Source organism: Arachis hypogaea, chromosome 5 (assembly GCF_003086295.3).
Source record: "Arachis hypogaea cultivar Tifrunner chromosome 5, arahy.Tifrunner.gnm2.J5K5, whole genome shotgun sequence".
Lineage (NCBI taxonomy): Eukaryota > Viridiplantae > Streptophyta > Magnoliopsida > Fabales > Fabaceae > Arachis > Arachis hypogaea.
Window position 1 is genome coordinate 12950360 of NC_092040.1, and position 141114 is coordinate 13091473.

General features: G+C 34.8%; 16 protein-coding genes and 1 long non-coding RNA gene across 22 annotated transcripts; 7 read left to right on the top strand and 10 right to left on the bottom strand.

The window, feature by feature from the left end:
- Positions 1-9236: 9236 nt before the first annotated feature.
- On the bottom strand, positions 9237-13935 carry LOC112800843 (homeobox protein HD1). The gene is made up of 5 exons (XM_025843250.3): positions 12116-13935; positions 11913-12033; positions 9842-10167; positions 9634-9770; positions 9237-9548 (listed from the first exon to the last, which is right to left on the bottom strand). Exons 1-5 carry the CDS (start codon positions 12407-12409, stop codon positions 9542-9544), a joined length of 885 nt encoding a protein of 294 aa, XP_025699035.1. The 5' UTR covers positions 12410-13935; the 3' UTR covers positions 9237-9541.
- An 8450-nt stretch (positions 13936-22385) lies between these two features.
- On the bottom strand, positions 22386-28961 carry LOC112800844 (uncharacterized). The gene is made up of 12 exons (XM_025843251.3): positions 28191-28961; positions 26937-27055; positions 26694-26800; positions 26522-26609; positions 24942-25980; positions 24777-24831; positions 24574-24655; positions 24356-24436; positions 23887-23991; positions 23209-23258; positions 22949-23066; positions 22386-22661 (listed from the first exon to the last, which is right to left on the bottom strand). The coding sequence occupies exons 1-12, from the start codon at positions 28414-28416 to the stop codon at positions 22569-22571; spliced, it is 2163 nt and encodes a 720-aa protein (XP_025699036.1). The 5' UTR covers positions 28417-28961; the 3' UTR covers positions 22386-22568.
- On the top strand, positions 28947-31509 carry LOC112800846 (protein STAY-GREEN, chloroplastic). Its single transcript, XM_025843254.3, has 4 exons — positions 28947-29849; positions 29930-30103; positions 30494-30661; positions 30889-31509. Exons 1-4 carry the CDS (start codon positions 29724-29726, stop codon positions 31237-31239), a joined length of 819 nt encoding a protein of 272 aa, XP_025699039.1. The 5' UTR covers positions 28947-29723; the 3' UTR covers positions 31240-31509.
- A 2599-nt stretch (positions 31510-34108) lies between these two features.
- LOC112800845 (B-type cell cycle switch protein ccs52A) lies at positions 34109-38919 on the bottom strand. The gene is made up of 10 exons (XM_025843253.3): positions 38360-38919; positions 38146-38268; positions 37811-37915; positions 36443-36622; positions 36278-36340; positions 35982-36176; positions 35474-35575; positions 35305-35367; positions 35104-35172; positions 34109-34681 (listed from the first exon to the last, which is right to left on the bottom strand). The coding sequence occupies exons 1-10, from the start codon at positions 38774-38776 to the stop codon at positions 34628-34630; spliced, it is 1371 nt and encodes a 456-aa protein (XP_025699038.1). The 5' UTR covers positions 38777-38919; the 3' UTR covers positions 34109-34627.
- Positions 38920-41706: 2787 nt separating this feature from the next.
- Positions 41707-43142, bottom strand: LOC112800849 (expansin-A7-like). 2 transcript variants are annotated; one of them, XM_072236722.1, is made up of 4 exons: positions 43003-43142; positions 42694-42889; positions 42303-42618; positions 41707-42195 (listed from the first exon to the last, which is right to left on the bottom strand). In XM_072236722.1, the coding sequence occupies exons 2-4, from the start codon at positions 42857-42859 to the stop codon at positions 41883-41885; spliced, it is 795 nt and encodes a 264-aa protein (XP_072092823.1). In that variant the 5' UTR covers positions 42860-42889; positions 43003-43142; the 3' UTR covers positions 41707-41882. The 2 variants fall into 2 exon arrangements, with proteins under 2 accessions (XP_072092823.1, XP_025699041.1); XM_025843256.3 differs by having other exon boundaries at positions 42694-43079.
- A 267-nt stretch (positions 43143-43409) lies between these two features.
- Positions 43410-46003, bottom strand: LOC112800848 (PGR5-like protein 1B, chloroplastic). Its single transcript, XM_025843255.2, has 10 exons — positions 45457-46003; positions 45252-45370; positions 45064-45160; positions 44842-44942; positions 44655-44711; positions 44482-44558; positions 44258-44309; positions 43969-44079; positions 43786-43883; positions 43410-43692 (listed from the first exon to the last, which is right to left on the bottom strand). Exons 1-10 carry the CDS (start codon positions 45656-45658, stop codon positions 43623-43625), a joined length of 984 nt encoding a protein of 327 aa, XP_025699040.1. The 5' UTR covers positions 45659-46003; the 3' UTR covers positions 43410-43622.
- Positions 46004-47322: 1319 nt separating this feature from the next.
- On the top strand, positions 47323-48898 carry LOC112800850 (leucoanthocyanidin dioxygenase). The gene is made up of 2 exons (XM_025843257.2): positions 47323-47988; positions 48073-48898. The coding sequence occupies exons 1-2, from the start codon at positions 47489-47491 to the stop codon at positions 48632-48634; spliced, it is 1062 nt and encodes a 353-aa protein (XP_025699042.1). The 5' UTR covers positions 47323-47488; the 3' UTR covers positions 48635-48898.
- Positions 48899-52104: 3206 nt separating this feature from the next.
- LOC112800851 (uncharacterized) lies at positions 52105-55902 on the top strand. 2 transcript variants are annotated; one of them, XM_025843260.2, is made up of 9 exons: positions 52105-52425; positions 52620-52722; positions 53363-53520; positions 53660-53911; positions 54000-54076; positions 54160-54454; positions 55244-55300; positions 55383-55444; positions 55528-55902. In XM_025843260.2, the coding sequence occupies exons 2-9, from the start codon at positions 52632-52634 to the stop codon at positions 55580-55582; spliced, it is 1047 nt and encodes a 348-aa protein (XP_025699045.1). In that variant the 5' UTR covers positions 52105-52425; positions 52620-52631; the 3' UTR covers positions 55583-55902. The 2 variants fall into 2 exon arrangements, with proteins under 2 accessions (XP_025699045.1, XP_025699044.1); XM_025843259.3 differs by having other exon boundaries at positions 52105-52329.
- Positions 55903-56455: 553 nt separating this feature from the next.
- LOC112804121 (subtilisin-like protease 3) lies at positions 56456-58954 on the top strand. Its single transcript, XM_025847529.3, has 2 exons — positions 56456-58076; positions 58275-58954. Exons 1-2 carry the CDS (start codon positions 56456-56458, stop codon positions 58934-58936), a joined length of 2283 nt encoding a protein of 760 aa, XP_025703314.1. The 3' UTR covers positions 58937-58954.
- Positions 58955-59859: 905 nt separating this feature from the next.
- Positions 59860-62120, bottom strand: LOC112803284 (subtilisin-like protease). The gene has a single exon (XM_025846789.2). It carries the CDS (start codon positions 62110-62112, stop codon positions 59860-59862), a length of 2253 nt encoding a protein of 750 aa, XP_025702574.1. The 5' UTR covers positions 62113-62120.
- Positions 62121-78068: 15948 nt separating this feature from the next.
- On the bottom strand, positions 78069-80248 carry LOC112800852 (uncharacterized). Of its 2 annotated transcripts, XM_025843267.3 has the most exons (6): positions 80021-80248; positions 79752-79856; positions 79572-79631; positions 78639-78703; positions 78494-78542; positions 78069-78288 (listed from the first exon to the last, which is right to left on the bottom strand). In XM_025843267.3, the coding sequence occupies exons 1-6, from the start codon at positions 80156-80158 to the stop codon at positions 78274-78276; spliced, it is 432 nt and encodes a 143-aa protein (XP_025699052.1). In that variant the 5' UTR covers positions 80159-80248; the 3' UTR covers positions 78069-78273. The 2 variants fall into 2 exon arrangements, with proteins under 2 accessions (XP_025699052.1, XP_025699051.1); XM_025843266.3 differs by having other exon boundaries at positions 78213-78542.
- An 8125-nt stretch (positions 80249-88373) lies between these two features.
- On the bottom strand, positions 88374-89693 carry LOC140184828 (uncharacterized). Its single transcript, XM_072238010.1, has 2 exons — positions 88636-89693; positions 88374-88563 (listed from the first exon to the last, which is right to left on the bottom strand). Exons 1-2 carry the CDS (start codon positions 89691-89693, stop codon positions 88374-88376), a joined length of 1248 nt encoding a protein of 415 aa, XP_072094111.1.
- Positions 89694-94633: 4940 nt separating this feature from the next.
- LOC112800853 (uncharacterized) lies at positions 94634-96438 on the top strand. Of its 2 annotated transcripts, none has more exons than XR_011881812.1 (2): positions 94634-95394; positions 95873-96438. It is a non-coding gene; the product is annotated as an uncharacterized lncRNA (long non-coding RNA). The 2 variants fall into 2 exon arrangements; XR_003201534.3 differs by having other exon boundaries at positions 94639-95394; positions 95802-96438.
- Positions 96439-106727: 10289 nt separating this feature from the next.
- Positions 106728-110089, bottom strand: LOC140172904 (uncharacterized). 2 transcript variants are annotated; one of them, XM_025843263.2, is made up of 5 exons: positions 109555-110089; positions 109289-109388; positions 109107-109166; positions 107198-107262; positions 106728-107101 (listed from the first exon to the last, which is right to left on the bottom strand). In XM_025843263.2, exons 1-5 carry the CDS (start codon positions 109812-109814, stop codon positions 106960-106962), a joined length of 627 nt encoding a protein of 208 aa, XP_025699048.1. In that variant the 5' UTR covers positions 109815-110089; the 3' UTR covers positions 106728-106959. The 2 variants fall into 2 exon arrangements, with proteins under 2 accessions (XP_025699048.1, XP_025699049.1); XM_025843264.3 differs by lacking the exons at positions 106728-107101; positions 107198-107262 and adding an exon at positions 108304-108596 and having other exon boundaries at positions 109555-110014.
- Positions 110090-113108: 3019 nt separating this feature from the next.
- LOC140184829 (uncharacterized) lies at positions 113109-118162 on the top strand. Its single transcript, XM_072238011.1, has 4 exons — positions 113109-113389; positions 115852-115885; positions 117848-117960; positions 118078-118162. Exons 1-4 carry the CDS (start codon positions 113109-113111, stop codon positions 118160-118162), a joined length of 513 nt encoding a protein of 170 aa, XP_072094112.1.
- A 6122-nt stretch (positions 118163-124284) lies between these two features.
- On the bottom strand, positions 124285-126775 carry LOC112800854 (subtilisin-like protease 1). Its single transcript, XM_025843268.3, has one exon. It carries the CDS (start codon positions 126703-126705, stop codon positions 124423-124425), a length of 2283 nt encoding a protein of 760 aa, XP_025699053.1. The 5' UTR covers positions 126706-126775; the 3' UTR covers positions 124285-124422.
- Positions 126776-134781: 8006 nt separating this feature from the next.
- LOC112800855 (probable sugar phosphate/phosphate translocator At1g12500) lies at positions 134782-136792 on the top strand. Its single transcript, XM_025843269.3, has one exon. It carries the CDS (start codon positions 135339-135341, stop codon positions 136434-136436), a length of 1098 nt encoding a protein of 365 aa, XP_025699054.1. The 5' UTR covers positions 134782-135338; the 3' UTR covers positions 136437-136792.
- The last annotated feature ends 4322 nt before the right edge of the window (positions 136793-141114 follow it).

The window sequence follows — 141114 nt, forward strand, 5'->3', positions numbered from 1 at the left end:
CTTTCCCCCTCATTTCGAATTACACACACTCTCTCTGTCTCTCTCCTCACCTTCTCGCCTCTCACTCTCTCTCTAACCCTCTTGTCTCTTCTATCTCCGACAGTCCCTCTCCCCTCTTTTCAAATTACACACTCTCTCCTCACCCTCTCGTCTCTCGCTCTTTCCCTAACCCTTTTGCCTCTCCCATCTCCGGCATCCCCCTCCTCCAATAGCCCTCTCTCGTCATCCGTCTCTCCTTCAAGCAAGTTTTGACGCAACTTTGATGATCGATGTCCGCCGTCTCTAGCTTTGGCAACAACATAGCGTCACTGCAACTCCTTCCCATTTCTTCATTTTCTTTTTGTTTTTACAATCCAGGTTCTTAATCAAACCCCTTTATCAATTCTGTTTTGTTTAGTTTTAGTTTCATTAGTTTGATTTTTAGTTAGTTAGCTTAGAGTTATTTTCTATTTTAGTATATTTAAATGGTTAAGATATGATTAGAATAAGTTATTACTAGGTTTTGAGACTGCTGGAAGTGTTTTGAATTTTCTTATTTTTAATGAATATGTTACCAGAAATATTTGGTTAAATGCTTGATTGTGTTAATGACTTCCCTTACTAATGTCTGGTTTGCTGAAAAATTGTTGTAAAATGGGTTGAATGGTGTTGAATTGACTTTGATTTGTAAATTACTACTTGGTTGGTTTGATCTTGCATATTTGATATTCGTGCACGTTAAGTGTTTGTGAAATTGCTTTTATAAGCATTTTTTATTTTTATCATATGGTTTGAATTAATTATGTATATTTAGACAATTGATTAATCATGATGCATTTTGTTACTTGGTGATGTTTATTCATATAGATTATTGCTTTGATTATCAAGTTTGTGCACTTATGCCTTGTGGTCATACTAGAACCTAAATTGTTTGAACTTGCCTTTAACATGTTTATTCACTTATTCATTTGGCATATTGTGTTGAAATTGTAAAGTTGGATTGTGAGCTTGCCTATTAACATATTTTTAAAAACTTTTCAAGTTATATTGAATCATGTTTGCTATGTACTTGGTTTCAATTAATGTATTTCTCTTACTAAGTTACGTAGCATTCATATTTTTTTGTTTGTTTTAACTTGCGAATATTCTTTATTAACATGATGACAAACAGAGGTGTAACAAATTTATATTGTCTTGTGACTTATGTGTATGTTTGCTGGTATGCTCTTTGCTAACATGATGACAAACAGAGGTGCCACAAATTGGCCTGGTGACTGTAGTAAAGGGAGTGTGTCTACTGATACCCATGGGACTTCTCAATCGTCGCTCTTTACTCCGACTATTCCTGGAACTTTACAGGCAATGGGTGCTACAAGATTAGCCGTTCATCAGCATGGTCCCTGACTCTAACTATGTAGCTTCTTCTGCTACGCCATCCCCGCTATTAGGAAGTTGTCCAACTGCTTCAGCAGAGTAGACTCCTCCACCACCTCCACCCGCTCAGTAGCCCACTACTTTGACGATAACGCCACCTCCAGGGATGGATTTTCTCATCAATAGCATTAGAAAATTTTAATGAATTGGAATGGATTTTTTCAACAATTTTTAATTATTTTATTAAGTATAATCTTTTTAATTATAAACTTTTTTTTTAATGAGATTAAAAAAATATATATATATTAAATGTTAAAAGATCGCATTTCACAAAATAATTAAAAGAATTTCATTTAGGTGATAAAAAAAATCACACTTAATTATTCGTTGAACACACCTTCTATGAAGAAGATTAGAATTTTATTTAACAAAATTAACACAGATTCCCGTTTAATCATTACATTATTCTATAATAGATTGTATTATGGCATTAAAAATGCTAACATGACGTATTTTGTTGTCAGTATGCATAATTTTCTCTTCTCAACTAATTTAAAAATATCTCTTTTTTGTAATTATATAAAAATTAGTATTTAATGAATAATTATACTAATGGTTAATCATTTCAATTATAAATCATTCTAATTCTAATTATACTCCTTGTTAACATTTTTATTGTCAATTATATATAATTAACATTTATATGATATTTAAATTTATGACTTTGTTATGCACGTGTTTATTAATAACACATATTATTGAACATTCCCATAATTAATTTCGTGTGACTAAATGTTATATATAGTATTTTTTATCGTTCACATGAGTCTAAGCTTTTAGAGTCAACGTATTTTGTTTAATTTCGTAATTTATTATTCTTTGAGTATTTCATAGAATAAGAATGTATCCTTCTTTTTTTATCAAAGTTTATCCTTTTAAGGTATAAGTTATAATATTTTTAGGATAAAGTATATTTTTTGTCTTTGAAATTTATTAAAAGTTTCAAAAATATTCCTAAGATTTATTTTGTTTCAATTTTGTCCTAAAAATTTTTGAATTACATCAAATACACTCCTATATTTATATACCAGAAGTGAATGTACAAACGATATTTGATTCTACCTTTTTTGTAGCCTTAAGTTGTAATGAATATAAACACGATCATTAAATTTTTTATGCTTTAACCGGTTCCTTTTCTTTGAGTGAATGTGTTCAAAAATGCTTTAAATACGCTCACAACCTGAAGAACTACAAGTTTGACTCAAAACACAAATCGCTAACTTTTGCAAGTTTGGTGCTCCACATCCATAAGATTCCCACCATTGATCTTAACATAAAAAGGAAATAATATCTCACAATCATAGAAATCAAATCATAAACATATCACAATCATAAAAGACTAATTTTAATAAGAAATTTACTAGGCATCATTGTGCTTCGCTCACGTATTGCAAACTGTCTTCCAAGATCTTGTTCAATATTCTTAAAGATTCTCATCTCACTTGTCAATTTAGAATTTAAATCTGCATCACCGTAAGCATATCTCTCAATGACATCTAGTAGGCTAGAAGTTGTTTGCTTGTACTTTTCAAATTTTCCAGCATTAAATTGAAAAGTTGGATTTAACCAATAACCAGTAGCATGAAGGTTTTTTCGAAGTTGTGAATCCTAACATATATCTAAAATCTTCAAATAAGGATCAACAATCCTCTTTCTTTTTGAAACCTTTTCACCATCTCTTCCTTTGCCTTATAAATAGCTTGATAAAGGAAACTCATTGCAGCTCTATCTTCACTCTCTATAATACGCAATACACGAACAAGTGGCTCAGTAAGCTTAACAATATCAATGCATTGATTCCAAAATTTAGAATCTAAGACTTGATCCACAAACTTTTTAGTTTTGGATTCTTTAGAATAAGCTGAGCTTGTCCATTTTCTAGATGTCACCATAGCTCTGAGTACATCCTTTTGAACTAAAATACTTTGCAAAGCAATGAAATTAGCAAACCTAGTTGGAGCTGGACGAAGTATTTCTCGCTTGCCTGTGAACTTTCTCATCAAGTACAAAGGATGGCAATGATTATAGATATACATCGAAATCATTGAAGCTTGTGACACAGTTTTACTCACTTCATCTAACTTTCTAATATCCTAAAACATCAAATTAACACAATGTGCTGCACAAGGAGACCAATACAATCTAGGAAACTCCGATTCCAACAACTTTCTAGCAGCAACGTAATTTGCAGCATTATCCGTCACTACGTGTACAACATTCTTAGAACCAACAAATAATACAACATCCCTAAACAACTTAAACAAAGCATTAGCAGTTTTCGAGACATGAGAAGTATTAACTGACTTTAGAAAAATAGTTCCTTTAAGACAATAAACCAAGAAATTAATTAAAGTATGCTTACAACGATGAGTCCATCCATCGTCCATGATAGTACATCCAGTTTCCAAATCTCATGATAATCTTCAATCATTTTCTTTACATCTTCAACCAATTTACTCAACAAATGTCCATGAACTCTTCCATAATTTGGCCCTTTATAACCTGCACCCATGTTTTCAATAGCATCCATCATCCATCTCGCAAGAGTAGTATCACACTTCTCCACAATTTCTTTGCTTTGGAGAACAGTTTTGATAGTTGATTGAGCTTTAGGTGTTGCTACCGATGGAAAAAAAGATTGTAATCCCTTGAGTTATTTTTCTTTTCTAGAGCTAGGTGTTGGAAACCTTGATTTTTGTTGTTGTCGCATCTTATTACGTTCAATCTCATCAAATTCTTTTTCAACTTCATCACAAGTATTATAACTTTTTGCATATTCTTCTTGAGTTTTTCTTTTCTTAGTTCAAAGATCTTCAATGTTTTGATTTAATTTGTGTCTCACTACAACTGGCACCTTTCGACATGCCTTAATATCTCAACCTTTTCCAGCCAAATGATGCTTAACCCAGTTAATTCTTCTACCCCTAATAAGCTTCTCGCAATAAATACATAACAAAAGAATTTTTTCTTTATCTATCCACAACTTGTTTACAATGGTCTCATGTAGGATCAGTTTTTCCTCTATTGCTATTTTTTTGGATTCCAATTGTTGCATCAGGAGTTGATCCTTGTTCTTAGAAAATTGGTGTTTCTGATGGTGTATTTGATGAAGCCATCCTAAATTTCTAATCAACCAAGACTAAATGACTAATCTACCAGAATAATATACAACAGCAACCAAATATAACAACAATATATTACATATAACAAGAATATATTACACTATAATAACAATATATTACAACAACAACATAAAATAAAAAATCGAACAATCTAACAGAAATCAACAAGTTATAAACTTATAATCAACTAAATATAGTCAACGTAGATAATCAATATCCTTAATTAATTAATTCTAACTGAAGTACTAAATTATTGAAAATTTGAAATACTGAATAACTTAAATATATCTTCACATGAAGGGCAGGCAGCTTATGGACCGGGGAGACTGTGCTTATTGTTGTTGTCGGCAACAAGAAGCAATTCTGGACAAAGACGACGAAAGTCATCTTGTTTCCCTCCCCTTCAACACTCATATCAATCAAAGATTTTGTCAAAGTTGCCAAAGTAATACCTTTGAAGTTGTCAACAATCTCCTTCTGTTGCTCATTTAGTTTGCTGTATTTAACTTTTTAGAAAAATGATCCCCTATAATATTTTAATATAAACAAATCAGTAAAAAATGTTCAATTCATTTTATGTATCCAAATGAACTTAAAATAAACTAAGGAATGAACCGAAATTACTTAAGGAATAAAAGTTTTTGTCAATACTGAATGAATGAACCGAAATATTTTAATATAAACAAATTAATATAAAAATAACAAAAAGATCAAAAAGGAAAAATACTAATGTAAAAGATAGAAAGTACAATACCGTTAAAATTTATGCCCAGTGCATCTCTTATCTTGGCAAGGGTTATGTAGATTTTGTCATAGCGAGTGTCCAAGCATCCATAATAGAGATCAATGCAAAGAATCAATTCCCTCAAGAGCTTGTGCGAGACATTCAATTCTAGGATATGTCTTAGTGCACCGAATCTCATTTCTTTAACAATAGTTTTTTTTTCTACACTCAATTTGGTGAATACCCTAGCTATTGATCTTGTTGAGCATCTCAAATCATGAGTTTTCTGCAAGAATTTGAAACATTATGTTATGATATATTTATAATACAAAAATAGAGTTGATTTAATGTGTATATGCTTAAATTATAATGCGACTTTTTCTTTTTTGAGATGGTAATCCTTTTCATTTTTGTTGTAAGGAACAAAAAGTTTGGTCAGTACTTAACAGAAGAACCTCACTCAATTCATAAATGAACCGAATTTGGTTCAAATTTGAACAAAAACTAACAAAATAACCACACATGAACAAGTTCAGCAAATTCAAGCAAAATCAAACCAAATGAATGTAAATTAAACTAAGAAATGAACCTAAATTTCTTAAGGAGTAACCAATTGGGTCAATGGATAACAGTAGGATCAAGTAAACCTAACTCAATTCACAAATAAACCGAATTTGGTTAAGATTTGAACAAAAAGTCATAAAGAGTCAATCAGCAAGAAAAATACATTCAATTCATTAATTTAACAGCAGCATCAAGTGAATCTCGGTTAATTCATAAATAAACCGAATTTGGTTCATATTTGAACAAAACCTAACCAAACAACACCACATGAACAAGTTCAATAAATTCAAGTGAAATCAAACCAAATGAACGTAAATGAAACTAAGAATGAACATAAATTTCTTAAGTAATATCAAATTTGGTCAATATTTAACAGTAGTATTAAGTGAATTTAACTTAATTCACAAATGAATCGAATTTGGTTCAGATTTGAACAAAACGTCATAAACATTCAACCAGCAAGAAAAACACATTTCGGTTCATTTCTGTATGCAAATGAACTCAATTAAACTAAGAGATGAACCAAACTATTTATCAGAACCAATAAATTAACAACACAGTTTCATTCGATGCCCTAGTTACGGAGAAAAATAAGAAAAAAATAGAATCAGAGAAACTCGATCTACTAAATGAATGAACTCGATTCACTATAAGAAACGCGAGATTTGCGAGAAATTAATTGAATATAATAACAATAGTTTTCTCAGTACCTTGCGGAATCTTTGTTCTTGTTTTTGTGTGTTTTTTTATGAATTCAAACACTCCATCAGATTTTGCAGTAGTTTCCACATCGAATTTGAACGATTTTTGAGAGATTTTGAGAGAGATTTGAAATTTCTTTGTTGCAGTTTTGAGTTGGAAGAATGAACGCTTTTTCATATTATAGCGCGAATTGAACGGGTAACGTTTGGAGTTTCCGGCGCATGTAACACGCTCTCATTAATGAGAGTGGATTTTTTTAGTATTGAGCCTGCTTGATTTGACTTAGACACAAAATGCTTAGATGTGTAGTTGGCATTTTTTTTTTTTAAACAAAGAGCTCAACACACTAGAGTAGAGCATATAGAATCAGTCAAACACAACAAACAGATAATGAAGCACAAACACAACAACACAAGAAAATATCTCCATGTCATCTTCGGTCAATCTATCAACAACAAAGGGGATCCACACCTCTTCACTCGTTGCAGTTAAGGAAGGTCATGTTGATAGTTTCTTCTACACACTTGCTGTTATTCTGAAAAATCCTTTGATTTCTTTCCATCCAAATGTTCTAAATGATCACATAAAAGCATAACAACCACTGCTTTCGAACCTCTTTTCTCCTCGGCTCTTCTGTCCAGCTCAAGAAATGTTCCTTCATTGAACCTGGAAAAGACCACTGACGGCCAAACACAGACATCCAAGCATTCCACACCTGCCAAGCAAATTCATAGCCAAGAAAAAAGTAGTGGACCTATTTAACATCTTTGTTACATAAAACAGATGCATTATCTTCCTGACTAATAATCCCAAATTGAGTTAGTCTTTCCTTCGTATTCACCCTGCCTATCAATACAAACCAAGTAAATAGTTTCACTCTTGGTGGTACTAAACCTTTTCAGACGGTCTTGGTGAAGCTGTAATTGGTAACATCCTCTGGAAGCATTTCCTCCTACAACACTTACACAAATGAGTTAGTCAAAAAAATACCATGTCTGTTATATTTCCACACAACTCTATCCTCTCTATTATTCACTAGCCTCATAGGTCTCAAAGTTTCGTGTAACTGACTCAGGAGATCCAACTCCTATTGAAATAGCTTTCGCCCCCAATGGAAGTTCTAAATCCACTCTAACCCATCCCAAAACCTACAATTCCCTATTATTGATCCATATTGGTTTGAAACAGAAAAGAGCCTGGAGAACTGATCTTTTAAAGAGCCACAAAGTAACTAGACATCCTCCCAAAACTGGGTCCTTCGCTCATCTCCAACTTCCATAGACAAGCTAGTAATCATCTTATCCCTTATATGTTGCTCCTTGAATTGTATTTGGCATATATCCTTCCATGGTCCTCCTCTCGTAGGTAGTACTTGAGTGGACAGTAGCTCATTCGGATTCAAATTATTACAGGAGCACACCACCTTCTTCCATAACGGGCACTCTTCCTTTGCAAACTGCCACCACCACTTAAACAATAGTGCTGTATTACGAATCATAGCATCTCCAACTCCCAATCCACCTAACTTCTTCGGAGCCTGCACCACTTCCCATCTCACTAGTGCCATACCATTCCTACCATCCTCCTTACTCCACAGGAATCTTCTCTGCAAGAAAATCAACTTCTCAGTAACAATCTTTGCCATCTTATATAAGCTCAAATAATACACAGGTAAACTATTTAAAACTAATTTGATCAGCACCAACTTTTCAGCTTTGTTTAGCACCTTAGGTTTCCAAAGACTCAGTTTCTCCTTTACTTTGTCTATAATAGGCTTCCAGGTCTTCATCAACCTCGAATTTGCTCCTAAGAAGATTCCAAGGTATTTGATTAGAAGGGTATCTTCCTTACAACCCAATAAGCTACACATACGATGTACCCACTGCTTGCCACAATTGATTGGAATCAAACTGGACTTATCGAAATTAATACTTAGTCCTGACATTAACTCAAAGCATCGTAGAAGCCGCTTGTAGTTTTTAATAGTCTCCTCTTCTGGTGGGCAAAACAGGATAGTGTCATCCGCAAATTGAATATGTGACAACTCTAAACTATCTCTCCCAACTACCAATGGTAAAATACGTTCGTTCCTAATTGCCACACCAACCATTCTATGCAAAACATCCACAATTAAGATAAACAAAAAAAGAAAAAGTAGGTCTCCTTGTCTCAAACTCCTTTCTATTTTGAGTGACTTAGATGGCAAACCATTTACCAAGATTGACATAAATATTGTGGTCACATACTCCATAACTCATATCCTTCGTTTACCCCCAAATCTCATCTTTTACATAGTTGGTGTTTTGAGAGAATAGTTGGATTTTTTTTTCGGCAAGATTTTCATTTAAGAAGACTTATGTATGTAAGGTTGATGCATTATTTAAATTAACTCTGATGTATAAATATTTTAACGATTAATTATAGATATAATTGATCTTTATAATTAAATTAATCGTGTCAAAATTCAGATGTCTAATAATGTATTATATTACAATAGCAAAACTATTTGATTCAACCGTCCACTATCTTGAAACAAAGGAAAAAAAAAATTGCTGGTGGGAGTCGCTTGATGTACTACTTCGGCCATGAGCCTCAACTGGAATTGTAAAATCTAAATAAGTGAATTTGTTCAAGTCAGTGGTAATCATACACTCGGTTCATCAGCTTGAAATGACAAGCTTTAATTTACTTGTTAATATAATATTCGCCAATTGAAGTCTTAAAGGCCACTTTTATCTTTGATTGATATCAAGCATAGATAGTCTGTATAATTATCATAATAATAGTAATAAAATTGTTGATCAGCAGGTCAATCTCATCATCCATCAGATTAGCAAACAATTTACAATGGCAAGTTAATTAATTAACAAGAAAGCAATGGAGACAACAAAAAGCTAAGGGTTTGATGCATGGCATCCTTCAAAGTCCAGAAACAGCTAGCGAGCGAGCATCTCTTAGATTGATAGCTATCTTAGATTAAACGTACATCTCCTGAATCTGTCTTAGCTTCAATCCCTTACATTCTATATCACCAACAATCAGCAATAAGTAAATCCATATACTTATTATGCATTGCACATACATATATTTATTAATTATAAAATCTACCTTTTGCGCTTGGACTTGAGGGAGGTAACTGATTGAGAGTTGCTGTGCCAATTGCGTTTCCTTTGGTTGATGAACCAGTTGTTGATTTGCTTCAGCTGCAACCCTGTCTCCTCCACTAGTTTTGCCTTGTCATCTTCCTGCATGCACAATGATTAATTAACAATGAAGATATGTAATGAGATGCATGGATGCATGCATATATACATACAGTTGGATAAGGCCACTTAGCATGCTGCTGCCACCAGTTCTTCAAGACAGAAGTGGTGTCACCGGGTAATTTGCCAGCTCTACGTTTCCTCAGGATTTCTTCCCTAACATCTTCAATCCTTGACTTGAATCCTTGCTTCAGCTCAATCTTGAGTTCTTGACGGACTCTTTCCATCAGTGACCTTTCTGATTCCGTAGGGAGTAAGGGACCAAATCCCATCATGTCATCACCACCACCACCACTCGACTGATCCAAACAGAAATCCATCTGAAATTCATCTTCATCATCTGACATTGTTGCCCCACTTCCTTCTCCCAGGCTCACTCCTGATATCATCAATTTTATATATACACTTATTAATTTCTGCTTATAAAAGTATAGTTTGAAGCACTTTATCATCCTTACAATTTTTGTCTGCACATCTCAATCATACATAATTACATATAATAAATAGCATACTCTAGGTCACATTAGGCATTGACTAAGCCAACTACAACATTTATTTTCACCTAAAGTGGGTTGCACGCCTAAAAGTACAGTTGAACGTCATCTTCATGCCTAGCTAATTAGATAGTAATTATATTGCATCCATAATTATGAGCTGCATATATAGTTTCATAGCTTCTATTTCTTTTTTTTATTAGTTATATTTAGTTTGTGTTTCTATTTCTATTTTTAGTATTTTTATTTTAAAAAATTTATAAAAAAAATAAAAACATAAAAAAACACAAGCAAAACACATTCTTAAATATGTCAAATTTAATACATACCAACTAATTTAGAAACAATTATTAGCTCAATCAATCAATCAAACAACCAAGCATTATTTAAAATGTATTGTCTGATACCTAATACACAACAATAATCCTAAATATATCTCAATACCTAATAATATGGCTAGTAAAATAATTAAGAAATTATTTGAAGCAAAAGATATGATTTATTTAAAAAGATAATTGAGACGTGTAGAATCTAAAAGTTGATATGGCCGTTAGGTATAAATGACATTATAGATAGACATTTTCAGCTAGACATACAGGCCCTATCACAAATTTATTAGAACTAAAGGTACTAATACTATTTAACATGCACGTTTTAGTGGATAAGTAAAGTTTTATCAATTTGAAGAGGCTCTTCTAGTCTAGTGGGAATGAAGGGGATAAAAAGGAAAATAAAGTATTGCTGACAAGTCACGGGAAGTCAAGAGTAAAAACTTTCCCCCTTGGTTTACCCTTCTGATTTTTGTGAGTTTCGAGTGCATACACGTTTATGACTAAGATATAATTAACAGCTAATGCTATTAAAATTTAAAAAAGAAATTTGAGTAAAACAACATCATTGTTGATTATATATACATGGTTCAATGTGCATGTGTGATAGCTCCAGCTGTATGTGTTAAGTAACAGACTTGTTTAGGTGCTGTCATTTGTCAACAATAACTAACCACTTAAACAACTTATAACTATTGCTAACTAAAAGAGCCAACTAAAAAACTAACTGATAGATTGATCCTAACAGCATGAAAGCTCTTGAAAAGTTTTATATATATAGCAGTTTATTTCTTGATTGAAAAGCATTTGACTGCTTTGCTTTGGAGGTACATTATAGAGCCCGCTGGTTACTTACCTTTGTAACTTGGAAATGGGATTATTTGGATAATAAGTAGCACTAATATGATTTAATCCGAATATGGATGGGAAAGGGTTGCAGTGGATAGATAGGAATATTCTATTCATGGTACATGCATACACAAAAATCAGAAAGAAAGGCTGATGATTTTGTGATTATCTCTTCATCAACAGTAGTTGTAGTTCCATTCCCATCCCACACTGTTCCACTCTAAGTCGTTACTGTTTTCTATCAGCCTTTAATCATTGATTGTCATCTTCTATCTCCTTCTTTGTCTCATTACTAGCTATATCTATCTATGTGTGTGCTTCATCACTTGCGTGCGTATGTATGTATATATATATTTTATAAATTAAATAACCAACTTAATTAATTAAAGCAAGGTAGTTGTTATGTAAGAAATTTGATAAAACTAAAATGGGGTGAAATTAGAAAAGAATACCGGTGAGAGCTTGCAAGGTATTTTCAATATCACGGCAGGCCATGACAGCCTCGACGGCATGGACTCTGACATGTTGCTGAAGCTGCTCTTTGAAAGTACACAACACTATCAAGTACTGAGCCTGCGATATTAATATACACATATATTACTAAACAAGAAGAACAATTAATTAGGCAGAAGAAGTAGAAGGGAATATTAATTACGAGGAAATTATCAAGGTCTTGACGGTCGTGAGGAGAGAGAGAGAGTGTGTGTTGAGAGACATAGGAGCGAAGAACATGGTGTGATTGTGATAGCTGTGCGTCTATAAGTGGAAGCTGGTCTATTGGCGTTGCAACTCTCAGGCACGCCACGTGTGCTGCCAGAACCTGCTCGTACAGCGGGTGTGTTGCTATCTCCGCCTTCAGCTGCCGCTGTTGCTGCTCGCCGCCGGACCCTGTTGCTGAAGACATCTCTCCTCCTCCACCCATCATACCCAAGCTTGGTTCTTGCATCATTACTCTTTGAACCCAAGGAGGTGGTGTGATGATAATAAAGGCAAAAGGTGTTTGAAGAGAAAGAAAAAGAGATTCAGAAATATGAGAGGAAAAAAGCTGTGTAATTGAGGACCACTCTATGTATATGCTGCTGCTATATATCTATGTGTATCGTATCATCATATGTATGAAAGAGAAAGAGAGATGGATATATAGGAAAGTAGTCTTAGTCTGTGTCTGTGTGTGTGTCTGTGTCTCAGAGAGAAAGAGAAAGAGAGAGAGTTGGTGGTATCGTTTTTCGGTGAGGTGTGTGTGTGTTAGTATAATATAGGGATCTGAGACACACAACTTTCTGCACCACTTCTGATGGGAACAAAGATCTTACATACACATAGAAAGAGGAACCAAGCATTAGCATTTAAGACTCCATTCTTATTTGCGTGTTAGAGATTGAGAGCGAGAGAAAGACGAAATCACAGAGACACACTCTCTATGCTGCAGAATCATTATTATCAAACTCCATACAAGAACCACCCAACAAAATTTTAACTAAAAAAACGAAAAACAAAAAAATAAGCAGATAAAGCTGCTTCTCACCCCTGACATTTTTCTCTCTTTTTCGGTTTTTCCTCCTCCATTTAATTCCTTATTTCTCAAATTGAATTATTGGCTTAACGTTATTAGGTACTACCTTAATTATTATCAGTTCGGTTGGGTTATCACCTATCCCTATATAAATTGATTTATTTGCACATGGTTTACGCTTATACGCGTTAAGCGTTGTTGGTTGGTTCTGGTCACTGTAACATTCATTGTTTCTTTTCTTTTGGTGATGACCTCTTAGCCAATTATAGATAAATTACAACCATATTTTAGTTACTTAGCTAATTAAAATTTTTGAGATTTAACTTATATAATATTTACTACTTTTTTACATTATTCTATAAAATACACTAAAAATTCTTATGTAACATAGCAACATTGTCATCCGCTATGTTGTTATAACAATGTTAAAGAGAAAACTTACATAAATTTACTTACTTTAAAGACATTAATTAATTAATATTGATGTACCCAAATAAAGACATGAGTACGGCAACTGAAAATACAGCATATGATGACTTTCAGTAGCTGAATCAACATATCAATACTTTTTTTGGGGTATATTAACAAAAATATACATATAATATCATGTATATTACCGTAATCCTTTACCAATAGATAGACCCACTAGGGGTTTAATTTAAATCAAATAAAAATATGTAGGCACTGAAAAATTAGGCTTAGATGACCATTATTACTTCAATTATCAAACGGGCAGACCAACTTAATGTCTACTAAATGCAACAATCGTTAGTTGTACCAAAAAGAAAAACAAAGCTTAGTTAATATAGTATAATTTAATGTTTATAAAATAAGAAAATAATGTTTTAAGTATACGCAACCTGAAAATATATATATGCTTGCAATTCCAACCAGTAGGTTGAACCAAAAATTATATATGGAGCGAAATATAATAGGGAAATCTCAACCAAATGGAGTGCTCCACTAATCAAAAGAAGATAAAGATATATATCCTTTTTTGTCACCAACCTTTATTTAAGTTTTAATCTTGTTAGTTATGTATAAAGTCGGCTAAAGGTTGAGCTGTCAGTGTTTCTTCTCATTGTTGGAATGGTGCTAACTAAACTTTTCATCTTCCATGCTCTTTACCTGTTATGCTAATATTCCTTTTTCTACTTTTTCCTATATGTATTATTTTTCGTATAGGAAGTGTATATATACCGTAAATATTAATTAAATGAGAGGTTGGATTGTTGGAATCAAAGCAAGAAGGGGAAATGAATCTGCACTGCTCTTTGCTTACGTAGCAACCATCTGTTTGTTAAAACTGAAACTCACCACCAACTATGAAATGAGACTAAAGAGATCTTATAGATTAATTAAGGCTTTAATTAATTCGTCACCCAAATCCAAATCAAATTTGTCAGCTTCACCCACTAAAGATATGTAATCTTCTCTGATGTGAAATTTTTTATCCATCATTTGTCCAACTCTAACCGCATCCATCAAGGGGTTGTATATGGATGTAGGGAATGACAGACAGTACGATTTTGGGAGGATATTTGGTTATTTCATGGTGTTTTTAAAGAGTTGTTTCTAAGATTTTTTTCGGTCTCAAATCTTTAGGTTCTGTTATTAGAGATCGTGAATTTTGGGATGGGTTAGACTGAATATGAAATTTTCAATGGAGGAAAGAAATTTTTTGATGGGAGTTGGCACTAGTAAACCAACTCCATCAGATTTTATAGTCTGTTCAGCTAACATCTGAGAGGGAGGACAGAATGGTCTGAAAATTTGATAGATCTGGTATTTATTTGACTAACTCATTTGTGCAGGTGTTGCAGAAAGCGGTTCTCCCGGAGGAAATAACAAGTTATAGCTTCACAAGTGCAATTTGGAAGGGTTTTGTTCCACCAAGGATTGAGTTATTCTCTTGGTTTTGTTGGTGGGAGGGTGAATACTAAGGACAGACTATGTAGACTAGGTGTAATTAATCCAAATGATCGTACATGCATCTTATGTGGTAAGTCTGTGGAGTCTGCTTTTCATTTGTTTGCTGGTTGTGAGATTTTTTGGCAGGTGTGGTGTGCTTGGCTATTCGCCCTTGGAAGAAAATGGACCGTGTCTGGTACACTCAAACAACACTTTGAAAGCTAGACGAATGCTGCAGCAAGAAGATGTGAGAGGAGGAAGTGGGTGATTGACTTCTTTGCTGTTATCTGGACAGTTTGGCTAGAACGGAATGATAGAATCTTCAGGAATCAAAGCTCGCGTGTGGTGGATATTATTAGTAGATCCTTCTTGCTCTCCGATGAGTGGAGTGGTGGTGAACCCTATGGTTGTTAATGGCAATGTCGAAGATAACTAGGGGTTGTCATGACTAGAGTTGTCGGGTTGTTCTTTATTATTTTATATGCTCCATCTTGTTGTGTTGAGTTTTTTCCTTCAAAAAAAATATAATAATAATAATAATAATAATAACTCACAACAAAACAGGTTTTTTTAAAAATAAAATAAAAAAATAAATATTTTTTTAAATAAGATATTTCAACATTATTTTTCAAAATATGATTTTTTTGTAATAAGGGCAAGTTCGTCGCATCCCCAAATTCTATGTTAAGTTCGACATAGTATATAAACCTAGTGGGACCATTTACTTTTCTCTTTTCTTTTCCAATCTCTCTTCTAAATTCACTCTGGTCATCTTTTCTTAATATCGGTTTGACACCAGCGATATTCATTGCGGACGACATCTTCAATTCCAGGTTAGTAAATAATAGGTTAGTTAGAGTTAATTTTTTTTAACTTAGTTAGAGGTACTGTTTACATGTTAGATAAAATAATTAGTTATAAGTTGCATGTCAGTTAGAGTTACAGAGTTACTGTTAACTGTTTTTATGTTAGTTAAATTTTTTATGTTATTGTTTTTAAGTATAGTTGTTGTTTTGTTATCTATAACATGTTAATTAGTATAACAAAGTAAATTGTTAGTTAGTTTAGTGAGAATAATTAGTTTAAGTTGTAAATCAGAAAGTAATTAGTTGAATAATTAATTAGGTTAAGTTAGACTAAAAACAAACTTGATTAGTAAAATTTAGGATTCAATTAGTTATTTACTAAGTTTTTAAACTGTTTTGGATTTAAATATATATTTTTTATTAATTTAGTTAACGTAAAAGAAATTGAGTTTAGTGTGTGTGATTTTATTTTACTAGATTGTGTTTAGATAGAGCAGTAGTTATTGGGTTATGAAAGTGAGATGTATAGGTTGGATCACACTGAGCACATTGTTGGCAGACTTGATTGAGTGGTACACTTTTTTAACTATTTTATATCTTATTGTAATTAATAAGCAGTGAACTTGTTATTTTATGTGTTCACCGTTCTGATTTTTTCTTATTTTTTGTTTTCGTTTGGTAAGCGCCTCGGATCTTGCGCACCAGACGGAATTTGATGACACGGCCATCGGAGTAGATTAGGCCATATCTTAGACGAGCCAAATTTGAGTATGTGACCTATATGGTCGAGTTCGAGCACGATTGCCCGCTTGCCTCATCTTTGATAGAGAGGTGGAGGCCTGAGTCCTACACGTTTCATCTCCCTGCAAGATGTGGCCTATCAACTGGGACCCAGGATCGACGGTGATCCTGTGAGCGGATACATTGGTGGGTGGGAACAGCACTATCAGGGACGCACCATGAGATTATGTGAGTAGATTTTGGGTGTTGTTCTTGATGCAGATGACAGACAGTCTCAGACGAGGTGGACTGTGAAACTCACTTGGTTTCACAACACGATTTATAAAGAGTTGGAGCAGGACGCCGCAGAGGAACGCCTGATGAGGTACACAAGAGGGTACATCATGGAGTGATAGGAGATCTCATATTCCCATATGCATCTGACTCTCGGGTGCACATAAGGTGACTACCCCTACTGGAGGACCTCGAGACGTGTGGCTGGTTATTGTGGGGGCTGTGCTGGCATTACGAACTTCAACACCATCGTCCTTTAAGTCAACATTACGAACTTCAACATTAGACCCCTCCTGACTATCCTCAAGTGGCATATTTAGATCCACCATAGTCCTTCTAATAGTTCGTCTAACAACTCCACTCAACGGACTATCATCGACAGTATCTGTAGATGATCCTCGGCCACCCACCTCAGCGAGATACACAAATAATTCCAACAGATAAACATTTGTCTATCAGTTGTGCCACGATCTTATAAGCCGTACGTTTTCGTCGTCGCACAAATGGTATCTAATTCAAGACAATAAAAATATTTCTCACAACCGTGATCTGATAAATATAATAATAACAGAGACAATACAACTGTAATATACCTTTTATAAAATAAATTGCCATCTATTTTGGTCGGATATCTGTAGTAAACTTTTTTCACTATTTTTGCCTCTTGCTGCCCGACGGAGTACAATATCAAATTCTTTAAAACTGTAGACTTTCGGTGTCATATAGGTAATTATCGGTTTTTCCGATCTAAAAACAATAGAACCTTCTTCGTCATACATTATTTCACCATCGTAATGAATGGATAACAATGGATTCCTTGACATCATAGAGAAAATGCCAACAGTAAGAGAAAAAAATAAATAAGGATATTGTGCTTTTCTGATCTACTCTCCAACAGACATACTTTTATCTTGGAAACCTATCATATAGTTTGGGGTGCGACAAACTCTATATAAATTATAAAGTTTGGGGTACGGCAGCTTGTCCTTCTTATAAAAAAAAATCGTGTTTTAAAAAATAAAATTAAAATATCTTGTTTGAAAAAATATTTATTTTTTATTTTATTTGAAAAAAAATTCCAAAAAAACAATATTGAAATGTCTAAAAAAATGTTACTAGAAAATAGATCAATAAAAAAAAATCAAAACTCAATAAAATTCGATATTTTAAATTGATAGTCTAAAATCAACATCAAAAAATAATTCTGAGATAATAAATATTAAAATACATTAAACGAGTGTAATAAACAAAATTATAATATCTCATTAAAAAATAAAATTGTTATTCCAATAAGAGAAGAAAAAATATTATAAAAAAATTTAAAAAAATAAGTCTAATTTTTATTAACACAAAATACACAAATTTAATATAAATATCAAAAATATCCTTTTAAATATTTTATCTAACGCGGATCTTATTGTTGTTTTGATTAGACATTAAAAAATAGATAATATTAATATAAGAAGGGAGAAACCAAAACATAAAAGAGAAAAACAATCATAAATTAATCTAAGTATATATCTAATTCTTTTTTCTGACAAAAGGGTATTGTAATTGACTAAAGATAGAGTATAGAAGATAGAAAAGTTGTTAAGTATATTAATATATCGGTATTTCAATAATTTTTAACTATAAATTTTAATTATATAAATTATATATATTTTTTATAATTATTATTCACAATTAAAAATTACTGAAATACGTATATCATACGCTTACAAATTTTCTTACAAGATAAGATAAAAGGAAAACTAAACTAAAGGATACGGATAGAGGCGGCTTTGGGTGGGCTGTGGTTGAATCCTAAATAGTAAAAAAAAAAAAAAAGTAATAAAAATTAAATACATAAAGCAACTGGGTATGAATGGGGGAAAAAATTCATAAAAATCTGAAATGAATATTCTTTCCGCTCTGTTCTTGATTACTTTTGTTTGAAGAGTACGTGTTGCGTTGAAAACAAGGAAGCAAGCATTTTATCCAACGATTTCACGAATAAAAAGCCTTCAAGCAACATCTCTTATTTGTCCACTTATGTTATTCCATTTCACGTTAAATCAACTCATAAAAAATATCTAAGTACGAAGCTGGGAAAAATATCTGCTTTTTTCTTCTAATTTTAATATAAATAAGTGTCAGTATTAATTTTTTATTTTTTACTAAAAATATCTATCTTTTAAGATTTTATTGTGAATAATAATATAGAATTTTAATAAACACAAATAAGAATGAGAAAAAAACAGTTTATTTTTAAATAAATTTAATATTAAGTTCAAATAAAAGTAGAAAAATATTAAAAGTTATTACAATAATAGTATAGTACAACAAAACTCAGAGATACCAAGATCCCAAAGAAATAACAACCCACAACTAAAAAACCAATTACTCCTATTGGTTACAATATCTGCCATAAGAATGATAGGTCTCCACAATCGAAAATTGATCGATGTTGTATATTCATTAATGTGAGAAAGGATAATACACTTGATGCATATCGTTGAAATTTGGATGAAAAGTGACTCGTTTGCACACTATATATATCAGTATATCAGCAGCTTGAGAAAAAGAAAATTAATGGCAGCAAGAAATCAGAGCCTTGTTATGAATGGAAACCTGACCTGACCCTAACTTTGGAGCATGGTAGGTCCAGCACTATATCTATCTATATCCCACGTGATCTTTTTCCCCAGTTTTTCACTTTTCCGTTTGCATGTAACAATTCATGTTCATGTCTAGCTATGAAATTACACACTTCAAAATACAGGACTAGAAATGTTGATTTTATATTAAAGAATAAAAATATATCTAGGGACACAACTTAATGTATAAATAAAGCAACTCAATAATTGAAAGAATAAAGCTTAACTCTCTTGGCTATTCAATCATGGGATTAAGATTTAAGAAGCAGGAGTTGGGGCATGAAATAGCAAGGGATTGACAAACCCATGATTTGACCGTTAACCGTTAAGACATATGTAACCCCGAAAACCTTTATCAAATTATTCTAGCCTGGAAATTTTTAGAAATATTGTAATCCTTCTCTTTGCTTGCGAGCCTCTTATTCCCTTTCACCATATATATGGGGTAAAGAGGTAAATATTAAATTAGTATTCAAAACATTTTAACATTAATAAAATAATACTTGATTTTTGTTGTTAACAAAATTATTTTTAAAAGATTTTAAAATTTGACAAACGCCACTAAACTTGTTAAAATACATTTCCATCAAATACAATAATGACGTAGTCCACTGTATTTTGTTAACCTGGCAAAATCCACCCTAATCCTGATCCCTCTCCTCCCCAACGTGATTGAGAAGCTCAGAGAAAAAGAACAGCCGTGAGCACTCCAATAAACATGTGTGGGTCGGGTATTATTGCAGGAACCATGGTAGAGTAAGAGAGGGAGGGAAACACCAAGAGAAGAAGGAACCATGGTGGAATTGCCGATTGCCTCTTTGGATAACCACCCCGCCATCTTTGTCGGAGAACCGACCCACCATCTTCGTCATTAGAAACACCATCACATTGCTGGAGAAAGAGAGTGAGAGTGCGAGAGCAAGAGAATTGGTTGGAGCGGGGAAGGGGAGTGGGGAGGGAGGGATTACTGATTAGGGTTGGGAGTTTGTTAGGTCATCAAAATACGGTGATTATGTCATCAAAATACGGTGATTATGTTAGTATAGTGTTCGTTGAAGATGTGTTCCCACGAATTTAGAAAAATGTCGGTCAAATTTTAAAATCTTTCGAAAATCACTTTATTAATAACAAAATTCAGATATCATTTTGTGAGCTCTCAAATTTTTTGGATATTAATTTAGTATTTACCTCTAGGATAAATTATGAAAGTGTTTGAATTTTTATTATTTTATTTTTATTTTTAAAATTTTAATAAAAAATAAGAAGTAAAAATAAAAGACAACATCTTACTTTTAATATTTGATTTGTATTTTTATTTTTTAGTATTCTTTTTTTTTTTCTAAAATCTTATAAAAAAAGTGAAAATACTAATTACAATAATCAATTAATAGCATATTCACCATCTACCATTTTTAATTGATCATTGTAATTAGTATGTCCATCATCTACTACTTATTTAAAATTACATAATTTTTTTTATATTATATTTTGCATGAATTTACATTATAATAACATTACTCCTATTTTAATAATGTTACTCATTCTAAAAAAAAATCTTAATAGGTGGCCTTTCTTCTTCGTCGGTGTAAAAAAGCTCAACTAAAATGTTGTATTAGTAGTATATGGTAAATCTTGTCTAAAAGTAAAAGTGATGGAGCTGGGAAGAGAGCAAAAGCATAATGGAAGGGAGAAGAAAATGAGAATGAGAAGAACGAGAGAACATAAGTGTCCAAGAAAAAAAGTGGTGGTGGTCTTCTATGGAGGTAACAGCTGGACCTGCGTCACCATCACAGCTGTAGTACTGTCCTCTTCTATCATTATTTATTTCTTGCGTCCACAATATTACCAACACGATCAATATAAGTGGTCCCCCAACTATTAAATCAAACCTTAATTAAATTCAAATACTATAGTACTATAAAATAAACGAATTGCATTGCTAAGAAGAAAAAAAAAATACAATAAATAAAACCAAAAACTCAACTGCCAATGTACAAATCAATGACCAGTGATCTCACCTATCACTTTCACCTCACCACAACAAACAACACTTCTATCATTTTCAGTTTTTGTCAACAAAACTATACTCTTTAATGATATTATTGATGATATCGTAAACCTTATCCTGCTATAATGAGTAACATGATATGCAGTCAATACTTATTTAATGCCGCCAATTTAAATTTTCATATAATAAATAATAATCTAATTTAAATTATTCAATCAGTACTATCTTGTAATATTTCGTTTATGCAATAAAGTAAAAAAATAACAATTCGCATATCATTTCTAGCGAATTAGTTAATTACCACCACTTAGCACCTCTGGAAACATGTATAACACAAAATGAAACGTCAAATATGAAAAAGTCTCGACGATGTAAATTGTATTTGTAATTACAGAAGGAGAGATACGGCATTCGACAAATTCAACAACACCCTAGTCCCACAAACACCAGCACCGAAAGCTACTATCACATTCTAGATTTATTTGACGAGAAAGGCACGTACTACTGCACTAGGCTACATTTGACACCTTCAAAGAATCGTATTGCATGCCAAGTCTGTTGGCACTTGCTATTCTGCCACAAAACCTAGTCCTATCACAAACAGAATGTTTAATTACTATTAAGCTGAGTTTTCATCACAAGCACATAAAGGGTGCTAAAAAAGATTCATCCCACAAAAAGGTGTATAAAAAAATCACTTAACAGAAAAAATTTTATCTATCTTTTGTTCCCTAGGAAATTTTGTACCAAAGTCCACCGCATCCAACATGGATATCTAACCATCAAGCCGACAACAAAATCTATATCAAATTCTGTAGCTTTACATGAATTATTAGCGAAGGAGGGAGAGAACAAGGTTAAAAGTTAAAAAGGCAAAAAGAGAATTAGCTGGGCTAGGCTTTTCCTCCCTACTCAGCCTCTGAGCTGCGCTGCAAAATCAATCAGCATAAAATGGGGACCGCAACTTTGGTTGGGATGGTTAGAGTAGAGAAACTAATATAGAGCGTGGAGGGAGGTTAAGGGTTGGGATTCCAAGATACACAAGACAAGACCTACCTCTGTGGTCGTAAACACTATATACTACCAATATTTACATTAGAAACATAACCTAATATCACATACATGACACCAGGCATAAAGTTGTTGTAATGAGATACATGGAATCAAGGGCACGCATTTCAAAGTGAAATCTTCAAAAAATTAACTCCTGGTTATGTAATTCACATCACTGTACATTTATCTTTGGCTTTTCCATCTGCTCTGGGTGTTGTAGATCCAGAAGACGATGAATGCCTCCCCGTGTTTCTTGCCACCTGTGAATAACATTTAGTAGAAAGTTTGCAAAAGCTTCCATTTTTAAATTTCAATTATTTAGAGAGCTGGTCATCAAACCAATGCATGTTCCTATTAACCATCCAGACATTTGTCATCGATTTAAGATCTCCATTGAAATTCAAAATTATCAATCAACCCAATTGCACGTATGAGGTACGAAGGCAACAGATACCAGGGATGTATATATCCAAATCATTTCAGATAATGATCGGTTGACAATAATACCATAAATTAATCGCAGCAATAATTGCAAAATAATATTTACCTGTGGACCTGTGATCAGTCTGGAGCCACCAGTGACTGATGATTGTTGAGTATTATGACGTGGAGGCTGCTGCTCAAACTCCTGTTGTTGCAAGGCTATTGCTAATTGCAGATCAGAACTGTCACACAATTACAGGTAAGATCAAAATTAACCATATCATATTGAATAACTTTAATTGAAATTACAACTGGATTTAAAAAGGAAAGGGGAAGGGAGAGCAATTTAAAAGTATGGTGCAAATGGTATGTTCAGAAAATTACTTGATATCTAAGCCCGCCTGTGCAGCACTATCTATACTGGCAAGATAGTCCTGAAATATGAGCAGTTGTCTTTATATCAATGGGAATTCGGTTCACAAGATTAGATTTTATATCTTTTATAATTCATACCATTGAATAGCTTCATATATAAGATTAATTTTGATACTGACGGTATAAAAAAAAAATTTACACTATCATCCAATGATATTTCCACTATTGTGAGAATACTGAGATAGTAGATTGTTAGACTCGTTTGATGATGTGATAAATATATAATTCAAATATTTGCCTAAACTTTTTTTGAACAAATAGTATATACAATTAATTCATAATATTTATTTTTATCAATTCAACCATTGAAGGATAACTATTTATAATCTTGATCATTTACGTCAACACTTATTTTCAAAAGATAAGTACATCAATAAGAATGTCAACAAGAAGTTCTTATTTCAAATTTATGTTAATGTATATAGAAAATGTGTTGAACTATATTCGGTTAACTTAAATGTTATAGACATGATCTATAAGAGGAGCTTTCAATCCAAAAATGATTTTTACAAAAAAAAAAAAAAAAAAAAAAACTTCCGATACAGAAAAGTTATTCAACAGTGTAGAATGATTTTTTGATATATCTTCTCTACATATGAAAAATAACTTTTGAAATAATATACATACAGCAGTGCTGGTCATGACATTACTCTCATCCCAAGTGTTATTTTCATGGCTTTCTACCTTGAATTCCTTAAAGTTGCTGGTCATAAATATGGTATCACCATTGACCTGAAAAAAAAGTACAACACCATCTTAATTACCGTAATTTAATAATGACCTTACTGTTACTTGTTCATAATAGTGAAGAAAAAGCAAGAAATACATCCTCAACATCAGACATCAGTTCATCACAATAGAAAAGGAACTATACGTAAGAAGACACATAAAGTCATTCCAATGGAATAATACACATCCAAGACAACAGCACCTATATGACTTGGACTGATCTTTCAGTACCAAGAAGTTCAGAATACATATGAACACAATACACAGTTCTCACCAATATCAGCATAGAATGAAGGGGAAAAATCATTAAAAATTTATACGGTAACCTGGGTGAGTAAAGATCATTCATCAATAAATAGTGTTTTACCTCATTCAATTTTTCCCACACCAGATCAGGTTGATTTATGTAACCTTGGTCTGTAGCTAGAAGATACAGCTCACCTTCAAACTGTGAATATTAATGAAAACTTCAGGACTGTAAAGACAGACTACGCAAGAAAGAGAATCAACAATTCCCACCACCCCTTATCAATGATGGGTGTGGTACTTTAAGTCAGGAAAAGGAAAACAAGCCTTTTTACTGACCTTAAACATGGTGCTGAAATGATTGTTTCGGAAAAAAACACATAATTCCCGTTCTTTGAGACCATCTTGTAAACAGAAAAGGCTGCAAAAGCATTTATTATAATTTATCATTTGTAAATTCTAAAAAGAAAAATTCCTCAATAATCAATGAGGAGAAAAATATGGATTACATTATTTAAACCAACAAGAGGAGGTCATCATACCCATAAAATGTCAATTGGCTGGCAGTATTCCTCATGAAACTCTTGATCAGTTCTCCTGATCATTGAAGGGGGATAAATTAAGGTGGGGGAAAAAAAGAAAAGAAAAAACTTTTACTAAAGATAATAATACAAATTATCTTAAAGTGATATTCTGATAAAAAAAACCTTGTTGTGGAGTAATTTCATCCTTAGCTCTTACATCAGGGGCAAGCAACGTGCTTTTGTCAGCCTGTTCCGCAAGAACCACCTCACCTTCATATACAGGTTCATGATCCTCAAAATTCCCAGTTCTTGTATCCAATACACATTCCTCTCCTTCATATATGGGTTCACTCCCATCAACACTTGAAGTCAGTACTTCAGAAGCATCAGTTTGATTATATCTGACACTAGACGAATCTGTATCCATATGGTTAGAGGATACATATGATAATCCTGTTGCATCAGGTTCTTGAGATTCACCTGCAACTTCAGGACCCATAGTCTTAAAAATGGATTCGTCATGAACTTCTACACCCCCTCCGGAGTACTTTTCAGAAGAAATAACAGCTGCATTCTCATTTTCAACCAACACATCAACACCGTCCTTCTCAATCACATCATTCTGGGCAAAAGACTCTGTAGGTCCCACTGAAGCTGACTGATGAAGTTCATTAATGGTATCTGGCTTTAAAGATGAGTTAGCTGTTTCTACCTGAGTTGACATAGAAGATGTTTGTTCATTTCTGTCCTTGCCAGCAGCAGAGAAACCATCAGATATGGAAGGTTCTAGCTCATGGAAGTTGCTGTTTACAGCACCAGTGCTCTTTTCTAACTTATCTCCGCAATCCACAACTATATTCTCATCCATACTGACAGAAATTGGTTCTTCATTTATATGACCTACAACAGGATCGCTTGTTGAAACTTTAGAATCAGCCTCAGACAGCTTCAAAGCTCTTAACAATTCTGCCTCTTCTTCAATGTCGCCTTTTCTTGGTAACTGATCAGAAACAGAATTGGGAGGATCATCAAAAGATCTGGTTTTTGATAAACTGGGAGAAGGAACTCCAAGAGCAGCAGTTGTTGCAGCAACAAAATCGACACCATCTTCTTCTGGATTAGTTTTATGTTGAACTTCCATGTTTAATGTTTCAAGAGAAACAAGTTCTCCCATAAGAGCATTATAGGATTTCAATCCTATTGCATTTGCAGTATCAGAATCCTGGTCAACAAGCACATCAAGATTTACAAGGGAAAAAGAAAGGTCGTAATAGTAAGAACTAAACCTTGCATGCTTAATGAGATGCAAAAAGGCAACATTTTGATAAGTATTAAGATGCAAATTCAAGAAAGAACATCCACATTTTAAAATTTACGATAAACAACTCTTGATCATGGTCGAATACCCCAAAGCCATATAAATCCCCTACTAGAATCCCATACTTCAGATATGGAACTCATGTCTCATACTTTCCTAACAACTAGCTAATAAAATGCTAGAGCCAACAATGATGAGGGCCAGATCAATTTAAGATATGGCACAAAAATGCCACACCATAGTAGTTTCAACTTTTAGGGAACTATGTCATTTTGCAATCTGATATATAAACCCTACTTCAAAATGCTTACCAATGTAAATATTCACTTCCATGTCACTAATTGATGGTGTTAATAAAAAGATTTCATAGATGCATTTAAACCAAAAAGCACAACAATATCATCATGGTAGAATGAGTATGAAGGTTTGAAGGTGAACAAAATACCTGAGGATCAACTATCCAGCCATGATACAGAGGGATGTCCAGCAGATCAAATATGGCACACTCTGGGGTGAACTCAAAATCATCTATTCTGCAATTAATATGCAATCTTTTGTTAGAACTATTAATTTATTATGAATGCAACACAATTGCCAATGAGAAAACCATAGCCAACCTCCTAAATTTTATATTCACATCAATGCCCGTAGCAAGCCTAGGGAGCAAATCAATTGCATCAGCGATGTTTTGTTGTTGGTTTTCGACATACCCTGCGTCTTTGTTCTATAAGATAACAATTTAAAAAGTTGTCAACTCAGGTTACAAAAAATAGAGCCAAAAATAAAAAAAAAAACATTGTCAACTCAAGTTACAAAGAACATAGCCAATTCCACCAAAAATAAACGAAAGAAGATCTTACATTCACATTACTATTGGAATCAATTAATCGCTCTGCAACCAATGACAACAATTTCTCCTGTGAGACTTCAGAAATATCTGGACTCAAATTTATGTTGTTTCTTAGCAGAAGAACATTACCTGCAGTAATAAAATATAAAACAATAAGCAATAAATATGATATCTTCAAACAAGAAATGTAAGGTAAATATAGCAAGTAGCCCCCCCCCCCCCCCCCCAAAAAAAAACTGCAAAGCATTGTGCATGGTGTTTGCAATAACATCTAAAAGGGATTCAGATTATTGCAAATCTTAGTGTCTCAAGGAAGCACCGTAGTACAAACAAAAGGATAAATATATAAGGCAAAGGGTAACATGAAGAGAATAGACTTCAACTTTTGTACAATGACGTGACAACTACAAGGCTACACATAAAGGGGCCAGAGAACATATCTTACATTAGGGATAAGCTTTTAATCATTTATAATTATTTTATTTTCTTCAATTTCACTTGTGGTAATTATAAGTCTCTGTAACCTGAAAGAGAAGAATTTCGAGGGAAGATTTCTTAAGATAATAAGGAAATTGGTCAAATGGAAAGTTCAAATGAAGATGGCAATTCTGTTAAGATACATGGGCAGAGCAAGCAGTTAAGTCATAGTGCATCAAAGATTCGAGAATAGTTTCGAAGACAGTATTTCTTGCTAAACTAACATAGTATTTCTCTAATAATAAAAATATGGAAAAGGAGATTAGCTCAAATAATATATTTCGTTTCTAGACCATGGTCTTTGCTGTACTCTCAATCTAATATATATGGAACAGAACATGTACATTAATGCAGCAAGAACAAAGATAAAACGTGAAAGGCTAAAGACCTAAGGGGGACATATTATGAACCGACTCTCCTAATGTTGCTTGCCCAGCTAGGCAGCACATACTTATATCTCTAGCCAGTTATATAAACACAAAGGGCATCGAGACGGTAAATCCCAAATGGCTGGAGTTATTTCCTAATTTGCCATAACATAATTGATATTATGGTAAAGAACCATCAATGTTAATAACAGAATCCAAAATTACGAAGTTGATGCATGAAGCAACGAAATATGATACTGGTTCTTGAATGATAATGTCAATGATTATGGAATAAGATAACGACAATAAAGAAACAACATAATTGAGCTGATCCCTGTGCCGATTAAAATAAGAGGAATTAAATTTCTTAAGAAATAAGGAAGTGGAAACCCTAAGAGAGAGGGGAGGGGGGGACTGACAGATAGCGAGGAGAGGGCAGGGGCCATTGTCATTTTGGAGGATGATTGGCGTTGTGCGTCCAAGAAACTGGATCGTCTTTGTTCTGTGTGTGCACTCTTTCACTTGCTCCTGCTGCGGCTGAGGGTGCGGCGGAGGCGGCGGCGGCTGTTGTTGGTCCTGCTGATCGGTGTGTTGGTCGGTAGGGACAGAAGGGGAAGAAGGGGAAGAAGGCGATGACGATGCCATTGATTTGATACGATACGATGCGATGCGAAGGGAAGAGAACAAGTGAAAGTCTGCGAATACGAATAAGAACGAGGATGGATGGCCTTTTTGCTATTATGTTATGTTATTATGTTTCCACAAAGAAACAAAACCAGAAAGAGGAAGTAAGTAAACGGAAAATTACGCCAATTGCGCATTTGTGATGACAAAATATATATCCACATAATATAAAGCTTCTCTCTCCGTGCTCGACGTGATTCTCAATGTTTTCCCCGTTTATTTTTTTGCTAAGCCTTGTTTTCCCGTTTCTTTCCTCTAATTCTCTTCATTTTATCCATTTATAATTTATTTACAGGAGACCAATTTAGTCTCTTAAATTAAAATTAGTATGAGTAAATATTTAATCAAAATATCGTATGTTTTACAAATTAATTCGAAACATATTTTTTTACTAATTATAACTTGTAGAAGTAGAACACATATTGCGAGATAAAATAGAAAAATAAAGATTGCGGAAAAAAAATTGGTATACAAAAAAATATATATTTTGTAAATGAGATTTTTTTTTTTTTTAGTCCTTTTGTAAATGAGATTTTGTGTCTTATGCTTAACTCTTTTTTTTTTTGGACAAAAGCTTAACTCTTAAGTACCGTGTGTAGCACGGGTTGCTACAAGTCATTTTTGTTTTTTTGGGGGGGGGGTCATGGGTTGCTACAACTTTCATTCTCATTACAAGTTATTGGGCCTAATGGGCTTATTATTTACTATAACTATTGGGCTGTATGTCGTAACCAAAGAAAATATATGGAATTGAATTGGGCTTGAATGGTGATGAGGCCTGCCCAAGTTAGAAGTAAGGATGTATATCGGGGGAAGAGAGGGAAGAAGAACACGTGTGTTGTGTTGGCAAAGAAACGTGTTTAGTTGATGCGGAGACAGCACTACCACCGAATCAATCCAAAACCATATTTCCGATGCGTATCACTATCAGTAGCCTACCACGAGTTGAAGCAACAGTTAGCATTGCCCCTAAAGTCTCACAAATTAAACCACACTACACGCATCTACATACACTTTACGTTTCCAAGAGCAATGGGAATAGGAAAAGCATAAGCTAAAAAGAAAAAGAGAAGAGAAGAGAAGAGAAAAGAAAAAAGTAAATCGCAGTCGCAGCCATAGACAAAGCCCTACCTACCTACCTCTACCTACTTCTAGTGACTCGTTGGTCCAAGAGCAAGAGTGTATACTAAAGTAGTAGTAGTGTATCGTTTCTCATTTGCGTATTTTTTGGAGTCCAAGAAGATTGGTGCCAGTTAGGTAGGGGGAACATGGGTACCCTAACTGCCACAGTTCCTGTGCTTCCTTCCAAGCTTTCCCCTTCTATTTCACCCCATCGGATCTCCATTTTTCCTCACAGGAGGAGATTCAGCAAGAACAACCAAGCTCTTGTGCCAGTATGTCTCTTCCTTCCTTCCTTCCTTCTTTTTATCTTTTGTTGTGAATTGTGATGGATGGAATGATGATTGATTATCAGGTTGCAAGGTTGTTCGGGCCAGCGATCTTCGAGGCTTCGAAGCTCAAGGTATTGTTCTTGGGAGTGGAGGAAGATAAACACCCGGGGAACCTTCCACGGACATATACCCTAACCCACAGCGATGTCACTGCCAAACTCACTCTCGCTATCTCTCAGACCATCAATAATTCCCAGGTACTTCTCCTTCCATCGTAAATTTATCCACGAATCCATTCATTATATAGTACTCTTGAATTCTGGGATTGGAAATGGGATGCCATATATGTATGAACATAAATAGATATAGCCAGAAATTTTGCCAAATATAGTATACTATTGCATATTTATTGATTCTATGAAAATCCTAAATTACCCTAAATGGGTGTTTCTTTGTTGGGAAGATTTTACCCTGTTTGCTTATTATGTTCCATCACTCGACAAAAAAAGCAAGGAATTTTGAAACCAGGTAGAAGAATAGTACTAATATATTAGAAGCTGAATCTTATGATTTGTTGAGTATTAAAGTGGTTGTAAGAAGTCAGTTATAGGGAAATAAGTAAGCGTGGAAATTGGATTGGATTGCAGCTGCAGGGGTGGTACAACAAGTTGCAAAGGGATGAAGTGGTGGCACAGTGGAAGAAGGTGAAGGGAAAGATGTCTCTCCACGTTCACTGCCACATTAGTGGAGGTCATTTTCTCTTGGATATGTTTGCTAGGCTAAGATACTTCATCTTCTGCAAAGAGCTTCCAGTGGTAAGCAACTCAAAAATAATAATTGTTTACCAGCATAAATATCATTGTAATTTCTAATTTGGGTAGACACAGCACTCATTCACTCTTGGATTGGGTGTATGTTTGTGAGTCTACACCAAAAATAGGATGGCTTGTTGGCAAATAATACCTAAATTGCCTACTACTAGTCAATCAAATATCACATCTGAATTTGGTAATTGCAATATGTTGTTGCGTGTGGGAAATAGGTGTTGAAGGCATTTGTTCACGGGGATGGCAATTTATTCAACAGCTACCCGGAGCTACAAGACGCTTTGGTTTGGGTATATTTCCATTCAAACATTCCGGAGTTCAACAAGGTGCAGTGTTGGGGCCCACTGAAGGAGGCATCCGCACCATCAATTGGGGAGGAGGACCACCACCGTCAAGATGAGGGGGTGGCAATACCACAGCCATGCCAACAAGACTGTGAGTGTTGCTTTCCACCTTTGACGCTCAGCTCAATCCCGTGGCCTCAAGAGGTTCCCAATCTCGGTCACCAATATCAACCTTATGATTATCGTGCTGAGAATGGGACCCAACAATCCCACAACTTGTAATATACAAAAACTTAAAGTCATATTCGTGGGGATTGATGGTTGCTAATTATTCATCTATCTTTCCCCTCTATACTTGTTTAGGAAAAGAATTGAAAAGATTAAACCCACTTGGATTAATGTACAAAGCCAAAATTTATTTATGATTTTTTATGTTACTTTCTTTTCTTTTTCTTTTTACAATTGTGGATGGATGGAATTTGTGTCATAAAGGTTCATGTATGTATAATATGAATTATTATTTATTAATGATGCGTGATTTAGTAGGGATTATTTTATCGACTTTTATATGTATGTATAGCAGTGGTTGTTAGTATCTTGATTTACCATATTCCAATTACCATTTGGTTTTCATATATTTGTTATTTTATTCTGGCCGAGGCTTACAAGAGAACGAGAGATTAACAGGCATGGACGTTTGGTATTGGTATTGTCTGGCTCTGCTCTTTCATTGGGCTCCTGGAAACGATTTTCAAGTTTTTTCTATATATAATTATATATACAAAGTAAGTTCGTTGCATTCGGTTTGTGGTGCCTAGGAAAATTGCCGACAGAGCCAATAGCACAGTCCAACTGCGTGCTAAATTCAACCTAAAAGAAAAAACTTGTGGTTTTTTTTTTTTGAAACATAGGAAGCTCAATACATTAAAGTGGAGCATAAAATAAAGAAGAAGATACACAACAAGCTACCAACCAAATCAATACCTAACACCCCAGACCTAACAACAGCCTCCCCCAGAATCATCACCACGCCATTCTGTATAGCTCATTACCGTCTTTGTGTGGATTACCTCCAGACTTGCTCTTGTATTCTTAAAGATTCGTGCATTCCGTTCCAACCAGATGTTCCAAATAACTGCAAAGAACACTGTCATCCACATCTTCTGCCCTTGTTGTCTATTATGCAAGCCATGCCAGCTTTCAAACATTTCCTTAATGGTTCCAGGGATCACCCACTCTCTACCTAGTGACCTCAACCACTGACACCACACCTGCCAAGCTACCTCACACCTGAGGAATAAATGCTCAGCAGATTCTAATTCCTTAGTACACATTACACACAAACTATGCTCCTTGGTGTTAACTCGATCAACTAGCACAAACCACCCAAATAGCTCAATCCTCGGAGGAACAAAACCTTTCCAAACGGAGCTCGTGAAGCTATAACTCGTTATTTCAGTCGAAAGAGTCTCCGCTTGTATAGCCTGTATCACAGAACGAGTAGAAAAAACACCTTTATTGTCAAACTTCCACACCACGCTGTCCTCCCGACCTGATGACAACCTCACTGGCCTTAACCTCTCATGCAGCTGATTGACAAGTTCTAGCTCCCATTGGAACAACTCCCTCCTCCATTGGAAATTCCAAATCCAATCAAGCCCATCCCAAAAGCCACAGTCCCCAATTAGAAGTCCTTGCTGGCTTGAGATAGAGTATAGTCTCGGATAACTCCCTTTGAGAACACCCCCTTGAATCCAGTTATCTTCCCAAAATCGGGTTTGCATACCATTACCTATTTCCATTGCCAGGCCACTTACCATTTTATCCCGAATCCGCGGTTCTTTTATATTTAGCTGACAAATGTCCCTCCAAGGCCCTCCTTTTACTTGTAAAGGCTGAGTTGCCAACATTACATTCGGGTTCAACTTGTTACACGAACAAACAATCTTCTTCCACAGCGGGCAATCCTCCTTTGAAAACCGCCACCACCACTTAAACAGGAGCGCTGTGTTCCTTAGCATTGCATCACCAACCCCCAAGCCCCCCACCTTTTTTGGAGCCTGTACTAGCTCCCACTTAACCATAGGTATACCAGAGTTACCATTCTCCTTACACCACATAAAGTTCCGTTGTAGAGTGATCAGCTTGTCCGCCACAGCTTTCGGCATCTTGTACAGACTAAGATAATATATGGGAAGACTATTCAGTACCGACTTGATAAGGACCAGCTTCCCTGATTTATTCAACACCTTCGCTTTCCACAAGCTAAGCTTCTGTTCCACCTTATCAATGATTGGTTTCCAAGTCTTTACCAGCCGCGGATTTGCACCTAAAGAAATTCCCAAGTATCTTACCGGTAGAGCAGCTTGCTGGCATCCCAGTATTCCACATGCCTGATCAATCCATCTTTGCTCACAGTTCACCGATATCAGATTCGATTTTTCAAAACTTGTGGTAAGACCAAAATTTATAAGGACACGCACAAAATCTGATTCCATTCCTTTTATCTGATACTTGCATTCCTCTATAGCTCCTTGAATGAGTTAAGTTTATCCTATAACTTTTAAAAATTGGCATGTAGTGTATATATAATCCAAGTTAAAATTTAGAGACTAGCAACTTTTGTGTTTTTTAGCCAGTACTTAATCATCAAAAAAAAAGTAAGTGATTTCTCAACATTGGATATAATCTCACACCATTAAAAATATTATTGATGGCCAATTGATGATTACAAAATACCAAAATTACCGACCCTAGCATTTCTCATAATCCAATAAAGAGAAGAGTGCAAGGACAGAATACACATGATAAATGCATCCCATTTACGAATCAATATTCAGACACATATTAGGTGTGTCATGTGTGGTCAGCTGGGTCTAATGTCCATACACAGTGATTGGATCACATTAAGTGGCGTGTTGGACCACAACATTTAAAAGTCGGGCTCATGCCAGTTCCTTCCAGAACTTGCCTTCACTAACTAGCTAAGATCTTTTTCTGAGTCTATAAGATATAATGTCTATTCTGACCAAAAAAAAAGATATAGTGTCTATCTTCAAAGAACAAACAAAATTAAAGAGAGTTCAAATATTTTTTTTCCAATATATAAGAATAAGATATAATATAATATCTACCTTCAGCACTTGCACTATAGCATCAATTTTTTTTTCAATTCTATTAATTATAAGACAAGAGATCAAAATAATGACTATTTCATCAAGGGTAGAAAGAAAAATCGGCCCCCAGTTTGTTTTGTAAGCATACTCGAATTCTTCCTAGATACCATGATTCATATTATTATATTATATACAAAGGCAGTTAGTTTCATTACATGGCAAGGATAGCTGCAAGGCGGGGAGAAGCAAACTCGAGCACCATCATAGATTAGAATAAAACATAACCATAGAAGGAGAAACAAAATTGGTTATACCTCCCTTAACATGTACAAATAAATCTAAGGTGCTCGAGACTTGTCATCGATGGCATGGATTTTCCACCACTAGCAATCTTGTTGCAACTTCATAGCTCCCTGAAGAGCTTCCCCAGTTGCTAGATAAAACCATGGTGATGACTCGGTATTTTAGCAAAACTTTCCACCATGCTGTTCCCACTGAAATTTCTTTCGGCACAGTAATCCAGAGTTTGAATCAAGTCAGAAATATGAGTGGAGTCACCTAATAATTGTTCTCCCAAAAGATAATGCTCCAATTTCACTCTCAGTATTCTGCATCAATAGCCACAAAAATATATCAATCTAGTAGAACAACGAAGTTAATCAGAAGGCTATTGTCACTTCAAGATTAATCTCTATGCATAACCCATTTCATAGCACTAGCAATAAACATGATACTAGTGAACGTTCCATTAGCCATTTCTGCCAAGAATGCAGAGCAATTGGAAATCCTAATCTAGAAATAAAATAAAATTCCATAAGAGCGAGAAAAAAGAAGGAAAGCGAATCATGCTGCAGACTGCAGCAGTTATGGTTAATTAGATGTATCACTATATTGACTTTTTGAGGGAATAATGATGAGAAAATGACACCATACAAACTAACCAAGCATGAAGGAGCTTGAATCTTCAAGCAAATGGTCAATCAAGTAAATAAGAGGAGCATTGTTCTATATCTTTCAATGAATGATTTACCTGTGATTTTAAGGAAGGGAATACGTTCCAAAACCTAAGTGTTTCATCTCCAGCACCAGTGACAATAGTCTGTAACAGTACGTCAAAGTCATCACAACCAAAAAATTTGTGCATTTAAGAAAATAGAAATTCATTTTCGTAGTAAGCTACAGGCTACTCATTACGTAGAGAGAGCAATAGGTGCAAAGACAACTGAAATACCTGCCCATCTGGAGAGATGGCAAGATACAGAACTCTATAAGTATGGCCTGTAAGAGTTGCGAGCTGAATAACAAGGACCAAACAAAAAAGGCAAAATATGTTTGAATTAGTTTTCTTTTGTTAGAAAGAAATGAAGATAATTCTGTTATATCATAGCAGGTTCTTGTACCTTAGACATGGTGGGGTATCTCCAAACTATTATCTGGTTCTGGGAGTAGCCATGTGTGCTTACCAGTTCATTAACATTCTTAGACCAGGCAAGATTGCAAACCTGACATATGTAAAGTCAAACATTATTATGTTTGTTATAGAAAAGAATAAAAGAAAGGGAGGGGTAAGAATCGTCTTTATCCTTCGCTCGGTATATGAAAGTTGATGCTATGAATGTCATCATGTTACACAATTGATGATCGAGCCCTCTATTAACATTTCATTGATGATTAATCATTCAGTCTTCAATTCTATTGATGATTAATTAATTTCACTTTCCATAGAGTTGGGTTTGATTTGGTAACTTGTGATCCATTCATAGTTTGAGTTTCCAGAAATACCCTTCAACATGAGACATGTATTTTTCATAGTGCTTCCACCCAATAATCAGCCATGCAGTAGATGAAAAAAATTTAAAACAAAGTCAACTAGATATTATGAAAGTGATTCTGGACAAGTACTTTTACCTGACTTCCAGTGTCCATACAGCTTAAGTGTGAGTTTGTGGTCGTATTCCAGAAACGAATACATCGATCTGCAGTTCCTCCTCCAGATGCAAGGAGTCCATGAACATGAGGAGACCACGCTATTGCTTTAACAGCTGCCGTGTGTTCACAGTACTTCAGGACGGGTTGAGTTGAGTGTTGATTCCAAACAAGCAACTGAAAACATATAAAGGAAATTACTAGTGTACTGTGTACCAGTGCATCAAAATCAAAGGAGTAACACAGCTAGAAAGTTGATGAAGCTTGCAAGTACATACTCTGTTATCATTTCCTCCAGATGCTAACTCACGGTTATCATAAGACCACTTCAGTCCACAAACCTTTGAAACCCCAAAAAAGGGGGGAGAACAAAAAAAAGAAGTCAGGCTGAATTCCATATACAATAGGTAGTCGATTGGTTTGAAAATGAAAACAGGACTCACCTCTGACTTGTGCCCGGACAGTTTACTGACAAAATCATCTTGTGCACGTATATCTCTTTGATAAATATTTTTATCCTTGCCACCAGAAGATAAAAGAGATGAACTCCAGGCCAAGGCCCCAACTCGTAAACGATGACCTTCCATAGTTCTTATCATCTTGCATTGAGATGCATCCCAAATCTACATGGAGAATAATTAGAGCCATTGGTCAATTCATGAGTGGTTAGCAACATTAAAAACACACATGTGCATAACGGAATGCAGAGAACAGAACAAGGCTCAGGTAAGCATGCTAGTTTTAAGAGTGGGTTCTCCTCTACAATATTTAGTTTTAATTGCATTAGGTATTAATAATGACCAAGATACAAAATCTTATTGCATGAATAGCAGCATCAGCTATATGTACAATCATTTACCATTGTATCATACTCTTTAATGACAAATAGATCATTTTTATTCAGTTCTTCTTAACTCGGCCAAAAACTGTTGGATGCTTACGGTTTTGTACTCATTTTCTTTTTAAAGCTAATATTACAGAATTAAGCTCCTTTACAAGGCTTAGTTCATCTACTGACAGCTCTTCCATGGTTTCTGATCCCCTCTAGCAAGCTCATATTATTTACTTAAAATTCTTTTTTCAATGATCAAAACAAAATACACCATCAATATCATTGACGTCTAGCAATGCTGCCTGGTTTTTGCCATTTTTCTTTCTTCCTTGCATTAGGAGTGCTTAACAAAATTCATTTGAAACATTAATAACCCTTAATGCTTATAATGTTAGGACATGCCACCAAATGCTATAGCCATTCCTATTCAGTCCTTTCTAAGGAATTATAAAAAGAATTCACACCTTTGGTTGTTGAAAAACATAGGAGTAGCACGATATGGATGTAAAGTAAACTTCAAACAAAATAGATTTTAAGAAAGTTCAAAGCAATAATAAAAAGAGACTCTTCACAAAAATGATACCCTTAATAATTAATGACGATATTTTGTCGCGTTATATTAAAGTACAAGAAAATAACTGATACCTTGTAACCGTAATTGTGGTGCGGAAAATCCGTACCCCACAGCTCACAGCTATACTATTTGCAACGGGAGCCAACATTTCATCATGCATTACAGTACTAAATACATTCATGTTTTTATATTAGATACTCTTTGCAAAATTTTATCACATGTTATCTATAACCTAAATAGAAATTTGAGCCACTAATTACCAAGGGGATAAGCAAGAAACTCAGAAAACCTTTCCACACAAATAACTTGCCCTCAAATTGCTTCGAATATCAATAAGACACAGGTAGCCTAGGTTGAAGGAAAAAGAACGTATAACTGTGATTGTAGTTGATGCAATTTTGTTACCTGAACTTGACCACTATTAGTTCCAACAGCAAGGAGTGTACCGCGCTGAGCCCACCCAACAGAACAAACGCAATCATCATTCCCCAAGTCACACAATTTAGTTACCTGCAACATTATAAACATATGATGAAACAAAAAATGAAAACAACAACAAAAATTTCAACTTGCCATTAGAACACCAGCTAGATAAAAACTAGATAAAGTTCTGAAGTTGAGCATCTCCCATGAGCCATATCATATCCAAAAGGTGAAATACTTATGACAAAGGAAGATTTTACATTTTAGAAAACAGAAATAGTAAAAAACTTTGAATAATGAGGTAGAAGTCAATTCACCTTGCTGCTACAAGCATTCCACAAATAAACGCAGTTACCAAGACCAACAGCCAAAACATTGAGCGAAGACCAATCCACGAGGTTCAAATAAAAATCATCTTGCAACGCAGGCGCATCCAGAACCTGCCACAACAAACACACACAAACCACCAGCATTAGCATTACAATTTTCAAGAATTCCCAAAACCCCCAAAAGTAATAATAAAAAACCGACCTTGTATGGTGAACGGGGAATTTTCCTGGGAGGCTTAACAGGGGTATGATTAACAGTGGAAACTACGTCGTCATTGTGGATGAAGGGGGAGAGAGAGTGCATGGACTGGCGAGTCTCCGTCTTGTAACGAAAAATGTTGTGGCTGGTCTTATCGGGCGTGAGCGGTGCATCGGGTCCGAATAGCGCCGTGCGGAGGAGGGAAGAGTAAGGGGTGGAGGTATTATCGGTGGCGGGAATGTCGAATAGGGAGAATTTGGAGGCGGATCTGTACGGTATGAACCTGTCGGAGCAGATTGTTCTCGAAGGGGACTTGTAGTGGTTCGAGTTTATCATTCGCTCCACGCGATGAGAGGAAAAAGAAGAAGAAGGAGAAGAAGAAGAAGATGGAGAAGGAGGAACAGTATTCGAATGGTCCATTGAGGAAGGGAAGACGGTGGAATCGAACCACTTCTTCTTCTTCTTCCTCTTCCTTTGGGGTTTGGGTTGTGAGCTGTTTCCTCTTCACAGTTTTCCCGGGAAAATCCAAGCAATATTGCGGGAAAATCTGTGAGCTTTATTGTGTTCCCTTTTATAGTTCTAACTAATATTTTAATTAATTATTAAATAATTAAATATATTTTGACGTGCAACAAAGTGTGAAGCTAAAGTGCTAAACCCACCTAGCTAAGATTTAGCTGGAGAACGAAATTTAATCAATCCATCCACGATTTATTTACCACTCCAATCTAATATTATAATGTATTCTTTTGTATAACAATAAAATAAATCAGTAATCATCTAAGATTTTTTTTTAAAAAAATATTTATATACACTGTGTATTTGATTTTTTACTATGTCTACTTTTGATCAAAAGTGGCTTATATTGAGAAAATAGCTAGTTTAACTATAGCGCTATCATTAATGATTGATCCCCAAAAAAATTATCCAAGATTTTTATATCTTTTTTAAATTTATAGTTAAAAAAGAAAAGGGGAATAGGCTAAAAAAGTTTAATTAACTAGCTGTTATTTGTATTTGTTCCTCAATCTTAAGGGTCGTTGAACAACGTTTTTTCCATGATTTGGAAGGATTTGAATGCATCTCATGCCATTTATATTCCGTTAGAGGGTGGGGGGAACTTGCATTTAGGATATGCAAGTCAACAAATTTAAGCATCAAATATAGATAAATATAGTTCCTTTTATTATACTTTAATAATTTTAAATTGATTTTCGAACTAAATAATACATTTATTAATCAAAATTCTTTGTCAGTCTGCTATATGGTATTACTTCCAACTAAGTATATATCAACACCACTTAAAAAATTTAATTAAATTTCAATCTATGTTGGTTTTAAATATGGCATTATATAGTTTAAAACTATAAATTAATCTATTTTCAAAAAGGTAATAATATAACTTGTTATATTTTGTATTATATTAAAGGAAGTCATTTAGATAAAAATATCAAAAATATTTTTTTTAAAAGATATTTTTAAAAATTAAAATTTAACACATATAATCAATTAAACTGTGTTATTTTTATTAAAATTAGACTGGACAAATTAGTTTAGTTAAAAAAATTAATAAATTAAATTTTGAACTAGTCTAAATTAATATTTTTTTATAAAAAATAACTCTAATATCTCTATTATAAAAAATAACTAAAATATCCCTATATATATATATATATATATATATATATATATATATATATATATATATATATATATATATATATAAATTTTAAAAAACTCTAAATCCTAATCTATGACGACAGAAAAAAATGGCTAGAATTTAGAATTTTTAAAATTAATATATATAATAAGAGTATTTTAGTCATTTTTTATAATCAGAGTATTGTAGTCATTTTTTATAAAAATAATATTAATTTAAACCGATTCAAAATTTAATTCACCATTTTTTTGATTAAATTAATTTGTCTGATCTAATTTTGACAAAAATAACATAATTTAATCGATTATATTTATTAAATTTTAATTATTAAAAAATATCTTAAAAAAAGACATTTTAAACGTCTTTATCGAAGTAGCTCCCTATATTAAATTATTCAATATTTACCAACATTGAGGTTAATGTGTAGATTAGTTTAGTCTAAAAATAATCACCTATTACAAGAATATAGTCGAATTAGTGGTCAGTTTATTAATCTAAATAATTCGTCAATTTTCTTCAACCAAAATACTTTCGAGTATATCCAAATGATTCTAGCTCAGTTTCTACAAATTTTTTATGTTAGTTCTCAGAATAAATATCTTCGTTTTTCTGTAATTGTTAACAGATCGAAACAAAACAAATTTAAATATATTGAAGATAAGGTCTCAAAAAAAAACTTTAAGTGTGAAAAAAATCAATATTATCCATAAGTGAAAGAGAAATTCTAATTAACATAATTGGTACCGCCATTCCTATTTACATCTTAAGTTGCTTAAAACTTTCTGATATGCTAATAAAAAATATTCAGAAGAAAATGGTATAATTCTGGTGGGATAAAAAAAACAATGTAACACGAGATGTATTGAATTATCTGGGACACTCTATATTATAATAAAGAGTTCTCTCTCTCATGGATTACATGATGAGCACACTCACTAATCAGTAATCATAATGTACACTTGCTAAGGTACTGATTCATACATAATGAGAGATCCAAGTCTAAATTAGAAACAACATAAAACAGAGCTCATCCAAGTTGCACTCATGTCACGATAGAAACTAAGGAAGATTGGATTTTAAAGACTTGAAAACATTTAATTTAGCTATGTTAAAAAAATAAGGTTGGAGACTAATTTTTAAAACCAACTCTCTAATTTATAAAATACTCAAAAGCAAGTACTCTTTCTTCTCATCATTTATAAAAACCCAACCAAAAATCAATCCATCTTGGGGATGAAGTATCTTGGAAGGTAAAAGGTTCTAGGAAAAAAAAGTCTAAAATGGCAAATAGGCAGGGATGATTTAATTTTTAACTTTGAAGAAGTGTGGGGTGATAATACTAATATAATCTAAGGACCTCAATTATTGTCTCTTAACCAAAACTTTCAATGGATTTCACAGTTACTTCTGATCAATGGTTATTAGAATACATCATTTATGAACAATGCTAGGAGCCAGCAACCTTGGTATTTTATAATCATCAATTGGCTTTTAATAGTATTTTTAATGGTGTGAGATTATATCCAATAGTAAGAAATTTCTCACTTTTCTTTTGATGGTTAAATACTGACCAGAAAATACAAAAGTTGCTAGCTCCTAAACTTTTTCTATTGATTGTCCATTGGCACCAAAGATTTGGCAAGAATTGGGAGTAATGAATTTATCTACTGTAGAATTGGACCTCTAGCGGTGGTGGAAAAGCACAACGTTATACCTTGTTATTGAAAATTTGAAAATTATTAATCAAACATCTTAATTCATCTAAGAATTTTTAAATATGATCTTCACATAAAATCATCCAACAAACAAGGCAACCGATGCGCTTGTGACGAAAGATTCTGACTTATTTAGTCACATTACATACATTTATCTGAAATTGGCAGCGGAGGAGTAAGTGAGTCCATAGTTCCAATTAGAAGGAGCAACATTCCATGCAATAATAGTCTCTTTAGTAGTGTAAGAAGTAACCCTGAAAGACAGAGATTGCCCAGCCAGAGTCGCAAATGCTTGGTACGAAGCCCCCCAGTTGTGGCTCATCTGAATCCATCCCGTTCTGCTTCCTCTCACCCACATGCTCGCAATGTCTCCTCCGCCTCCCACGTTCATCACATACACCAATAGCCAGTATCCATTCCCTTGGAAATTAAATCGAAGCCCTCCCTTTCTTTGGCATGGCACTCTGATACATTAACCAATAAGTTACGAGAAATATATTATGCCATGAAAACTCACGTGTAGTTGTATTCATGTGAAGTTAATAATCGAGTCAAACCTGTCAAATCATACCTGCGGTATAGAATGGGGACTATGCCGGCCTTCCACTGGGCAATTTTCATGAAGACCGGCTTGGACAGGTCAAAATGGGCTCGCGGAGGGTTGCACCAACCACCGTCATCGGAGGGCTCGGACCAATTTGGAGGGCAAAGATTGGTGGCGGTGACGGTTGTGAAGGCCACGTTGTTATAGCATGCACTTGATTGGTAGCACTTTATCTGGTAACATGTCCCGCACGCATACCCGTTGTTGAACAACCTTGAGCTCAATGCTGCCGTGTCCGTCCCGTAACCGCTTTGAAACAAGTTCCCGTACCCACATGCACCTCCTTCAAATCCATAGTGAAATTAATTAAGATAAGCAATGGTAATTAAGGAATAATTAATTAAGATAAGATATATACCCATGGTGGCAGAAGCTGTTTCATCACCGTAAAAGGTAGCATGTGCAAGAGCCCAGCTACTTGGTCGAAATGTTGCCATTGCTACTTTTGACTCCCCCATGAATGTTGCGAAGATGCATGTAAAAGCAATCAGAAAGCAGCCACGACATTGAAGAATGGAGGCCATGATTATAGGTTGGAATTGTGCCAGATATTACTGTTCCTTAGAAAAGGAATGCAATGCGACCATGGTCACGGACAAGTACATCAATTCCTTATATATATAAGTTCCAAATTCTTTGGACACGTATGTTGTAACTAAGAACTTGCCTTCGTGATCTCCACGAACATGGTATGGTGCCTCTAATCTTCCAAAAGTCAACACCACAATATATTGTCATTCTTCTATTGTTTCCCGCCGCCACAATATTGACCTTAGGAATTAATTGATATTTAGTAAGTGAACTATAAGATTTTGTTAGCAAGGGTGACTCTTCCAGAATTCGTAGTTATATTAAAAAAAGAGGAGTATATATTATATTACAACATGATTTTCTTATGAGAGGATAACGTGCCGGCAGGTTCCCTTGGGTTGTTTGGTGTATTTCATCACCGGGTAGAGATTAGAAAATTAATTCTCATTAGTCAATGTAATAATTCTTTTAAGGGTTGTTTGGCACAATTCTTATACAGGGGATGGGGAATTTGGAGTTGAACTTGATCGGTGACCGTGTTAATTAGGGAATAAGGATCCTGATTGCACTATCTCATCCAGTGGTGTATGAACAATTCTTGGTAATATATGATACACAAAGCTCATATAATTAAAGTTTTCAAGTATGACAGTGGTGGCACATATTACAATAGTGATTTATCACCACTGTTTTCTGAGTTGATAAAATTAGTCACTACCCATTTGTGTGTCTTATATATATCTTCACGTACTCCACTTAGGAACTGCTTCCTTCTGGTAATGTAATCAATCTTGTAGTTGAATCATACACCAATGCGGTACCACAGCTGAATAATGTTAATTTCGATTGTCAGACTAATTATCTATCATAAACAAATATTATTATATAAAATGAGTAAGTGAAGTAGTGTTATACTTACTTTTCACATTTGACTTTGTTGGTGGAATCGCCACTTGAAATAGAAAGTATAGTCCCAAAGAATGAAGTATTTTCAGTACCACAGTTAGGACAGGGACCCTTCAAAAAACAAATTACTTTAGTTTATGGTATGGTATAACACTATAACCTCAAAATATAAACAGTGTTACAGAAATTCTTGTACCTTTAGAATCAAGGAATCCTTTATAATAGCACTTGTAAGTGACTGAGCCAACCACACAAGGAGGGGAACAGCGGCAAACCATGTGAAAATGAAACTAAACGGCTCTGGAAGCTGCATTCAACAATTAACAGTGTATGAATATAAGAGGAATCACTCTCAAAGTCTCAATTGTCTTAGCTTTGTTCATATTTTACTACAAAACCAATTCAGATGCTATTACAACCAACAATCAAACTACATACAGCAAGCAATGGGAGAAGGGAGAAGGAGGAGAAATTAAAGAGCATACCTCTAGAAGATATGTGATCTCGAAACCAGTAAGGTCATCGAGGAAGAAGAACCTAACACATGAATTAAGAAATTTTGAGGCACTAGGAAATTATGCTAACCATGCCAACTATAAGCTGGTTTGTTTCACTCCAAATGGAATATGTGAATCACTATGGATTCTTGAAAAATCAAGGCAGAGCAATAAGTTAAGTTGCTGGGACATGGAAAGAGAGTTATACTTACAATCCTAATGCAACCACAGTTGCTGGGACATTGAGCAGAAACATCTTTAAGTAGTCAACAGATAGGTCACTGTAAACCTGTCGATTGTAGTTACTAGTAAGGACTAAGGAATAAATAAGAATTTGACATGTGAAAAAAATGCATATGGATATGCATATGATAATGATAAGTACCTTTCTACTACGAAGACTGCATCGTGGACCCTCGGCCACAATCTCGCTCCCTTCCATCTAGAAAACAACAGTGGAATCACTGGATATGTACATCTAGTCTATAAATTGCAACTGCATTTCCAAATTTATCTGCCAGAAAATAATCTACTAAAGTGTTTCATCAACCAAATATATAGCTGTAGCAAACCTTTAGCCTCAATTTCAACTGGTCAAACTCCTTGTCGCTCAGGATTGGTTTTCCAGAAACATAGGCCATGGAAGCTTCCAAGAATTTTTGTTCATCAGAACCTGCACAAATGAACCAAGGAATACTTGAAAAAAAAGATTAAGTTACACGTCAAGAGGAATTCATTCATGTATCATACTATTTTTATATCAGGGGTCAGAAAATTAAAGATATGTTCCATACTTAGCATGACAACACTGCTCCCTTCCCACATGAGTTCTTCTTTTAGATTATCAAATTCCTCATTTGACATAATCGCCTTCCCCTCATAATAGAATGCCTGCTCAACAAAGCAGAAGAACAGGGGTGTTTCATAGGACTTAGGGTAAATTTTAAAGAGTTGTTAGGACTTTTAGAGGGGTGTTTCATACTTGGAGTGCTTGAAGAAACTCTTGCTCCATTTCTCCAACTGATCTCTTTTTCTTATCTATGCTACAATATTGTAGGATTTTGCCATCATCATCAACACCATCATTTTCTTCAACCTTGCCTGAAATGAAAGAGACAATTAGGAACAATAATCAACAGTGTTAAGACCAACCATGATAGATAGATAGATATGAAACAAAAGAAGACCTTGTTGCTGATCGGCAGTGGCCTTGGGGGAGAGCATCAAGAGTCGGCGGCGGAGACATAAGTGGCGGCCACTGACTTGAACAAGGTGGTGGGCACCAAAATTAGCAGAAGAGGAAGAAGAAGTTGAAGATATTGGAATGAGAGGTGTTGGGGTAGGAGCACGAGGGTGTGCCAATGCAAATGCTAATAACTTGCTTGCCATGGTGATGGATATAGTATTACTACAAGAAGATTGCAGTGTTTATGGCAGTGTTATGTGGAACCAGGTGCATTTGGGGAAGTTGGGGGGGGGGGGGTGGTTTTTGTTTGGAGGGAGGGAGAGCGAGCTCAAAGATAAGGCATGAAGCAAACGTGTGGAGGGAGTTGAAACCACTTTATTATTCTTGGTTCCTTTCATTTCTTCAATTCAATTCTCTTCTCGCTTCTGCTGTGCGAGACATCACTTTGGAACTTTGTTTTGATTCACCGTATGTTTTCTCTGACATGTCTTGTGACTTGTGGACTTCATCCTTCACCATGTGTCCACACACAAAAATCTAGCATTCCCTTTGGACCTGGCCACGTGGATGTGTTTTGAAGCTATGTGTTACCCACGTGGCCTTCCACAGTAGTTGCATCCTCCGTGGCTTTCAGTATCAATACACAATGAATCAAAGACAAAGAACAAGTATTAAAGGAGAGAATCTAATCAAAATCAAAATACTATTATAATTCAACACTTCTTAGAGTAACACTAAAGGAAAACGAATAATATGAAGATAATGTTGGATCATTGTAATCTAACTTAACCCGGATCCTCCGATAATATTGATCCCAAATAATATTGAAGCATGGTCACCTCCCCATATTTCTACAATAGTCGTACAAGAGTCAGAATTGGAACAACAAATGTAAATGTGATTGTAAAATTTCATATTTAATTCTTGCTAGTTGCATTTTGCTATTAATTCTAAAATAAGAGAGGTCTTTTTTTTTGCCTCACTCTATTACTTAATCAATTTCTTCCAGAATTACAACCACAAGTGTCCCTGCAGCTGGTACTAGTAACTGATTCTTCAATAGGATTATTTTTTATGAGTTATACTTATATCTATTTTTGATGATTCTTCTGTAGGATTATTGACTTTGATAAAAATATAATTTTATTAATGGCAATAATATTTAAACATATAATCCCATACACAATTTTGTAAGCGTTTATTTTAATTAATTCTTTTACAATGATAACAAATATGAATTAGATTCTCAAGCTCTCAGCATATTGATTTTATGTTGAATCAATATTATGAGTTGGAGTCAATTTTTTCATAATAACCATTTTTTAATATTAAATTTTATATTCCAAATTTTAAATTTTAAATTCTGACAGTAAATTTTATATCTTTTTTAAGAAATTAAAATTTAAAAAATAATTTTATAATAAAAAATTAACTAGTATTAACTAATTAGAAATTAATTTCGTATGTTTATTCTTGCTCTCCATTGAAATCTTTTTCTCCTGGACTATCATGAATTAGCTACAACAATATTACAGTATCAAATGGGCAGCGGAGCATGTGGCTGAGGGTTTTGGTGGCACGCCTCTTACCGTATCAACCGTTCCTTTTCCATCCCCAATTTGTTTGTTTCTTTAAATCGTATATTTACTTTATAACCTTTAATAACCCAGATTATTTTTCTTGTTGGTAAAAGAAGAATCTTGGCGAAGAGACAGATGGGAAGGTTAGGCAAGGTTTTGTGCAATGATGATCATGCTTTAGCTGCCACCCAACCTTTAATGTTTGAATGTTGAATGTTGAGTGGCCGGTTGAGATGTTCACGTGATAACTATCATAATCACATCATATAATATTGTAATATGTCCCACACACTTCTTAAACTACAGAGTCACATACACATCACATTTGTTGCAACTGCCTTGAGAAATCTGAATGAAAGGGCGGGGTGTGTATATATAGACAAGATTCATTGCGGACAAACTCATAGAAGAACAAACGATTATTAGCACCTACCTAGATACATATAGGGTACAATGGCAACTAGGGTGGCTTCAAGAGTTGAAAGCTTAGCAAGCAGTGGGATACAATCCATTCCCAAAGAGTATGTGAGGCCACAAGAAGAGTTGACCAACATAGGTGACGTATTTGAGGAAGAGAAGAAGGAAGGCCCTCAAGTTCCGACCATTGACCTCAAGGAAATCGATTCTCCGGATGAGGTTGTGAGAGCCAAGTGCCATGAGACTCTCAAGAAGGCGGCGCAGGAATGGGGTGTGATGCACCTTGTCAACCATGGCATCCCCCAAGACCTCATCGACCGCTTGAAGAAGGCCGGGGAGACCTTCTTCTCGCTGCCGATAGAGGAGAAGGAGAAGTATGCCAACGACCAGGAATCTGGCAAGATTCAAGGGTATGGAAGCAAGCTTGCTAACAATGCAAGTGGACAGCTTGAGTGGGAAGACTACTTCTTCCACCTTGTTTTCCCAGAGGATAAGCGTGACTTGTCCATCTGGCCCAAGAAACCTTGTGATTATACGTGAGTAGTTTGCATCTTTGGTTTGATGAGTAATGGAACCATGTGTCATTAAATAAATATGTATACATGTATGTGTTTTTGCAGTGAGGTTACAAGCGAGTATGCAAGGCAACTGAGAGGACTAGCGACCAAGATTCTTGGGGCTCTGTCTCTTTGTCTGGGGCTAGAAGAAGGGAGGCTGGAGAAGGAAGTTGGAGGGATGGAAGAGCTTCTACTTCAGTTAAAGATCAATTACTACCCTATTTGTCCCCAGCCAGAACTTGCACTTGGAGTTGAAGCTCACACAGATGTTAGTTCACTCACTTTCCTCCTCCACAACATGGTACCCGGTCTTCAGCTCTACTATGAGGGCAAATGGATCACAGCAAAGTGTGTCCCGGATTCCATCCTCATGCACATTGGTGACACCATTGAGATCCTCAGCAATGGCAAGTACAAGAGCATTCTCCACAGGGGTTTGGTCAACAAGGAAAAGGTTCGGATATCTTGGGCTGTTTTCTGCGAACCCCCTAAGGAGAAGATCATACTGAAGCCCCTGCCGGAACTTGTCACGGATGCAGAGCCAGCACTATTCCCTCCTCGCACTTTTGCTCAGCATATTCAGCACAAATTATTCAGAAAGACTCAGGAAGGTGTCCCTAACTGATGATCGTTATCAGATGATAATAATTATTAAGCATCATCATCATGTGTACTAATACCGAGTTTTTGAAGTTTGTCTATAATAATAGGCTATCCATGAGGCCTCTATTTTACTAGTTTAAGTTGGTTGGCTATTTTGGATTCTCATTTCTCTCTCTGTCTTTTGTTGCCATTTCCTCTAGCAAGGAAGAGTATTGATGTATTTATGTTTTCGGATTTGATTGATACAAGCTGTGGTACGTCATAATCCAAACCAATTTGGTAGATATATTCTTGGCTTCTTGCAGTTTTTTTTTTTGTTTTTTCTTTTTCTGGTGAAGTATGCTTTTTTTTATTTCAAATGTTTGTAATAATTTATTAAGGAATCCAAATTCGTTTTTCCAATCTTGTCCTTCTCTTCCACTCGACCACTCTCCTTCTCTTCCTCCAATTTCATCGTCCACTCCTCATTCTTCATACACTAACCAGTAACACAAACCAATTCTTCTTCTTCTTTCAATCACCATTAACATCATCAATTCAATTCAATTCAATCACCAAATTCTTATCCAAACCATTGACATTAGTAAGACATCATTTAAATATAAATAATATTAAAGCTCATTTACAAGACCTCAAAAGCATCTTTTCAAGAGTTGATAAATCATAGAGCAGTAAAAACAATAAAAAAAAAATTGCAGCTTCAAACGCATTGATTTGAGATGCCATGGCTCATCATAACTACACTTCACATTTTCAACAACAACATTTTTCTTGCAGCAGCAGCAATTAAACTATTTAATACACACACAAGTGGATGAAAGAAAAGGCGACAGTGGCATACTCTAGTTCGGCGGCGCTCCCGCAACACATTGTCACGACTCTTCCCGAGCCACGTCTCCAATTGTCAGAGCTAAACGCGACCTTAGCACCATGATCTCCAATTGTCGGATACGGAGGCTATTTAGGTGTCATTTCAAACAAAAACAACACTGCGCAGAAGAAAAAAAAAAAAGAAGAGAATGAAGTTGAATTTTAGTAGCGTTGTGCAAGAACAACATGACAACTGAAATTAAAAAAAAGTAAATAATAATAATAATAATAATAATAATAATAATAATAATAATAATAATAATAATAATAATAATAATAAGGTGAATACTATTCAACTTTATAATGTGTTAATTTTTTATTAGTTGTTATTTTAATTTAGGGAAAAAGACAGATAAGTCCTGACTTTTCAAACTTTTGACAAATACATGGGAAAAAAAGTTTGAAGGACAAATAAGTCCTTGACGTCATTTTACAAATAAAGTTCGAAGGACAAATAGGTCCTTGAGAATTTTTTTTTCATTATACTTCTATTATGAGAATTTAGTTTATAAAATTAGGCTAATTTTTTTGTATGAAAAAATATTGGTATTTTTGTTGAAAATGGGAGAATGTGGTGTAATTATAGATGGGTGGATTTTTTTTTGTGGGAAGTCAACACGTGGGGGACGTGGTGCAACACGTGGGGGCGTGGTGAACACGTGGCATCATTATGACCAACACGTGGGGGGCGTGTTGAACACGTGGCAGCATCTTAACCAACACGTGGAGGCGTGTTGAATAATTTCCACAATACTGTAATACACTTCAAATGTCAATATTCAACTAAAACACCAATTTTCTTTCCATATTAAAAATAATTTCTGATAAAATTATGCTTGTATTTTGAAATCTAGTTAACTTGTTTTATTCTACAATTTAAATTATTTGTATTAAAATTGTAGAAATTGGGCTTGTTATGTTTCTACTCTTTCTCTTAAATTGCATTAGTTTAGTTTTAGTGCATTTGTGTATTATATTAGAATTTGTTAAATTGCATTAGTTCAGTTTTCATCATACCAGTGGCATTAGTTAGCATCAGTTCATTTATGCATCAAGTTAGCATTAGTTCATTTGTGCATCATTCATGTATTAAGTTAGCATTAGTGCATTTGTGTATTATATTAGAACTAGTATTTTTATGCATAATAACATTACGAGAATATTTTTTTTTTTAAATTATAGTTCACTTTGTTCTAATAGTATAAATTATGCATGACACAAAAGATTTATAAAATTAAACTACTTTTACAAAAAAGTCGTAAGTTGACAAAAGTTTCTGACTAAGAAGATCAAGATATCTGCAGATAAAAAATTAAATAATAAGATTTTTAGTTATTATTTTTATATGAAAAAGTCTAATTTTTTATTAGTAATTAATTTTAACATTCGTTATCTAAAATTTAAAATAATTTAATGTGTATAATTTTACATTTAAAATATTTTAATTGTAAAAAAATATCGAATGACATATTTTGATTTGTCAAATTATTAATATAAAATATAATTATATATAGAGTAAAAATAGTAGAGAGAAATATAAAAATGGAGAGAGGTAGATGAGAGAATTTAGGAAATGAGTTTATTAATTTTGAAAAAAAAAATTCGCAAAGGACCTATTTGTCCTTCGAACTTTATTTGTAAAATGACGTCAAGGACTTATTTGTCCTTCGAACTTTTTTTCCCTTCCAACGTGGCACCGTAACGGATACTTGGACACCGTTTCAGTCACGTCAGCTAGTTCCGTTAGGTGTATGAGAGGCAAATAGACGGAAGGACTAATCCGTTTGTTAAAGTCAGGAGCTTTTTTGTATTTAAATTTTGTTAGGGATGTATTTGTCAAAAGTTTGAAAAGTCAGGAATCTATTTATCTTTTTCTCTTTAATTTAATTACTAATTATATTAGTAATTTAAATTACTTAAATTTAACTAAAATTAATATTTTAACTATAATAAAGACTATTTATGATTAAGTTATTATTTAAAATAGATCATGATATATTTTTTAAAATATTAATAAAGAAACTCTTCTGTAAATTTTTTTCGCTGAAGAAAAAAAAATGTTGGAATAATATTGATGAAAGAAATTATTGAAAAATTATTACAAATTTATTAACTTAAATAGTGGTTCTAATTGACAATTAATTAGGCTCTATAGCTAGAACAAATTAAAGCATAGAAAATCCATCTCAGCATGAAGATATTTAGGTACAGTTTTAGAGGTTTTTCAATGTTTCAATTTGATAAAAAAAATAGTGGCCAAATAAAAAAAGAAAGATCATTCTTAAGAAAAGAAATAATTCATCCTTCATATGTAAAAAAAATTGTTATTATAATAATATTTGGTACAATATCATATTTAAAAGTATATCTCCTTTTAATTTGATAACTTTATAACAGTAAATATAAACTCTAATTTTTGTAACAATAAGAATTCATTACTGTAAAATGATGTTAAAATGGAGTGAAACTCTTGAGAGATGGATAAATTTTTAATTATTAGTATAATAAATTAAAATATCAACTAATAAAAAATTAATATATTAAAAAGGATAAATTACATATTATTTTAGAGAGGATCAGATAGAATTATCTAATAATAATAATAAAAAAATAGAAAAATGCAAAGAAGCTAAGATTTTATGAATGAAATAGCTTGGGTGAGAGAAAGGCGTGAGTAGCAGCAGCAAAACACAAAACTTCACTTCACTTGTCACTTGTCACTTGTTATTAGCCATTAGCCGCAGCCGAAGGTGGAAGAAGAAGAAGAAGCAGAATCCGGAGCTGATAACGCCACAGCACAGCTAGGGTTCCCACCTCCCAATCCCACTTCCTTCCTTTTCCCTTATTGTGAGCCTCTCTCTTTCTCTCTCTTCCAACCTCATCTACAATTTCTCGATAACAACATTGATAGCCTCTTCATCTTTGCTTCAATTTTTATAATTGGTACCGTATTTTACTTTACCGGCCTTACTTTTTGAAACCAAGTTGCTCAGTTCCTTTATGTTTTAGAGATATAGCTGTTTGTGTAGAATGGTGTAGCAATCTATGTTTTCAGCATAGTTGTTTGTATCCCTTCTCAGTTCTTCTCTCCCCTTTTTAGTGTTTGGTCTAATTAAACATTCACACTTTCATGACAGGTCAATTAGGATATGTCTTCTGATAGTGCAAAGGAAAATGCATCCGTAGTTGATTCTTCGCTCACTGAATGGAAGCATGACATTGGAAATTCAGATGACCCAGGTAGTTGACATATGTTCTATTCTCACCTACATATCTTCTAAATTAAATAGCCTTTATGTTATATGTTGTTTGGATTATCTTTAAGGGATTGAATGAAGGGGATTAAATTATGTATTTAAGATTACAGACAGTCTATATAGGACAAAATGATGGACCCAAAAAAGGATAAAGTTACAACTTTTTAGTCAAGACTCAAGAGTAGTGTTAGGGGGCAGCAGGTTTTGTAATTTGTAGCTATCAATTAGCTATTACTTTTTTTTTTTTGCTGGTTAAGTGCTGGCTAGATTTTAATAAAAGTGCTGACTCCTTAGACTTTCTTATTAGTGAAAGCAAATAGCTACCAAACTTGACACTAAGTGTGTTCTAGAATCACTGACTTCAATACTAAGAATGATATTAGAGACTAAAAAAAAAAAAAAAAATCATAAATACAGTTTCGTACCCTCTAATATATGCATACAAGCATGAGCATTTATGCAGTTTTCCTATGATCTTTGTTTCTTTTCATTATGGCAGTAATTTCTTTTTGCTTCTGATTTGTGATTTGTCTGTAAATCTTTTATTAGAGAACTCAAGTTAGTGTATTGAATACATTAATATAATTAGGGTGGTAAAGCTGGACTTTCTCATTGTCAAATAGGTATGAGTATGACAACTGGAACTGGAGTGGAAAGCATATATAATACAAAATATTTTATCATTAAGAGTTTAAATCATCAAAACATCCGTTTATCAGTTGAGAAAGGAATTTGGGCTACTCAAGTCATGAACGAACCCATTTTGGAAGAAGCTTTTCATGTAAGATCCCTGCTTGTCTTGGCTCAAGTTTATTTATTAAAAGTAACTTCTTATTGGCATTAGTGCAGCAAATAATATAATAAGAAATCACTATAAGTTAAATTGAATTCTCTTGATGATTCTTTGCATGCTTTTGCAGAATTCAGATAGTGTAATCCTTATATTTAGTGTCAACATGAGTGGCTGCTTCCAAGGATATGCACAAATGACTTCCTCCATTGGGTGGAGGAGAGATAATGTTTGGAATGAGGGTAGTGGTAAGGGTAATCCTTGGGGTCGCAGTTTTAATGTCAAATGGCTGCGTTTAAATGACCTTCCCTTTCATAAGACTCTTCATTTGAAGAATCCCTTGAATGACTACAAACCTGTCAAAATTAGTAGAGATTGCCAGGTTGGTTATTATTATTCTATCTTGGATCTTGCAAAATTGTGCTCATATTGCATGACTTTATGAGTCTCTCATCAAGTACCCTTTGCAGGAGTTATCACCAGATATTGGTCTTGCTCTTTGTGAACTCCTTGACGGTAAAAACGAGGTGGATGGCCTGCTGACGAGGTACGGCTTGTTAGAGGTGAAAGATAATGTGCTGTTAACTACACTAGAAGAAGGCTTCTACTTACTGGTTTATGAATTTGCAGTTCATCCACAGATGATTTATATTGGAAAGGGCATCATTCAAAGACATCAGGGGGTTTTGCGGGAGGTGAAGACTATAACTTCCATCCACTCCATTTATCATGGTCAATGTCCCTGCCATACTCTTCCATGCTTTACCAAAATCAAGCTGAGTTAAGTCAATTTCATTCAGCAAGCAATAGATTCAGTGGGACAACAATCACCAAAAGATTGCCTACCACCACTGTGTCATCAAAAGTGTCAGGGACTAAACATGCTCGTTTTAGTTCCTTAACAGAAGATGATTTTCTTGACATGGTATGTGAAATTTTCCTCCTTTATCATGTCAATTGTTTTGTTTGTCTTTTTTTACTTGCAAGTTGTTGTTTTGGTTGTCCTTAAGAATATGATGAATTGCTATGAATTTTACAATTCGAGAAAGTGAAAACCACAATGTGTTGAAACTTGGCATCTGAGCCAGTGAGCTGGTGAGGCTGTGCAAAGGAAGAAAGAAAAATGGTGAAAGAGAAGAAAGAAGAATAAGGAGAGGAGAGAATATGGAAGATAGAGCTGAAGGTTTTCCGTTAGTGTGGCAAAATCACTCCCTGTACTATACAAAGAATGATCTTATTTACAAGTGACTAACAAAATTGTTATTCTAACTAATTGTACAGCTGTAATAACTAGAGTAAAGATATACAATGAATGATGTAACTATGGTAAATAAATGATCTAATTATATACATCTTAGTCATGCTAGCAGAGTTGCTATAATGGATACTCAATTAATCATTAATGAGCTCCAATACAAGGATTGAAGATTCTTTTTTGCTATTATTTATGAAATAACAGGAATATTATGGCTCATGTGGCGTTAACTTGGAAGAGACTCTTGTTAAAAATATAGCCCCTAATCCATATACCTCCCCAGTCTCTTTTGTCAACAGATGTGTAGAGGAATTGTCATTTCCTGCATGTTGTCTCCCCCTCTCCTCAAGTTTCTAGGTGTTTGCATGCATCAACAATGCAGCCCCCTAATCCATATATTAGAATGAAATAAATTATTATGATTCAGATTGTCTCCTGATTTATGTATTTTTAACACAGTCCTATGAAGAATACTTGGAGATCCATAGCAGATGCAGGAAACGATTGTGCCTCAGTGTCAGTATGCAGATAATTATTATTTCACTATTTTCATGTCTCTATCACATGAATCCATAACTAACCATCTAAGTTCTTACAGGCTGCTCAACCATCTTTCAAACAGACGGAATCATTGAGAAGTAATTCGCATGGTGATTATAGGTAAAAAGGTTTCATCTCATACCAATTGTTTTTTTCAAACCGAAAGTCAATTATGTGATTCCTTAGTGGGTTTTTTTTTCCAGCAATTTGGACGAGTTTGATAGAGACAGGACCAGCTCTCAAAGGAGCAATCAGTAATCTCTGCCTTGGATATAACTGCTCCAACATGGAGACGTTTTGCATCCTGGACTTGTGGAGTTGTCAATCTTAGGGTGGCCCTATTCCATAAGAACTCGTGAAACAAAATTTAATTGTAATTTATCTAGAATTAAGATGTAGTATTGTACCTCTTATTAAGTGAGTAACTCACAGGGCTTAATTGAGTCCTGTTGAGCTATTTGTACAGAATGTAGAATTAGATTGGCAATAACTTTCACTCTATGTATGTAGTTATGTACTTTTCTAATCTGAATAATTTCTGGATAATTGTCTATAAAAAAAATGCTTATTTTGGTTTAGTGAGTGTAAGAAACTCAAATGCTTTAAACGTGCTATGAGATTTTTGGGATTCAGGCGATGTTGAAAATTCAAACATGTTATGAGATTTTAGAATACAAACCTCATGCTCTGGTTTTTTATATTTTCTGTTATAGTAGATCTTGAGATCACTGGATTACATATAAATGTGATTGATACTTTCTGTTAGTTGCTTTCGATACTCGAAATGGCTAGAAAAGATGTTAAAGGACTTAAATGTTAAATCAACATTTTATATTATTGTTATTATTATTATCTGCAATACCTAGATCATTGGCGATGAGGACTAAGGCTGAAATCTATTTTCAAATGTCTTACATTGATAATAGCTTACAGCTAGCTCTTGCTGGTTGTACTTCCCGTCAAGAACGGCGTTCAATCTTCAAACATTCCCTAAGATGAAAGCTATGGCATCGTTAACATCCATATCCCATATTTGTCTTCACTCCACACTACATTCTATAAACACACGAGGTGCTAGTTGATGGCAATCTAAGAAACTAGCACCTTTGCTACTTGATCAAAAGTGCAAACATGACTGAAGCCAAGCATGGAAAACCGTCCAACAGCATGGAACTTACATTGCTTCTTGCTTTTGTATTCATTCTAACTTTCTGTGCAACTTCAGCACAAGAAGCTATGGAAATGGTAGTTGAAAATGAAAGCAATCTATTGACTACTTACATTGTTTACGTCCAAAAGCCTCAGGGTGAGGATTCTCTTGAATATGACGACTTGCATGGATGGTACAACTCACTTCTACCAGAGAGTGCCAAGACTCAGAACCAGCAGCGCCTTGTTTTCTCATACCGAAACGTGGTGTCTGGATTTGCTGCGAAACTGACAGCAGAAGAAGCAAAAAGCATGCAAGGGAGGGAGGAGGTTGTGTCGATTCGAGCCGAAAGGATCCTTTCTTTACACACAACTCATAGTCCAGGCTTCATGGGATTGCAAACTGGATTCCCATTGTGGAGAGGCTCCAACTATGGCAAAGGCATCATAGTTGGAGTGTTGGACACAGGAATAAACCCTTCACATCCATCATTTTCTGGTGAAGGAATGCCTTCTCCACCGGCAAAATGGAAGGGCCATTGCGAGTTTACAAAGCAGAGGACTTGTAACAACAAGCTCATTGGGGCAAGAAGCTTTGTCAAAAACTCAAGCAGGGATCTTCCTTTCGATGATGTTGGCCACGGCACTCACACGGCCAGCACGGCCGCAGGGAGGTTTGTGCAGGGTGCAAGTATCTTTGGCAACGCTAACGGTACAGCTGCTGGCATGGCACCCTTTGCCCATTTAGCAATTTACAAAGTTTGCCAACTTGATGGTTGCTATGAAAGTGCAATCATAGCTGGTATGGACGCTGCCATTGAAGATGGCGTGGACATACTTTCCCTCTCTCTTGGAGGACCCCCTTTTGAATTCTTTGAAGATCCAATTGCATTGGGCGCCTTTGCAGCCATTCGCAATGGCATTTTTGTTAGTTGTTCAGCTGGGAATGAAGGTCCTGGCTATAGTACATTGTCCAATGAGGCTCCATGGATTCTCACTGTTGGTGCTAGCTCCATTGACAGAAAAATAAGTGCATCAGCCAAACTTGGCAATGGAAAAGAATTTCATGGGGAATCAGCATTCCAACCCAAGGACTTTGCACCAACCCTATTGCCACTTGTGTATGCAGGAGAAAATGGAAATGAATCTTGTGCATTCTGTGCTCCAGGATCATTGGAGAGTGTGGATGTTCAGGGTAAGGTAGTGTTGTGTGAGATAGGTGGAGATATTGCAAGAATAGACAAGGGACAAGAAGTTAAGAACGCTGGTGGTGCTGCCATGATCCTCATGAACAGTGAGATTAGAGGTTATACTACCCTTGCTGACCCTCATGTTCTTCCTGCAGCACATGTGAGTTACCAAGCTGGATTAGAAATCAAGGAATATATAAATTCAACCTCAGCACCAACAGCAACAGTCTTGTTTAGAGGAACTATCATCGGAGATCCATTTGCCCCAGTTGTTGCTTCCTTTTCCTCCAGAGGTCCAAACAATGTAAGTCCAGGGATTCTGAAACCAGACATAATTGGACCAGGATTGAACATTCTTGCTGCATGGCCTGTTTCTTTGGACCACGCTTTTCCACCAATGAACATGATTTCAGGTACAGTTTACCATATAACATTTTTATAGGCCTGTCATAGTTACATGGCACGCAATAAGTTCAGATTAATTGTGAATTGATACGCGCAAATTAGTACAGAGTACTACAAAGACATTAAGAGACATATACTTGTTTGAAGGAGGAAACAAATATTGCTGTATTAACATTGTTGTATGAATAACATTTAACTTGTTTCAGGTACTTCAATGTCTTGCCCTCATCTCAGTGGCATTGCTGCTTTGTTGAAGAACTCTCACCCAGACTGGTCCCCAGCTGCCATAAAATCAGCAATAATGACCACTGCTCACAGAGCAAACCTTGAAGGTGAACCTATATTGGACCAATGGCTTGAACCAGCTGATGTATTTGCAACTGGCTCTGGACATGTCAACCCTCTCCAAGCAAATGATCCAGGACTCATCTATGATATTGAACCAAACGATTACATTCCTTATCTATGTGGTTTGGGTTACACAGACAAACAAGTTGGTACTATCTTGCAACAAAAAGTGAGATGCTCTGAGGTAAAAATCATCCCGGAAACACAACTCAACTATCCCTCATTCTCTATTGAAATGGGGAATACTTCACAGTCCTACACAAGGACAGTGACAAATGTTGGGCCTGCAAATTCGACTTATGTTGTGGAAGTTGAAGTGCCTTTGGCTGTTGAAATGAGCATAAGCCCTGCCACGTTAACATTCCAAGAGGTGAAAGAGAAGCTTACATATCTGGTTGAGTTCATCCCTGAAGATGAAAGTCTCAGAGGGAATAACACTTTTGTTCAGGGCTCTATTAAGTGGGTGTCTCTGTCTGGAGAGTACTCAGTTAGCATCCCTATATCTGTCATCTTCAATTGAAAATTTGAAGCATACGGCATTTCAAAGTTCTTGTTACTCTTTTTAGTGTCATATATATTAGTATTGTATAGAGTAAATGAATAAAGATTTTTACTAGGACTAGGAGTCTCCATGCATGTAATTGCAACACTGATTTATGCCAGTTTCTAATGTTAATCTCAGTATTAATGCTGGCTTGCATTTAATTAAGCTTGGCAATCTTAACATTCAATTTTGGGTGTTTAATGGATGTATTTCTGAATAGGAGAGTTTTGCTTATCAACAATGATAACTTGATTGATTTTAGAAGTCTTGATTGATGCCTTACAGGAAGCTTATGGAGATTTAAAAGTGGGGAATTGAGCTTATTTTGAGCTTCAACATAGGCGCTCCACACAATGTAGCTTATTGATGTATTGAGATTTGAGAATTAAGATTCATTTGGTACCAAGTTTATTTGGTTTATTATTATTATTAGAAATTTAAGTAGTTTGAGTGGAGGGTACAGTCATTAATATAACATCTCATTTAAATTTTGGTTAAGTAAAAACATCACCTGTTTTATATTTCTATTGTATTTCTTAGTGAAAAACATCACCAAAATTCTCTCCTATTGATAATTACTCTTACTTCTTAAAGATTTTTATTAACACATTTTCATGAAGTGTTTTATGATACATAATATTAATGAAAGTAAAAACATGGTCAAGTTGAAGAATGAGACAATAACATTTGAACTATTTGAATTGAAAGGTCCAAAAGCTATTGTGAAATAAATCAATTCCATTTAAAAAATAAAAAGAAATAAGAAGTAATTAGTTGCAAACGAAGTTGCATAACAGGCATTCCGCGCGCAAGAGCATTAACCTTTGAAACTTGTGCAGACACTACATTCCCTTTATTTTTCGAGCATCACCCTCTGGTAACTCCATGTATAAATGTAATCACTTGAAAATAACAGAAATGGGGGTCCTAACAGTGTGTTTCTGAGATATCCATGTGAGAGCACCTTGAGCAAAGCTATGGTTTCCTCTATTTTCTCTCACTTGTGAAATAAACTCCACCGAATATGTAACCTTCTGATTCCACTCACTGAACGTTATCTGAGAAGGGTTTACGCTCACACCCAAACCAAAAGGCACATCAATATCCACACTATAGGTTGAATTTGCTGGTCCAACATTGGTCAACGTTCTAGTGTAGTATTGTGAAGTAGACCCCAATATAATAGAAAATGAAGGGTAGTTGAGTTGTGCTTCTGCTATGACCTTAACATTGGCACACACCACTTTCCTTTGAACAAGAATTCCAATCTCTCTGTCCGTGTAACTCAATCCACAGAGATAAGGAATGTAATCATCAGGGTGGATATCATAAACAAGACCAGGATCATTTGCTCTATTAGGGTTAACATGTCCTGCACCCGTTGCAAAAATGTCAGCCTTCAAATGCCTTTGATCCACAATGGGTAGGCCTCCGAGGTTCTTTGTATCCGCAGTCGTCATGATAGCTGATTTAATAGCTGCCGGAGACCAATCAGGATGCGCGCTTTTGAGTAAAGCCGCAATGCCGCTGAGGTGAGGGCATGACATTGAAGTGCCGGAGACAACATTGTACGATGGTACTTTGTTGTCTACAGAGACACCCCATGCTGCTAGAATATTCACCCCGGGTCCAATTATGTCTGGTTTCAAGATTCCAGGACTTTCTTGGCTTGGACCCCTTGAAGAGAAGAAAACAACTTCTGGTGCAAGTGAATCACCAATTATTGTTCCTTCAAACAAGATCGTTGCTTGTGCTGTGCTTGATGAGTTTATGTAAGATTTGATGGCGAAACTTGCGCCAAAGCCTACTTGCACTGCAGGGAGAGGGTAAGCGCTGGTGGGGGTGCTGTAGCCAACGATTTCTGGGCTGGTCAGAATCACGGCGGCACCACCGGCTCTCAGAACTTCTTGTCCTTTGAGAACACTTGAAATCTTACCTAAATCACAAACCACAACCTTTCCTTTGACATCAAAGTTGTCTAAGGATCCGGGTGTGCAGAAAGCAGATTCATTGTTTCCATTTAAACCAGGATACACAAGTGGCAATAGCTCTGACGAAAAGTTACTGGGCTGGAACAAAGTTTCTCCTTGATATTTTGCACCGTTTCCAAGCTTTGCTAGTGCTGCTATTTTTCTATCAATGGTGCTTGCACCAACGGTGAGAATCCATGGAGCTTCATTTGACAAAGTGCCGTATTCAGGACCACTGTTAGCGGCCGAGCAACTGACGAAAATCCCGCTTTGGATGGCTGAAAAGGCGCCGATCGCAATTGGGTCGTCGAAGAACGGAAGAGAGCCTAAACCAAGAGACAGAGAGAGAACATCTACGCCGTCTTCAATGGCAATGTCCATTGCAGCTAGAATGGCACTTTCTGTGCACCCGACTTTGTCGTTGCATACTTTGTACATTGCCACGTGTGCACCGGGTGCCATCCCAGCTGCAGTTCCCTTGGCATTGCCAAAAACACCGGCGTCTTCCACAAATGCTCCGGCCGCCTCTGCAGCTGTATGTGTTCCATGGAAGAAGTTTTCAAAAGGAGGCTCTTCAAGGGCTTCCTTGAGAAGATTTCTTGCACCAACGAGCTTGTTGTTGCATGTTCTTTGTCCCGTGAATTCGCAATGACCTTTCCACTTGGTCGGTGGAGGCGGCATCCCTTCTTCGTTGAAGGAAGGATGGTAGGGGAATATTCCGGTGTCTATAATTCCGATGATAACGCCTCTTCCAAGGTTGGAATCTTTCCACAACCCTTGTCCCTGACGCAAACCCAAGAAAGATGGAGTGTGAGTTGTGTGAAGAGTGAGGGTTCTTTCAGGTCTTGCTGAAACAACTTCCTCTTTCTCTTCCAAAGCTTTGGCTTCTTCTGGTGTCAACTTCACGGCGAAACCAGAGACCACGTTGCGGTAAGAGAAAACCATACGATCCTGAATGGAGGTTGCAATGGTTTGCGGCATAAGTGTTTGGTACCAGCCATGCAACTCTTCTGATTGAAGAGAAACGCCATTGTTATTCCTTTCTGGCCTACTGACATGAACAATGTAGGTTCGTAACTCACTTTGGTGGCCTTTGTTTTCTTCTATGAACTCTTCGGCCATTGAAGTTGGGTTGCAAGTAAGCATGGAAACGAGGGCAATGAGCAAGATGGTTTTCTCCATGGTTGGAATTTGATGGAGACAATTAAGGTTGGTGTAATAAGAATGCTAAACCATGCACGTATATATATAACACAATAATGTCGCGTACAGCTGAAAAGTAAACATAATTGCTTCGTGATTAACGGTTGCTAGCTAATTGACCATTAGCTTTGTTACTACTTGGAAACAAATTGAGAAGTGCAATTAGCAGGCTTGTGACGGTTTGATCATTAGGTTTTGTAGTGCCAATTGCAAGGTGCAGACGTTGCGCATGTGAAACCACAAGCTAAGTGACAAAAGATGTAGTTAATTAAGGTATGATAAACTTTTAATAATAATAAATTATTAGGCCATTTGCATGGTAATGCCCGCTAGATTTTGTTGATCTCCTTGCTTAGAAGGAGCTACAATGCAAAGCAATTAGGGAGGAAGAATTTTTTATGAAAAAGTATAAGTAAATAACGTAAATGTTGAATAACTTAAACAATGATTTTAAAAATTAAAAGTTAAACTAACTATTAAAATTAGATTCTGGTCGTCAGTCGAACCTGGCGCTCCTGAAAAATAAAAGAGTTTGTAACCCACCAGACTAACATATTTGTGTATATTATGAATGCATTTTATAAATATATTATAACGTATTGCACATATCCTAATTAATAACTATATCTTATTAATTCTTTTACTCATTTAAAATTTAAAATCTCCTTATATTTTTGTCCTTTTATTCTAACGAGTAATTTTATATTTAATTTAATTAATTTTTTATTTTATATTTACTCACTTAAATTAATTATTTTTTAATTTTACATAATTATTAAAAATATTAAATATTGTTAAATATTCTTTAAATTAAAAAAATAAACAAAATATTTTTAATAATCATACCATCTTTTTGTTATTGATAATTATATAATATTTATTAATATTAACTCTTTTTCAACATATATTTTATTAATATAATTAATTAATAAATTATTAAAATAGTAAAATAACTTAATTTTGTATAAAAAATTTTATTATAAAAAAATTTAAATTTTATATAATTATTTAATTATAACCGAGTCAACCGGTTCAACCTGTGACTCAATGGTTGAACTAGTGTCCCGGTGACCCAGTAATCTCACCGGGTGATTACCGATTCGGTTATGATAACTATGGACCTAACTTCATTATTCACTTTGCCGCTTAACATTGACGTACTCGCATCCACACACTCTTACTTGGATCTCTCTTCTCTCATCTCACCCAAAAATAATGATCTTCTCAAACCGCGTACACTTTTTGTCATTGCTCCTCCAATAGCTCAAGAGGCACGTGACCGTCGAGGTGCACCGATCTTTCACCATCACAGAAGGAAACTACCTACCATTATTTTCACCGGTGGCCGCTGTTGGTAGTTGTCGAACCGTTGAAGGAGCAGTAGCAGCGTTAGTCATTGCATCGTTTTTACCACGACCTTTTAGTGAAGCTACTTTAATGGCCAGTTTAGGATGGTCATTTTAGTAGGTATGTGGATGGTTATTTTAATTCTTATGTAGATAGTTATTTGATTGGATTGGGTTTAGTTATATATATATAATTAAAATATGGTGGATGTTCAATTCCTATGTATGCAAATGATTATTTTTATCCTTAAGTGGATAGTAATTTTTACTAGGGATGAGCGACGTCGATGACAGTGTTTGGCAAACCAAGCAGCGAAGGCGACGAGGAGTCCGACGGCGCCGTTCATTTCCAGTCTGGAGGAGAGCGACGTCGGTGAGGGTCATTGTTGATGAACCAACGACAATGAGGAGGATCGCAGCGGCGATGATGGAGATGGTTGGTGACCAAGAGATAGCAGCAACTGTAGAGGATTTGGGGGAGAAGCTTGCTTTAGTAAATTAGAGCATAATAGATGGTTAAAATTTTTGAATTAAATAAAATTTTTTAATTGGATAACTTGGGTAGAATGTTTTTTTTTTAACTTCATTGGGCCAAATTTTTAGTCTGTTGTTCACATTGTTTAAATTTTTCGTTGTCTATATAGTAGAGTATTTTTTTTAAATTTTAGACCAACAAATAACGAGCATTTGAAAAAGAATAAGTAATAAAATTAAAACTTCATAGTACGCATTACATGAGACATTTGAAAAAAAATTATACCTATGAACTGAATAATGACTAAATTTGATTAAAATTATTGGTCATTATGACTTTTTGTATTATAAATTAGTTGTATATAAAATATATATTAAAATATGTGATTTTTTTTACATATATTATTTTCTTTACACACACATATATATATATATATATATAATTAAAATATAGTGGATGTTCAATTTTCTATATATGCGAATGATTATTTTTATCCTTAAGTGGATAGTAATTTTTACTAGGGATGAACAACGTCGGTGACAGTGTCTGGCAAGCCAAGCAGCGACGGCGACGAGGAGTTTGGCGGCGCCGTTCGTTTCTGGTCTGGAGGAGAGCGACGTCGATGAGGATCTTTGTTGATGAACCAGCGACAGTAAAGAAGATCGCGGCAGCGATGATGGAGATGGTTGGTGACCAAGCGACAACAGCAACTGTAGAGGATTTGGGGGAGAAGCTTGCTTTAGTAAATTAGAGCATAATAAATAGTTAAATTTTTTTAATTAAATAGAATTTTTTGATTGGATAATTTGAGTAGAATTTTTTTTAATTTCATTGGGCTAACTTTTTAGTCTGTTGTTCACATTGTTTAAATTTTTCGTTATCTGTATAATAGAATATTTTTTAAATTTTAGACCAACAAATAACGAGCATTTGAAAAAAAATGAGTAATAAAATTAAAACTTCATAATACGCATGTGAGACCTTTAAAAAAAATAATGCCTACTAATTAAATAATGACTAAATTTAATTAAAATTATTGATCATTATGACTTTTTGTATTATAAACTAGTTGTTTATAAAATATATATTAAAATATGTGATTTTTTTACATATATTATTTTCTTTACACATAATATTAATATTTTTGATGTTACTTATATGGTACCACCGGGACATTGCCATATGTCATTATTGGCATCGCTAATTAAGTTCTAGATATTATAGGTAAGAAATTAAATGCACAAGTTATCTTAAAACTAGAATGTGACCCAAGGCCTGCATTCTGCAAGGCTTGGATGGAAATATACATAAAAGATATAAGATGATGTTAACTAATGTTGGTTTATTCTCACTTCTCATTATACCGATTGATATGTTTATTAAACGGGCAACACTATCTAACCAATGATTTATCTAACCAACATGAACAATGGATTTTGAAAATAATTTATTTTAGAGCAATGCTAGAGAATCAAAAAGATATTAGCCAAAAATTAGCCAAATATTTTTGAATAAATTCAAAATCTCTACAAATTAATATATATAGATGTTTTTTCTGCTAAATATTAAAATATTTCTTTTTTATACTAAATAGATGTTCTTTTATATATTTTTCGAATTTTTTTATATTGCAAACGTAAATGTCTCTATTTCTTTAAAATTTTTATATTTTTTTAAATTTTATAAATATTTAATTATTTTTGCTAAAATATAATTGGATATTTCTTTTGTTAAGTATTAAGATGTTTTTTTCATATTAAATAAATATTTTTTTATAATTCTGTAATTGTGTAGTTTACAGTCTCTTTAATGATCAAAACGACACCTAATATCCCAAAACGCAGAGAGCAACATCCTCATATAAACAATGAAATCAGTTTTCTTCCAAACATTGCAAACAAAATAATCAACCGTCTCCTGGTCCAAGTAGTTAGCACCGTTCAGCCAATTGAGCCTCAGGATTCCAACCTCCAGCTGGAACACGTCACATTTCGGCGCAGTTGGATGGACACTGAACTGAAACGACGTGCCGTTGTTCCACTCGGCGTTGTACAGGATGACGTCATCGAGATGTTCTTGAATGATGTTCAAGTTGCGCCCATTGATCCAGTCGTACCACAGGTCAATCTTTTGCAGTGCTCCGCTTCTGTTCATGAACAGCACCGAGTGGAATTGGTGCAGTCAATCTACTGGAATTAGATCTAGATATTCTTTAGAGTTTATTAGCTGCCATGTCTGTTTCAAGTGGAGTCAAACACCGAGAATAAGGAAAAAGGTGTGAGCTTTTAACTGCTTCGAACGCGTTCTTGCGAGTGACGTTGCAGTTGAGGGTGAATAGGGTTTGAAGGAGGTGGTTAAGGAGGGAAGAGGAGAAGATTTTGTCGGTGACGAAGTCGAAGGTGGACTTTGTGTTGAAACAATTGTCTTGGATACGCTTGTTGAGGGCGTCACGGAGAGCATGGAAGTCGCGAACGCTTCCAGCAGCATTAATGAGAGAGAGAGATCGGTGTGTAATTGTTGGAGGTGGGTAGATTAATATGAAAGAAAAAAGAAAGACTTTTATACGTTTTAAACTTTTAATCAAGTTTACCTAATTAATTTTAAATTTTAAATTTAAAAAATTTAAAATTAATTATTCTTGATTCCATATACTTTTCCCATTTTAACTAAAAGACAACTTAATTTTTCTCCAAATTCCAATTTTAACCATCCCAATTTTTACCAATCCTAATCAATTACCCCCTTTTTGACTTAGCAGTTAAAACCGTTTTCCCTACCCCCAAAATTGAACGTGTATTTACTGAGGCACTCAACGCCAGCGCTCCTCCGGCAAAGTGAACAGCCGTCCAAACCAAAGGCCTTCTCGTTTACAGGTTCTATCCGTCCAGCCTCTCCGCTGTTGCCATCATCCACGGAGCCTTCGTCGTGCAGCAACCGAGCGGCCGTCGTCGTGTTGGAGACACCCCATCCCCGCCCACGTTCCCCGCACCGGCGACGTCACCCATCGCCGCCCGCGTCCTTCGTCGCCGCAAGGGCCATCCGTGTCTCCCGCGCCGCCCGCATCCCTGCTGAAGGCCCGGTCTTGCTGGCGTTCCATCTCCCTGTTCGATGCCTTCTTAGGTCAGTGAAAGGCTATCTGTTTTTACCGATTAGATGTTTACGAAATTGTTTAGTTGATTGTTTCTTTTGAACCGTTGTGCTACTTGTACTCATTGACTGAATTCGGATACGTTCTGTCCCCGGATATTTGGAAGTCACGAATTAGTTTCAAGCACGTTGTTTTGATTACTTTTGTTTTCTTGAAGTATGAGTTGTTTATGCAATTTAAAAGGGATGGTACTTCACTATGTGAATGGATAATTGCAATTATTAAAGAGAATGTAAAATTTGTTTCAGTCTTGGGACCTAATTTTTGCTTCAGTTAGGTAACCAACTTTTGTGTCACATGTGAAAACTATTTCAATTTTACTGTGGCGTATGTTTGATTTTTTATAAATATTGTTTAAGTTATTTGATATGTTCACTTTTGGAATAATCTGCGAGCTAAATTCTAATGTTACAAAACCTTTATGTATATAAAGTTTTTGAATTGGGTTGGAGTTATTTGTTACATTTTTAATCACACTTAATAGTGTAATATACATTTTCTACACATGATTTATTAGTTTATTTTGTTACTTGCTTGACCATGGATGTTTTAATTTGAATAAGATATATTAAGATTAGATGATTATTCTTAATAAAAAATTAATTAATATTAATCCATGATAAAATAAATATTTTTTTTTTCAAAATATATTTCAAAAAAATGTCAAAGGGTATGTTTTGATTTTATTTTAGGTATGAAATTTGTTTGAGTTGATTTACAATATTTTAGTTTATATATTTGTATTTCATTTGATTTAATGTGAAATGATATCCATTAGGGATGTTTGCTTTTGTAAGACAATTTGATACAAATCTGAGACGAAATTTTGTGGTGAAGTAATTCGTGACATATTATTTAGGTTCTGAATACTATGGAAGACTAACTATAATGGCAGAAAAAATTTTGGGTCTATGGTTCTGGAATTCAGTAGGTCTTATTCGTTTGTATTTTTAATCACAAGTAAAATTGTAGTATGCTGGTAATACTCGTCTTTACATTGTTTGTATGCTACACTCACACTGCGAATGTTCGACCAGGATTTTGCTTACTTAGTCGGATGATTATTTCACCTGGTGTCTAGTTGTTTGCCTGTTTGGTCTAGTGGTTGATTCTCTGATTGGTTGACTTGTTTCTGGTGTGATTGATAGTTGGTTTTGTTAACACTGCACCACGTCGGTTATTCTGCTTATTTGAAAATGAATTTAGTGCCATGATGCCGTGTGTGTGGAGCTCTTGAGGTGGTTAGTTAGGTTTCTAATTCAATTCAAATGATAAAGTGTAGTAAGTGGCAAGAATGATGATTGACTAGTTTATTACAGGTCTGAGTTTGATTTGCTGAGTACCATTCAGATGGGGAAAAAGATAATATGCGTTTCGTTGTTAAGCAGTCTTTATTCTAGTTGTTTATAACTAGTATTCTTTTTTGTTGATAGAAATTAGTAGAGACGCGCTGTTCTCCATGCTTTATCAACGGGATGATCACCCACCTGGAAAACATTAATGTCGTCGCGCAGCTAGCGGAGATCGATGCAATTGGGTTCAGATTCGTGAAGAGGATTCCAAAATGGGCATTGAAGCAGAGTATAATGATAATACAACTAGCGAAGACATACGATGTGGACACAAATACTCTTATAGTGGATGTTAGTAACATCCACGTTAATTCTGAGTTAGGAAAACATTATTGCTGTTTCCTTTTTAGTTTTTGTCATATATAGCTTGGTTAGTTTCCTTTTTTTTTGCGTAACATTTATTGTACACATTTTGCTGAATCCAAAATTCTAGATTTTGCCATACCCGAATTAAACAAGAAGAATCATGTGCATCTGGCCATCAAAGAATAGTTTAAGAAAAAAAACACCCAGTTGCACGACTTTGTATATGCCTGTCCCATGGACACTGAAGCAGAACGGGCAAATTTTAGAAGGTACTTCATTTTGGTGGTCCTCAAGATGTTCTTATGCCGCACGAGTCAACAGACCATTTTGCCATGGCACATACCTCCTATTCTCGATGTCTCTGACCCCAACAGATTCAATTGGGCACATAATAAGACATTCAAGTGGTTGGGGAGAACAGTAGAAAATTCAAATCTAAGAAGCATGAAACTTTTGGTGGCTGTCGCTCTGATGGTATCTTTTAAAGTTTAGTTGCTTATTTTTCCTACTTGCTTTTATGTTGCACCACATAACCTTTCAATGTAACCTTGTCATCCAGCTGTTATACTTTCAGCGATTGCAGCATGGACCACTCGATCGCTGTCGAGAACCAGAGCCATGGGTTACTGCATGGACTGTTGCAGAACTTGATAAGAAGGGCGCTAATGTCCTTGCCGATGTACTAACCCTGATGATTTATTCGTTGTTATATGCTAATCCACTTAACCATTGAGTAATTTTTTTAAACAAGGAATAATGTTCCACCGCGAGAATTTAGATTTTTTACTTTCTAAGCACAATTGACCTTTCCCTAATAGGGTTGCATTGGAGATAGGGCAAAAGTGAGTGAGGAATCAACATCCAAAAAATAAAGTCGAAAGAGGAAACACAAGACTAGAGCGGTGCACAAGGTAATGTGTTTGTTGGAATTTAAATAATTTACAACATTGAAGTTATAGGTGGTTAGATTATATGCATATTTGAATTGTTCATTTGCAATTGCAAAACTGGATGCATGCCCCTATTTCCTTTGAATGTTTTGTACGGTTAACGTAAGTGTAATTGTATGTCCAACATAGTAAAGGCGCTATATGCATTTATCAATGGATGTACACAGGAAAGCAAAGATGAATCTGTTAAAAGCAGGCACCGTAAGTCATTAGAAAAACCGCCACCTAGACCCGTTGAAACAAAAGAACCTGATAGCCATACAGCGCCACAAGAGGTGAGTGCATCTTGTTGTGGAGATACGTTGACTTCATAACTTATGTACTCAGATTAAATACCAATTTTGTTGGGGTTGCGGGCTGAATATTTTTTGGGTGCCATGTTAGTTTTGTTGGATGTTGAAATGACATTGTACGCAGGTGGATATTGATATAGTGATGTATGTGTTCATCTTGGAACCTACCTTGCCTATATTTTTAATTGAATTTTCTCATGTTGTCCCTATTTTGTGAGTGGAATTTGTAACATGCTTGTTTATAACACAGGAGACTAGAATAGGTACGTGCAAAAAGCTGCTCGTCGTCAGAGGCAATTCCTGGAAAGGCAGCACATCAGCAACCGAAGGCCCAACGTGCAAGGAGAGACCTGTAGTTGCCTCAAACTCCAACGATGACGATGATGAGTCACTTGCACGAAGAGGGCGCCGACTGTTTCAAGATCACTGGAATCCAAATGGTGAGCATGTAAATGAGGAGGCCAGCCCGTCAGCTCCACCGGAGACGGATCCAGTTACACCATCTACAGCACTTGTGAAAGTTACTGATTATAATTTTAACAGGCAAGTTCAAGAAATAACCATCTGTTTTATATGTCAATTGGCCATATCTCATTTTTTCTGTGATTTGAATCCGCTTACAACTAGTGTTATCTTACTATAGTTGCATTCGATGCAAAGACTTTGATTTGAACTTCGTGCAGTGTCCATAAATTGAGGAAATATTGGTAAAGGTTGAACAGGGTAGGAACACAAGGCTGATTAACATGGAACCCCACTTTTGGTAGTTTCTGTTGCTAACTTATGTGTCAAACTTACTTGGCAGTGTTGAAAATCAAGCATCTCAGGATTTTGCTGCTCCTAGCAATGGAGCTTCTGTTCAAGATATAGAGTTAACCTCCCACCCCCAACTCTACTCTCAACTTTTAGGTTTTCTTGCATTTATACAAGTGTACAAGAGCAAAGAATTAATGATTTCAAAGATAACTTAAACAGAACACTAGAATAAATTTGCACCCTTGGTTTGATCCCGTGTAAAATATTTAAGCAACCGAAAAATGCACCAAACCATGTATGGCAGGGTAACAGCCGAATAGAAAGTTTTGTTATCACTGGGACTGTTTAATTGGCACCTAGATAACATAAAAACAATAGAGGAGCTTTTCAACAAATTTATTTCTATTTTTACACATTAGTTCTAAATTGATTTTTGTCCAACTTTTCAATTGTTACTTCAAGTTATAATCATCAGAATTTTATATGATATATGTTCCTTATATTTTTCTATGTTCTTTAATGCAGCTTTGAGGAATGTGGAATTCCTGCTAAGTTTGTTATAATAGATGATGGATGGCAATCTGTTGGTATAGATCCAAATGGTATTGTATAGAAAGTTGATAATTATACAAAGTCAGTATTTCTTTTCTTAATTTTTTCCTTTCTAAAATTTTAAGCTATGTATGCTTATTTGTTTACATTAGTTGATCAAAATCTGGAATGGAAGAAAATGGACTACTACTGTTAACTTAGTGATTAAATTCTATATAGATTGATCGTTAATGTAATTGAATGAGCTGTAAATGTTAATATTAGATCCAATATGTTTTTGGTGGAGACTTATAGCATTTCTTTATAAATGTATATACTAGAAGTAGGGCTTTATGCCTTTGCCATGTGGTTATTTTTCATTACCTAACTTTGTTAAGAAGAGAAATAATTTGATACAAAAATTATCATTTAATCATTTTCTATTATATGATTTTGTTGCAAGCAGGTCTTCATTCATGGAGGCCTTGGAGGGAGAATTGACCCAAATAATCAGAAAATTTTTTTGTCCTAAATTTTATAGAATCATTCTATTTGATCAGGTTAGATTTTGAACTGCTTTTAGCTAAAAAAATGCTCCACCCTTTTGAATAATGAAATTTATTCTTTGTCAGTGGGGTGCAATTGACGACATTGAAAAGCTATGAGAATACTTGGAGATTCTAGAATGGCATGTCTCTTTTCACCCTCTGGTTGTTAATCATCATACATTTTATCGTCATTATGTAATGGGCTATGATATTTTCCTTTGTGTATTATGCAGGTATTTGGAGGATCATAGGAAAGCACACTTGCTCTTGCTTACAACCAAGCTCACCCAGACAAGGTATACTAATTTGTTATTATTTATCATATTTTTTTGTGAAGAACCAATTAGCAGGTCGGTAATGTATAATTTTTTATTTCCCAAATATTTTGTTGTTAATCGCTTAAAATATCTTTTAAGTTTTACTGGCATGATCCTCAGGGGAATTCTCCTCTTAAGGAAGAAAGAGATCGATTGATTTTATGAAGGTGGTGCTGTTGCAATATTCCGTGATGGTTGGTATATATAGAACATTCCTTTTTATTTATTTATATGGGATTATGTTTAAATACCTCTAGCACAGTGAACTTTCATTTCGAAGTGAAGACAATTTTGACTTATTTAATATATGAGGCTTGCTACACATACAAGTCTTTTTGACTTACAAGTTTTACAAGTTGCTATACATTAGAGTCTTTTAATGCGTTATTTAGTTTCCAAAGCGCTACACTCACCGTGAATTATGAACGACTCCTCTTCCTCTTCCTCTTCCTCTTCCTCTTCCTCTTCCTCTTCTTCACTCACCGTGAATTATGAACAACTCATCTTCCTCTTCCTCTTCCTCTTCCTCTTCTTCTTCTTCTTCACTCACCGTGGATTATGAACAACTCATCTTCCTCTTCCTCTTCTTCTCCTTCTTCTTCTTCTTCCTCCTCCTCCATGTATTTCTTCGTTATTCTCTTTACCTTTTCATTAGTTGTTTTATTTGCGTTTATTACTGGTATTCTTGCTTCGTTTTTTTTCGATTTTCATGGTTTCTAAAATCAAGCTTTGAAATCGTTTTGAAGATAATGGAACTTCGGAAATACACCCAAACGATTACAGAAATACACCCAAACGATTATAGAAAATACACCCAAACGATATTTTTTCGTTATTCTCTTTGCATTTTCATTAGTTGTTTTACTTGCATTTATTACTGGTATTCTTGCTTCTTTTTTTTTCGATTTTCATGATTTCTGAAATCAAACTTTGAAATCGTTTTGAAAATAATAGAACTTCAGAAATACACCCAAACGATTATAGAAAATACACCCAAACGATTATAGAAAATACACCCAAACGATATTTCTTCGTTATTCTCTTTGCCTTTTCATTAGTTGTTTTACTCGTTTATTACTGGTATTCTTACTTCTTTTTTTTCGATTTTCATGGTTTCTGAAATCAAGCTTTGAAATCGTTTTGAAAATAATGAAACTTCAGAAATACACCCAAACGATTACAGAAATACACCCAAAGGACACTTTATGCATAATTCAGAATTCTTTCTCTTTCTCCTCCTCATATATCTTCTTCAAAAATGATTTCAGAATTTGATATCAAAAAATAATGGAAATCAAGAATAACGAAAAAAGAAAACAAAGAGAAAAGCACGTAAATGAAGAAGGAGAAAGAGAAGGCAAAAAACGAAAGAAAAGAAGAAGAAGAAGAGGAGGAAGAGGAAGAAGAATGTGCAGCAAGAAGAAGAAGACGGTGCAGTGAAATTGTGCAGTAACGGTTGAAGAAGGAGAAAGAGAAAGTAAGAAACGAAAGAAAAGAAGAAGAAGAGGAAGAGGAAGAAGAACGTGTTCAAGCGCGTTAAGATAATAACTTGTAAAGACTTGTGTAAAAAAATGCTTGTATATGAAGAATTTCTCTTAATATATGGAACTATGTTGAAACTTTATTTTATACCACTTTCATTGCATATCAAAGATTTCAATTTTTCCATTGAGAAAGTTTTGCTTTAATGATTTTACACACATTGATTCAATCACATGACATGGTTGTTGTTTAATGCATGGTTAGTGTTTAAGGTGGTTGGACAAATCATTTTTTTATTATGGATATAGCACATTACTATTTGGATGGCAATACTAATGCTATTGAATTTTGTTCACAAGATTGGTACCACCATGTTCTAGCTGTCTTTACATGCAATCTCCAACAAGGTGATCACCCCAGTCAACATGGAAGCGTTTCTCTCCTAATATTAATTGACGTTAAGTGTATATTGGGTCAAACATGGTTTATAATAAAAAGCTTTTTTGATATGATTTTGAAAATGTAAGATCAATAATATTATATCCCAAGATTAGGCTTGTCCTAAGAATGCTATCAATTATTAACCTTTGTTTTAGTATTTATATTAACTTATTATTCCATATACAGGTTGATTGTTTTTGTGTGAAGGTTGTGGTTGAAGCATGTGATTTTCATTTTCATTTTTATTTTTGGTGTTGGTGTGTGGCATTCAATAGATAGATCGGTACCAAAAGATGGAGAAGTCAATGGCAGAAATGTCAATGGATGAAAACGAGATCAGTATCACAAGTCAGGGAAAGGTGAGCACTACATTACTTATGCCATGACCTTGCTTCAGGCTCCTTACCTTCGTGCTTTCTATTTACTCTTTCATTAGCACAGCTTACAATACAAATTACTATCGCCTCTGTTCGTTTAGAACATTTGGTGTTGTGATTATACTCCTTTCTTTTATTCTTTGGATAAAATAAGAATTACCTTGAAATGAATTAGAGAATTTACAAGAAGCTAAGAATCATGCTTAGCTGCTGCAGTGCGAACATTGAGTGTTTTGTTTTTTATTTTAAATTCAATTATGAATCTAAACTAAGTACATGTTTGGCAAATAGTTCTTTTTATTTTTAGAACCTGTTTCGGGAACACATTATATTGTAAGCATTTTTGGACCTAAAAAATGTCAAAACAAAATGAAACTCAAATTGTGGGAAATGTATTTGGATGAATTTGACATGCTATGTATCTATTGATGTTGTAAGGACCATTTTGTACAGGTTTTTGCTCAGATTATATTGTTTGCTTCTTCATTGGAAAGGTGTTCCAATGAAATTGTTTTCAAAGCAATGGGTAGAGCCATCAACAAAATTGTAACAATTTTTGGAGTTGATCAACGTCTGTTCATTTTGTAATTGGCTGAGCTAGGCTATCTTCATACATGATACTTTGTTTTATTCTGATTAGTTCTTTATATTTTGTTTTTTTATTTATATATGTTGGATTTGCTTCTGCAGCTGTGGGGTGATCAAATAATATACAGGAGAACACACAAATTGAATCCGCTAACATCACTGGTACTTAAGAGCCTCTAGACGAAGGCCTCCTTTTGTATGTGCAGTTTCTGAATAGTATTTTAAAATTGGGTGATTAAAATGTTCAGTATTCCATTTAGGTTTTACTTTTTTTCTATTTTATTTATTTATATGATATTGTCCATGATGCAATTTGGGAACCACAAGGCATGTACTATTTGATAACAATAACCCTTTCATAGAAGGAAACAATACATCATCTGTGGGTAGGTTGCAAGAAGTGGTTATGGTGGATTTGTTCAAGACAACATTTTGGAAGTTCCTTATTTTGACCGTAGTTGTTCATGCACTTTGCTTTTACATGCAGAGGACTTTGGGTATTTAACACAAATGATCAAATTACTGTTTTAATTTGCAGTGAAAATAAGTTATTTTATATTTTGTGTTAGTTGTTAATTAAGTTAGAAAAATATGTGGACTGATTCTCTGCACTTCTTTAACCGTTTCCAACATTTCTATATGTTGAAAAAAATTTATATAAATTTTGAGTATTTGGTATGATCTTTAGTTTGTTGTGCCATTTTAGGTATTGATCACCATTACCAGCTGACTAAGTGAAGGCATCAAGTGATTTTGATTATGGAGGTAGGTTCATATGACAATTGGTGTTCTCAAAAAATAAATGTCCTTCTCGCCATCTGAATGACCTTTATGTTCTGCAGAGAGTTCACCAAATGGCCGAATTCAAGGTCGTGGTGGATTAGGAAGAGGAAGGACCAGAGGTATGTATCATGTTCTTGCATTCATTTTTGTATTCCATGTTATGTTTATAATTATAGCTTTGTAGGTTTTGGTGTCTCTTAGATAAATCATTTGTTAATTGTAATGACCGAGTCCTTTAACTTAGTTACTTAGACCATTATATTTTTCTTATCTCAATTTTTCATTTTCAATCTATAGCTAATGCCTTAGATGTTATGTATAACACTTGAGAAAGTGATGGCTATATGCATAGAATCTGGGGTTTTCAGGTACTATTTGCATAGAATCTGGGATTTTCAGGTACTCATCAGTGCATCTAGATAACTTCTGCATGTTTCAATATCCTTTTATGTAACTTGTCCGCAACCAATTAATCACATTAAAAGTTGGTAGGGAAACATGTCAGAATTTTTCCTTTAAAAAAACTGTGTTAGGAAGGGTATGTGAATTTAACAGGTTGACAGAATGTTTATTCTATGAACATATTTGGTATGGTTGTTACATTTTCTTTCCGGTATTAGTTTTATTGCTGTCGATTACGAGGATGGAGAGGCTGGGATCGCAACATGGAAAATGCTAGGGGTGAAGGGGCAGAGTAAGAGAATGTGGTTTTTGTGGATACAACCAAGATGTACCTCTTTATTGATGTGTGACACTTAATCCTTATTGTTTTATTTTTATTTTTTCATTTAACTGGATGGCAAGCATTGTCATTTTTTCCTTTTTTTTTCCCTTTATATTATAAAATGATCAAATTCATTATTCTGTGTATAAAATATCATATCTTCCTTTACATCCGACATTTAACCTTTTTATTCAAGGATGTGCTGCAACATGATCATCTTTTATTCAAATGTCTTTTTTGTACATAGATGAGAGAAGACAAAGAATTATATATCTTGCAGTGTTGATTATTTTAAAGGTTTTTGTGAAATACTTGATAGTATATTATATTTAAATCTTGCTACATGTTGCATTTATCAAACTTTCTCAATACTTTTGGGTACTCTTTATGAAAGTTCATAATAATATTCAGTAAGGGTGTTCTCACAAAAAAAAAAATCAGTTTAGCTTTTTACTTTTTATTACCTTTGTTGTTTCATTATTTTACTCTGGAAGACATTATATGCACAATTTTCTATAATGTTAGGGTAATTCATAATTATTACTTTCTATTTTTACCATTTTTTCTTATTGCTTCATGCCTGTAGTGTTTGATTTAGATTTGATGTTTTTTTATGTTCTCTCACATTTAAGGATGAAAAATTAACACTCACTTGTGAACTACTTGATTCTATCAAAATTGAGATTGACTTGACTTTTTTTTATTTGATTGAAAATTATGTAGGGCATTTTATTTTGACAAACCTAACAAAAATAAATTTTTTAAAATACCTATATATTTATGATATTATAACAATTATGGGTGTGTTTTGATTTGTGTTGGAGAAGAGAGAAGCGAGTTTTAGTTCCTTGAACGCCTTATCTTTATGTTTAATGCAGAAGTGATTTTTATCTTCAACTAGCAAAAATTTAGCAAAAGTTACAAATTCTAGCTTTTCTGTTTAACTTTTCACGATGAAATTTATGTTCTATGTATCAATTATGTCCATTATTTATATATTTATTGTTTTTTTTATAATATTTTTTTCTGCATATTATTTTTTATAAAACTTCTGTTTTTGTATGAGTTCTTTTAATGTTATTGTTATTTGTTTTGGAATAATTTTTTTATTTTGTATTAAAGAATATTGAGAGTACTAAAAAAATATTAAAATTTATTTAAATATTTAAAATAAAATTATAAGATAACATAAAATAATTATTTAAATTCATGTTATTTTCTGTAATTTTTCATCTAAAAGTGATTTTGAATAATGTAATCCAAACAATATTTAGTTTACTATAATTTATTTTAAATACAAATTACCAAAGATAAATCAAAACAAACCTCCATTTGCAAACGATAATAAAAAAATAGAATTACTTTAAGCAACATAATTTATGTTTGTAATTATTCTGTTTTCTATTAAGTGATATTAATACTAATTGTGTTCATATTATTATCAATCGATATTATACAAGGAAAAAAAACTTATCAAGGTTGCATGTCCAATGCATTTCAATTTGACATTATTAGATGTGAATATTAAAGATTTTTTTAACTTATTTATTGAAATAGAGTATATGATTCCGGGCAAATGCACGGTATTCGACTAGTAGATAATGAAATTAGGAATTGAAGGTAATGGCATTGTTGTGCATAGGAGTGGGACATGGGGGTATCTTGAAGTTTGAATAGTGTACGGCGTTCAACTACCACAAATGAACACATGCGAGTAAGGTCATCAATCCTCCATGCCCTTCAAAAACAGGGCAAACAAAACCTGTCATCTAAATCATTTTTGTATAATGAGAGCTTTCTACCTCCTGCTCCTCAACTAACTACTGTACTACAACGACTACGACTATTTATTTTCGGCTAAGAAATTCGAGAAAAGCAACGCCACACACCGTAAAAATAGTTCCTAGGCAATAAAATCCAATAACACGTTCTGTTGTTAATACCTGAGCTTTGAAAGCAATCTCAGCTCTATCTATAGCCAACCTCGCCAACCTGCATCAGAATCCACATCCAGAAAGTTTGCACTTTAAAGAGGATAAAATTACAAAAGAAACTAGTGGGTCAATTGTCGGTTAAATTTAAATGGACCTCAATTCCCTGTTATTCTTTTCCATATCATTCCTTAGTTTCTCAATCTCACGTTGCAACTGCATCTACATTATAAATTTTGCATCATATAACAGCACAAAGCAAGTACAAATTAACAACCTCAGTGTAACTAGAAATTGAGAAAAAAATTACAAGAGCAAACAAGAAATTAACTGTAAAGAAAAATATGAGAAATCAAACTAGTTTCCATAGTTTAGAGCCACCCTTTATACAATTTTACATACAAATTTTTCACCACAAAAGTTGTTTCAATAACAGTAGCCATTTGAATTACTCATGTTTCCTAAATTCATGTATCTACTCTAAGATGTAAAGACATAAATCTATATCAATATAATCAAATCTCTCGTCTCATGATTAAATGAGAATATGAGGCATGCCCCATGAATATTACAGTCGTTATTTAAATGAAATGAACATTGAGAATGATTACAATCGGTATCACTGTCAGAAGACACAGTACCACACAACAAGAAACAGACACATCAATTTCTATCAGAAATATTTAGCTCACGTTTGATTACAAGATTTCAAATCTATGGGTTAACCAATTGGAGTTTTTAAAAATTCCATCCCAATATGTAGTCAACAGACCATATTTTAAATTTTAGAGAAAAGCAATTTACAGAATGACATATATTAGATATTAAACAGTTAGCATAATTCCCTTTCAATGTTTTCTTCGGTTATCCCGATATCGAACAGGATAAAAGTAACGTTAGAAACTAGTTACATTTGAAAATACAAAAAACTAAGTTGTTAGCCTGAAATTTCAACATCATTCAATCAGGTAACTTAACAATCATGTCATTGTATTAGAATGAACTATTGTTGTCCAGAACAAAAGCTAAAAAACAGATGCTTTGCAACTAGTATTCCTATTTAAATCAACTACATTAGTATGTAATATACCTGTGACCTCTGCACTTCAGCTTTGAATTTCGTCTCGGTGGACTCTCGAAGCATTTCAGTCTTTTAAGGGACAAAAGAAAAAAGAAAAAAAACTTCTGTTAATACACGAAACTAGTATTTTAGATTCCAAGAGAGTGGTAAAGTTCACAAACGAACAACATAAACATCAAAAGACCTCACCCTCTCCATTAATGATTCTTGTACTTCTTCCAAAACTTCAGTTATACCGGCAGATATTGCCTGAGCCTGCTTTGTGGGCACTCCTTGCCCCTCAAGTCCGCTAGTCTAGAAAGCAAGAGCGTAACCAATGACAAAAACAAACCATTCATTAACACTCGTTAACGAGCTTAAAAGTGCACATTTGCAATTAGTTTTAGAAAACACACAAGTGAACAAAAAACCATAAAAACAGAGAATAAAAAAATGGTAAGAAGGTAAACTTAAATTACAATAGCGGATGCATCATAGAACCGCCGACCATTTGATTTCGCCATCTGGGAAAATGATCTGAGACTTGAGATGAAAGTGAACGATTTTGAGAACCCAAAGTCCGAAAATTGGGCCAATCGCCTGCAAGCCACAGCCATTTCCTCAAAAATAAGAAATTGGAGTGAAGAAGAATTTTCGAACCCTGAATGGAGCCAATCACCTTTGTAACTTATTTTCTATTTTATGGATAGTTATCTTTTTTTTTCTTTTAATTTAGGATTTGTTAGGATTCTATATTTAAATATATGGACAATTTATTTTATAGATATTTAGTTATTTTTTTCTTTTGTTTAAGATTTGTTGAGATTTTATATTTAAATATGAATACTGTTATTTATTTAAATTTTTTGATGAAATAAATTTAACTAAATTAAACTAAGTTAAATAATATTTAAAATAATGTTATTCATAATTGGTTTTTATTGAAATTAGACTAATTTAGTTAGACCTGATTAACAAAAAATTTAAATGTATAATATTATTCTTTAAATATATGAGTATTTTTATAGGTGCAGTTAAGATTTTGTAAAAATTATTTAGCACTAGTATAATTTATTGTTCTAAAAATTAGTGGTATTAATAAAAAAATACTATTTTTATGAACTATTAAATTTTATTATACGAAAATCAAGAGATAAAATAAAAAGAAAAAGGTCTGTCTAAAATCAGCCCAAATCTTTTGAGTTTATTTGATACACCATACAATTTGAAACATTAAATTAGATTGATAAACATGCTAAAAAAAATTAGATATAGAAATAGGATGAGTGATATACTTTAATATTATAATTTTTAGTATTTTTTAACACTATGGGAGGCACATAAATCGGAGGGTCGATTTATGTTTAAAAAATTAAAAAAAAAATTGGAGTACACAAATTGAACTGACTGATTTGTGTACTCCAATTTTTTTTATTTTTTAAACACAAATCTGAGTACAAAAATCGGACGATCCGATTTCTGTACCTTTTAAAAGTTGGACGGTTCAATTTGTACTCTCTAAATTAAATCATTCCATATTTTAAAAAAATATTGTTACGATAGATAACCGGAGATTAGTGGGCTGGACTTGTAAGGTTGGCTCGATCGTTTGAGGGGGAGGCCTTTTGTCCTGTTCCCGTTTAGGGGCCTCTGTCCGACTTGTGTACGTGTGGGGGGTGGTACCTGCAAAGACACTCCGATGCCTAAATCAACAAGAGTCTAAGCAAGTTTAGAGAGTATGGGAACTTTGAGATATATGAGGGATGTCAGTGTATTAATAGTGGTGAACCCATAACCACCGTTGGAGTGGTTTCTCCTTTTAAGGAGAATAACCGTCCCTTTATCTTAGAGAAGTTGAGATACGACTCCTGGAAATGTGTTGAGAGATTTTAGGGGTAGTTACCTATTTGAATAAGTGTTATCTGCCAGCTAACCTCGTTCCCGACTTCCTTATGGTGGAGCTTACGTCGAGTCTGACCTCTTGAATGGAGGTCGGTTGCGAGGGGAGGCCAATCTATGGATTGGGCCTCTTTATCTTATTTGGTCCTGGGTCTTAGTGTTGGGTCAGGGTATGAACAGTGTCCCTACTCGAGTCCAAGCTTTTTCATGAGTTGGGCTCGAGTATTCAGCTCGGGGTTGTAGCCGACGTGGTAAGGAACCGACGTGATTTGAAGTCCTCAACCGTCATGTCTAATCAAACGTTGCATCTCTTCAGGGATTTTAGCATTTACACATGGGGAGCAGTTACATTGGTAACGGCGCATCTCTTAAATGATTATGTTGTTTTACCATCGTGCCCCTAACGTGTTTATAAATACTTTTCCTCTCTTTCCTTGTTTCGTTTTTGAAAATTTTCTTACTTGCACCCTTTACTGAAAGAAGAAAACTCCTTTCATTTCGAGTGTTGTTGCATCTGCCTTCTGCGTGACAAAAAGGTCAGTTTCTTTTCCTTGCTCCTCCTTTACAGAGTGCTTTTTACTTGCATGTCTTTGTTTGAAGGAGTGTTGCCTATAGTTCTAGCGATTTCTGCTGATTTGAAAAACTTGCCTCAGACCTTTAGAGACACTATTTTGACTCTTTTTTCTTTTTCTTTGTAGGATTCATCACCCTTTTTTAGTAAAAAGATGTCTACCCTAGAGTCTCTTTCATCATGGGTTGATGCCACTGTTCTAGGGGAGAACCCTCTAGTAGATACCGATTATCTTACTGATTTGCGTACTCATCACAGAATCTATGTTCTTGATGAGGAAGAGTCGAAGTACGAACTGGTTGCCCCGGGTCCGGAAGACTGGATTTGTTTTGGGAGAGCATCTGATGCAGACCCTCATTTTTTCTTTATGTATGAAAGCCTGTTCAACCGTTTGGGTGTTTTTCTTCCTTTTTTTGACTTCGAGATAGTCGTTTTATCTCATTGTCGTGTCGCCCCTACCAAACTTCACCCCAACTCTTGGGGTTTTCTAAAAATTTATCAATTCATCAGCCATGCACTAGATTTTCTGACTTCTTTGAAGATTTTCTTTTTCCTCTTTCATATGACTAATCTCTTCAGTGGGCAAAATAACAAGCAGCAGTGGGTGTCTTTCTGCGCGATACAAGGCCGGAGAGTTTTTACTCTCTTTGATGAATCCTTTCATGATTTCAAAAACTTCTTTTTTAAACTTCGAGCTGTAGAGGGTCACCACCCCTTTTTTCTGGATCAAAATTTATCTCCTCGCTTTCCCCTGTACTAGTTGGAGGCCTCTCCAGTGGAAAAATATAGTTTGGATGCTCTGGATGAGGTGGAGGCAGCCATTGTGGGGTTTTTCCAAGAAGTGTGGGGGATAGCCCCATATCTTGATACGAAAAAGTTCCTCCAAGAGTCTCCGACCTTTGTGCAAGCCCAAATAGGTAGCATTACATTTTTTGTTCATTTTATTGCTGTTTTCCGACCTGATTAACATCCGAGTTGTTTGTTCCGACTTGTATGATGATTCTTTTATTGCATGCTGGTTTTTGTAGAAATGGCGAAGAAGAATTCCAGCTCTTCCTATCAGAAGGTTCAGGACGCTAAATCGAGGTCTCGTGTCAGGGTTGGTGCCACCAGGGCTGCTGGCCCTCTTCCTTCTCCTCGCCCTCCCTGTTTTCCTCCTCCTCGCGACTTGGGGACCTTTTCTCGACCTATTACCGTATCCTCCTCAGCTTCTTCTCAGCCCCGTCCTTCCCGTGAGCCAGAGAAGAAGAAGCGTAAGACTTCTGAGTCTGGCTCTTCGTTTGAGGGTGAGGCCAAGTTCAACATGCTTTAGTTTGTTCGGAATCATATCTATTCCCATACTCGTATAAGTATGGATGATGCTTCCATTCGAAACCACCTCAATGTTCTGGTCTAGGGGAGTGTTCGGGTGGCTAGAGTGTGCACCAAACTACTAGATATTTTTGAAAAGACTCCCCTCAGCTCTTTGGGTTCGTCCTTAAAGGTTGAGGAGTTAGAGGGGATGATTTTTTTATATCAGGAAAAGAAGAAGCAGTTGAAGGTGGAGGTCGCCGAGTTGAAGGAGGAGAGGGATCGTCTCGGAGGAGAGGGATCGTCTTTGGGAGAGGGAGAAGAAGTTGCTGGGCCAGTGTGCCATGGCGGAGGGCCTGAAGGAGAAGGTGGAGCAGAGTTATATGAGTTTGTTTGGGGAACACGTGGACCTGAAGAAGGAGTTAGCGGGATGTCGTGAGTCCTATTTGGATTTGGAGATCTCTATTGCTGAAGGAGTCGAGAAGGCATGGAGGATCTTCAAGGAACAGGTCGGGGTTATTGCTCCAGACCTGGATCTTTCTCCTCCCCGACTTGTTTCCGAATCCAAGCTGAAGACTCGGGGGGCAGAAGATAGCGGAATCCCCCCGATCAGAAGATGCCCCGATTTCTTCAAAGACTCCTAAGAAGGGTCCTGATCAACTTGCTCCGTCTTCCCTTGGTGCTGCTCCGACTTCTCTCCCTGGTCCTGATGGTGCTCCGACTACTCTCCCTGGCTCTGGTGATGATGTCCCTTCTCTTGGTGGTGGTGACCTTCCTTCTTCCAACTAAATTATAATGGCTATATGGGGGCCCGACCTGTGGGTCCCCCTTTTTTAAATAATTTTTCTTTTATGTTCTTGTGGTGGTATTTGCTGACAATTTTTTGGCCTTTTATAGCCATAAACAAAATATTAGAAATACCCTTTTTTGGATAAGGGTTTAGGATATCTTTCTTGTGTGTTGTGCACATGCTTTTTCTATTTAGGCTTTGAAAAAAACCTTTTTGATCTTTTTGCTTTTTGAAAACCTTTTTCCTTGGCTGGCTGTCCTTTGTCTAAGTTACTTTTAAATTTTTCTCAAAGACTTGGGACAGCCTCTATCTTTGCGTTTTCGATGGATTTTCTTATCTCTTTTTTGGTATTCATGGTACTCATTTTTTCGCTATTGAGTTTCTATAACTTAGGTTATTTTTGCGATGCATTTCGTTCCTCCTCGGGATATCCGACTTGCAAGTCAATTAATCTTCGAGTTCTTTTATGACCTACTTTTATAACATCTTTACACTGACTTGTACCTCGTCGTTTTATCCTGACGACCATCTAGGTCAGTTCATGAGATTTTCACATTTTGTCGAGCTTAAGTCGGCGCGTTTTGTTGAATGATAATGTTAGAAGGAATTTTATAAAGAGATATTTGAAAGGAAAAGATCTTTATTTATTTGTAAAGGTACTTTTTTGGCTACTAAGGGTTTTTGACAGTTTGTTGCCCCTTAGTCCCCGCTATGATGCCTCGTTAAAACCCCCCTTTAGGAAAACCCTTTCTTTGGAAAAAAACCACGAAGTTGGGGAAAAAAGTACACCAGGGAGTGGAGTTCACTTTTAACTATAGTACCTTTTCATATTACAAGCATACCACGACCTAGGTAACTTGGTGCCGTTTAAGTCGGTCACCTTATAGTAGCCTTTTCCTAAGACCTCTCTAATTTTGTATGGTCCTTTCCAATTTGCCGCGAGCTTGCCATCCCCAGATTTGTTGACTCCTATGTCGTTTCTGATCAAAACCAAATCATCTGGGGTGAAGCTTCTTCGAATGACCCTTTTATTGTATCTATTTGCCATCCTTTGTTTCAACGCCGCTTCTCTTATCTGGGCTTGCTCTCGGACTTCGGGGAGGAGCTTAAGTTCTTCTTTGTGCCCTTGTACATTTCCAACCTCGTCATAGAAGTTCACCATTGGACTGTGCTCGCTGATTTCCACTGGTATCATGGCTTCTATGCCATAAGCAAGTCGGAAGGGTGTTTCTCTTGTGGCAGACTGAGGTGTAGTCCGATAAGCCCAAAGTACTTGTGGGAGCTTTTCAGCCCAGGCTCCCTTTGCGTCTTGTAACCTTTTCTTCAACCCTACTAGTATGACTTTATTGGCTGCCTCAACTTGTCCATTTGCTTATGGATGTTCTACCGATGTAAACTGATGCTTGATCTTCATACTGGCTACTAGATTTCTGAAGGTTGAGTCGGTGAACTAGGTGCTATTGTCAGTGGTGATGGAGTGAGGTACCCCATATCTTGTGATAATATTTTTGTAGAGAAATTTCTGACTTCTCTGAGCGGTGATGGTGGCTAATGGCTCTGCTTCTATCCATTTTGTGAAGTAGTCTACCCCCACTATTAGGTATTTTACTTGTCCAGGTGCTTGGGGAAATGGTCCTAACAAGTCCAATCCCTATTTTGCGAAAGGCCATGGAGAAGTTATGCTAATGAGCTCTTCGGGGGGAGCGACGTGGAAGTTTGCATGCATTTGACATGGTTGGCACTTCTTCACAAATTTCGTGGCATCTTTCTGCAAGGTCGGCTAGTAGAATCCAGCTCGGATAACTTTCCTGGCTAGCAACCTAGCTCCGAGATGGTTTTCGCAGATGCCATTGTGGACCTCTTCTAAGACTTCAGTTGTCCTTGAGGTCAGAACGCACTTTAATAATGGTGTTGATATTCCTCTTTTGTAAAGAATATTTTTTACCAGGATGTAGTTTTGTGCATCTCTCCAGATCTTTTTAGCCTCTCTTTCCTCTTTGGGTAGGATATCGAATTTCAGGTATTCGACTAAGGGGTTTATCCATCCGAGGTTTAATCTGAAAATTTCGAGGACGTCCTGATGGGCCTCTGTTTTAACTACAGAGGGTTCTGGGAGAGCTTCTTGGATCAAGCTTCTATTGTTTCCTCCTGGTTTGGTACTTGCAAGTTTGGAGAGGGCATCTGCTCTGCTGTTGAGCTTCCGAGTTATATGCTTAATCTCAGTTTCTGCAAAGCGCCTAAGATATTCCAAGGTCTTTTCCAAGACCTCCTCATATTAGGATCTTTGGCCTGATACTCTCCATTTATTTGGGAGGTCACCACTTGAGAGTCACTGAATATCGTTACTTTTGTTGCGCCGACTTCTTCCGCCAGCTTTAATCCTGCGATCAAGGCTTCATATTCTGCCTGATTGTTGGAAGCTGGGAATTCAAATTTGAGGAAAACTTCTATTTGCGTTCCCCCTTTATTGACCAGTATTATGCCTGCACCGCTTCCCATCTTGTTTGAGGATCCATCTACGTATAGTTCCCATGTAGTGGATTCTTCGTCTTGATCTCCTGCATATTCTGCTATAAAGTCAGTGAGGCATTGGGCTTTAATTGCCATTCGAGTTTCGTACTTTAGGTCAAACTCGGAGAGCTCTATTGTCCATTGAACCATTCTAACCGCGATATCCGTCTTTTGAAGGATTTGCTTCATGGGTTGGTTCGTTCAAACTTTTATTGTGTGAGCTTGGAAATAAGGTCGTAGCCTTTGTGAGGCTACTACTAAGGAGTACGCGAACTTCTCCAATTTTTGATACCTTAGTTCAGGGCCTTGTAGAACTTTGCTGGTGAAGTATACAGGATGTTGCCCAATCTCATCTTCCCGTATTAGAGCTGATGCTACAACTTTGTTTGCTACGGACAAATACAGGACGAGCTCTTCCCCAACTATAGGTCGGGTCAGAATTGGAGGTTGGCTCAAAAACCTTTTGAACTCCTGGAATGCTTCTTCGCATTGTGAAGTCCATTTGAACTGGCATCATTTTCTTATTAGAGAAAACAGTGGAAGGGATCTTAATGCTGATCCTGCCAAGAACCTGGAGAGGGAAGCAAGTCAGCCGTTCAATTATTGGACCTCTCTTAGGCAAGTTGGGCTTTTCATTTCTAGGATGGCTTTGCACTTGTCGGGATTCGCTTCGATCCCCTTTGTGTCAGCATAAATCCCTGAAATTTTCCAGCTTCCACCACGAAGGTGCATTTTGCTGGATTTAGCCTCATCCCATGTAACCTTATGGTGTTGAAGACTTGTGAGAGGTCTGTCAAGAGGTCGGTCTCCTCCTTGGTTTTTACCAGCATGTCGTCCACGTAGACTTCCATTAGGTTCCCAAGGTGGGGGAGCGAACACCTTATTCATCAGCCTTTGGTATGTGGCCCTAGCATTTTTTAATCCAAAAGGCATGACTATATAGCAGTAATTCGCTCTAGGCGTGATGAATGATGTTTTTTCTTCATCTGGCTTGTACATTGGGACTTGGTTGTATCCCAAGTAGGCATCCATAAACGACAAGTATTGGTACCCTGAGCTAGAATCTACTAGAGTATCAATACTGGGAAGTGGATATGGGTCTTTGGGGCACGCCTTGTTCAGGTCAGTGTAATCGACGCACATCCTCCACTTGCCATTTTACTTTTTGACCAGCACTACATTTGCCAGCCATGCCGGATACTTGACCTCCCTAACGAAGCCGGCCTCTAAGAGGGCTTGTATTTGCTCTTCCACTACTTGAGCCCATTCTGACCCGAGCTTGCGCCTGTGCTGCTGTACGGGTCGCGATCCAGGGTATACTGAAAGCCTGTGGGACATGAGTTCAGGGTCTATCTCTGGCATGTCGGAAGCTTTCCAGGCAAAGAGGTCAGAATTATCTTATAAGAGCTTTACCAGCCTCTGTTTTAGGTTTCCACCTAGGCTGACTCCTATATTGGTATTTTTCCTTCCTCTTCTCCAACCTGTACTTCTTCAGTTTTTCCCCCCGGTTTCGGCCGTAGCTCTTCTTTGGCTCTTACTCCGCCGATCTCTATGGTGTGAACTTCCTTGCCCTTTTCTCTCAGGTTCAGGCTTTCATTGTAGCATTTCCTTGTCAATTTCTGGTCTCTCCGTACCGTTGCTATTCCCTCAGGTGTTGAAAATTTCATGCAAAGGTGAGGGGTGGACACCACCACTCCGAGCTGATTTAGGGTAGTCCTGCCGATCAAGGCATTATACGCTGACCCAACGTCGACGACTATAAAGTCTATGCTCAGAGTTTTGGATTTTCCCCATTTCCAAAAGTCGTGTGGAGGGGTATGAACCCTAGTGGTTTTATTGGTGTGTCGCCTAGCCCATATAGGGTGTCAGGGTAAGCTTTTAGCTCCTTTTCATCCAACCCTAGCTTGTCGAATGCTGGCTTGAAAAGGATGTCAGCTGAACTCCCCTGATCTACTAAAGTTCTGTGGAGATGGGCATTGGACAAGATCATGGTTATCACCATTGGATCATCGTGTCCAGGGATTACCCATTGCCCATCTTCTTTGGTGAATGAGATAGTTGGGAGGTCAAGTGCCTCACTCCCAACCTGGTAGACTCGCTTTAGGTGTCTCTTACGAGATGATTTGGTGAGTCTCCCTCCCGCAAATCCCCCTGAGATCATATGTATATGTCTCTCTGGGGTTTGTGGTGGTGGATCTCTTCGGTCCCCGTTATCTCGCTTTATTTTCCCATGATTGTCTGACCTTTTCATGAGATATCTGTCAAGTCGACCCTCCCTAACCAACTTTTCTATCACATTTTTAAGGTCGTAGTAGTCGTTTGTCGAGTGACCATACATCTTATGGTACTCACAGTAATCGCCGCGACTTCCCTTCTTTTTGTTTTTGATGGGCCTAGGGGGTTGTAGTCTTTCAGTATGGCAGATTTCCCTGTATACGTCAACTTGGAAAACTTTTAGAGGAGTATAAGAGTGATATCTCCTCGTCCTTTCGAGGCCGACCTCCTCTTTTTTCTTGGGTTCTCTTTCTTTCTCTTTTAAAGAGTGAGAGTGTCCTGGTCGCCAGTTTGGCTCTCGCAATTTAACATTTTCCTCCATATTGATGTACTTCTCAGCTCTTTCCTGTACATCGCTCAAGGAGGTCGGGTGCCTTTTTGATATGGACTGGGAGAAAGAGCCTTCCCTGAGTTCATTTACTAGGCCCATTATTACTGCTTCTGTGGGCAGGTCCTGGATCTCTAGGCACGCTTTATTGAACCTTTCCATGTAGTCTCTTAAAGGTTCTCCTGCCTCCTGCTTTATGCCCAGGAGGCTCGGTGCGTGTTTTACTTTGTCCTTCTGGATCGAGAACCACATCAAAAATTTGCACGAGAGGTCGTCGAAGCTAGTCACCGACCTTGGGGAAAGACCATCGAACCACTTCATCGCTGCTTTCGTCAAAGTAGTCGGGAAAGCTTTACAGCGAGTAGCGTCAGAAGCGTCGGTCAAATACATTCGACTTTTAAAATTGCTCAGATGATGCTTTGGATCTGTGGTCCTATCATAGAGGTCCATGTCAGGACTTTTGAAGTTCCTTGGAACCTTTACCCTCATTATGTCCTCACTGAACGGATCCTCTCCTCCCAAGGGCGAATCTTCTCGGTCATTGCGAGAGCTCCGACTTTTGAGGGAAGGCTCTAACTTCAAGATTTTTTCTTCTAAGCCTTTTCGTCGCTCTATCTCATTCCTTAAGTTCCTCTCCGCCTCTCGTTGTCGTTCTAACTCCTGTTCCAGCTGCTCCAAACGCCCTTGGTGGCCGTGGTAACAATCAATAAAATTTTTTCTAACATCAAACCTAAGTTTGGTGTTGGGAATGCATCATCCACCAAGGGAGAGGGTCTTAAAAAGAAAATACCCAGAGGATAGATAAACAAGAAGATCCTCAGTGAAGGTTTCTCCCCTGGAATGAAAGTGGTGTTGACTAAAAATCCAGCATGGATTTATACAGTAAACAGAATCCTTTCTATGGAGCATATTGAGCTACTCTATAGAGACACAGGAAAGAAGTTCAAAGTAAGGGGTGAAGAGTTGAGCCCCTATGATCCTCCTCCTTAGAGGAGCTGACCATCAAGCTAGTGACGGTAAAGAAGCACTTGTCGGGAGGCAACCCGATAATTTCGTATCCTTAGCTATTTTTGTAGTAGTAGTTTTCTTATTTATTTGATTTTTTATTGAGTTTCTACTGTTTTCCTTTCGTTTTACGTGTGTTTTGATCATGCAGCCATTTTAGAACAGGAACTGAATAGTGCAAAAAAAAAAAAAACGAGCACACGACGCGCAAGCGTCGCTGACGCGTACACGTCATATGTGTGTACGTGACAACATAAAAGTGAACAGAGAGTTGAGCAGGAGTGGTGCTGGAACTGTGTTTTGCGCACAACCAAGCCCACGCGTACGCATACCTCACGAGTGTGCGTCGCTTGCGCTTTTAGCCTCACATGCGTGCGTGTCCCTGACGTGTACGCGTGACCCTGAAAATCAGCATCAATGAGTGTTTGTGCAGAGTGTTGTGATGGCTTGGGGCTGGAAGTGTGCTAGAGGCATAAACTTGTTGACGCGTACGCGTCCATGATGCGTGCGCGTCTTTTGCACAAATGGCCATCCACGCGTGCGTGTGCATGACGCAAACGCGTCATATGAAAATTTTGGTTCCCAGGCCACGCGAACAGAGAGTTGTGCGTGCGCACTGCTGCCTTCGCACGATTCGCACAAACCAAGGGCACGCGTACGCGTCATTATCAAATTTGGGCGACCCACACGTACGCGTCGCCAGCGCCGCACACCTCCACTAGTACGCCGTCCAGTTTGTGGTTTTCATTCTCTCTCTCTCTCCCAAATCCTAATTCTCTCTTGTTCTTTTATCCTGTTATTATTCTTTTATCATACTATTTAATTTGCTTTCCCTATCTGTTTTCTGTTCTTCTTTGTTTGAGGACAAGCAAACCTTTAAGTTTGGTGTTGACGCTCCGCTTATGGCTTTTCTGTTTAGCACAAAAGGGAGATGAACATTCTTCATGGAGGAATGAGATGGCCACCAGCATAACTGAGGTGGTTGAGTTCCTTTCATTCTATTTCTCTTCCATTCCTATTTTGTTGTCCTCTGTTTTCTGTTGCTTTGATTGCCTGCATGATCTTTAGTACTTTCAGTTCTTAGATTTAGTTTCATTCGATTAGTTCTTAGATTTAGATTTAATTATAATAAATTGTCTCATGTACCATTCACTAAGCTTGAATCTAAAAAGAAAACAATTTAAGTGATGTATTGCATGAGAAATTGAGTTTAATTTTAAGAGTAGTCTCATTTACTTAAATGTGGTGGTATTTTCTGTGATTTTGAATGCATGACATGAACAGTGCATATTTGAATTTGAATCAAAGGATGTTGATGTATAAGGAACAGGAATTTAGAGAATTATTATGACATCTCTGAAATAAACAAAAATTTAATCCTTGAAGCAAAAGAATCAGCAAAAAAATTTATATAATAATAAAAGCAAGGTCCAAGGCTCTGAGCATCAATGACTAGGGAGGTCAGATATGATTAAAAGCTCAAAGAGTTGTTTCCCTAGTCACATGCTTGTGGTGTGAATGTGTCAAGTAATCCTTGAGACATAACACTTAGAGTCGAGACCAAGTGCGTTTAACAGAGTATGCCAAAGGCTTTGAGCACCACTGTCTGGGAGTAACTGAAAGAAAAATCAGAACTCAAAGAGAGTCTCCCAGTTAAGTGCTTGTGGTGTTTCTGTGTCAAGTAATACTTGAGACAAAACATTTAAAGTCACGACTAGGCTCAAGGTGCAAAGCACTAAAGAAAAATAAATTAAAGTAAAGTTTGCTGTGTTCAAGGATTAAACTGAAACATAAAGATCAGAGAATTCATAATATTATCCGGATTCTAATTCTGAATGACAATGACATCCTTCTGATTCAAAGGAGAGTGAGATGCCAAACCTATTCAAGATTACAGTTACAAACCCCACTATAAGAAGAGACATGAGCTTAATCGAACTCTCATTTTCATGCAAATTCACATCCTAAATCTATATTAGTTCTGGTTGCTTGAGGACAAGCAACAATTCAAGTTTGGTGTTGTGATGCGTGAGCATCTTTCTTATATTTTCCTAGTAAATTTGCACTTAAATTGTTGAGTTTAATCAAGAATTAATTATCTTTTAGCCACTATGGATGCTACTTTGAGTCTTGTGCAATTCTGTTTATTTTAAGTAGCATTCACCTGGATTTGATGGAGTTTTTACAGCACAAAAAATTAAAGGAGAAAACCAGTGAGGAGCGACGCGTGCACGTGGCTGACGCGTACGTGTGAATTGAAGATTTGTACGGCGACGCGTGCGCGTACTTGACGCGTACGCGTGCGCGTACTTGACGCGTACGCGTGCGCGTACTTGACGCGTACGCGTGACATGCAAAAAAGACCATCGACACGCGTACGCGTGACATGCGCCACGTGCAGAAAATGCAAAAAATGTTGAAGGCAATTTCTGGGCTGCTTTTGACCCAGTTTTCAGCCCAGAAAGCACAGATTGGAGGCTGCGGAGTGAAGAAATCAAGTGGTCCCCATCCATCAATTGAAGACTTGTTGATTGTCATAATTAATTCTGATTTAAATTTAATTTTATTTTAAAATAGGAAAATATATTATTTAGTTTTAAAAAAATTAGGATTTAAATTTATTAGGATTAAATATAAAAGGGAGATTCCATTAGTTAACTGGAAAACTTTTAATTCCACCTCAATACAATTTACCTGAATCCTTATTTTTTCTCTGAACCATGAGCAATTAAATATCCATTATTAAGGTTAGGAGCTCTATCTATTGTATGAATTGATATTATTATTTTTCTATTTTAATTTATGTTTTGATTTATATTTCAAGAATTATTTTCGTTCTTTATTTTATGAATTTGGGTGGAACGGAAGTATGACCCATGTTCTAATTGAGTTCTTATATAACTTGGAAAAGCTCTTTACTTGAACAACAGTTTGAAAATAATTTCTCCTAAATTTTAATTATTTGTATTTAATGGGATACTTGACATATAATCCTCTTATTTTTGGGTAATTAGAATTTTTGTGGCATATAAACTGGAATTTGATCATCACCCTCTAATTGGAATTAATTAACCAAGGAATTGGCAATTGATTAGAGAAGACTAGGAAGGTCTAAGGAATTAGGGTCTAGTCACATATAGTTAGCCATGAATTAAATCTTGCATGATTAAAATAGTTAATAAGAAAAGTCAATTCGGAAAATAGATAACTCTAAAGCCTTAACTGTTTCTCCAATATTTTATTCCCAACTTATTCACTTGCCTCTTCAAACTCTTTATTTGCCTGTGTTTAATGCTCTTTGAATACCAAAACACTCTTTTCTGTTTGTCTGACTAAGCCAATCACTCAACCATTGTTGCTTGATCCATCAATCCTCGTAGAATCGACCCTCACTCACCTGAGGTATTACTTGGTACGACCCAGTGCACTTGCCGGTTAGTTTGTGATTGTAAATTTCCACACCATGGACCAATTCCATTAGCTCGGCTACATGAGGTGGTCTTTCTTTTCCTGATTCGCGCCCCTCCAAAGAGGTACCTTTGGGTTTTTTAACCCAGAGGTACCTTCTTTGTGCTGGTCGTTCGCTTCTTGTTGAAGGGTCATGTCCGCGTCATTATTTTCGGTATTCAGATTTTCTTATTCTGAATCGGTCGTTACGTGGCCATCTTCAGGTGAATTGTCCGCCATCGAAGGTCGATCTCTCGGTTCCCCGGCAACGGTGCCAATGTTACGATATGTAACCGGAGATTAGTGGGTTGGACTTGTAAGGTTGGCCCGATCATTTGAGGGGGGAGGCCTTTTGTCCTGGTTTCCGTCTAGGGGCCTCCGTCCGACTTGTGTACATGTGTAAGAATGGGGGGCGGTACCTGCAAAGACACTCCGATGCCTAAATCAGCAAGAGTCTAAGCAAGTTTAGAGAGTATGGGAACTTAGAGATACATGAGGAGTGTCGGTGTATTTATAGTGGTAAACCCATAACCACCTCCTTTTAAGGATGATAACCGTCCCTTTATCTTAGGAAAGTTGAGATACGACTCTTGGAAGTGGGTTGAGAGATTCTAGGGGCAATTACCTATTTGAATAAGTATTATCTGCCAGCTAACCTCGTTCCCAACTTCCTTGTGGTGGAGCTTACGTCGAGTCCGACCTCTTGAACAGAGGTCGGTTGTGAGGGAAAGTCAATTTATGGATTGAGCCTCTTTATCTTATTTAGTCCTAGACCTTAATATTGAGTTAGGGTATGAACAAATATCATAGCAGATCATAATTCAAAAAAATACCATTATTAATTCAATATTAAAAAATAAAAACAAAAATATGCAATAAACAATTTAATATTTATATTTAATTTATTAATAATTTATTAAAAATTACTGTAAAAGATACTAAATCTTTTGATATTTTAAAATTGGCCCGCATAAATTTGAGAACCAAGCCCCTCATTTCAGCTGCTTGCTTCCTTGGCTTCTTCCTCTTCACGATGACCCTCCGCTTCTTCCTCTACCCTCTTCCTCACCAGGAACCTTCTTCCTCTTTTTTTGTGGATGCATAATGACTATGGACTCCATCTCTTCCTGCTCACTGTTGATGAGGGCATCACCGGCTACAATGATGACTCCCTTGAAACTGTTCACAGAAACCAAATTCATTATGGATTGCCTCTCAAGGTTGTCTCTTCCAAGAATCTCTATGGTTGCATAAGCCTCTTCAGTTCTTCCGAGATCCTCCTCGGCGCCATGATTCTCCCTGCTCTTCTACTATCTTGACGCAATTATCAAAAGGATTCTCAATTTATTCTGCTGCACTTCACTTCACTTCGCTTTTTGGATTGGGTTTAGGGTTTGGCTTGTGCACCCATCTTATACGGTGCCCCTTTTTAACTCAATTGAAGTGGTAAACTTTTTCCTTTTAATATTCTCTTTTATCATCATTCAGAGTTTCTTCGTTTGCTTTTCTCTGCTAATGGCTTGTCGGCGATGATTATTGTTTCCAATGGAGGAAAGTGGATTACTTTTGGAATTGAAGTTAGTTTCAGCCATGGCTCTTGATAAGCTCCTAGTTAAAGGAAACTACATTGGAAGCGTCAACTTCCTCTTTTCTGGAGAAGGAAAGGGAACTGCAGTCCAAAATTGAGGAACTGGAGGACAAGGTTGAGAAAGTCAGTCAGAGCATTGCACTGCAAAAGGTATACTGATTACAAACACAGAGCAGCAATTGAGCAATGTGACAATATTAAAGAAAAATTTCAGCCTTAGTTATGAACTATATAGTCTTATTCATGATCTGTCTTAGTAGATGAAAGTTTCTTCACATTGTTGTTTGGTATCCGGATACAGGGCATCAAGCAATCTTAAATATTGAACACTCATCTGAATTTATGTCATTGTTTTGTAATGGTCTTCTTGAATTAACTGTGAATAGCAATGTGGCATTTTTTAAGGTATATGATTTATGATTTCTCTATTTTACATTTTCTCAGGTTCAGGTGCTAATCATCTGGACCACAACTTAATTGAAATAATTGCTCCATAATCTGATTAGAATTTTGTGTTTTCTAGCTATTCATGATTGTAAAATCTAATTTCCTTGCAGAGACATAATAATTAAGTACGTAGAGTATGTTAAGAAATTGGGACTAATTCTATTTGAATTGCTTTCTGAAGCATTAGGCCTTAATCCCAATTACCTTAAGGACATAGATTGTGCAGAAAGGCTTTTCATGCTTAATCATTATTACCCTCCTTGTCCTGAGCCTGAACACTCACTCTGGGAACAAGTGGTCATTGGGATTCTAGCTTCCTCTTCTCCTACAAGACCAAGTTGGTGGACTTCAATTTTTCTATGAAAACAAGTGGAGTGATACAAATTGTTTTATCAAGTTATGAATAGAAGAGTTCAAGAGGATCAATCTTCACCAAATATTATTCCTGTTCACTATTTTATACACCAAATATTATTCCTATTCACTTATTTTTTTTAATGAAAACTTTTTTGTGAGCTTATGGAGTTTTGGTGTACAAGTTTGATATGAACAAGGCTTCTCAGTTGATGTGTTGATACTTGGTGCCTCATAAATTAGATATCATTCCATCACACATATGTAATTTAAGTGTATCAGAGCATCATCCAACAGAAATTTGAGTTACTGAATATTGTGCGGTTAAAAGCCAACAATAGTGAGCATTTTTTTCAACTCAATAAACTCAACTAATCATAGTTTATTTGTTTTTCGTATGCCCTAGTTTGTGGTATCTAATTTTAATAGTGTTAAGTTGAGACAGTTAATTGCTTGTTGCAACTTATGTTATTTGATACTAGTTTTCAGATTATTTAGTTGCATAATATTTACAAAACATTGTGACAATTCATTAAATGACATGATTCCAGTATGAAATTGATACTAGTGACCATTAACAACAATCTGGGCATGCGTCTGTTTTATGCAATTGGTGGTTTTGCAAAGGTTCAAGAGGTTTATGTAATACAAAGATTCCTTTATGTGAGGTTTTGGGACCAAAAATTTATGTGAGGTTTTGGGACCAAAAATTGTTGCACTCTACGGGACACCCATGCATTTCTTTGCCTTGTCTTCAAAAGAGAATAATGTATATATGCTACCGTATTTGGTAAAAGTAAGAGTATCCAAAAGTGACCGTTAATGAAACTTTCCAACAAGATCCAGCCATGAAAATAGGAATTTTAGTATTGGAATAGAAATGGAATATTTAAATAAAGATTGAGATTGGTTATAATTATTTCTAATTGATATTTAAAAAAATATTAATTAACTCTGTTGATAACTAGATCTTTTCATTTTTTTTCTATTTAAAAGTTAAGACACCCTTTGATCTGATGTGCAGCAAGTGCTATTGAGTAATCAAAAGTGATGAATCTTGTGAAAATTTCTGTTCACATGATGAGCACTGCAGAATATATAATGTTTATGAACATGGCATTCTCTTAAAGTCACATAGAAAGGCTCTTATATTTCAAGGAGTAACTTTACATCCATTTTAATTTTGGAGAGAGAAAAAAATTACATTTAAATTAGTGTAGTATGACAGTTTGTGCCAGAAAATTATCCTACTGGATTGTTGAGATGGTTGGCCTGAAACTGTCTTAGAAGCAGCAGTGACTGATGATAAAGATTGAGATCATCCAATCAACATTTCTTGGATCGGATTTGAAGCTCACCAATGAATTGGTAGATAGAACAAACTTTGAAGATAAGATCCCTCAGATGTTCAGTATTAATTTTCAAGAAATCACTACCATCAATGATGGTTGCTATTGCTGTCTCTAATGTGTATTCCTGCAACCTGTAGGAAACTTAAAATATGTTAACGAACGATAATTTGCTACCATCATTGGCGGTGGCGAGATTTTAAAACATATACAAAATGCTAATCATACATTAATTTTTATTAATCCAAAAATAATGCTACATTACTGACATCCTCAAATTTGATGCTACACAAATAACCAAGGCAATATAGTTTTAGGAACAAGAGAGCCAAGATCAATGAAACTATGCCAAAACTCAAATGGCATGGAATTTCAACATAATCTGAAATATGTCCTGTCATTAATATGGTGGTGAAAATTCCCACAAGAAATACAACTTGAATCACACCACTCACTTTCCGGTTACTCTGAGCGACGCTCCATGCTTGAAAAATAATTTTATATATGGATATTTCATATAAAAAGATTTTTTTATTTATCAATTATGTATTTATTTGAGTGCCATTAAATTGATTAAAAAAATATATTTTTCAATAAAAATATCTTTTTTTATTTTTTAGTGTATTTGACAAATTTCTAATAATAAAAGCAGTAGAAAAGTAAAAAAAAAAAACCTTTTTGAGAAACTACAATTTACTTTTTTTCGTAAAAAAAAAAGATGTTTTTCACGTAATAAATTAACAAAAAAATATTTTAAACTTATTTTACCCAAACATAATTGATAGACAAAAAAAATATTTTTACATGAGATATCCAAACATAAAATTACTTTTACTTTTGTAAAAAATCTTTTAAAAAAATCATTAATTTTTTTTAAATAGCATCCAAACAAGCTTTATATTTGAATAAAATAATATAAAAGTATTTTTTATTCATTTATTATGTGAAAAATATTTTTTTAAAAAATTTTTCTTTAAAAAAAATGTAAATTATAGTTTCTAAAAAAATACTTTTTTTTCTAGTACTTTTACTTTTACTATTAAAAATTTGGCAAACACATTAAAAATTAAAAAAATAAATCTTTTTTTATTAAATTTTTTTATTAATTTAAAAGTACCCAAACAAGTACTTAATTTTTAGGTTAGTCTAGAACTTTAGATTATATCATTGATTAAGGGTGCACATGGGTCGGGTGAAAGTCGGGTTTGATGGGACCCAGACCCGACCCGAAATATACACCGGGTCTATTTATTAGACCCGAACCGACCCTAGACCTGATGAAACCAATACACTTTTGGGCCACAATTATACCGGGTGAAACCGGGCGGTTAACATTACATTACGTTGATACCTTCTTGTAAGCTAACATGTAAAAATATCCAAATTTCCAAGACTCCAACCATTATTTAACATAGTAAAATTCACTTAGAAAAATATAACAAGAACCAACCCTTCTTTAAAATTAAAGCATAACTACAATCAATACTAAAGCAAAATCACAATTAATACTAATATTGTCTAATAATACTAAATATTTAAATCAATACAAATAACACAATATTATGCATTAGTCTAAAGTCTTATGCATTCTAAATATAAAACATTAACTTATAGTCTTATAATGACTAATAACACAAAATATTAAGGTTTACACACTTAAATTCCACATAAGAATAGTAATGATCCATCACTAATAACACAAAATATTAATTGTGTATGATGACCGGGTCACCGGGCCGACTTCGGGTGACCCGAGCTATGACCCGGACCCGACCCGAAATAATGACCGGGTCTATTTTTGAGACCCTTACCTGACCCTAAACCCGATGAAATCATACCAAATTAGCCCCTAAAGTGTTCGGGACCGGGCCAGGCTTTCGGGCCGGACCGGGTCTGTGCACCCCTATCATTGATGATAGTATTTGCCATTAATTAGGAATGAGTGTTAACATATACGTATTACTAGTTTAAACAAAAAGAAGTTTTATATATAAGATCTATTCTCACTTCTAATTAACTGGAGAGCATTCAACGCAAATTTTTACATGTCTGACATTTTATATTATGTTATATCATTTGTAGAATACATGAGATTATATAGGTTTATATGAGAAAGGAAAAGAAATCATCGTATAAACTTGATTAGAATTTAATTAGAACAATGATATGAAAACAATAAAAAAAAACCAGATATTTTTTTTGTACAGAAGGGAAGTTTTCAATTTTTGGACAGGGACAGAGGGGAATTGGAAAACTAGGACCATAAAAATCATAAGGACGCATAGGAAAAGAGAAAGGCTATTCTTTAAGAAGAGCCCATCAATGATGGGTCAATGGGTACATAGCCCATAATATGAAAAGAATTTAAACTCAAAACCAAAAAAAATAAAGAAGTTAACTCATCTCATCTCAATCCAACATTCCTCTACTCGATCGGAGGGAGCTCGTCGGTGCTTGTGAACTTTAATTTTCACAAGTTGCTACCAATGCGATGTTTCTGCTGCCAGTGGTGCCAGTTCTAGTACCTTAGCTTGCCTTGGATGATAGAAGGCTTAGGCATATAGATTTCGACCTTGTTGATTAGCTTAGGAATATATTCAAGTTATCCTTTTTGCGGTATGCTTGTTTTAATCTCAAAGAAAAGAACAAAATAAAAACTGTGCAACAACGTTTCGTCCTACTTAGCATTTTACTAACTGATTTGTCCGAGTAATGAGGTAGCCGAGCTTAAGCATTTCTAAGTAATTCGTTAGCATAGGGGAAGAGCTATACGTCGGCCAGGACCAAACACTGCTGCGGAAATACCTGCAAAAGATACTCCGACGCTCAAGTTAGTGATAATATTGAGTGAGAGTTATAGAAAGAACATGAAAGCTGAGAACAGAACTTGATCTTTAGCCGAGAATATTAGTTCGGCTTTATAGGAGTTGTTTTACCTGTTTACTGTGGATAAGTCCTAATTTGTAGGTCAGTTATCATATTCTGTTTTGGTGATTAGGTTTGTTGAGCACGTTCCTTATTTTTCAAATGGGTGAGGCCGAGATTATCTGCTCACGTGCCGAGCTTATCAGGCGGTCGAGGATAAGGGTGACGTATCATAGCCCCCAAGCTTGTCTTGGTTTGGACAGGACTAAGGCGAGCTTTCGAACTAGTGATGTCGTAATCCTCGGTCGCTTTGTTGTGTACATTCCTTACAGCCCCCAAGTTCGGTTTTGTCCTGAATGGGTTTTAAAACGTTTTTGCTTTGTCTTTCACGCCAGTTGACATGATTGACGTGAAGCGTGCCCGCTTTCCCAGGTACCCCCTCCGTTGGATTTTGGAGTCATTTAATGCTCTCTTTTTTCAATGACCATTGAATACAAAAGGTTTTGTAACCGTTTGCCAAGGTTACTTTTTATCACACTTATTTTTATTTTTGCTTTAGATTTTGTTGGTGTTTCCTAGAGAAAAAGAAAAAGAAATTTGGTTTCATTTCCTGTCTGAGAATGGCTAACAAAGGTTAGTGTTGAGTTTCGTTTTCTTCTTCTTTGTGTTTTATTCTTTCTTTGCCTGTGATGGAGAACTATGATGGGGGTGATGCATGTGGTTGGATAGATACCAGGGTGAAGGAACATGCGTCGCAGTTTGATGATGGCGAGTCAGTCGGGTTGTTGGGGTCGGATCTGTGGGTCAGGGAGGGTAGTAATATTAAGATAGAGTTGTTGCCATGTGGTAAAGAGGGCCAGGTCTATGATCAGTTGAAGGATTGGTCCTTCTTTTACATGTATAGCTGTCTATTTACTGAGTTGGGAGTCAAACTGCCTTTTACCGAGTTTGAATGTGGTGTTTTGTATTGGTTGAACTGTGCCCCAACCCAACTTCACCCTAATTTTTGGGGTTTTGTTCGGGCCTTTGAGATATTGATGGAGTTATTAGGTCAGCCGCCGTCTCTTAGGCTTTTCTTCTCGTTGTTTCAGGCTAAAGGGGTGGGTCGTGGTTTGTGGGTGAACCTTAGCAGCTACCCGCGTCGAGCTATTTTTGGTCTTTATAAATCCTCGTTTTAGGATTTTAAATCTATGTTTGTTAAAGTTAGAAGTGTACCCGAGGAGTTTCCTTTTTATCTGAATGAACATTTAGTCACGAAATTTCCCTTGTCCTGGTGTCCTGAGCCCTATCAAGCGTTAGACGTAGATGATAGGCTTTCTGATGATGATGTTATGATGGACTTCTTATTTAAGTCATTGGGTCCGAAGGGTTTGTTGTCCGTTGCTGAGATGTTGAAGTGGGATACTAATAGGCAGGTTGTGTATGATCATATAGGTAACTTGTTCTTATCGCATTTCCTTCCTTCTTGTTATGAAATATTCTTTCTGACCTTGATTGTTTTTGTTTTGCAGCCGAAAAGGCTCCTACTATTACCACTGCGGGTTTGAAGTCTTTCTTCAACCAACGCAAGAAGAATGAAAAAAAGTCTCTTCTAATGTGGGGAAAGGTCCTGCCGCTGTTCAGTATGGGCCTGTTCAGAAGTCCAAGTGTAAGAGAGGTCAGGCGAAGGATAATGCCACCGAGGTGTTGGAAGGTAAAGGCGACTCCTCTATGATTCTCCAAGTGGTTGAGTCTGCTTACGAGTCGCAGGAGAGGCTTCATGGGTATGATGAGAACGAGCATGGGAGGTCATTGTGGGCGAAGCTTTATCCTTTTGGTACAATGGCTGATGAGCTTTGTTGTTTTTCGGATGATATAAAAATGATCAATGAGGTTGGTCAAGCTGGTGTTAGTAGATTCCTTCAGGTATATTCGTTTGATTGATGTTAATGTTATGTGTATTCTGCTGTGGTGCTGTTAATGATGTTTTTTCTTCGTAGGTAATTGGTGCTCGAATTGTTGCCATTGGTAGAACACAAGAGCTTGCTTTGGGTTGAGAAGAGAAGGAGGCTTCAAATCTTGAAGAGCTGTCTGGTTTTATCAAAGAGAAAGAGAAAAGGTTTTCTGAGTTATCTTCCTCCATGGAGCAAGTGCAACTAGAACTTGACGAGGAGAAACATGTTCATATGACCACCTCTTCGCGAGTGAAGACTTTGGAGGCAGAAAATGGTCAGCTTTCTGCTCGTGTGAAGGAATTGGAAGGTGAAATGATGAAGCCTTCGCTCAAGGGTTCGAACGTGCTGCTTTTCAGGTTAAGGTTTTATTTCCGGAAATGGATGCTTCAAAGCTTGATATTTTGAAGGTGGTAATTGATGGGGAGCTCGTGGACGACGAAGCTGCTGATAAGGAGAGTGGTAGTTCCAGCATTAGTGATAAGGCAGATTAGGCCTTTAGTTTATGCTTCTATTTTGTATGCTTTGTATTTGGTGCTTTATTTTTTAGACTTGTGTCTAACTGGTTTGGTTCTTTTGGACAATTTTGAGTGTTATTCTTGGTCCTGATCTTTTGGTTTCCGAGTATAAAGCTCGGCTTTGTTGTGACTGTTTAGTCCTTTTGATTATAAGATATGTTATTTGGCAAAGTTACGATAGCAATGGTAGTTATGCAATAATAGTGGTCGTCGATGACCAATTTGTGATTTATGAGATTTATCAATAAGGAGGGTGAGAGCCCTGTTACAAGTGATAGGGCAGTTTAAGCCGTTATGAAAAACTTTGACTTGCTTTTGTAGTTTGAATTTTTCCGAGAATTATGCTCGGCATGTGTATCTTGGGTTCCGAGTATGAAGCTCGGATAATTTTGAATGTTGTTAACTGAAATGTATGCTAACTGCCATGATAAAAAATGCTTTGTTTGTAATATAAGATACATTTGTATAAAGATTTGTGGCATCCGGCCTCGTTAAAACCCTCTCTGAGTAAAACCCATGTGTTTTAGGAAAAAACCTTCGAAGGGGAAAAAGAATACCATCATTCGCGTATTTATAGCATGTGTCATGATTGGTATTCCCTTAGTGAGGAGACATTCCATGTTCCCGGGAGTTGATCTCCTTTAAGGGTTTCTAGCTTGTAAGCCCCCTTTCCGAGATTGTGGAGAACTCGGAAAGGTCCCTCCCAATTTGCTGCAAATTTGCCATGTACTAGAGGTTTCCGAGCTTCTTTTGTTCGTCTGAGTGCGAGGTCTCCTTTGTTGAAAGACCTATGAACTACTCTTTTGTTGTGTCTTCGCTCTATGTACTGTTTTCTGGCTTGCTGCTTTATGGCTGAGATGTCTCTTTCGATTGCCAGCATTGCCCTATAGCTCCGCTTCCTGGCCGAGCTTGTTTCGCCTCCACCTGCATATCCTCCTAATATGTGGTTGATGATTCCTCTTGGCGGGTCGGGAGTTCTTTGTTCTTTTTTGTTCTTATCTGTCATTGCTCGTTTATGCTCGTTTTTGTCCGAGCTTGTCCCTCTGGTTTTCCGACCTTCGACATATTTGTCTAAGAGCCCTTGGCGTGCCAGCCTTTCGAGCAAGTCTTTTGCCACGATACAGTCGTTAGTGGTATGACCGAACTTCTGGTGGAAGGCGCAATGCTTGTTTCTATCCATGAACCTTTGGTCTCGGTAGTTTCCTGCTCGAGTTGGTGGCTTCACGATTTTGGCATTCAGAATTTCTTTGATGATATTTTCTCTTCTGGTGTTGAATCTGGTGTATGTATTGTATTTTGGTGCGGGCTTGAAAGGTTTCTTTGTGTCCCTTTTGCCTGGTGATCTGAGAGCTTTTTCCTCATCTCTTCGATGTGGCTGCTTATCCGTCTTTTGGGCCTCGCGGAGCTCCTCAATTTTCATTTGTCCTGCGGCTCTTTCTCGGAATTCTTCCAGTATTTTTGGTTTTGTTATCACAATAGTTTCTCGGAATTTTCCAGGTCTGAGGCCAGCTTTGAGAGCGTGCAAGTGGACAACCGGATCCAGGTCTTGGATCTCCATAGTGGCCTCAGCGAACCTTGTCATGTAGTCCTTCAAGCTCTCGTGCTGTCCTTGCTTGATGGTGTCGAGATAATCTGATCCATGTACGTATGTTCTCGACGCTGCAAAGTAGTTAATGAATGATCTGGCTAGATCTTCAAAGGAGGAAATCGAACCTGCAGACAGCTTAGAAAACCAGAGCAATGCAGCGCCGTCGAGGTAAGTAAGGAATGCTCTGCATAGGACGGGCTCATTGTTAGCACCGTTGAAGAACATCATGGATTGGAACTTCTTCACGTGGGCTCTGGGATCTCCAAATCCCTTGTATGGTTCAAGCGCGGAGGGCAGTGCAAAGTTTTTTGGCATCTGGTACTTTGTGATCTCCTCAGAGAAGGGGTTGTCGAGGGTAAGCTTCTCCTTTGGCGGAGTGATGTTTAAGGGATCCGTGTTGCCTTGAGCCGAGCTTTTGGAGCTCTCTCCATTGTTCTGCGTAGACAGCTTGGCTATTCTCCGTACTTCTGCCTGAAGTTCGGCAATTTGGGCGAGGAGCTCAGCCTGTGTGAGTTGTGGACTTTCCTTGTCAGCCATGTTCGAGGATTGGGAATCTTGTAAAATAGAGTAGAGGATTGAACAAAGGAAAAAGTGGGGTTAGATGTATTCCGGCCTCACGGTGGGCGCCAAGTGATTCGTCCGAGTAATGAGGTGGCCGAGTTTAAGCACTTCCGAGTAATTCGTCAGTAGAGAGGAAGAGCTATACGTCGGCCAGGACCAAACACCGCGGTGGGACTACCTGCAAAAGATACTCTGACACTCAAGTTAGTGATAATATTGAGTGAGAGTTATAGAAAGAACATGAAAGCTGAGAACAGAACTTGATCTTTAGCCGAGAATATTAGTTCGGCTTTATAGGAGTTGTTTTACCCGTTTACTGTGGATAAGTCCTAGTTTGTAGGTCGGTTATCATATTCTGTTTTGGTGATTAGGTTTATTGAGCACGTTTCTTATTTTTCAAATGGGTGAGGCCGAGATTATCTGCTCACGTGCCGAACTTATCGGGCAGCCGAGGATAAAGATGACGTATCACTAACAACACACACACAACACACACATATATATATATATATATACCTTTTTTATATCAGATATATACTTTCTACTTTCATCTTTCTGGTAGAAATGTACACTTTTTTCTTTTTTATTACAACTTTATACTTTCTAGCTCTAAAACAGTAAAAAGAATATGTACTTTTATCCTTTTAACGAAAAGAAATTGTTGTAGATAATAAGCCGTTGAAACGTAAATAACCTTCAGTATAGTTATATAACTTGGTTTTGTTAACTATATATATGCTGCACTGGTATCAATAAGTCTTTTTGGTTGTGAACATATGCGCATTATAAGAGAATTTTCGTAATGTTAGGGTAATTCATAATTATTATTTTCTATTTTTACTATTTTTTTCTTATTGCTTCATGCCTGTAGTGTTTGATTTAGATTTGATGTTTTTTATGTTCTCTCACATTTAAGGATGAAAAATTAACACTCACTTGTGAACTACTTGAATCTATTAAAATTGAGATTGACATGACTTTTTCTATTTGATTGAAAATTCTGTAAAAAGGCATTTTATTTTGACAAACCTAACAAAAATAAAATTTTTAAAATACCTATATATTTATGATATTATAACAATTATGGGTGTGTTTAGATTTGCGTTGGAAAAGAGAGAAGCGCGTTTGAGTTCTTTAAACGCTTCATTTCTATCTTCAATCCACCTTTAGCAAAAGTTATAAATTCTAACTTTTTCGTTTAACTTTTTATGTTGGATTGAAATTTATGCTCTATGTACCAAATATGTTCTTCAATATTTATATATTTATTATTTTCTTTATAATATTTTTTTTCTAATACTCTCTTATGCATATTTTTTTTATAAACTTCTGTTTATTTTTTTGTATGTAATATATTTTTATTTTATATTATAATTTTATTAATTCTATTAGAGTACTAAAAAATATTAAAATTTATTTAAATATTTAAAATAAAATTATAAAATAACATAAAATAATTATTTAAATTCATGTCATTTTCTGTAATATTTTTTTTATCTAAAAGTGATTTTGAATAATGTAATTCAAACAATATTTAGTTTATTATAATCTATTTTAAAGATAAATTACCAAACATAAATAAAAACAAACCTTGCAAACGATAATCCAAAAAAAAATAGAATTACTTTAAGCAACATAGTTTATGTTTGTAATTATTCTCTTTTCTATTAAGTGATATTAATACTAATCGTGTTCATATTTTTATCAATCGATATTATACAAGGAAAAAAATTTATCAAGGTTGCATGTCCAATGCATTTCAATTTGACATTATTAGATGTGAATATTAAAGATTTTTTTGAACTTGTTTATTGAAATAGAATATATGATTCCGGGCAAATGCAGCGTATTCGACTAGTAGATAATGAAATTAGGAATTGAAAGTGATGGCATTGTTGTGCATAGGAGTGGGACATGGGGTTGTGTCATTCATTGTATTTGTATTCACAAATGAACACATGCGAGTAAGGTCATCAATCTTCCATGGCCCTTCAAAAACAGGGCAAAAAAAAAACTGCCATCTAAACTATTTTTGTATAATGAGAGCTTCTCCCTCCTGCTCCTCAACTAACTACTGTACTACAACGACTATTTATTTTCGGCTAAGAAAAAAGCCGGCTGAGAAAAGCAACGGCACACACCGTAAAAATAGTTCCTAGGCAATATTCTCCAATAACACGTTGTGCTGTTAATATCTGAGCTTTGAAAACAATCTCATCTCTATGTATCGCCAACCTCGCCAACCTGCATCAGAATCCACATCCAGAAAGTTTGCACTTTAAAGAGGATAAAATTACAAAAGAAACTAGTGGGTCAATTGTCAGTTAAATTTAAATGGACCTCAATTCGCTGTTACTCTTTTCCATATCATTCCTTAGTTTCTCAATCTCACGTTGCAACTGCATCTACATTATAAATTTTCCATCATATAACAGCACAAAGCAAGTGCAAATTAACAACCTCAGTGTAACTAGAAATTGAGGAAAAAATTACAAGAGCAAACAAGAAATTAAGTGTAAAGAAAAATATGAGGGATCAAACTAGTTTCCATAGTTTAGAGCCACCCTTTATACAATTTTACATACAAATTTTTCACCACAAAAATTGTTTCAATAACAGTAGCCATTTGAATTACTCATGTTTCCTACATCCATGTATCTACTTTAAGATGCAAAGACATAAATCTATATCAATATAATCAAATCTCTCATCTCATGATTAAATGAGAATATGAGACATGCCCCATGAATATTACAGTCGTTATTTAAATAAGATGAACATTGAGAATGATTACAATCGGTATCACTGTATCAGAAGACACGGTACCACACAACAAGAAACAGACACATCAATTTCTATCAGAAATATTTGGCTCTCGTTTGATTACAAGATTTCAAATCTATGGGTTAACCAATTGGAGTTTTTAAAAATTCCATCCCAATATGTAGTCAACAGACCATATTTTAAATTCTAGAGAAAAGCAATTTACAGAATGACATATATTAGATATTAAAGTTAGCATAATTCCCTCTCAATATTCAGTTATCCCAATATCAAACAGGATAAAAGTAACGTTAGAAACGTAGTTACATTTGAAAATACAAAAAACTAGGATGTTAGCCTGAAATTTCAACATCATTCAATGAGGTTAGGGATGTCAATGGGGCGGGGCGGGGGCGGGGGATGCTTCCCTACTCCCCGTCCCCGCCCCCAGAATTAATCCCCGTCCCCGCCCCATTCCTCGTCATGGGGGGATAATTGTCCCCATCCCCGTTCCCCGCATTTCCCGTGTTCCCCGCGGGGCCCCATTCCCCATCTCCCTATATTTAACATTCATATGAAAATTATAGTAAAAAATATCAAAAAAATAAAAAAACAAACTAAAAAATATTATTACAAACACACAAACATATCTTATCTAAGATTATAAGTCCAGAAATACAACATAGCAAATCATAGTCCATAAAATAAAATCTTAAAATGCAACTTCCATTATAAAGAAAGCAATAAAACAAAGTCTTTAACATCAAATATTCTTTCATTGTCGGCATAAAACTTCTAACAAACATCTCCATGTTCTCTGTTAAAATAATAGAGACAAATATGTTAACATATAGTGACGAGAATGGAAGCAAACACGCAGACGCAGAAGTGGAGAGGAGAAGGACGCCGTGCCTGAGGAGAGAGAACGACGCGGTGAAGCTGCTAGGGTGATGGCGCAAAAGTGGCCGGTGGCTAGCTGTGAGGGTTTTGAAATTTGAACAAAGTGAAGAGTGAGTGAGTGACTGGAGTCTGGAGAGTTGGGGTTTGGATGGGAATAGAGAGTTAGATAGGGCGCAACAACAAAGGTGAGAAGGGAATATAGGGTTAAAATTTTTTAATGGGTGAAATTACTAAAATACTCCCTATGTTAGAAATAAAGTAAGAGTATTTAAATAAATTTAACAATTCGGGGAATTATCGGGGATGGGGCGGGGATCCCCGCTCGGGTCCCCGCGCCTGTCTTGGGGAAATTTTGCTCCCCATCCCCATCCCCACGGGGAAAATTCCCCACCATCGGGGCCCCATTTGGGGCGGTCCCCGCGAGGATCCCGGCCTGCTGGGGATTTTTGACACCCCTAAATGAGGTAACTTAACAATCATGTCATTGTATTAGAATGTGCTATTGTTGTCCAGAACAAAAGCTAAAAAACAGATGCTTTGCAATTAGTATTCCTATTTATATCAACTGCATTAGTATGTAATATACCTGTGACCTCTGCACTTCAGCTTTGATTTTCGACTCGCTGGACTCTTGAATCATTTCAGTCTTTTAAGGGACAAAAAGAAAAAGAAACAAAAAACTTATGTTAGTACACGAAACTAGTATTTTAGATTCCAAGAGACTGGTAAAGTTCTCAAACCAACAATATAAACATCAAAAGACCTCACCCTCTCCATTAATGATTCTTGTACTTCTTCCAAAACTTCAGTTATACCGGCAGATATTGCCTGAGCCTGCTTTGTGGGCACTCCTTGCCCCTCAAGTTCGCTAGTTTAGAAAGCAAAAGCGTAACCAATGACAAAAACAATCCATTCATTAACACTCACTAACGAGCTTAAAAGTACACATTTGCAATTAGTTAGAAAACACACAAGTGAACAAAAAACCATGAAAACAGAGAATAAAAAATGGTAAGAAGGTAAACTTAAATTACAATAGCGGATGCATCACAGAACCGCCGAACATTTGATTTCGCCATCCGGGAAAATGATCTGAGACTTTAGTTGAAAGTGAAAGATTTTGAGAACCCAAAGCCCGAAAATTGAGCCAATCGCTTACAAGCCGCAGCCATTTCCTCAAAAATAAGAAATTGGAGCGAAGAAGAATTTTCGAACCCTGAATGTGCCCTAATCCCAAATCGGATATAGCAACCTTGTTTTGTTTAAACAAAGAAGAAACAGAATCCAAGGACATAAAATTAATCAAACACGAAGGAGGCCAAGAAAGCAGATGAATTTTTCCAAGATTTGATTTTGATTATAAGAAAATGCAGAAAAGGGAAGGAGTAATCGGTATTTTTGAATCGGTAAGAACCAAAAAAGGAAACGCATTCGTGATTGTACGATGGCAGACCTATTAGAGGTTTTATGCAGATAATATAAAAGTTACGGGTTGGGAAAAATTTGAGATGAAGAGGTATTTATAGTTGGAATGGCAACTTGCTGGATCACCTTTGTAACTTCTTTTCTATTTTATGGATAGTTATCTTTTTTTTCCTTTTAATTTAAGATTTGTTAGGATTCTATATTTAAATATATGAAAAATTTATTTTATAGATATTTAGTTATTTTTTTCTTTTGTTTAGGATTTGTTGAGATTTTATATTTAAATATGAATAATGTTATTTATTTTTAAATTTTTTTATGAAATAAATTTAACTAAATTAAACTAAGTTAAATAATATTTAAAATAATGTTATTTATAATTGATTTTTATTGATATAAGATTAATTTAGTTAAACTTGATTAACAAAAAAATTTAAATATATAGTATTATTCTTTAAATATATGGGTATTTTTATAGGTGCAGTTAAGATTTTGTAGAAATTATTTAGCACTAATATAATTTATTGTTATAAAAAATAATGGTACTAATAAAAAAAAATACTATTTTTTATGAATTATTAGATTTTATTATATGAAAATTAAAAAATAAGATAAAAAAAAGATATGTCTAAAATCAGTTCAAATCTTTTGAGTTTATTTAATATATCATAAAATTTGAAACATTAAATTAGATTGATAAATAGCCTAAAAAAATTTAGATATAGAAGTTATTTAGATATAGAAGTAGGATGAGTGATATACTTTAACATTGTAATTTTTAGTGTTTTTTAAAACTATAGGAGGTACACAAAGAATTGGAGTATACAAAGCGGATTGGCTGATTGTGTACTCTAAATTTTTTTAAATTTTTAAACACAAATTGAAAAGGCCATTGGACGTTCAATTTGTACTCCCTAGATTAAATCATCACATATTTTAAAAAATATCATAACTAATCATAATTCAAAAAAACACCATTATTAATCTAATATTAAAAAATAAAAACAAAAATGTGTGATAAACAATCTAATAATTTATATTTAATTTATTAATGATGGCTCGTCCTTAAACGCTCCTTGCTAAGTATGGAGTGCTGCACACCTTGTGAATTTATTAAATATAAACTCTTTATTTATTATATTTTATTTGAATGGTCTAGATTTAAAAAGGCAACCTATTTTTTGGTGACTGAACATAACACAAAGAAAAAAGAACTAAGAGAAAGAGTAGCACTCCTCTCTAATAATAATGTCTAAATTATTAGGGGGCAGTAACCACTCTAGATACACCTGCTTGTTTAAAGCAGCAGTCTTAGCCATTAAATCAACCGCTCTGTTTGCTGTGCACTGGATGAGAACAAATCTGCTTATAAGTTATAGATTTTTTTTGTAAATCTCAGAGATTGAGCTGAAGTTCAAAATAAAAAAATAGTATATAAATATTAAAAATAATATGTCTGTACAAAAAAAAAAGTTATTGGACTTTAGAATTAAAATAAATAATACATAAAAAATAAGTTCAAAATTTATGTACTAAATTCAGAAAAAAAAGATATATTAAAATTTAAATAAATTTTATTTTGTGTGAAATAAAACTATAATATTAAATATAAACACAATGATAAAATTGTTTTGTGTTATATATATATATATATATATATATATATATATATATATATAATATTAAAATTTAAATAAATTTTGTTTTATGTGAAATAAAATTATAATATTAAATATAAAGACAATAATAAAAAATTTTGTGTTATATATATATATATATATATAATTTTATTTTGTGTGAAACAAAATTAAAACATTAAATATGAATAAAATGATAAAAAAATTTGTATTATATAAATTTAATTAAAAAGAACATATATACAACATAAAAAGCAAATAAACATGTAATAATTTTATTTTGTGCAAAACAAAAATTTATATAAAAATATTTATATAATTTTTTATTAACAATTTTTTTATTGAAATATGTTATTTTATTATATTTATAATATATTATTTTGGATAATTATATTATTTTAGTTAATATATATTATTTAAAAAATATTTAAAATTTATTATTTTGTATTAAGAATATTATTAAAAATATATTATTAGTTTTTTTAAAATAATATTTTCTTTTATTTGGTTCAAACACTATGACAATAAAATTTTTTTACATCTACTCAATAAATATTATATTCATTTATTTCTATATTGCATGTAAAATAAATAATTAATGTTTAAAAAAAGTTAATAAAAGAAATAAGTATTTTTTTACCAACTCTTAGACGAAAACTATGTCATTTGAATTATAACTCGTTGATAAAGAAAGAAATATTCTTAATTATATATTAATTATTTATTAGGCTCATTCTTATACAAATAATTTTTTTTAATTTTATATCTGTAATATTTTATACCAATTAACTTTAAAATTTAATTATTTTTTGAATAAATTAATAAAAAAATAATACAAATAATTGTTTAAATATAATTGTATTTTAATTTTTTATTTTATTACGTACAATTTGAGGATAATTTGAAATAAAAGATAATGAACTTGTTGTAACTGCCATCTATTTTGTGCTTTGACTATGTCATCATCTGAGAATCACGCCGCCTTCATGGAGACCGGGTTCTTCTATAGAATCGATTTTGCGTTTGGAGTTAGCCAACCAGCAGTAGTGACAGACATGCGTCTTCCTTTTCCATGGCAGCAATTTTTCGGACTTTGAAGGTCATTTATGGTAGAGGAGGAATGTCGCTTGGCTCCTTCCCATCTCTGGCTGTCGCTCCGTCCAATAGCGCCGCTTTGTCCACCAATGTCACCGCAGTCTTCTTCTTCTTTATTTTCTTTGCTGTTCGGCTCCACCGGAACACTGTCGAATCACTACCTAGCCTCGCCGCACCACTCTTCTTCGCAAATCAGAACCTCTGTCACCTTCCGAACAACATCTGCAAGCTACTTCTTTCCCTATTCACAAAGCTCAGCCCCCGCCTCCAGCGCTCTGACAACCACTGAACCTTCATTCCCCTTCTCTATTTTTTCCCTCCTGTTTCTACATTCAGGTTATTCATCAAATCCCTTTTCAATTTTTTTTTATATTTAGTATTAGCTTTAGGTGGAGTTTGCGTACAACAACAGCTTTCATGCGAGTATTGGGATGGTTTCGTATGAGACTTTGTATGGACGGAAGTGCCAGTCTCCACTGTATTGGTACGAAGCTGGTGAAGCAAGTGTTTTAGGGCCTGATTTGATAGCAGAGATCACTGAGAATATCAAACAGATTAGAGCTAGAATCTTGACTGCACAGAGCCGACAGAAAAGTTATTCGGATCAGAGAAGGAAACTGTTAGAATTTGAAGCGGGTGAGCATGTATTCCTGAAGGTTACTCCTACAACTAGGATTGGAAGAGCGATTAAGATGAAGAAGTTGAATCCGAGGTATATAGGATCGTTTGAGATTTTGAGGCAAATCAGGCCGTGTGGCATATAAAGTAGCATTGCCACCGCATTTGTCTAACTTACATGACGTATTCCACGTGTCACAACTCCATAAGTACACGTCGAATGCGGCTCATATGTTAGAACCCAAATCAGTTGACTTTTCAAGTAATAACGGTGCGGATTGACGACACTAGTGTGAAGAAATTGCGTGGAAAGGAAGTTTTATTGGTTAAGGTAGTTTGGAAGAGAGCAGGAGTGGAAGAACATACTTGAAAATTGGAGTCCGAGATGTAAAAGAATTATCCTGAGCTATTCTCAGGTAATCACTAAATTTTGAGGACAAAATTTCTTATTGGGTGGGGAGAATGTAAGAACCGCGATTAATTAACCGCTTAAGTAAATAATTTAGTTGCCTAAAATAGGATCCAAAAATTTAGAATATTAATTATAAAATTTAAATATGATTTTTGGACTCAGTAGATTTTTTTGAGTTGGAAAATGTAATTTTCTGCAGAAAATTGCGTAAAAACGTGTACCGATAAATTAGTCGACAGTATCGGCTTAAATCTGTCTGGTACTATGAGAGAGCACTAAAAATAGTAGAAAAACTTAGGAAAATAATTAAAGTTGAAAATTGGGTGCTAATTCTTAAGGTTTGACCCAAAATTGAGGCAAACGGGCTAAAAACGCTAACAGATTGGATCGGACCCAAGTTGGGCCCCAGTCCAACACATATAAAACTCCAAACATAACCTATTCAACACTCAATACTCATAAACACAACAAACCCGGCTGCATAGAGAGAAGTGAGAGAAGAGAGCAAAATGGGATAATGTTACTATTCATCTTCCACTTCCAGTAGTCATAACTCGAGCTACGGTGCTCCGATTGGCGTGTCGTCAATGGCTACGCGAAGCTCTTGCCGAGTCCGTTAGTTTCATTTAACTTGTGTTGGTAAGATTTCAAAATTTCCTCTCCTTTCTGAAGCCTTAAGAAATTCAAAAATGTAGGTGTTGATTTTGAGTGAAATTTTGTGTTTTATTTGATTAAGTGGTATCTAAGGTTGGGCTATTAGTGGTTTACGCCCCAAACACCATCAAAAAAGGTAAGAAAACTCTTTATCTTGTAAATTTTTGAATTTAATGAGCCCTTGGTATTGATTTATGACAAATTATGTATGTCTAGCTTGAATTGTGAATTATTGGAGCTTTGGATAAGTTGTTGGTGATTGGAGGTTTGATTTGGACACAAATTTGGTGTATAACACATATTAGGAATATGTCAAGGTATGGTTTCGATTTTTTCTATATAATATATAATATTTCTAGACACTTAGGCTAGTGGACCTTAGGATAGGATTGAATTTGGTTGCTGACAATTGTTAAATTGATAATATGTGATGATATTAATGCTTGTGATGGTTTTGACGATTTGTGATGGGAATTATTGATGTTGAGGTTGAATTATTGTAATTATGAGAATTTTTGATGTGGTATGATAAATGATGCTTATGAGTGGTGAGATTTTGTTCAAGTTGTTAATATTGGAATATTGATGTACAAATTGTGGAATTATTGAATTTATGGAGGAGGAGTTGATTGATATAGGTGTTGAATTGGTTAAATTGTGATGGAAAGGTAAAGTATAGCATTTAGTAGTATTTTATGGTGAAATTGAATGAGCTTTGACTTTGTTTGGTTGTGAATTTTGGAAGTTGAGAACCTAGTTAACTTTTGGTAAAAACTAATTTTTGGTGTACTTTGATAGATCATAACTTAAGTCTCAATTTTCAAAATTGGTTGAAATTTATTTTAAATTAAAGGTTATTTTAAGAGCTTTAAATTGATATAAAGTTTGAGGAAAATAGATTTTTGTAGAGAAAGTTATGAACATTTAAAGTTTGGTGCTTAAAATTAAAATTCTGCAGATTTGAAAATTTTCGAAGTCTGGTGAGGGTTACGTACATGACACAGTGCACGTGACGCGGTAATTCCATTTGGGTTGGGCATCTCGCGTATGCGGGCACTGCATGCCACGCGAGCTATCAGAGTTTTGGCCATTGCGTACGCGAACTTTAACATGCGACGCGAGTAACCCATTCGGGTTGGGACACTCGCATACGCGAGCAGGTGGTTGCATACGCGACCACCCATTTTTCAACAGCATGCGTACGCGAGGCAGGAGCTTGCGTACGCGAGACCCCTGTTTTGCTGAAAAATGATTTTCTTCGTTTTCAAGGATTTTCTAACTTTCCAAACTTCCTTAAGTTGCAGTTCAAGAGTAATATCTTGTAGTTAGGCCTAAGGACTAATAGAGGAGAATTAGTGACTTAAATAGGTGAATTTGACATGAATTTAGAAGACAGAACCATAGATTTCTGGAGTACTGAGAAAGAATTTTTTTTGTGAGATGACGGAGTACTGTAATAACGATGGATATGATGAATTGTGGAATTATAGATTGATGATGGGTGAGATGAGTCTGGGACTCAAAGTAAAATGATGGCCTTACTGAGTATTGAAAATTATTTCTAAAAATCATGGATATATTGTTTTATACTGAGACTATTTTATCTGGCAAAACCGGTGGTTAATCCCGCTTGTCAAGGTCGCGGTGGCGGCGTAAGGATGGTGGTTAATCCCACTTACGTTGAGATATGAGTTATGTGGCAGAGTATCCTGCTCGCATCCTTTCGGATCACAAGAGTGTGCAGGCACTATATCTTGGACCGTGTGTCGGGCACAATATCCCAGGGGGTTCCCATTTATCGTGACCAAAAGGCGACATCTCCATGGAGATGTGTCGGGTTGGCAATTGAACCAATAATGTGATATCACAGCCAAATAGGACAGAAATTCATCATGTGCATCTTCTATCTGTTTACTTGCTTTGCCGACTTGAATTGCTTGCCTAATTTTATAACATGACTATTTGTTTCTTGAATTTCTTGATATACATGTTATACTTGTGCTTTACTTGCATTGTTATTACTTGTGTTTTCTACTGGGATTGAGGAGGTTTGAACGGCGGTGGTGATGGGATCGCATGGAGGTTAGGCTGGCGAAGGCTGTGGGACAGCGGTGCAAATGTTAGAGTAGAAAATCCCTAAGTTATATTCTCCTATTTCATTATGGTTTTAAATTTATGGTTTTAAGTTTTAGTTATGCTTTAAGTTGAATCTTATGATTGATATAAAGTTCTAGGATTACCTCTGGCATCCTGGAGTCTTATATCTTATATTACTGGGCATTGCTACCCTATTGAAATCCTCCAGTTCTCATACCATATTCTGTTGTTATTTTTCAGATGCAGGTCGTAACCCATCTTGGTGAGTTTTGAGACAGTGATAGAGCGAAGGATCTTGATTATCATTTGAAGTCCTTTGATTACTTTTGTTTTAATTCTCTCACTTTTGTATTTATATTTGCCTTAGAGACTTACTTTGAGAGATATATATTATATATGATGGTTTTACTTTTAAAACTCTTTATGTTTGTATATAACTAATTGGCCTCAACTATGCGGGCTGAGGCTAGTTCTTTATGATTATTATACTCGCATATCTATTTATGTTTTCTTATCTTGTATCTATATCTTGTGCCTTAAGTTTGTAGCTTTATGTGAACCTTTCGCGCTTTTGTAACTCTATTTTTGAGCTTATTCCTTCATCGGGCTTCTAGAATTACTATCTCTTTATATATATAATATCGTAAAAGCCTTAGAACTGTCGTAACCTTTGATTATCCTTTACTTTACGGCATGAGGTAAGGCTTAGGATAATTAGGGTGTTACAGGTATAGTGGACCAGGCATTCATCATGGTCCCTAACCCAAACTACGTGCCTCCTACCACCTCGACGACACCGTCTCCATCCGCTTAGGACTCAACTACCTCGGCCACGCCTCCTCCGGTGACAAACACTATGGTGCTGGAATCATTGCACAGATCCTGGCCAGCTGATGTCCCTCCAGCTCTCCCATCCCACGGATGGCCATTTGACCCGACGGCACCTCGAGATGAGTACTATTTTAACTCTTTTATATGCAAACCATTTTAGTTAGTGAGCTTAATTTAGTTAACTCAATGTTCTAGTTTTAGTGGATTTAGTTATTAAGATAGGTTTGATTTAGGTTAGTTTGTTTAGGTTTGTTAAAAAATATAGGTTTGATAAGAACTGGTTCAATTGTGGCTGTGAATGAAGATTGAATGTGTGAATTGTTAGTTTCATAAATGTGAAATTGAAATATGATGAATTAATTCCTGAAATATGATGAATTAATTCTTGAAAAATGGTTGGTTTCATGAATGCTGAGGAAAGATTGGTGGACTGTTGTGATTGGGGGAATCCTTGAAGGGTGGTTAAATCCGAGTTTTAGGGGAGTTTTGCCAAAATTTCTAAAAAAACATAAATCCTAATAGTACTTTATGATTGGTTTGTTTATGAATCATTGATAGGTTTGCGCCGACAACAATGCATGTACTCAGGAGATGACTGATGTCATCAGGATGATGTACGACCATTCATGGCCGAGCTATAAGAAGGCCCCAGCTAATATTAGAGACCGATGGTTTCAGAAGTGGGCGCTAAAAACTAAACATTCACAATCATGATCTAGTTTATATCTTTTATTTTGCTTACCACATTAGGTTTCGATTAATTAATTTTAAATGTTTCTTTTGTGCAGGAGAAATTTATATGGGACAGGCAACACGATGTCGCCATCTGCAAAACTTTTTACCATCGGATGGGCAGGCGGCTGCAATAGATGATGGAGGTGGTGCGCGAAATTGAACTCCGCAATATTCGCACAGATCGACTGGCAAGTGCACCAGGTCGTCCAAGTAATATCTCATATGAGTGAGGATTGAATTTCACGAGGATTGTTGGATTCAGCAAGTAATGGCAATCTTGCAGATCTCAGTCAGGCGATTAGAAAGTTTTGATTTTTGAGAAAATGCATAAAGATAGAAATAAAAATAGAATTACTTGATTGGTGTGAGATTAAAGATGATAAAGAGGTTGAGGTTTCGGAGATGCTTTATCTTTCTGAATTAACTTTTCCTACTGTCTACTTCAATGTGAATGATTTATTCCATGGCAAGCTGTACGTGATTAACGCCGATGCTAATGGTCATCAATCTCCTCTACTTCAGGTGAACGCCGGTGCTAATGGTCATCCAGTTTGAACAAGGGTGAAGCTCCTACAGTACAGTCCCTTGGTGATCCTACTCAAAATGCCACAGACAAGGTCAGATCTTCCGAATCAGAGAATGCTGCTTTACAATCCCAGCCTATACCACAAAGGCCCTAATCGCCCCAACCTCGGCTGTACTGATGTCTCCAAGTACCCAACAAAGTTGTGGATTAGCCGTCTAAGAGATGTATAATCAAGCTTGTAATTCAACACTTTCTTGCTACATAATCACATGAACCCATATAGAATCGGGATGACAGCTACGTTACACTCCCAATTCATTGGTTGAAGAATGAAGATACATCTTGGAATGGAATCAAACAGAGATTGAAATAGAAACAGTAATAGTATTAATCCATGAAAATCAATAGAGCTCCTAACCTTAACCTAGGAGGTTTAGCTGCTCATAACTTTTTAAGAAAATACAATGAGAGGTTCGAATGAGGCAAAGATCCCTAACAGTGGTGATCTTTGTTATATTTATACTAATCTAGTGACTAAGGATTACAGAAATATGACAGACTAGAGTCTTTAGTGCGAAAATCTACTTCTGAGCCTGTTTGATGAGTATTTGGGCTGAGCTTGGGTGACTTCCACGAGTTGGCACTCCCCTAGGGGCGTTGGACGCCTGGCTTGCCCCCTTTTGGGCATTGGACGCCAGACAGAGGGTGAGTGGGGCATTAAACGCCAGTTTTGGACCTTTATTTCAAAATTGAAGTATAAACTAATATATTTCTGGAAATCCCTGAATGTTAGCTTTCTAATGCATTTGAGAGCGCGTCATTCGAACCTCTGTAGCTCTAGGTATTCTCTTTCGAGTGCAAGGAAGTCAGATTTTGACAGCATCTGCAGCACTTTCTCTGTTTCTGAATCGAATTTTTCTAAAACTTGCCAGAATCACCCCAAAATCACCTAAGAGCATAGGAAAAGATCCAAAACTCAAAGTAGCATCCAAAAAGTGATTTTTACACTAAAACTCAATAGAACTTAACCAAACATGACCAAAAACATAAGAAAAATAGTACTAAAAAGTGTATAAAATATCTGCTCAGCAGAACACCAAACTTAAACTATTACTTGTTCTCAAGCAACCAAAAGAAAAACAAGGATAACATGAGCGGAAGAGGAAAATACAACAAGTATCATGTGTTAATGAAGCTTGGTTCCAATTATCTGAATGAGGCTAGTAGCCTTTTACTTCTGAATAGTTTTGGCATCTCACTTTCTTTTGAAGTTCAGAAATATTGATATTCCTTGGAACTACAATTTGGATAGTATTCTTGATTTTCTTAGTTTAGTTTTTCTTGATTCTTGAACACAACTTCTCTTTGAGTCTTGGCCGTGACCCTAAGCGTTTTGTTTTTCCGTATTACCACTGGATATATAAACGCCACAGACACTTAACGGGGTGAACCCAATTGGATTGTGATTCAATTTTGATAGAATCTCTCGACAGTAGTGTCCAGAGTTTTTAAGCACACTCTTTTTGCTTGGATCACAACTTTAACCGCTCAATTTCAAACTTTTTACTTGACACCTTCACGCCACATAGGGAAACAGCTCATTTGAACTTTTAGGCCTTTTTTATTGTGAAGCCCTCCTAACCATACGGCTTTATTTTACCGAGTTCTTTAGAGAAAGTTGTCTCGCATCTTAGGTATTTTCTACTTATCCACTGGTGTCGATTTCAAGTACAGATACTTTTTTATTGAAGGTCGTTCAAGCTTTTTATAGAAGTATGATTCCGCTTTTTAAACAAAGTTCTATGGTCGGTCCGTGATCTCAAAAGCATGTTTGAGGTGATCTCGTAATTTCTATAGGATGGAGACCATGGGTCAGGTGTGTAGTTACTGCTCTATTATTTTTATTTAATTATTTATTTAAATTAATGTTAAGACTCTAGTTCTTAGCTACTGATTCTTGTCCTACTGCTGATTGCTCTGTATTCGGCAATCAAATCTAAAAGCCAGTCTATTTAATTGAATAAATGATGATCGAAAAAAACAGAAGAACAAGGAAAAAAAACACACTGAATAGCTTTTTAGTTCTTAGTACAAATCAGAGGTTATTTAAGATTTTCTTATTTGCATTTGGATATACTATTCAAATTATACTCGAAAATTTATATTATTGTTAATAATAATTTCAAAACATAAAAATAAATGACTACTTGACTTATAATTTAGTTTAACTTTTTGTGTAAATATTTAGATACTAGACACAATCAGTGGCGGAACTTGAAATAAAATTTTGGGGGGCCAGATAGAAGATAATTATCAAAATATTTTTTATATGGACTCCATTTAAGATAAGCTCGTCTAATTTCATTTCTCTGATTTTGGTGGCATTGTCAAATTTAAAGCCGTTTTTCAGTGTCTCGTTCTAAAGAATTAAGATCAAACTCATCAGATGCAACTCTTTAAACATTTGAAGGTTGTATCTCACTTTTTTGGTGATTCATTAAAGTAGAAAAACTATCTACAGGGGTTGATATTGTAAAAATTATATGTTCTCCTTCTTGAATATTAGCCTTTCTCTTAAAAATGCATCAATTCTTTGATTTTTCATGATTATTTTATATAAAAATTTGAATATATATCCTGTAAAATATGTAAAAAAGAAATTATAAGGATAAATATTAAAATTTATAATATTTATTGAATTTTGTATCAATTTATACAAATACAATAATATCAATACTTATTGAATATTCTACTATTTTTTATCATATAAAAAATTAAATTAAATAAAAAGTAAAATATATAATAATATTAAATTACATAAATAAAAAATACCTAATTTTTTATATTTGAACTCAAAAATAGAAGGAGTGTTACTTATTGAATAGAGAGCTGCGAAATGTGAATACACTTAGTTCGGTCCAAATCTAACAAGATTTGAATGTTTAAAACTAAAAACTATTGTGCAATAAAAGCAAGAGATAAAGATTAAACTTTGATATTTTAAATCATAGTAAAGTATTTGAGCCAACTGAACTATTTTTTATTTTCTGAAAAAATACTATTAATTTTTTTAACAAAACGGCCCCCTTATCTTAACTAAGCTCTACCCCTGGACACAATTTTAAAAATAAAAATATTATTTTTTTAATAATATTTACAAAAAATCATATTAAAATATAATTTTTAAATATTTTTTAAGAATATATATTTTATATTTAATTATTTTTATTATTTTTTGTCACCCTTCTCTGGGTATTTTTTATTTTAGAGAATTTAGGAAAAGAGGAAAAGACTTTGAAGCCTTAAACTCTGTTGAAGAGTTTTATTATTCGGATAACAAGAGATTTAGAGATTTTTATTAGCACCGCAAAATTTTTTAAACTCCTCATTTCCAATTTTCTCCAAGGTGTGTTCATGGGTGGAGGGGAAGAAAAGAAGGGAAGGACTTTTAAGAAGTTTTGAATATTTACTATATCTATTTTATAATTTTATCATTTATTAAAATATTATATATACAAAAGTAAACAACGATTGTATTATAAATTAATCACTAAATTAATTATTTCGTATAAAATAGTGCACACACAATATTTTCAACAAATAAAAGATTAAATGGTAATACGATAATTTATTAAAGATAAAATAGTAAATTTAATTGAAATTCAAATAAAAGCATACGGGTTAAAAAAAGAGCTGTCTATAGATTGTGATATTTGGAATTAAATTAGAAAAATATTACATTTTTATAATGTAAGAAATCCTAATCATGTAATTCACTAAAGAATTTTGTAAAAAAAGGAGTTTTTCTCCAAATATATCATAAAAAAAATTATTAAAAATATTCATAAAATTTACGAATATTAACAAAAGTACATATAAATTAAAAAAATTAACGATTAATTTATGAAAGATGGATTTCGTACGATAAAAATATACAAATCTTAGTTTTTTGTTGATTTTTTAATAAAATTTTTAAACTACTCTATCCTCAACCTCAACTCACTTTTTCAACCTTTCATAACCCAACCTGCACCATTAAAAGTACCATTGCCATGGAGTTCAAAACTACTCCTACAATAGACCAAGTCGAAATCAATGGTGGTGGTAGTGGTATAAGAGAACTTTGACCGATTCTTAACAGATAAATTCAGTATGGTGAACTCTTTTTTATTTTTTTATCACATCCCTTCACCCAAAGAAAACCTCTAAATTAAGGGTCAAAAAAAGGGAGAAAACAACTGAAACGATTAAAAATTATTCTTTTATGGTTCTTTCTCTAATTCTTCGTCTGTATTGATTGATTTTTTTATTAATCTTAGCGCTGCAATCCTCTGTCGCGTTACTATCCAGAGCTCTCCCACTATAAATGTTCATTTCTTCTGTTGTAGGAATAGTTTCAAATTCTATGGCAATAGTTTTAAAGGTGCATGTTGGGTTGTGGAAAGTTAAAAAATGAATTTAGATATTCTAAATTTTGAATTTTCACTTTAGAGGATAAATTGTGATCTCTCATCCTTCAGTGGGTTCTCTCTCATATTTTCTGTTGGTCCCACCTATGAAATAAATAGGAAGAGATCACATTTTACCTTCTAAAGTGAAATTCAAATGTTAAAAGATCCAAATTTCAAAATTGAGTTGAGATTGAGAGTGGGGTAGTTTGAGAATTTTATTAAAAAATAAAAAAATAGGATTTGGATACTTTTGTCATACGAAATCCATTTTTTATGGGTACATGGTTAATTTTTTTAGTTTATGGGTATTTTTGTCAGTATTCGTAAACTTTACGGGTACTTTTGGTAATTTTTTATATAATAATCCCGCTACGTAATCAACAAAGATTTTACCAACTTCTGCCAACTCTTGTTTATGACTGTATTTAATAAAAGTGTCTTTGTGGATATGTCTAATAAAAATGTCTTTTTTATGGTTGTATCTAATGAAAATGTCTTTGTGGATGTGTCTCTTTATACATATCAATACTAATTGTAATTAAGATATAATAATCAATCAATCCCATTACGTAACCAACAAGGATTCTACCAATTTCTGCCAACTCTTGTTTATGGCTGTGTTTAATAAAAATGTCTTTGTGAATGTGTCTAATAAAAATATTTTTTTTATAATTATGTCTAATAAAAATATCTTTATGACATGCTAATTGTAATTAAAATATATTAATTAAGAAAAAGTATAAGGAACCAAAAGCTTATGAGCCAAAAATTAAACAAAACTACATTAATTTATATTCATAATTAATTAATTTTAATTTTTTTAAATTTAAAATTTAAAAAAATTTAAATTGATTAAGTAAATCTAATTAAAACCTATAAAAACTTTCCTCTTTTCTCTCACATTAATCTATCCACTTCTAACAATCATAAATTCGAAAAATATATAAAAGAACATCCTTTTAATATAAAAAAGAAACATTCTGATACTTAGTAAAAGAAACATCCATATATATTAACTCGTAGAATTTTTTAATTTATCCAAAGATATTTGACTGGATTTTGGCTGATATGCTTTTGATTCCTAACTTTACTCATTAATTAATTATTGTTTATAATAAATTAATAAGTAGTATATTGGTACCTTATATTTTTCTTTCTCCTAGTAAGAACTTAGTTATCCCCTGTTCTGTTTCAGTAAATAGATTCAATTGAAACGAATTACTACTTAACCAGTACAGAAGCAAGATCCGGACAACACCAGATAAGAATAGAAAACATAAAAATTTAAACAACAATTCAAATCCAACCTTCAAATTAAGCATAGATATTATACGGTAACAAGAACAGAACAACTCTAGTAATCATCATTACCCCACCAATTATTACACCATTAGCATATGAAAACTACAATTACTTACTCATCAAGTGAAAATAACAGCAATGGGACTCCTCACGGAATGCTTATCAGAAACCCACTCTATAAAACCTTGCGCCGTAGATGAAGCACTAATAGTTTCTCCTGTTTTCCGAGTAAACGTCACCGAGTACCTCGCCGTCTGTTGCTCGCCGTTGAACACAAGAATCTGCGGTTCCACGCTAACATGTACACTGGCCGGGGGAACAACTTCCACAATATAATGCGAATCAGCTGGACCAACATTCATAACAGTTCTGTTGTAGGTCTTAGGGAAATAATCAGCAGATCCCAACACAATCGAGAAGGAAGGATAGTTCAACTCTGTAGCCTCAATCTTTTTTATCAGGTCGCAATTCACAGGCTTATGCGTAACCAGCTGAGCCATTGTGCTGGTGAAACCCAATCCACATAAATAAGCAGCGTAATCATCAAGCATAATATCATAAACCAGTCCAGGATCTTCGGCCTTGGAAGGGTTGACATGGCCGGCTCCAATGGCGAACAAGCTCGCAGGACGTAACTTCTCGTCAGGAATGGGATCACCTTGAAGGTTTGTTGTGTATGCCGTGGTCATGATTGCAGACTTAACAACAGCAGGTGACCAATGAGGGTGAGAGCTCTTAAGCAATGCAGCAACGCCACTTATGTGAGGACAAGCCATTGATGTGCCTGACATGATTGAGAAAGCTGGTGGTCTTCCATTGTAGCTAGTTCTCCAATCGGCCGAAGAAGCTAGAACATTCACTCCGGGCCCTATAATGTCAGGCTTTAAAAGCCCAGGACATTGCCTGCTCGGGCCTCTTGATGAGAATGAAGCAACAACGGGTGCAGACGTGTTGCCTGTGATAGTTCCTTTGAACAATATTGTGGCCTTAGGGTCCTTGCATGAGTCTATGTAGCGCATGATTTGCAACCCTGAAGCATGGCTCACATGTGTAACAGGAAGAGGGTACGTTTCTTCAGTTGAAAGGGTATATCCACATGGATCACTATTGGCGAGAATCATTGCAGCACCACCAGCACTTTTTACGGCTTCTGCTTGCTTATACTTCATTGTGTTCTTCCCGTTAACACACACCACGATCTTTCCTTCCACTTTCATACTCTCTAATAGACCTTTGTTACAGGGTGCTCCATTAAGATGAACCAGAGGGTTGTAATCATTCTTGAATAGTTTTGATTCGTAAAGAGACTCACCATCATACTCTGCACCATTTCCAAGCTTGACTGATGCTACTATTCGTCGATCCATAGTGCTTGCTCCTACGGTAAATATCCATGGAGCATCGTTCACAACCGTGCTTGATTCAGGACCTTCATTACCGGCTGCAATGGTGACAAGAATCCCCTTCTGTGTTGCTCCAAAACTACCGATCGACATGGCATCTTCGGAGAACAATTTAGACTCTCCGGCTAAGGAAACAGAGATAATGTCAACTCCATCGTTAATTGCAGCATCGAATGCGGCTAGAACAGAACCTTCACTGCAACCAATCATGCTGCACGCTTTGTAAATGGCTAAATGAGCATGAGGAGCCATGCCAACAGAAGTTCCGTTGGCATGGCCAAGAACATTAGCATTTTTCACAAAACTGCCAGCAATTATGCTGGCAGTGTGGGTGCCGTGCCCGATGTCATCGAAAGGTGGTACGGGCGCGGCCTCAGACATATAAGTGGACCCGACGGTGGTTATTGCCCCAATTATTTTGTTGTTGCAGCCTTTTCTAAAGTGACACTTGCCTTTCCACTTAGCCGGTGGCGGCGACATTCCTTCGTCGTTGAAGGAAGGATGAGAAGGCGATATTCCGGTGTCAAAAACTCCAATGATCACACCTTTCCCAAGGTTGGTCTCTCTCCAAAGGCCTTCTTCTGGGTGCAGTCCCAAGAAGGCAGGAGTGTGAGTTGTTTGCAGCTGCAGCATCTTTTCTTCGCGAATCATGAGAACACCATCTTTGTTGGCCATGTGCAGTGCTTCATCTTTGGTAAGTCTTGCTGCAAAAGCATAACCAACGTGTCGATATGCATGAAGCATTCGCGTTTGGCTATTTAAACTTGCAGTATCAATGGTGGAAGATGGCAAGAATGACTCGTACCAGCTATGGAGATTGTTGATGTTATTATTGCCTTCTAATGATGAATGGAACCATATTCTACTTTCTGGCTTCTTAACATGAACAATGTATGTTCGAAACTCATTTCCTTCTTCGCTAGCTAACCTTTGAGACAGTGATGAGGGAAAAAACAAGATTACATTGACGACAAAGACTACTAACTTAATAGCCATCATACTGGCAACTACATTAAAAACCTTAATTCATGCAAGTTATATATACCAAAACCTTAGTTAGTGTTTAGGTTTTGTGCACAACATTCATATATATATATTTTATAGTCGGGGTCCCTTGGGGATGGAGAAAGGGTATACGTGAAAGGTAAAATTTGGAACTTGTTTGCATATATTATTGGAGGCATAAAGGGATGAATTTTGTGTAACTCGAAAGGAGAGGGTTAATGATGAATTTAATAGATTTATTTTTATTATAATAAAATTTAAGTGCCGTCTCATATTTTGTAAAAGGTAAAGTATTAAATTAGTTTTTTATGTTTAAAATTAATTTTGTTTTAGTTTTTAAAGTTTAAAATATTTTATTTAAATTTAAAAAATTTTTATTTAACTTTAATGTAGTTCTATCGTGAATCTAAAATTAATAAATAATTAACAGAATATCCTATGTGGTAGCCGTGCAAAAATAAAATCAATAATTTAAAAAAAACGTGCAAACTCAAAAGGTATAAAATTAGTTGTGGATACATCTCTGCGAGTTGCTAGTCTTAATTTAAACACATAAAAAATATCGTCGGAAACTTATTTTCTGCGAAAAAATTTGCCAACGACAATAAGAACAAGATCATCATCACCTCTAGTGTGAAAACTTTTTTCAACAACCGAAGAAATTGGTTATGAATTTTTCAGATTTAGAAATTGGGCTTTATTAATTATTTAACTTTAACTTCATATCAAAATTACACTAAAATTAAATAAAATTTTTTTAGATTTATATATAATATTTAAATTTTAAGTACCAAAATATGATTATACTCAAATATAACGAACCAATTTAGTATTTTGCCTGTGTATCTTTTTTATTATGACCTTTGGGATCACTTTGCCCATGTTGATACACTAACTAATTGTTCATGCTAATTGCATCCTTCAAGTAAGTATTAATAAGTTTCTAATCTCGCTGTCTGTATATATTTTCTAGAACATAATTATTATATATGTTTATTTTGAATATAATTAAAAATATTAATCGTTTTTTAATTGTCTTCGTATTTTTAAATAAATAAAAAATTTAAAATTTAAAATATTTTTTATTTGAAGATTAGTAAAAATAATTAGATGAATTATAATTTCAAATCTTTTTCTTTTATTTTATATTCTGATTGACTATTTGCTATGGAAGTTAAGAATTTTTTCTTAAGATGATTTTTTTGGTATAATTTTAATATTTTGCAAGAATACATTTTTTATTTTTTTCCACTATTTTAAATATAAAAAATAATGTTATATGCATTATCTTTATATATATTTTGTTTTTAATATTAAGAATGATTAATTAAAACTGACAAAAGATAAAAATTATATTGTAAAAAATATATACAAAAGACATATAAAAAACGACAAATCATATAAAGAAATTAGATGGCATTCAATTTTATATGAATTTTCTAAAAAAAGAAACATTATGCGGGAGTCCTATTTCTATTTCTATGTAAATCGAATTTAATGAAGTCGATTTAGGAATTTATATGTAAATCGAATTTAATGCATTCGATTTATGCAATTATATAGTAAATTGAATTGATAACATTTGATTTAGGACTTCCAACAGTAAATTAATCTTATTAGCTTCGATTTACATGGGAGACTGAGTGGACTATGATAAACCGAATGGACTAAATTTGATTTATTTAGTAACAACTCCACCAGGTAAATCGATTCTATTAAATTCGATTTACCATTTATAATCACCCTACATAAATTAAATTAATATAATTTGATTTAGTATACGTGTCCAACCTATATAAATACAAGCATAATATTGAATCCTCATTAGAGTGATTAGGGCTGCACATGTATCGAATCGGATTGGATATAGTCTAAAATTCTATCCAATCCGCACTGTGCTCATTGGATCGGATCGGATACGATATCCGCAAATTTTCAGGCCAGATTAGAAAAATGTTTTCAAATTTCATTTGGCTGTTTTTACAAAAAAAAAATATTTTTCACCTGTTTAACCATATTTAATTCTAAAATATTATCTATAAAAGTTTTCTTGAATAACAAAAAAAAAAAATAACACAAGATTTAAGTTTAATTATTCTAAGTCGAAGTATAACATAAAAAATAAAAAATAAGATATCATAAAATTCATAAAATAACACACTAAAATTCATATCACATTAGGGTTTATTTTCTTAAACTATGCTATTTATATGTGATGTGCGGATATGCGGATTTGCGGATCAGATCCGCAGATATCACTGTCAAATCCGCAATCCGATCCTATCATAGTGCAGATCGGATAATATCCACAAAATTTGGAGCGGATGTGGATAATTACCGCGGATATGCGGATATTATCCGATCCATGTGCAGCCCTAAGAGTGACACTTACAATGGCTACGGAAGATAATTTCCTAGTTCTTGTGTACTACAGAGGCATGATTAAGAAAATGTGAGCGAAAATAAAATTTATTGATAAGGATCTGTTGAGTGTCTTTATTAGCCCTTCTACGAATTTTGTTGATTTTCTGAATAATATCTACAGAAGTTAGGACTCCAAAGAATGAAACGGGTAGAGAAGTTATTTTATAGAATTTCAATTTCTGTTATTCGCAATGAGGTGAAGTACGACTCATTTGTGATAGACAGTGACGAGGATTTATAAGTTTTATTTCACTGTCACCGCTAGTTTTCCGAGGTAAAAACCCATGAAATATTGGCCAAATTTGGGGATGTGGTGTCTAGCTCAAAAGGATCGAATCGGAATCATCAATCAGTACCAATGGCAGTAGCCTCTAGTTTAACCCCTATTATTACGTATTCATCTCTGCCTGTAATGTCATATGCAAGAGATTTGGTGGCATCTCCGTCTTTCACAGCTGATTTACACTGCGATGAGATTGCAGAAATAGGTGATAATAGGAATACTCCTTTTATTATCCCGGTTTCTGGAGAGGTTGGAGAACCAAAAGATGTGGAAGATGTACTGCGTGATGATGATGATGTGGAGCCCGCCATGATTGATGATGATATCAGAAGGAGTATTTCTATTGGGGTTAGTGGAACATTAAGCTCGAAAACCTCATGCTGCACTTTTTGACTCTAGACTTAAATGCCATGAGATAGCAAGGGTTCTCGGATGTAGAATCCGATGTCGGGGCCAGAGATTCACAGGATATCGCAGGTCTAGCTAAGTTCCATGTGGTCAGTAGTTTCAGAATAAAGAGGAAGTCGTCTTATGTGTGAAGACTTATAGCATCCGCTGTGGGATTGAGTACAAAGTGCTGGAATCGGATCATGCCAACTACTATGGAAAGTGTAAGGATTTCGAAAATAGTTGCAGATAATTGATTTGGATCACTCTTTGGTAGCGAAAGGATATTTGGAAAGTCAGACAATATAACAGACCGCATACATGTTTGGCCACGTCAATCTCCAGTGATCATAGAAAGCTTGATTATCATGTGATATTTGCTTTCATCCTTCCTATGATTAGAGCTAATGCGGCTATGTCCATAAAGGTACTGCAGAATGCAACACACTCAATAACTCCTCAAACCGAACTCATGCAGGTCACCCACCCTCAATGTAGTGCTCAAAGTCTGTCAGACATCCATTGACGTACTGTCTGAATATCGGAAGGCCTAAGTGGTACGCAACATCCTGTAGCATAATCGTGCACTCCCTAAATGACATGTGAAATGTATGCGCCTCGAAACGCCATCGCTCGACAAATACATTGACCAGCAGCTCATCCAACCTAAATCAGTGGTCGTTGAGTCTCGCAAGATGAGCTAAGCTGGCAATTTACAGGTACGATATGATTATGTCGTCTAGGGACATACCATGTTACCTCCTCATACTGGTGATACATCTACGGGGCTACATGACAATAAAAAAATTCTCTAAAAACCAAAACAATTTACAAAATAATTTACTCAATGACCATTAAATAATGCGGACCCTTTTGGACAAAATACACTAAACCCTAACAAATAATCTTACAATACTCATATCCCCAACAAATGCAAAAAAATCATATCCAAACTAAATAAAAAAATCATATAAAATGGAGAATTCTAATAAACATAAACTTTAATGTAAAAGATATTACAAACTTGAACATAGATAACTTAACATTTAAGAATTAAATTAAATTTAAATAAATTGCATTAAATTAAATTAAATCCTTATTAAACTTCTACAACTTAGTTAATCTAATATTTAAAACCTAAATTAAATTAAATTAAACCTCAACAAAACTTCTAACCTAGTTAAATTTCGAACATTTAAAATTTACATATTCTAACAAAACCTCTAATCACTACTCTAACTAACAATTATTTTCATTTCTCCAACTTGCATTTGTAATTTTAAAATTCTAACAAACTACTAAATCACCACTCTACTCTAACTACCATTTGTTGTTTAAAATTTTTAATAACGTGGCTTAATATCACTAACAATTCTGGTCTATCTTAAAGAAAATAAATTTCATTCGCTAACTTTTTCAAATACGATTTAGGTCATCTTCTATTTTCGCAATTTTAATCTTGTGGTTTTCTTTCTTAACTTTTCTCTGGTTCCATCATTTTGGTGGGAATTTGGTAAAATATAATTCAAAACAAATGAATTGAAATTATATATATAGCTATATATATACTAAATCAAATCTAGTATATTTGATTTACCACTAGTGAAGGTTACTATTAAATCGAATTCACTTAATTCGATTTACTAGGAGTTTAAATCGAATTCAATCAATTTAAATTACTAGAGCATAAATCATAGGCCTAAGAAGTACCTTGTTTTGATTTACTATGAGTAGATAAAATTTGAATTGCAAATTATAATTTTGAAACTAACAAATTCGATTTACATATAAACTTAATAATTCGAATCTTATTTATTTGATTTAACATTATAATGGATAAATCAAATTTAATCAATTCGATTTATATATAAATATCAATTAAGATATGTACGTAATGTTTTTTTTAGAAAATTCATATAAAATTAAATGTCATTTAGGATAAAATTCAATTTATATCGAAAGGTTATATCATTGCCCCAGAAAAAAGGGAAAAGAAAAAAAATATCCATGTTTTTCACGGTTGCTCAGAGTTGCCATTATGTATACCATGTTCTGCTGAAAAAAAAAAGTGCAAATACAAGTGTGAAATTTATACTATTGTCACAAAAAATACTAAATATTTTATTAAAGAAACCCATATAATAAAAGTTATGAAATGAAGTAATTATTTTATTTTCATTAAATTTTTAACGAAATATAAAATAATAATTAGTGATATTAGTCTATCTTAATCAAATTTTTATCACTCTACTCAAACTAAATTTTTTGACATAAAAATATAATTATAGAGCTGGAAATGGATATAATAGAATAGGGTTTGGACTTTATTCTAATTTTACTTGTGAAATGAATTTTTTTTTTAAAATTCTACTCTATCCTATTTGCAGATTGAGAATCTCTCAACTATAACTCTACTCGTATCCTAAAGTTCTAAACCCTACCATATCCTATCCTATTCGTAGAAAAATCAAATTTTTTAAGTAAACATAAATTTCAATCGTTTCAAATTTTATACATATTAATGAAATAAAAGATAAAAATTAAATTCAAATTCAAATTAAAAATAATAAAATCTTAAAAACTCCAACATAAAATTATAAATACCATGATCATCAAGTTTTTAAAAAACGACATTTAGGTCTTAGGGTTTCTAAATGATATATAACTTTTTTTTTGTTTTGTTTTATCTTTATTTTATGTTAATTTTATAAATATACAAATATTTTAAATTACTAATTTAACTAATTAGATTAGTGGTTACTCACTTACTCTAAATTATTATACGAGGGAGATTAAGTACTTGCTAATAGGGTATGAATTATTAACCCTAGATATAAAATAGTAATTTGTGATACTCTATTTAAAATCAAGTTTTAATTTTATCCGAAATACCAAATTAAACGGTGTAAACACTCAACCACAATATAAAGAAAAGATACTAAAAATAATACAGAACCAATCTTCTCTAATAAAAAAAAGAGACATAGCACATAAAAAAAATCTTACAATTTTCTCTTTAACACACTACATTGTTACTTTCATCGTACTAAACTATCTATTTATACTAATTTATAGATGGTGTAATTATAGAGTAAATACCCCTTTTGCTTCCCCCTTTTTTTTTAAATTGACAAGCCGCTTTTCAATGTTTAAAAAATAATAAATTGATTCTTATTTATTGGTCATAGAAAAATTGATGTGTCTAATAAAATAAATAAATAGAGATTAATTTGTCATCTTTTAAATACTAGAAGACGATTTATCAATTTTTATAAAAGATAAGAATTAAAAAAGGTATTTACTCGAAATTATATTACAAATATGACCACTTATGATATTACTAACTTGCATATTTATGAATTATAAGTCGATAATTTTAAGTTAAAGTCTTTGATTAAATAATTAACTTTTGACCTTTAAATTAGTTAAACTTTGTAACTAATAAACTTTCTATTTATATAATATTTATCAACTTGTATAATCATATTTAATTAGTAGATAAATCAAAATTGATTTCTAATTCATCACAATAAAAGTGATCCTTTCTTAAAATTTTAAATTTCTTTTAATTCAAACCAAGTTGTTTAATAATCAAAATTTATTTTACTTTTTTACGATATCTATCTCAAAATTATTTTTTGATGATTACTTTAAAAATTCTACCATCTTCAACAATACCTGCAGAAATATTTGAATTATATTTTTTCTTTGTATTTGTAATTAAGTGTTGCTCTAACATCTTGCTATGTAAGTATTGCCATTATATAAACTTTTCACATTTTAAAAAATTGATGCGGCAATTAAACTATTAAATCTCGAATTTTATGGATGACATTTTTAAATAATTGATCCATAACTCAACTTAGAATTCTAATACCACTATTAGAAAATGGAGCATGCGAGTGGAATCACAATTTTGTTTTTATAAAAAAATATAATATAAAAGAGTTATAAATTTCGGTTGATATACTTTCCCTATATAAAATAGTGATTGCTGACGCTATTCCACCTTAATCAAATTCCTTCTAAAAAAATCTTATACGGATTAGCTACTCTACTCAAACCAAATATTTGACACAGAAATACAAAATGGTAATTTGTGATATTCCATCCAAAATAAAGTCTTAATTACATTTGAAATACCAAACTAAATAGTATAAGCACTCAATTCAAACACAGAGAAAAAAAAAGTAAATATTATCATATCTTTAATATTGTGCTTATCTTACTAAAAAAAAGACAAATAAACAATATATATTTACTAAATTTTAAATATTTTATTTTTTATTTTTAAAACTTAAAAATATCTTAAACAATTTAAGCAACAATAAAAATATTATAGAATTCACCAAAAAAAAATATAAAAATACACAAATCAATCTTCTATAACGGAAAAATTGACTAGTAACTTAGTACACAAAACTAATATAAAAATACAATACAAAAAAAATCTTATAATTTTTTTTCTTACACTCAGTAGATTGTTACTTCTATGATACCAAACTAATCTAACTAAGCCACCTATTTATATTAATTCCTATATAATAAAATTATATTACAAATATGATAACCATTGATATTATCAATGTGCATATTTATGAGTTGTAAGTTAATAATTTTAAATTAAAATCCTTGACCAAATAATTGATATTTTTCCTTTGAATTAGTCAAATTTTACAATTAATAAATTTTTAATAATATTTATGTTTATCAATTTGTATTATCATTTTCAGCTAATAGACAAATTAAAATTGATTTTTCATTCATCACAATAAAAATAATTCTTTTCTAAAATTTTAATTTTTCTTTAATTTAAACCAAATTACTTAATCATTAAAATTGATTTTAGTTCCTTACATCTTCGCATGGTGCACAATAGAATATGCCTTGTTTAGCCATGAAAATTTGGGACAAAATCACAAATAACACATAGCATGTGAGGAGAACGTGAGAGGGAGATCCCTAAAACCTCGATTAGATGTTATCTCGCTTTCATTAGATTTAGATTTGATGTGAGGAACAAGAGTCAGAGTGGTCACTCCTAGTCCTACCAAACCATACTTGTTATTCTCATTTGTTACTTAAGAATTGTACAATAGTGTGCATTAACAAAGATTAAGGTTTCATCATTAGCATCATGCTTAGATATTTAATTGGCGACCCTTGTTTGTTAAATTTGAATGAGTTGAATTAGAAGGGGATGCCACACCGACAGCCTAGACCTTAAGCTGAAGCTGGATTGGTGGCAGTGGCTGTCTCAAGTCTCAACTTTCCAAAAGCCATTTGTCCAAAGCTTCATGTTTTATTCCCTCCAAGGGCCCCACTCCAATCCAACGACCAGAAAGCCTCCATCATCTCAAATCTGAAATCTGACCGTAGGATCAGATCCCCTCTCATTCATAAGCCACAACCCTTTCCCTCTTTTCTTCTCCATCTTCAGATCTCAGCAGCTGAGACTGAAGGGGCACAAAACAGAACACCACAACAACCCTTTTACCCTTTTGAAATCCCCATCGTGCCCTTGCCCCTGGCGATGGTGGAGGCACAGACATGGACAACCCGTCGAATGAGCAATCCGAGGTTGCTGGACACGACAACCAACGACTCTGTCGTGAATATTCCGACCACACCAACAGCAGATGAACGCAGCAACAACGGCGCCCACCACTTCTTCTTCTTCGGTTCATCACAGTACAGCGTCTCCATCTCCCCCAACATCCTCACAGCACTCATAATCGCGTCATGGTACTTCTCCAACATCGGCGTTCTCCTCCTCAACAAGTACCTTCTCAGCTTCTACGGTTACCGCTACCCAATCTTCCTTACAATGCTTCACATGCTATCCTGCGCCGCCTACAGCTACGGTGCCATCAACTTCCTCGAGCTCGTTCCATTGCAGCACATCCACTCCAAGAAGCAGTTCCTTAAGATCTTCGCTCTCAGCGTCATCTTCTGCTTCTCCGTCGTTTGCGGCAACACTTCCCTCAGGTATCTACCGGTTTCCTTCAACCAAGCCATTGGAGCCACCACGCCGTTCTTCACCGCCATCTTCGCTTTCTTGATCACTTGCAAGAAGGAATCCGGCGAGGTTTACTTGGCTCTCTTGCCGGTGGTCTTCGGAATCGTTGTTGCAAGCAACAGTGAGCCTCTGTTTCATCTCTTCGGGTTCTTGGTCTGCGTTGGTTCCACTGCTGGTCGTGCATTGAAGTCGGTGGTTCAGGGGATTCTGTTGAGTTCGGAATCGGAGAAGCTCAACTCAATGAACTTGCTTCTCTACATGGCTCCAATGGCAGCGCTGATACTGCTCCCATTTACACTCTACATCGAAGGGAATGTGGCGGCGGTTACGCTTGAGAAGGCGAGAGGGGACAGGTTCATCGTGTTCTTGCTTGTTGGGAACGCAACGGTGGCGTATTTGGTGAACTTGACGAATTTCTTGGTGACGAAGCACACCAGCGCCTTGACCCTGCAAGTTCTGGGAAATGCAAAAGCAGCAGTGGCGGCTGTGGTCTCCGTTTTGATATTCAGGAACCCCGTAACGGTAATGGGAATGACGGGCTTCGCCGTTACCATCATGGGTGTAGTCCTTTACAGCGAGGCCAAGAAAAGATCCAAACTTACATCTCATTGAACAACAATAAGATAAGATAAATTCTCCACATTTTTTTTTTTTTTTTTGGATTTACGTTTGATTTGATTGGATCAGATCATAGCAAGTGGGATGTATAGGAAAGAAGGAGGGGCAAGGGGAAAGGGGAAAGGATTATGCTCCCTTTTTTGTTTCTCTTTTTTAGCTGCGATAATTGAAAATTCTGTGTCTTTTCCTCTTGTGCCTTGTGTGTGTGTATCCCTATATATATATCATGTTCGTTGCGCTTTTGCAACATAGATAAAAACAATTCAAAGATGAAAAGACCTCTTTTATTTGGTGAGGGAGGAAAATTCTCCTTCTCTTCTCTTTCTTAATCACACATATATCTTGTTTCAGTTATGTTTTTAAATTCTTTCGTATTTATCGTGTTCTATTTTGCAATTTAGCTGAGTTTTTTCGTTGCCTAATTGCCATGTTATTGTTGTATCTTGCTATGTTATACTTCTAGTTTCTAGTAGTTTTTGTTCAGGTTTTTCCTTATTGATGTATATTGTTTTAAGCAATTGTGAAGTTGAGAGGAAGAAGTTTGAAATCAGTCCTAGAAAATAAGTTATTAGTTGTTTTGGTTGTTGATCAAGATTTGTATGTTATAAAATGATCAAGTGGGAGAAAGTTGTGGAAGGTCATATTTTAAGTTCTGTTATTGTGACTGAGAATTACTACATCTACATACAATATATAACCAAAGACTAGTGAGTAGTTTTTAGCTGTGGATTTCATTTCTCCCCTTTAAAAACTTTAGCAATATAAATGTAAAGTATCCAACAACTCCCCAAAAAGAAGAAACAAGAAACAAGAAAAACAAGAAGGTAGTTTTAACTTTTAAGTAGTCAAGTTGCTTAGTGAAATGGTATTCGTTGAGATTGAAGTGAACTAGCAACACTGAAATTTATGAGATTATGTTAAATTGAAAATTTTAGGTATGTAAGTCATGAACACGAAATAAATTTTTGGTCTTGCGCTGAATAAATTAGCACATAGATGGTTAGTTCTAGTGGTAAGGTTGTTTCTAGATTTATTTTTTCTAATTGTATTAACTTGTGATGTCATAGAATTTCCTACCAAAACCTGTCATGAAATTTAAAAATAAGCATCGAAAAGAATCAAATCTTGAGTCTTAACATATCAATTAGATATGGCGCTGAAAGCTATACATATTTTGGTATGAGAACTTTTTTTCTCTTTTTCAAATCACCGTTTAGTCCTTATATGAGCATGATTTCCACAAAAGACTACTTTATCATAACATATATGACCATAGAATTTTTAGTATTTTACTCTATGGAATCACCATTGACCATTGTTTTAAGTTTAAGCCACGGTGAGTTTCATATGTTAAATGGTTAAATTTTTTTAACATTTATTTATTCTAAGGCGGATAAAATATTAATGCATTTGGTCCAATCTCTTTGGAGTTTGATATGGCATAATATTAGGTATGATAAATGATACAACTAAAATATAGATATAAAAAATAAAAAATTTGTATAAAATATGAAAAGAATTGAATAGTTATATTTGAGAATTATAATTTTTTTTATTACACAGATTAGAAAAACACTCTCTTGACAAAAAAAAAATACACTTCTTTCTAAATATATAGAGAATACTTCTCAGAAAAAAATTTCAAAGAAACTAAAATGTTTCTATTGTTCTTATTGAATTGAATTGATGAAAAATAAAATAAAAAAGTTTAATTTATAGACGAACTTCTGTCATGTAAACCACCCGTAATATGAGGTTGCTAATCTTTCTCTTCTTCCACTACCAAAATTTGATGGCTATTACCAAAGAGTATTTTTCTCCTTTCATTGTTTAGTTTTCTTTTTTTTTTTTTCATAAAATTAGCTTTACTAAATTTATAATCTCCCATTTAAAACTAATTTTGGTATATTTTATAAATCTATATTGCTCATGTATCTAATTGACCATAATAGGATATGCACAATTCAAACTTATTAGTGTTTATCAGTTTTGTCATGACATCTATTTGATTATCTTTAGTCCGAATTTTTTGTATATCTACACTCTCTTCTATTATTTTATAGGCAAAATGATATTGTACTCCAATGTGTTTGGTCCTTAAATGAAAGGTTGGATTCTTTGTGATATGCAAGACACTCTGACTATCACAATATATAAGAACTTTTTACTATTTGTGTCTGAGTTCCTTCATTAACCTTTGGATCAAAATAGCTTCCTTGCATACTTATGTAACAGACATATATTCAGCTTCTATAGTATAGAATTACAATAGTTTGTAACTTAAATAGCGAACTCACTGCTCCTCCTACAAGTATGAACACATATTCTTTAGTAAATTTTCATTTATCAATATCACCTGCAAAGTCTGAATCGATATATCCATCGGCAATAGGTTCTGATCCTCTAAACATAATATAACATCCGAAGTCCTGTTGTGTATCTTAGGATTCTCTTAATAGCATTCCAATATTTTTTACCCGGATTTGTCATAAATAGATTTACTACTACAACTGCTTGAGCAATATTTGACTTTGTACAGATCTTGACATACATAAGGCTTCTTATCGCTGATGCATACGACACTCGAGATATTTTTATCCTCTCTGCTTCACTACTAGGGCACATACTTAAAGATAATTTAAAATTCATAGGAAGTGAGGTTGAAATTGGCTTATATTCTTGCATATTACAGCATTACAAGATTTTTCTCAAATAATTCTTTTGCAGTAGCCAAATCTTTCTATTCCTTTTGTCTCGGTGGATTTACTTTTTTAAAATTTTGTTTGCTAGTTCTAAGTCCTTCATATCAAACTCCCCAACTAATTGTGCATTCAATTCTTAGATTTGATTTTTGTTGGGACCTACCACTAACATATCATCCACATACAACAGCAAATTGATGAAATCATTATCACTAGATCTCTTGTAATAGGTACAATAATCTAAACTAAGTCTGTTGTATCCAAAACTAATAATAAAAGAATCAAATATACAATATCTTGGCACTTACTTTAGATTGTATACATATTTAGTAAACCTGCAAATCGAGTTTTCTTTTCTTTGTTCTTCAAGTCTTCTGATTGGACCACACACAAGTGCTCCATGAAAAAAAATAATTTTTACATCTGGTTGCTCTAGATGTAAATAAAAAATAGCATACATAGCCAAAACTATTCTGATAATAGTTAATCTCGCTACAGAAAAAAATATTTCATTGAAGTCGATACCTTCTTTCTGAACATATCCTCTGACAATTAATCTTGCACGATATCCTTTCACCTGATCATTATTAACCCGCTTAATCTTGTAAGGCTTTCCAATCTGCTGGAAGTGTAACAAAGTCCCAAGTATGGTTCCTATGTAATGCCTTGATTTCTTCTTGCTTTGTTGTCATCCACATATAAACATTTAGATTGCGCATAGCCTGCATAAAAGTTATTGGCTCTCCTTCTGTCAAAAAATATTATGCATCATGACTTGCCAAAACATAATTGAGTGCCATGATGGTATTTTTTTTCTTTGTCGAGTGGATTGACGAACTTCTCTGTCATTGATCTCTGGTTCTTGTTCCTCATACTTTGGCTCTACTTCAGAAAAATCACATTCTCTACATTTCTCATCTATTTGTACAATGAATGTCTCCTTAATAGTGTTTTCATTTTATTGTTCTCTGCAAATATCACATTTCTACTGACAACTACTTTGCGAATAGTGGGATCCCACAGAACCCTTTATATTAACTCCATCAGGATAATCCAAGAATATATATTTCCTAGACTTTGGGTCTAACTTTGTTCTTTCCTAAGAATTATACATAATGTACACAGGATATATATATATATATATATATATATATATATATATATATATATATATATATATATATATATTAGGTGGTTTACCTTGCCACATCTCTATTGGTGTCTTCAACCCTATTGTGGGTGATGGTGATTGATTTATGACACAACAGACGATTTTAATAACTTCTGCTCAAAAAGATTTGGCTAAATCTGTAATTCGCAACATAATTTGTATTCTTTTTAGGAGAGTTATATTCATTCGTTCTGCTACACCATTTTTCTAAGACGTATATGCAACTGTGTATTGTCGTTGAATGCCTGCTTACTTCCAAAATATTAGAAAAATAACCATCAACACATTTTCTTTCACTATTTATCCTTGAACACTTGATTTTCTTTCCAAATTCAAGTTCTAACTTTGCTTTGAACTCCTTGAACATTGCAAACACATTTGACTTCATCTTATAGACTCTAATTTGCTCTTGTGATTTGTGGTGCTTTTGTCTCCTCTAGCCTCCATGGTCGATCTATTCTCTGCACCGTTCGTGTTAGCTACCAATGAAGCCTTTCCACATCGTGCTGTAACTCTGCCATACGAGCTGCCAAAGATACGAGGAAGAAGGAGAAAAGAAGTTTGAGGAGCTACTACTGCTGCAGCTACATTCCTCCGGAACTCCACTATACAGGGACGGATCCACTCTTTATGGTGTGGGGGCAAGCATCCCCACTACAATTTGGAATTTTATTGAGTAGTATATAATAATAATATTTATTTGCCCCTACTAAATTATTAAATTTGACCCTTCAATAATTTTTTATTCAACTTTCGACACTTGATAGCCAATTTGAGAATATCATATTAGATGTCCACT

Excerpts from the sequence above, each read along its gene's own strand:
- LOC112800843 (XM_025843250.3), bottom strand. The coding sequence starts at position 12,409 with ATGATGCAAGAACCAAGCTTGGGTATGATGGGTGGAGGAGGAGAGATG. Across the intron at positions 12,034-12,115 it reads AAGACCTTGATAATTTCCTC|GCTCAGTACTTGATAGTGTT; the intron begins GTAATTAATATT and ends TTAATATCGCAG. Across the intron at positions 9,771-9,841 it reads CTAAGTGGCCTTATCCAACT|GAAGATGACAAGGCAAAACT; the intron begins GTATGTATATAT and ends TTGTGCATGCAG.
- LOC112800844 (XM_025843251.3), bottom strand. The coding sequence starts at position 28,416 with ATGGCATCGTCATCGCCTTCTTCCCCTTCTTCCCCTTCTGTCCCTACC. Across the intron at positions 24,656-24,776 it reads AGCCAATTGACATTTTATGG|CCTTTTCTGTTTACAAGATG; the intron begins GTATGATGACCT and ends ATGCTTTTGCAG. Across the intron at positions 24,437-24,573 it reads ATTTCAGCACCATGTTTAAG|TTTGAAGGTGAGCTGTATCT; the intron begins GTCAGTAAAAAG and ends TAATATTCACAG.
- LOC112800846 (XM_025843254.3), top strand. The coding sequence starts at position 29,724 with ATGGGTACCCTAACTGCCACAGTTCCTGTGCTTCCTTCCAAGCTTTCC. Across the intron at positions 30,104-30,493 it reads AGACCATCAATAATTCCCAG|CTGCAGGGGTGGTACAACAA; the intron begins GTACTTCTCCTT and ends ATTGGATTGCAG. Across the intron at positions 30,662-30,888 it reads TCTGCAAAGAGCTTCCAGTG|GTGTTGAAGGCATTTGTTCA; the intron begins GTAAGCAACTCA and ends TGTGGGAAATAG.
- LOC112800845 (XM_025843253.3), bottom strand. The coding sequence starts at position 38,776 with ATGGACCATTCGAATACTGTTCCTCCTTCTCCATCTTCTTCTTCTTCT. Across the intron at positions 35,576-35,981 it reads GTATGGACACTGGAAGTCAG|GTTTGCAATCTTGCCTGGTC; the intron begins GTAAAAGTACTT and ends TACATATGTCAG. Across the intron at positions 35,368-35,473 it reads GATACCCCACCATGTCTAAG|CTCGCAACTCTTACAGGCCA; the intron begins GTACAAGAACCT and ends CTTGTTATTCAG.
- LOC112800849 (XM_072236722.1), bottom strand. The coding sequence starts at position 42,859 with ATGGCCTCCATTCTTCAATGTCGTGGCTGCTTTCTGATTGCTTTTACA. Across the intron at positions 42,619-42,693 it reads AACAGCTTCTGCCACCATGG|GAGGTGCATGTGGGTACGGG; the intron begins GTATATATCTTA and ends ATGGATTTGAAG. Across the intron at positions 42,196-42,302 it reads GTCCCCATTCTATACCGCAG|AGTGCCATGCCAAAGAAAGG; the intron begins GTATGATTTGAC and ends TTAATGTATCAG.
- LOC112800848 (XM_025843255.2), bottom strand. The coding sequence starts at position 45,658 with ATGGCAAGCAAGTTATTAGCATTTGCATTGGCACACCCTCGTGCTCCT. Across the intron at positions 45,371-45,456 it reads CACTGCCGATCAGCAACAAG|GCAAGGTTGAAGAAAATGAT; the intron begins GTCTTCTTTTGT and ends CTTTCATTTCAG. Across the intron at positions 44,559-44,654 it reads GCAGTCTTCGTAGTAGAAAG|GTTTACAGTGACCTATCTGT; the intron begins GTACTTATCATT and ends TACAATCGACAG.
- LOC112800850 (XM_025843257.2), top strand. The coding sequence starts at position 47,489 with ATGGCAACTAGGGTGGCTTCAAGAGTTGAAAGCTTAGCAAGCAGTGGG. Across the intron at positions 47,989-48,072 it reads AAGAAACCTTGTGATTATAC|TGAGGTTACAAGCGAGTATG; the intron begins GTGAGTAGTTTG and ends GTGTTTTTGCAG.
- LOC112800851 (XM_025843260.2), top strand. The coding sequence starts at position 52,632 with ATGTCTTCTGATAGTGCAAAGGAAAATGCATCCGTAGTTGATTCTTCG. Across the intron at positions 54,455-55,243 it reads AAGATGATTTTCTTGACATG|TCCTATGAAGAATACTTGGA; the intron begins GTATGTGAAATT and ends TTTTTAACACAG. Across the intron at positions 55,445-55,527 it reads AATTCGCATGGTGATTATAG|CAATTTGGACGAGTTTGATA; the intron begins GTAAAAAGGTTT and ends TTTTTTTTCCAG.
- LOC112804121 (XM_025847529.3), top strand. The coding sequence starts at position 56,456 with ATGACTGAAGCCAAGCATGGAAAACCGTCCAACAGCATGGAACTTACA. Across the intron at positions 58,077-58,274 it reads ACCAATGAACATGATTTCAG|GTACTTCAATGTCTTGCCCT; the intron begins GTACAGTTTACC and ends AACTTGTTTCAG.
- LOC112803284 (XM_025846789.2), bottom strand. The coding sequence starts at position 62,112 with ATGGAGAAAACCATCTTGCTCATTGCCCTCGTTTCCATGCTTACTTGC.
- LOC112800852 (XM_025843266.3), bottom strand. The coding sequence starts at position 80,158 with ATGGCTGTGGCTTGCAGGCGATTGGCCCAATTTTCGGACTTTGGGTTC. Across the intron at positions 79,632-79,751 it reads AAGAATCATTAATGGAGAGG|ACTGAAATGCTTCGAGAGTC; the intron begins GTGAGGTCTTTT and ends GTCCCTTAAAAG. Across the intron at positions 78,543-78,638 it reads AAGAATAACAGGGAATTGAG|GTTGGCGAGGTTGGCTATAG; the intron begins GTCCATTTAAAT and ends ATTCTGATGCAG.
- LOC140184828 (XM_072238010.1), bottom strand. The coding sequence starts at position 89,693 with ATGAGGGTAAAGGTTCCAAGGAACTTCAAAAGTCCTGACATGGACCTC. Across the intron at positions 88,564-88,635 it reads TCATTCACCAAAGAAGATGG|AACTTTAGTAGATCAGGGGA; the intron begins GCAATGGGTAAT and ends CCATCTCCACAG.
- LOC140172904 (XM_025843263.2), bottom strand. The coding sequence starts at position 109,814 with ATGTCCTTGGATTCTGTTTCTTCTTTGTTTAAACAAAACAAGGTTGCT. Across the intron at positions 109,389-109,554 it reads TCTGTGATGCATCCGCTATT|CGAACTTGAGGGGCAAGGAG; the intron begins GTAATTTAAGTT and ends TTTCTAAACTAG. Across the intron at positions 109,167-109,288 it reads AAGAATCATTAATGGAGAGG|ACTGAAATGATTCAAGAGTC; the intron begins GTGAGGTCTTTT and ends GTCCCTTAAAAG.
- LOC140184829 (XM_072238011.1), top strand. The coding sequence starts at position 113,109 with ATGGTTTCGTATGAGACTTTGTATGGACGGAAGTGCCAGTCTCCACTG. Across the intron at positions 113,390-115,851 it reads ATGAAGAAGTTGAATCCGAG|ATTGATGATGGGTGAGATGA; the intron begins GTATATAGGATC and ends GTGGAATTATAG. Across the intron at positions 117,961-118,077 it reads GCTAATATTAGAGACCGATG|GAGAAATTTATATGGGACAG; the intron begins GTTTCAGAAGTG and ends TCTTTTGTGCAG.
- LOC112800854 (XM_025843268.3), bottom strand. The coding sequence starts at position 126,705 with ATGATGGCTATTAAGTTAGTAGTCTTTGTCGTCAATGTAATCTTGTTT.
- LOC112800855 (XM_025843269.3), top strand. The coding sequence starts at position 135,339 with ATGGTGGAGGCACAGACATGGACAACCCGTCGAATGAGCAATCCGAGG.